The sequence below is a fragment of the Tamandua tetradactyla genome, chromosome 7 (genome assembly GCF_023851605.1).
Source record: "Tamandua tetradactyla isolate mTamTet1 chromosome 7, mTamTet1.pri, whole genome shotgun sequence".
In the NCBI taxonomy this organism is placed as follows: domain Eukaryota; kingdom Metazoa; phylum Chordata; class Mammalia; order Pilosa; family Myrmecophagidae; genus Tamandua; species Tamandua tetradactyla.
The window spans coordinates 74,389,066-74,533,244 of NC_135333.1; the positions used below are offsets into that span (position 1 = coordinate 74,389,066).

General features: G+C 37.9%; 2 protein-coding genes and 1 pseudogene across 7 annotated transcripts in view; 2 read left to right on the top strand and 1 right to left on the bottom strand.

Moving 5' to 3' along the window:
* Positions 1 to 298: 298 nt before the first annotated feature.
* Positions 299 to 67,650, top strand: BCL2L14 (BCL2 like 14). Of its 4 annotated transcripts, none has more exons than XM_077170081.1 (7): positions 299 to 531; positions 7,442 to 7,496; positions 39,874 to 40,307; positions 46,850 to 47,029; positions 50,004 to 50,074; positions 53,317 to 53,583; positions 66,867 to 67,650. In XM_077170081.1, exons 3-7 carry the CDS (start codon positions 39,881 to 39,883, stop codon positions 66,903 to 66,905), a joined length of 984 nt encoding a protein of 327 aa, XP_077026196.1. In that variant the 5' UTR covers positions 299 to 531; positions 7,442 to 7,496; positions 39,874 to 39,880; the 3' UTR covers positions 66,906 to 67,650. The 4 variants fall into 4 exon arrangements, with proteins under 4 accessions (XP_077026196.1, XP_077026195.1, XP_077026197.1 ...); XM_077170080.1 differs by lacking the exon at positions 299 to 531 and adding an exon at positions 5,896 to 6,045; XM_077170082.1 differs by lacking the exon at positions 299 to 531 and adding an exon at positions 6,110 to 6,154.
* LOC143689793 (synapse-associated protein 1 pseudogene) lies at positions 57,578 to 62,431 on the top strand (annotated as a pseudogene).
* Positions 67,651 to 79,986: 12,336 nt separating the features above from the next.
* Positions 79,987 to 144,179, bottom strand: part of LRP6 (LDL receptor related protein 6) — a 242,831-nt gene continuing 178,638 nt past the window's right edge. For all 3 annotated transcript variants that reach the window (XM_077170087.1, XM_077170085.1, XM_077170086.1), the window contains 8 exons: positions 125,555 to 125,764; positions 123,187 to 123,312; positions 109,458 to 109,694; positions 108,476 to 108,586; positions 106,152 to 106,382; positions 101,058 to 101,194; positions 100,342 to 100,439; positions 79,987 to 83,523 (listed from right to left, as the gene is read on the bottom strand). In XM_077170087.1, the coding sequence (XP_077026202.1) occupies positions 83,229 to 83,523; positions 100,342 to 100,439; positions 101,058 to 101,194; positions 106,152 to 106,382; positions 108,476 to 108,586; positions 109,458 to 109,694; positions 123,187 to 123,312; positions 125,555 to 125,764 (1,445 nt within the window). In that variant the 3' untranslated portion in view covers positions 79,987 to 83,228. The remainder of the gene's footprint in view (positions 83,524 to 100,341; positions 100,440 to 101,057; positions 101,195 to 106,151; positions 106,383 to 108,475; positions 108,587 to 109,457; positions 109,695 to 123,186; positions 123,313 to 125,554; positions 125,765 to 144,179) is intronic.

Here is a 144,179-nt window from a genome sequence, read left to right on the forward strand (position 1 = left end):
GATGGCCAAAGCAAGTCACATGGCTGAGCCAGTCAAGAACAGAGAAGGTGAGTTCCGGCAGAGCGCGGTGAAAAGCGGCGTGAGGCCTGCGCTTTCCTGGCCTTTCGGGCTCTCAGTCCCCGCCGGCCCCGGGGACGGCTTGTGGTCCCTGCCCTGCAGAGACCCAGAGTCCTCGCCGTGACTACTGCCCCCTGGCCCGGTGCGGGCCCTGAGGCCGCGGTGAACCCTGCTTCCCCTCCCCCACGATATCCTGATGACGGCGCCACGACGGCCTCTACGAGGCTGGACCCCGCCGTCCGCCGGGTCTCCCTACCCGACCCTGCTGGGTGACGGACGTGGGCCGGAAAGAAGAAGGACTGACGGCTTCCCGAGCGCGTGGAGGGCCGTTAATGGACTCGAGGGCCCAGAAGGCCGGTCTGCGTGAACTCAAGCTCGGCCATTTCTTAAGGCTTTGGAGCGGTGCAGATCCAGGACCTGGTGTGGCTGCCCGTTCCCAGCAACGACCGACAAAGGCCTTAATGGGCCCGGAAGGTGAGCGGAGCCCTGGACACCAACGGGTGGAATGGCTAACCGGCCATCGGGCTGTTAGTCTTCCTTCTACCAGACCTTATTTGACGGAAAAGAAGAGAAAAATAAATTGGTAGAATAACGCGCTACATTTGTCTAGTGAGAAGTGCCCACCACCCTTCAGGAAGATTTACTGGCCATTTATGGAAGGCCTGTGTATATAATATGAAAAAGCTGCTCTCAATTTCCCCCCAACCTTTTTAAGGAAAACTTTTGGCACATCTAGGTTTCCTAGATGTAAAGAGGTTGCCGACGTATGATAAAGTAGAGTTAGAAAATCATGCATCTTGTAATACCCATTTGTTAGGAGAGAAAAAAAAAAAAGAAATGTCTTCAGGAAATGACTTTGAAATGGAATTTAGGCAGCCTCTGGAAGCGACACCGGGAGCGACACAGATCCACGCTTGTTCTGTGGGCTAGAGGACATGGAGCAGAAGGCTAAGGAAGAGCAGAAGGTTCTGTGCCAGACTGGTCATATTTAGAAGATATTTCCCTCTTATAATGATTGTGTGTGCATTTTATTCCTCATTACTCTGTATATAATTGAAAACGCCAAGTACTTTTTGAAGTATCTCTTCTTCCTAGATGTTCTGAAGTGCCTAACATATGTTAAGTAGAGATAGTAAAACACATTTTGTCATATTTTTTCTTAAAAGTCATATGAAATATTGTGGGATTTTTTGGAACAGCCTGATCACCTCTTTCAGTGGTATACATTTTGTGTACTGGTTTGGGGGTGGAGGGAGAAGGAAGTGCACAGGGCTGTATGCCAGTGTGTTTTTAAGAGGCAAGATTAACCATTATCCCTATGTTTGTGCATTTGGTTTTACTTTGCTGTATATATAGTGTATATAATGGATGAACATGTTCTAATTTACTGGTGTTCTAGATATGAAAGCAGTTGCCAGTGTATGACAAATATTGTTAGTAAGCTAATATATCTTGTTTATTTTGTGTTAAAATTCCTAGGAAAGATTGTCTTGTGAAATTTTGAGCATTGTAGCCCCCAGGGTTGGTGGAGGAGGGATAAAAAGGAAGCGTTGTAAACCAGAATGTTCTTGTTTAGATGTCACTTACAGATTAAGTAGTGTTATATGTATGCAGTTTATTCAGGACTGCTCTGTATATAGTGGACAAACTAAGTCCTTATTTGAAACATCTAGTTTGTCTAGATGTTTAGAAGTGCCCGATGTATGTTAAAAGTAGAAGCAGTAAAATATTACTTTGTAAATATCATTTTGCTCACATTCATAAGACACAGTACAGTGTCTTTTAGAAATGGGATTGTTAAATCATCTCTGTGAGCAGCATACTACTGTCTATATACTAGGTCAGTGGTTTGGAGGAGGTAGGAGGGAAGCAATTGCAAAAGGTAATATGCTAGTGTGTTCAAACTTTGTATGTTCTGTGCATTTTGTTTGGCTGTATATATAGTGTATACATTGGACAAATGAGCCCTAATTTTGCAACATCTCATCTTTCAAGGTTGAAGAGGCTGCATGACAAAGTAGAGTTAGTAAAGTTAGCATGTTTTGCATACCTAGTGTTGAAATTTGTTGCAAAGCTTGTCTTCTGTAAATAACTTTTGGATATGAATTTATTCAACCACCTCTCAGCATTACATTTGCCTGTACTTGTCTGCTGAACTGGTGGTGGAGAGAAATGAGGAGAGAATGGTTTGAGGCCAAGATGGTCACGTTCAGGAGATACCTCATTATAAACATTGTTATGTGTGTGCAGTTTTTTGTTTTTAACAATACCATGTATGCAGTGGACAAGTAAGTTCTTATTTTAAGTATCTAGTCTTGCTAAATGTTTAGGAGTGCTTGATGTGTTTAAAAACAGAGACAGTAGGTTTAACACTATAAATAGCCTTTAAACATTGATGGAAAATGTTATATTTGGGAATGAAATTATTAAACTACCTCTGAACATTGTACTCTTGTGCTTGTTCATTGGTTTGAAGGAGGCAGGAGGGAAGAAATGGCAAAAGGTGCTTTGCTAGTGTGTATTAGAAAATTTCTGATCATCCATTGCCTTGTATGTTATGTGAATTCATTTAACTTTGCTGTATTGTATATATTGTATATATACTGGACAAATGGGTTCTAATTTTATAATATCTAGTCGCTAGATATTAAAGAGGTTGCCAATGTATGACAAAAGTAGAGTTAGTAAACTAACACATTTTGTACACTTTGTGTTAAAATTCATAGAAAGGCTGTCTTCTGAAACTGACTTTTGGAAATGAAATTGTAAAACCACATCTAAGTGACACCCATGCCTGTAACTCATCCACTGGGCTTGTGGTAGAGAGAAGGAAATGGAAGAAACGGAAGACTCTAGATCAGACTGTTTCCATTCAGAAGACACTTTCACATATAACCATTGTTACATGTGTGTAGTTTATTCAACACTACTGTGTATATAGTGGACAAATTTAAGTCCTTATTTGAAACATCTAGTCTTTCTAGATGTTTAGAAGTGCACAAAGTATGGTAAAAGTAGAAGTAGTAAAATAACTCATTTTGTAGATAATGTTTTGTTAAAATTCATATGAAATATCTTTTGGAAATGGTCAAATCATCTCCAGAGCAGTACATATTCTGTGCTGTTTCAGGGAGGAGGGAGCAGGAAGTGTCAAGGGCTCCATGCTAGTAAATCTATAGCTGGGCAAGATGATAAACCGTCATCCTATATGTTCTGTGCATTGTTTTACTTTACTGTGTATATAGTGGATAAATGAGTCCTAATTTTTTATCATTTCGTCTTTCTAGATGTTAAAGAAGTTGCTAGAGTATGACTGAAGTAGTTAGCAAACTAATACATTTTTGTGTTAAAATTTATAGGGAAGACTTTGTTCTCAAAATGATGGAATTTTACTTGTGGAAGCAAAATTGTTAAAATACCCTCTAAGCATTGCAGATGTAGCCACTGGGGAAAGGATTCTAGGCCAGAATGTTCCTATTTGGAAGACACTTTCAGATTACATACTTTGTTAATATGTGTGTGGTTTATTCAATGCTACTGTGTGTATTGTGGACAAATTTAAGTTCTTATTTGAAATATCTAGTCTTTCTAGATGCTTAGGTTTATACAACATATGCTAAAGGTAGAGTGTGTAAAATGCTATTTTATTTTTTTCTAGTAATAAACAGGAATGGTATTGTTAAACTAGATGTCTTGGAGCAATATGCTGAGGGGGTGGTAGTGAGGGCAGGGAAGGAAGTGCAGAGGGAGGAGTTCTTTGCATGTGAGTTGTTAGACAAATTCAGATTGTCTGACCATTGTTCTATATAGGCATTTTAGTTTTTACTGTGTATTAAAGTCAAAGACTTAGTGTCCAAAATACATTAGAAATAGAGGTAGAATGACAGTTCCTATAGAGATGCTCTTGTGTTAGTTCAGGAAGGACTGTCTCCTGGGCGTGAACTTCGTTCGTCCACCCCTTGGAGCCGCATGCAGTTCTGTGCTTGGTCACTGACATGGAGAAAGAGAAGGAAGAGGAAGGGCAAAGGGACGGGCTCTTTGCTAGTGTCTCTGTATCAAGAAGACAGTTTTAGGTTATAACCATAGCTCTATGTGCATTTTCTGTAAAATACTTGTGTTTACTGCGGATAAGATTCTTTATTTCACATTTAAGCATTTTAGATATCTTGAGGTGACAATGTATGATAAATAGTAGACTAGTGAATTAACGGATTTATAAATATCATTTTATTAATAGAATAGAAGCATCTTTGGCATAGAGTTGTTAAACCACCTCTGAGCAATGTGCATCAGGACTTGTTCATTAGGGTGGCTGCAGTGGGACAGAAGGAAGTGTAGGGAGAGGGATGTATGTAAATGTATTCATATTTTCTCTTTTTTTGTTTGCTGAGCAGTGGGGGTCACATTTCATTCTTTTTCCATGTGAATATCCTGTTATTGCAGCATTATTGTTGAATTTTTTGGGGGGGTGGGTGGGAAGTGCATGGGCCCGGCATTGAACCGTTATATGTGCGCATCTCTTGGCTGTACCATAGAAAAATATTGTTAAATAAATCAATGGAAACATACTTTGCTATTATTTTGATATAGAACTGACAATGATTCTCTTAGATGCACTATAGTTTTTGTACTCTTGCTTTATGTCTAGTTTTAAATTGAGCATTAAAGGAATACAGTATTTGTAGCTGCCAGTATCTATAGAGGCCTGTTACCATTTTGTCTTTTACAAAATTCTTGTTTTCAAGAGAGGCAGGAATGTGTTTTTTCCCCCGATTGAGTTGGTGTCATGTATTCTTGTTTACCACAGTACTCATGGCTTTGGGACTTTGAATTGGTAAATATTCATGAAAAAGCATGATACTTTCTGTGTGATCTCAACCACATAAAAATGTATGCACATAAAAGACCTAGAAGGATATGTCAAACTGTAAACTGCTTATGATTCTGGATGGCTTTTGTGTTCTTTGCTTGTGCTTTTCAGTTTTCTATATTGCACAACTAACTTAAAAAAATAAATATTTTAAAAACCTTAAAAAAAAAAAAAAAAAAAGAACAGAGAAGGTCTCTCTAGATAGGCGGGAAGGCACTGACAAGTCATGTGGCAAAGAGCACAAAGAAAGGGAAGGCTGAAAAACTGGGGTTGCTGATGGGCCATCACACCATCCTTGACCACTTCCATGACTAAAAACATCCTGTTGCTTTTTGTTCTGACAGCAACAACTCTTAGCTGTTCTCCCACTCTCCTTGCCTCATTCAAGGGAGGGGGGAAATGAGAGGAGAATGGAGAGGAAATAGAAAATTGATGGGGTGAGGTGAGTGACGTCCTTGGGACCTAAACCCCCAGCATTTCTCATTGGCAGACAATGGCTATTTTCTTTTGTTTCAAGAACTGAAAAAAGCTGAAGACAGGCTATAAAGGAAGAAAATATATAATATCTAAAAATTTCCTATACCTGGCCTAGCTGCCCGTGCCATGTCCCACTGCCACCTGTCTCCACATTTCCCAGACCTGCCTTGATCTTTATTCCCTCTACTGCTCCATCTCTGAGTCATTGTCATTGCAAGCTCATTGCAAGCAATGTTTTTAGCCTGCACTCCTCATCCATAAAATGTATGTGATATCACTGCCTACGTTACAGTACTGATGTGAGGATGAAGCAAGATAATGCATGATATGAACTTACACTGCCTGGTGTGTAGTAATCCTTCAATAAATTGTACAGTTTTTTTTTCTTTTAAATGGGGGAGGGGGTTGCTATATCTCACTGCAAACAGTTAAAGGAATGTATTCCCAGCATTCCAAGTTGGAACTCAGAAAATATTTTCCCATAGAAACACTGTTCTACCCTGTGATTGTGCTCTAAACTACTATTACTCCTAAAATTCTGTGGTTCTGGTGCTTCAACTTAATACTGCAGTTAAATGGCTTCTCCTGGATCAGCTTGGCAAAGCTAACCACCATAAGGACCTTTGTTAAAAGTGGAAAATGTGAGTTCTAAGCAAGGCCCTTACATTGGAAACTCTGAAATAGAACTCACTCTTAAGTTTGGTGTTGCCCAGACTGTGTTGCTGTCAGGGAAGATGCTTCGGGAGCTAAGTATGTCAGGCTGGTGTGTGGCAGCTGATCTATGGCCCTCCCTGAGTGAGAATCGTCAGCACAAGGCCAGATGGTAGCGAGACCAGATGGTCCAAGGGTGGCAAGGGACGCTGTGTTATAAAGAAAAGTAGGTAGATCTTGGGGCGGGGGACAGAGTGAAGTCACCATAATACCTCAGTATGCAGAGGCAGAGGAGGAGCCCTGGAAAGAAGCCTCAAAATCCAGAAAAAATGGAATCCTAAGAGCAATGCCAGGAGGTTAATGAAATGTTGGTAAGACGGCTGTGAAAACAGATGTTCATAGGAATATACCCAGGACCCAAATGAAAAAAAGAGTCGCTAGATCGGTTATTTGAGAATAAAACAGAATAGCCATAAGAAATATCAGAACTGTAGTTCCAAGGCTAAGAGAGGAGCCCAGAAGAGATAGATATGGGGACTACACAGAGCGCTTTGTGGAATTTCTTGATAAGGATTGAATAATGCTTTAAACTGAAGCTAGGCAAAGAGGTTTCAGAATATAACTGCAAGACACCCCAAATGCTTTTAGATGAAGCCCAGGATTTTTCTTGTTAGTAAAATTCAGTGTGAAATTGACCTTTTGGGTGCACAGGACAGCAGTGAACAGGGGATGACAGGGTGAGAGAAGGGATCTGCAATCATAATGGAACTAGAGGGACAGAAAGAGAAGGGATCTGCAATCATAATGGAACTAGAGGGACAGCTTCTGTTGCACACTCGACTAGCCAAGAATGAAACTGAGAGAGAGACCCAGTTCAATTTGGGCAGGGCTGAGCCCCTTTTCCACACCTATAGAGCACTGTGCAGCCAGGGCATCTCCTGCCACATCTGCAAGCACATGTGAACCTTAAAATGTTGCCAAGATATTTAGTGATGTTATAGCCAATAAGTTATTAGAAAAGTTCAGGGGCACATCCTTGACAATGGTCACCATACCTGGACACTGTAATTGAATACCATCATAATGGGAACTTGCTTCTCATGAGGCACCTGTCTCATTAAATGACTGTCCTTGAGGAGGGTTCTTTCATTACAGCAGGTCAAATCTGACCCCAGTGACTTCTAGCCCTTGGTCCTCATTCTGCTCTTTGGAGTTACCTAAATCTAATCCCTCCTCCACAGGAGAGGCAGTTCCATTCTCCCTAAATCTTCTCTCCTCCAGATAAACAGCCCACCTTGTACAACCTTAATTCCAATTCCCTAAGCAAAGCACCACGCAAGTGCTAAGTGGAATCCTAAGGGAATAAATTATCTTCTTGCTCTTCAGGCAAACATGGAGAAACCAGAGAGATAGATAATGGACTCTAATACAGAGAAAACTGGTAAGTACCATCATGTTCAAAACTTGTCCTTGTGGTGATTAGGGAAACACTAGACCAATTCAGTTTGGGGGATCCGGAAAGCCTTCAAAAAAGAGGTGGGATTTGAGTTAGCATTTGAAAACCTTCAAGAAGCAGATGTGGAGAAGGAGGCAAGAGGTAAGTGGAGAGAGTGCAGTACATGAGCCTCAGGACCTTGGTTCTTAACTTCTAAAACAAGGACTCTGGACTAAATGATCTCTGAAGTCCAGTGACTGACCAAAAAGACTCTGTGGTCAAGCATTCCAACTTGCACAAGAGCTTCAGAGTGTGAAGCCCTTTTCCCATATCAGGGGAGTGGTGTGTGTGTGTCTGGGGCAGAGGTGGTGGGAACTGAAGAAGTGGAGCTCCTTCGATATTTTGCCTGTTGTGCTGGTGTGACACCCAGGAACATTCTAACCACGCCCCTTGAGGACACTGACAATGTCCTTCCTAGAGCGATGATACCACCACCAACAATAGTAACGCTTCTCAAGCAATTGTTATGAGCCAGGCACCTTTGGAAGCACTTTATATGTTTACATTCATATCCCATTTAATCTGCATAACAGCCATATGAGATAGAAACCTTTTTTGTTATTCCCATGCTATAGATGAGAAAGCAAAGGCACAGAGAGGGTATAAAATTTGTCCAAGTCTATAGAGCTAGTCTAATGGCCAAATTGGGATTTGAACACAGTTCTTTAGAGAGAACTGCAACAGCATAACTGAGCAAAGCTCGGCAGCATAGTCTGTCACACCTGAGTGAGAATACAGTGGTGCTATAACTTCCTTTGTGTTTCCAGGAACTCAGCTTAAGATTCCATTGGCTTTTTTTTTTTTTGGAAGCCACACCACACTGATGATTCAAACTGAGCTGGCAGTCACTAAAACCTCTATAACTTTTTTGGCATGAACTGCCCTTAAGCCAGGTCTCTCTCATTCTATCCACATGCACTTGAACATTTAATTCTAACTGTTGGACAGTATATTGAACACCGCTGAATTCTAGGTTTTAGCTCATGGTTTCATGTTATAGTCATTTTAAAACACAATATAGCTTACGCTACTTTTCTGAGCTTTGCAATTATATAATGATAACATAATAACAGCTAACAGTTATTGGAACATTGATTTGTGCCAGCCACCTTAAGTGTTTTCCATGTAGCATCTTATAAAATCATTTCTTCCTTACATGAAGTCATATTATTATTATTGATTTTATTTAACAGAATAGGAAATCAAGGCTAGTGAAGGTAAGAAACTTGTTCAAGACCGATTAGGAGGTGACAGACCCGAAGTGCACACCCAGGCCTGAACTCTCAACCATATACTCTCCCTCCTCTTTACATCATTTATAAACATGTCAGTATTTAAACCAATCATCAAAACTGTCCAACAGAATCAAGGAGGAGCCTAGAGGAAAATTATATCCTTTCATGTGTACATGAACCAATTAATCTTTTAGTTATAAAGAGAAATTGAGGCATTTTTCACATGATATTGAGGGCCAGAGTAGTAGAACAGTTTACCCAAGTTCACACACAAAAGGAAGAAAGGAGATAGAAAAGAAAATAATCAAGGTAGGTCATGTCCCTCAGTCCATCAACACACATTTTAGTATAAATGAGAAACAATCCCAGAAAGTTTTCAGTAATACCAACTGGCAACTCTCCAATCTGCTCGCATGCATCTCCTGGGGTCTCCGTTGAAAGCCTTCCTGGCGTGAATATGGGCTTTGTCAAACACACTCCCCTGATCTGTGGGAGATGGGATTGGTGAATATATGAAACTCTCCATTCTAACGATTCATAAATCATCCATTTAATTACCCAGTGTAGGCTTTTCTTGAGACCTGCTTCTCCCTGGAAACTGTGAACTCATCTCTAGTCCTGGAGCATTGCTCAGTGGCAGCCTTGGATCTAAAAATACCTCTGCTGTCTCTGCAGTTGTCCAAAGCTTCAACATCTCTAATTCATTCCCAACTGAGAAACTATTTTCCTTGGTAGGATGATGGAAGCCCTATTGGATTGGTGCAGTTCTGTTTTTTTCTCCACCTCCTGTTGTTGTGAATACACCTGGAAAAGCCCTTTAACATTTTCAAGTATCTCAGCTCAAGAGGTCAAGCGTCAAGAAAAACCAACACTTATTTCAGAGATTGTTTGACTCTCATATTTGCAGCCTTTGGGCCCTTTACATATTTGTGCTTTTCAAGTGGGAGCTCATCCAAGAACTTCCTTTTAGCCTCATGGATTTCATTCAGCCTCTCCCCTGCTCTTCTCCGCTGCTCTTCTCCAGATTGCTCCCTCCTATTCCTCAACAAGTAAATGACCGAACCAGGATTCAACCCCAAGACTGTCCCCAGAGCCTGAACTCTTAATCACTATGCCATATCATACCCTGTAATATCCATCAATTGACTGAAAAGTCATTGATTAAAAGCAACGAAATCCTGAGATTTCCATCCAAATCACACCCATCATTAGGAATACAATCAAAGAAGAAACTGAAGGCGACATGAGTGCCAAATAATTTAAAGATAACTTTCATGTCTCTCATGTGTTATAAAAGTTGTATCAAAGATTTCATTTGACTCATTAACTGTGGAAGCAGTAAGATATTTTAACCAGTTTAAAGGAGAGTTCAAACTACCACACATTTAGAGTCAGATAAGGAGTGCTGAAGTGAATTTACAAATAGAGAAAAAACTGGAAAAACCAGTCAATATCTTCAGGACAATAAACAATTGCATTCCTCAGGAGACAATTTGTATTTTAATGGGCAGGAGTTATTTACTTTACTATCAATTTTTTCCCTCTTAATTCTATCTCAAAAGAGTTGTAAAACAGCTTAATTAAAGACAAACAAAGGTGCACAGCCCTATAAAATCAGATAATCCCTAACAGCTCCAGGAGTCCATCGAAAGGATATTCAGTAATTTCTTTTGACCATTTCAAAATCTGCCAGTTTTCACATATTCCAAAGTCAAAGTGCAATAAAAGTGAATCCAGAAAAGGAAACATGAAAAGCACCAACAATCATATATACCTAAACCTCACTGAGAAGGTGGCTAGGTGTAATGATTAGGGGCATGGGCTTCAAACAGTGACTGCCCAGGTTTAAATCTCAGCTTTGCTACATATGGTTCTGTTACCTGAAGCACATTTCTTTAGCTCCTCTGTTCTTCAGTTTTCTTATCTGTAAGATGGATTCAATATTAAGTACCAAATACATAGGTGACTTCCTAAACTGGGAGAAACTCAGTAAAATGATAGCTATCATTGTTATGCCTCTTTGGAGCCTGTTCATAAAAGCATATGATCTGTTCTCTAAAAGTTGATGCCAGCTAGGCCCCAAAATTAATTATCACAAACGCTCCATTAAGATGAGCATTAATTCTTCCTCCCAAGGTGCCCATTCCTTCTTCTAGACTAATCAGTTCCTCTTTGTCACTCAGATTCAAGTGATACGCGGTCAATTTATCATTGCTTCCTCTGACTTAAGAAATGACATTAACATCAAGTATGTCATGCTGTTGGTTTATTGGTAGAAGTCTTCAGCAGAAGTTGCGGTAATTTAAATCTCGTCACAATTATATGCTGCTATAATAAGAGCATCTTCAATCCCTCTGATAGGCCAGTCTTAGGATATCCCCAACATCAACACTTAAATTTCTTCTACTATATTATCCTCACCCAAACATTCTAACCACAAGTTAGAGGATTTCCTCACATGTATACATCATAACAAATGACGCTCTTCTGCTGCTCCTTTTTCCAAATAAGCAAGTTGGAAATAAATATAACAAAATAACCATATCCAATAATTCCACTCCTGGGAATCATTCTTCAGGAAACAGTATAAAATGTGGACAAAGATAACAAAGCTATACCAAGCAACATTAATTAAAACAGTGAAAACTTGCAAACAAATGAAACATCTAAAAATAGTTGCCCAGTTGAATAATTCTAATGTTTCAATTCACTTAATTATTAAAAAAAAAAAAAAAAAAGCTATATTTACAGGTCAGTGCAAAGGTGGCTCAGTGGCAGAGTTCCCACCTGCCATGACAGAAACCTGGGTTCAATTCCTGGTGCCTCCCCATGCCAAAAAAAAAAAAAAAAGCTATATTTACAAAAGAAGGTTATTGGCATTGAGATATATTTACAATATGCTAAATGGAAAAAGCCAGTTTCAAAATTATAATAGCATCTTAATCATGAAACACCCTGTGTGTTGTATTTGTTAAGGATCCATCTGGTTGGATCCAGCTTAGCACAAAAATGCAATGGCATCTCCCAGACCACAGGGTGGCAGATGGGGAGCTCTCAGGAACCAGGACGGCACTCTCCTGATCCTTCTAGGATACCTTTCCCTCAAGTCTTTCTTTGATTAATTCTTTGTCACTCTCTCTACTGATGAGCTCTTTCTCCTCTTCTTCTTGAAACCCAAACGTGACCTCCCAGTTGAAATACTTCAGACTCTCTGTGACACTATTTAAAATTTCTGGCATAGAGAATTTAATTGGCCCATCTTGGATGGGTTGTCCACTTCTTGTCCAATGAGATGTGGCCAAGAGGACAGAGGTTTTGCCCCCCTGGCTGCAGATGTACAATCCTGTGAGTGCATTACTGGTGAAAGGCACAGAGAAAAGACAGTGGGCCTGGCAGACACCTGAAAGAGTGTCTTTTAAAAGCTATTATTCTCATAGAAAGAAGGAAATACACCAGAGTATTTTCACAGTATTGTCACAGTATTGAATGACTGGATTGTGGTGGTCTTTATTTTCTTATGTATGCTGTTTTATGTCTCCTAATTTTTCTACCACAGTATGTATTTTCAGAATCAGGAAGAGAGTTTTTTGTTGTTTTGTTTTTTAATACATAACACATATTGAGAATTCCGGGAAGATAGCCAGTAGAGTGGCTTGAGATCAGCTCTGCTCCACAGAAAGTTTGGCGAGGGGACAGGAGGGTGACTGAGGTAGTGATTCGGGAGTGCAGCTGACTTGAGAGGGCCTTCTGCACTGCATGCAGCAGCCCTGAAAGAAATCAACTCCCCAAGTAAGTCAATCAAGATATTTACATGCCATGAAGACAGCAGAAGATCATTAAACATATCACAATGCAGACAGACATAGCCCTGCCTAATGACCAAATTAAAACACCAGAGGAGACACAGACATTGGAACAACCTATCAAAGATATTCATACAACTCTACTTAATAAAATAAGTGGGATGGCAAGTGACATAAAGGAGATCAAGAAGACAGTAGAAGAGCAGAAAGTGGAATTTTAAAGAATAAATAGAAAAATAGCAGATATCACAGAGATTAAAGAATATATTGACCAAATAAAAAAACACACTAGAGGCACACAACACCAGATTTGAAGAGACAGAAGAAAGAATAAGTGATATAGAGGACAAGATATCTGACTTCAAAGACTCAAAACAGCAAATGGCAAAAAAGATGGAAAAAATTGAATGGGAACTCAGGGAACTGATTGACAAAACAAAGTGCACAAATATAAGAATCACTGGTGTCCCAGAAGGAGAAGAGAAGAGTAAAGGGCTAGGAAGATTAGTTGAGGATATAATGGGGGGGGGGGGGGAACGTCCCAACCCTCATCAAGGACATAGAGCAGAACTCCAACCAGAATAAATTCAAATAGGCCTTCCCCAAGGCACATTCTAATCAGTCTGTCAAATGATGAAAAGAAGCAGAAAATCTTGAAAGCGGCAAGAGAAAAACAATCTATTACATACAAGGGAAATCAAATAAGCCTGAGTTCAGACTACTCAGTTAGCATCCTGGAGGTGAGAAGGCAGTGGTATGACATTTTCAAGATCCTGAAAGAGAAAGACTTCCAGCCAAGAATTCTGTACCCAGCCAAATTGTCCTTCAAAATTGAGAGAGAGATTTAAGTTTTCACAGACAAACAAGTCCTGAAAGAATTTGTCAACAAGAGACCGGCCCTACAAGAAATACCAAAAGGAATCCTGCCAGCTGAAAAAAAAGAAGAGGGAGGTCTGGAGGAGAGCATAGAATTAAAGAGTACCACTAAGGATAATTTAAAGAGCACAAAAAGAAAGAGGGAAAAGGATACATAGATCTGACAAATTAAAAAATAACATATATTGAGCCCCTTTTACTTGTCACATGGTTAGGTGTGGGAGCTACAAAGTTGAATGTGACACAGATAGTCCCTATCCTTGGCGAGCGTGCCTCCTTGCGGCGAGCACCTCTTCCTTGTGTGTTCATATTGGCCTTGTCAAGACCTGTCGGGATTCTGAATAGTTTTTACAACTAGTGTCACTTAGTTATGTCGTTCTGAGCACCTATAACAATTGCATTCCATACTGTGTGATTTAGCTATTGATTACATGCATTTCTCTACTTTTGAATTGTTTTAAACGAATATATCTTGTCTTCTCAAAGAGATAATGTTTCTTAAAAATAAAAGCCATTCTTAATATTGCTTTCATACCTCCTAAGTTACCTAGACTGGTGCATATTATGTTAATAAACAATTTGCCGATAAAATTCAACCTCAGACCCCAAAGAAGTAATTTCTCCATAAATTCTGGCCATTTGTCTCTCATGGATCTATCTGTCCAATACTTAAATGACCAGTTCTTCCCCACTTTTATGAAAATACCCTTTATTCCTCTTTCACAGTTCACCCTACCTTCATCTTCCCATTTCCACAGACTATAATTTCATGATCATAAGTAAAAGTATAACTATCTAGTTCAGTTGAGAATCTATATAGAGTATAAAATCATACCTATCATATTTGATTGTTTCTTTTTTCATTTACATGGGAAATTCTATACCCCAAATGGTTTTTAAATGAGCTGGGGTGGCTTTTACTATGTTTGGAGTTAGATTCATTTTTTAAAGCTTTTCCATTTGACTATAACCCTGAATCTCATAGGAGCAGTAACATGATATACTGTAAAGCCAGTGGTGAACTCAGACCAACTGATGGGGGGAACTAGCAAGATACACAGTCTCTCAGGAGCCTCAGTTTCCTCATCTGTGAAATGGGAATCATAATACCTGCTTCTGGATGTTGCTGCAATTAAATATGTGTAAAGTGCCTGTAACATATTCTGTGGGTCAGTAAACATTTGTCAAGTAAACTGAAAATGGAAAGGAGAGAAGGAATTATCAGGAAAACACCCACGTAGTTGTCCTGAAGGGCAGTGAGAATCCTGGCAAAGGGTGCAGAACTCCTTTTGGAGTCAAATAATGTGGGCAAAGGTCAGCCCCTCCTTCAGTTAAAAAAGCTGGGGGCAGGGTCTAATAAGGAAGTGACTCTCCTTCCTCAAACCTCACTTCAAGTTTACTCCTAAACCTGAAGAGGCTGCCAGATGCAGTCTTTCAATCGCCTGTCTAAGTGAGAAACCAGGAAGACCTGTTTAAAGTTTCCTGTTAAGTTTCGTGGAGAGAATTCAGGTATAGAATTCTCCTCATTACCACCCCAACCTGTGCAGGAGAAACCACGGACAGCTCCGAGACCAGGTAACACCAGGAAGCACCTGTCTTCGTTCTCAGGCAGACAGTTAGACCTCTGTGGTTCGCCTAGTGAGGCCATTTAACTCCGGGAGATGTTTATTGGGTTTATTCAAGACTTTTTATCACAGAAGTCTCAGGACACAAAACAACTGAAAACCTAGTGTGGTTTAAAGAAAGAGTTACAGTTTATTTAGGTTTCTCTTTCATTTCTCTGTTGCTACAGAGGGTTGTGGATAGCTCACAATATGTAACTGGTTGGATCACTTTTAAACTTCTGCAGTTTCCCATTGGGATATGACCAGGCATATGTGAGAACACTATCGCCCGTCAGCGGCCAGGATTCTGCTGCCTGCACTGAAGGCCATGGAGCTACCCCCACTCCTTAGAGCCCGGGTAGGGCTGAGAAGGGCAGTGGGGTAGAGGGGATTCCGGGTGTGAGCCCAGAGTCTGACCACCCACGTGGGAACTTGGATCCCCATCCTTATAAGCTCTAGTCTGTGTAAAACCCCTAGAGAGTTCCTTGAGTACGAAATCAACTGGGAAATCCCTCCCTTTCCCTCTGCAAAGTTCCCCTCTCCCTGAGTTCCCTGCCACATCCTATTACAGTGAGACCACTAGTCCCTCTGTTTAATTATATGACCTAAGACCTTGTCTCTGAGTTTAGCCTCTCTTGTGGGGAATTGGATTAAAGACCGAGTCTTACTCAAAGATGACAAAAGGGGAAGAAGGAATGAAGACCCTAAACTGTCTGAAGTTGGGGGAAGAAAGAAGGGAAGACTGCCCTTGAGGGGGCATGAGGCTTGAGACTACCAAAGTTCAGCTTATAATTGGGTCTAGAAACCTCCCCTGAAGGCGAGTCTCGACACTGGCGAGTTAGGCTCAGACGATGTCTACAGACCCACAGTGAATGGCAGTCAGCCTTGAATTTGCTGTGTTTGTTGCTCAGGGGTTCTCCACACTGAGGACCCTCATGACCGAGACAGGCCAAGGCAAAGGGAAACAGAGCAGAAGTTGTGACTCCATCCTAACTCAGACACTAGGTCTGGCAGCCTCCCTGCCTAGAAACACAAACGACCTGTTCTTTCTTGTATTTGCTCATCCGTTCCCTGCCAGCGGGAAGGAAGTAAAACTGAACTTTAACAGATGACGCCACAGAGCTAGAAAAATTCCAAATGTGTGTCTGGAGATAACTGGAGTTTTGGGGCTCCCTGAAACTTAGGCCTGTCCCGGCTGAGCACTCAGTAAAGGCCTGTAGCCGTGTCTCTCAAGGACAAGCTGGGTGAAGAGCAAGCTGGGGAGGCACCCAGAGGACTTTGGCCCTTGGGGGAGTTACACATGGGGGGAAAGCTGCACTGACAGGAGGGGAAAAAAAAGCCAACAAAAGGAGCTCTGTAAGCTTGTGTAGGTTTGTGATAGTTGGTATAGATAAGGAGAAAAGTATGTGAGTACAGAGTGATAAAGCAGGGTGGTGTCTGCAGAGTGCTAGAATTAGAGTAAGGCTCACAGGTCAGATCAGGAGCTGAATTTCCTCCTCAATCTCTGAGTGAGCACCCAGGAGGGACCCACCCAGTTTAAATGTCCATAAGCCAGACATTGGGTTCTTCTTTTCAATTGGAATCACTGAGAATGGAAGGATCCAACATGTGATAAACTAATTCATTATTGCTTTAAAATTAGATTTAACTGTAAATGTAATATCTCTCCCTTAATTTATAGCATTCATAGAAGGCAAAAACAAAAAAACAAACACCTCCAAACTTATAAAGTATATTTAAAGTGCCTTAACTAATACCTTAAGTCTCCATTTATTGTCTCCTACCCAAGTACTGCCCAGGCCTTCTTCACAGCAGCCCCTCATGTACACACACATATATATACACACAATAGAGTGAGCAGCTCACTACCATGTTCCTGGCCATTTTTGAACTGCTTTCTTCTCTGCTTCTCCCTCATCCTTGGCGTTACCTGTTGGATGGGCCAAATGCCCACTTCCTTTCTAGGCTGTACCATGACAAAAATCTGTTCTTTCACAAAATGGAAGAACTATGCACTTCATCTTTGCCTTGGTGTCTTTCCCTCCTTTTAGTGGGAAATACTGAATTCTCCTCTCTCCAACAACTCTACACACACATTCACACTTTCACACACACACACATATAAAGTCCCCATACTACATTAGCAAGATCTTTTATTAAAACTTACATGGAAGTTTCTTCTGAGGAACAGCTATGGCTTGAGAAGAGGAGCTCACCCTGTTGCCCAGTGACATAGTCCCTGGAGGACCAGAGGGTATTTCCTGCCAGCACTGTTCCGAGCTGCCAGTTGAAAAGGAGGCTTTGGGTAAAAAAATCTCATAAGCCCTTCCTAGAGAAATCCTAGCTCTGGTCTCTTGTCTAGTGTTTCAGTTTGCTAAAACTGCCCAAATGCAATATACAAGAAATGGGTTGGCTTTTGCAATAAGGATTTATTAGCTTACAAATTTACAGCTCTAAGGCCTGAAAATATCTAAATTAAGACATCAAAAGGATGATACCTTCTCTGAGGAAAGGCTGCCGGCTTCTGGGACACCTCTGTCACGTGGGAAAGCACACAGCCTACATCTGCTGGTCTTTTCTCCTGGGTTTCATTGCTTCCACTTCTGGCTTCAGTGGCTTCCTCTCAGCTTCTCTGTAGGTGTGTCCTTGTCTCTCAGCTTCTCTGGGACTTCTCTGAACTCTCTGGGTCTTTTCTGTGTGTCCTTTATCCTCTCAGAAAGGACTCTAGTAAGGGCACTAAGACCCACCTTGAATGGTGTGGGTCACGTCTCAATTGAAATAACCTAATCGAAAGGTCCTACCTACAATAAGTCTGCACCCATGGGAATGGATTAAAAGAACATGGCCTTTTCTGGGGGACATATAGCTTCAAACTAACACACCTAGGCTCAGCTCCTTCCACCCTGTCTTGGCTGCACATGGATTCTGACCACATTTCCCACATTATCCTCACCCTCTTTGGCATCTTCTCTTGATTGTCTCAGGTTCCTCAGTCTTGACCCTTGGCCCACTTTCTTCACTCACACCTACCTCATATCTCAGAAGTTCTCAGAAACACTTTCCGTACATAGGATTGTCATATTTAACAAAAATACAATATACCCAGTTAAATTTTGTCATATAAACGTCAAATCATTTTTATTATAAGTATGTCCCATACAATATTTGAAGCTTATTTATACTAAAAATTATCCTTTATTTGAAACTTACATTTAACTAAAATCCAGTATTATCTAGCCCTATAATCATTTGTTCATTCATCAACTAGTTCCTGAGAACTTACCATGTGCCAGGTACTATGCTAGATGCTGGTAATACAATTGTGAACAAGCCAGACAAAGACCCACAGTCTTTATGGCGCTTGTATTTTAATGGGGGAAAGGAACAATCAAAGGAGGAGTTAGCACATAAAATAATTATGGATTGAGGCAAGTTGTCTTTGTTTGCCAGGGCTGCCATAACAAAGTACAAGAGACCAGTTGGCTTAACAATAGAAATTGTTTCATGGTTTTGGAGACTAGAAGTCTGAAACCAAGATCCCATGCCTCTCCCCTGGCTTCTATTGGGTGGCTGGCAATCCATGATGCTCCTTGGTTTGTGGCAGCATAACTCAGTCTCTGCCTCAATCACATAGTTGTGTCTGTCTCTGTCTCTCTGTGTCCACATTTCCTCTCCTTGTAAGGATACTAGTCAGATTAGGGCCCACCCTAATCCAGTTTGGCCTCATCTAAACTAATATTTACGATCCTTCAAAGATCCCATTTACAAGTAGTTCACATTTGCAGGACATAGGGTTAGGATTTGAAAACGTCTTTTTCAGGGGACACAACTGAATCCATAACCCAAGTGCTCAGAAGAAAATAAGCAAAATGTTAAGACAGAGACTAATGAGCATTATTGTGTCCTACTTGAGATGCAAGGTCAGTGAAGCCCTCTTGGAGGCTGGAGACCTTGGGGCAGAGATCTAAAAGATAAGAGAGAACCAGCCATGGGAAGGGATAGGAAAAGAACATTCTGACAGGAGGAAGCTGTGTGTTCCAATGAGGAAGCCTTGGGATGGGGGGGTGGGGGGTAGGGGGTGTTCCGTGAACTGACTGAAAGTCAGTTTAACCAGAGCCTAGGAGTGAGGGGAGGGAGGCAGGAGATACAGTTGGTGGGAAGGGCAGGGGCTGGCAGCTAAGGAGTTAGGATTGGAACTCACTAACATATTTTAATGATGTGATCGACTATACAGTTTTAAACCTTACTATGAAATTTTCAAGCATAAAGGAAAGTAAAGAGAATCTTAAACTCCATATACCCATTACCCAGATTCAACAATTATCAACAGTTTGCCAACCTTGTTTTATGAATCTGAACATCCCTCCCTGTCCCACTACTGCTGTTTCTGGAATATTTTAAAGCAAATGCCTCATTTCATTTTTTTACACCAATAAAAGTAAGTATCTTAATATATATCTTACAGGTAATTTTTTTATTTAATGATGTTAGCATACTTAACAAAATTATCAATACATCCTCAATATCATCTAAACCACAGATCATGATCAAATTCCCCCATTGTCTCAAAAATATCTTTTTTTGGTAAGTTGGTAGACTTTTTAATTTTTTTATTTTTATTTTTGTTAGAGAAGTTATAGACTTATAGAAATATCATGTATGCAATATATAAAATATAGAGTTCCCATTTACAACCTATTATTAATACCTTGCATTACTGTGGTACATTTCTTAAACTTCATGATAGAACATTTTATTACTTATACTATTAACTATAGCCCATTGTTTACAATAGGGTTCACTGTGTCATACAGTCCTGTGTTTTCTTTTAATTTCTATTCTAGTAGCATATAATCAACCTGAATTTTCCCCTTTTAACCACGTTCACATATATACTTCGGTGCTGTGAATTACATTCACAGTGTTGTGCTACCATCACCACAATCCATTACCAGATCTTTACATTCAACCCAGAAAGAAAGTCTGGATGATTTAATTATTAACTCCCCATCCTCTACCCCCAATCCAGCCCCTGGTAACCTATATTCTAGATTCTAATTATATGAGTTTTCTTGTTCTAATTATTTCACATCAGTGAGAACATACAGTATTTGTCCTTTTGTGTCTGGCTTGTTTCACTTTACATGATGTCTTCAATGTTCATCCATGCTGTCACATGAATCTGCACTTCCTTCCTTTCTATGGCTGAATAATATTCCATGGTGTGTACATGCCACATTTTGTTTATCCATTCATCAGGTGATGGAAACTTGGGTTGCTTCCATTTTTTGGCAACTGTGGCTAATGGTACTGTGAACATCAGAATGCAAATATCTGTTCAAGTCCCTGCTTTCAGTTCTTTAATAATGGGATTACCAGGCCGTACGGTAATTGTATACTTAGCTTTCTGAGGAACTGCTAAACTCTCTTCCACAGCAGCTATACCATTTCACATTCCCACCAGCAGGGAATGAGTTTTCCGTTTTCTCCACATCCTGTCCCACACTTGTAATTTTCTGGTTTTTTTTTTTTTCTAATAATAGACATTCTAGTGGGTGTGAAATGATAGCTCATTGTGGCTTCAATTTGCATTTCCCCAATAACTAGTGATGTTGAACATCTTTTCATGGGTTTTTTAGCCATTTGTATCCTCTTTGAAAAAATGTTTATTCAAGTCTTTTGCCCATTTTTAAATTGGTTGTTTGTATTATTATTGTTGAGCTGTAAGATTTCTTCATATATTCTGGATATTAAACCCTGTTCAGACATGCGGTTTCCAAATATTTTCTCCTATTACGTGGATTGCCTTTCACTTTCATGATAAAGTCCTTTGATGTACAAAAGATTTCAATTTTTACGAGTCCCATTTATCTAATTTTTCTTTTGTTGCTAGTGCTTCCAGTGTAAAATCTAAGAAATTATTGCTTCATACAAGATTCTGATGATACTTCCCTACATTTTCTTCCAGAAGTTTTATAGAAGCATTTATACTTTTAGTTACCTTTAGTGATGATCTTCACTTCTTCACATTACTCCAATCCACTCTCTTTTGTCATTTCCTTTCAACCTAAAGAATTCCCTTTAGCAAGTTTTGTAGGATAGGTCTTTTGTTGATGAACTCTCTGTTTATGTTTATCTGCAAATATTAACTCTCCCTCGTTTTTGAAGAACAGTTTTGCAGATAAAGCATTTTTATTAATTTTTTAATTTTAAAAAAAAATAAAACAAACGCAAACATTCTTAACTTATGATCATTCCATTCTACATATATAATCAGTAATTCACAATATCATCACATAGTTACATATTCATCATCATGATCATTTCTTAGAACATTTGCATCAATTCGGAAAAAAAAAATAAAAAGACAACATAAAAAAATTCTTACATACCATACCCCTTACCCCTCCCTTTCCATGATCACTAGCATTTCAATCTAAATTTATTTTAACATTTGTTCCCCCTATTATTTATTTTTATTCCATATGTTTTACTCCTCTGTTGATAAGGTAGATAAAAGGAGCCTCAGACACAAGGTTTTCACAATCACACAGTCACATTGTGAAAGCTATATCATTATACAATCATCTTCAAGAAACATGGCTACTGGAACACAGCTCTACATTTTCAGGCAGTTCCCTCCAGCCTCTCCATTACATCTTGACTAACAAGGTGATATCTATTTAATATGTAAGAATAACCTCCAGGATAACCTCTTGATTCTGTTTGGAATCTCTCAGCCATTGACACTTTATTTCATCTCATTTCGCTCTTCCTCCTTTTGGTTGAGAAGGTTTTCTCAATCCCTTGATGCTGAGTCTCAGCTTATTCTAGGATTTCTGTCCCATGTTGCCAGGAAGGTCCACACCCCTGGGAGTCATGTCCCACGTAGACAGGAGGGCAGTGAGTTTGCTTGTTGTGTTGGCTGGAGAGAGAGGCCACATCTGAGTGACAAAAGAGGTCCTCTTGGGGGTGACTTTTAGGCCTAAATTTAAGTAGGCTTGCCCTATCCTTTGGGGGGTTAAGTTTCATATGAACAAACCCCAAGACTGGGGGCTCAGCCTATTGCTTTGGTTGTCCCCACTGCTTGTGAGAATATCAAGAATTCAATTTGGGGAATTTGCATTTTCCCCCTTTCTCATCATTCCCTGAAGGGGATTATGCAAATACTTTTTCATTCACTGTTCAAATCACTCTGGGATTTATTGGGGCATCACTCTGGACAAACCAACAAACTCTCATGCCCTACTCAAGGTTCCATGTACTTATGGTGTTCAATTAAACTGTCCATGTAAGTTATATTAGGAAATGCACTAGTCAAAATATAAATAAACATTTTTTGCTTTAGTCTGACACATAGTTAAAGTTTTAAAATATGAGTTACCATCTATTTCAATACCCTGCAGTATTGATATTTCTTTGTTCTTCCTCATAGAAAAACATTTTTAATTTTGTAAATTTAGTCACTATTTTGTACACTCTAGGCATTCCTAGATTATACCATCTCAGTCTTTATCATCTATCTTTCCTTCTGATTCCATTTGTGCCCAAGCCCTCCTCTCTCTATCAGTCTCACATTCAGCTTCATTCAGTACTAACATTATTGTACTACAGTTAGGTAGTATTGTGCTATCCATTTGTGAGTTTTTACAATCAGTCCTGTTGCACAATCTGTATCCCTTCAGCTCTAATTACCCAGTATCTTACCCTATTTCTATCTCCTGATGGTCTCTATTACCAGTGAAATTCTCCAAATTTATTCACTAATGTCAGTTCATATGAGTGAGACCATACAGTATTTGTCCTTTTGTTTCTGGCTAATCTCATTCAGCATAATGTCCTTAAGGTCCATCCATGTTGTTACATACTTCATAACTTTATTTTGTCTTACGGTTGCATAATATTCCATCATATGTATATACCACAGTTTGTTTAGCCACTCGTCTGTTGATGGACATTTTGGCTGTTTCCATCTCTTTGCAATTGTAAATAATGCTGCTATAAACATTGGTGTGCAAATGTCTGTTTGTATCCTTGCCCACATGTCCTCTGAGTAGATACCTAACAGTGGTATTGCCGGGTCATATGGCAATTCTATATTTAGCTTCCTGAGGAACCACCAAACTGCCTTCCACAGTGGTTGTACCATTTGACATTCCCACCAACAGTGGATAAGTGTGCCTCTTTCTCCACATCCTTTCCAGCACTCGTTGTTTTCTGTTTTATTGATAATGGCCATTCTGGTGGGTGTGAGATGATATCTCATTGTAGTTTTGATTTGCATTTCTCTAATAGCCAGGGCAGTTGAGCATCTTTTCATGTGCTTTTTGACCCTTTGTATTTCCTCTTCTGAGGAGTATCTATTCAAGTCTTTTGCCCATTTTGTAATTGGGTTGTCTGTCTTTTTGTTGTTGAGTTGAACAATCTCTTTATATATTCTGGATACTAGACCTTTATCTGATATATCATTTCCAAATATTGTCTCCCATTGAGTAGGCTGTCTTTTTACTTTCTTGACAAAGTACTTTGATGCACAAAAGTGTTTAATTTTGAAGAGTTCCCATTTATTTCTTTATTTCTTCAATATTTGTGCTTTGGGTGTAAGGTCTAGGAAACTGCCTCCTAGTATAAGTTTTATAAGATATTTCCCTACATTTTCTTCTAAAAGTTTTATGGTCTTAGATCTAATGTTTAGGTCTTTGATCCATTTGAGTTAATTTTTGTATAGGGTGTGAGATATAGATTCTCTTTCATTCTTTTGCATATGGATATCCAGCTCTCTAGGCACCATTTATTGAAGAGACTGTTCTGTCCCAGGTGAGTTGGCTTGATTGCCTTATCAAAGATCAATTGTCCATAGATGAGAGGGTCTATATCTGAACACTCTATTCGATGCCATTGGTCAGTATATCTATCTTTATACCAGCACCATGCTGTTTTGACCACTGTAGCTTCATAATACACCTTAAAGTCAGGTAGCATCAGACCTTCTCAGGATACTTTTAGCTATACGGGGTACCCTGCCCTTCCAGATAAATTTGGTTATTGGTTTTTCTATTTCTGAAAAGTAAATTGTTGGGATTTTAATTGGTATTGCATTGAATTTGTAAATCAATTTAGGTAGCATTGACATCTTAACTATATTTAGTCTTCCAATCTATGAACATGGTATGCCCTTCCATCTATTTAGGTCTTCTGTGATTTCTTTTAACAATTTGTTGTAGTTTTCTTTATATAGGTCTTTTGTCTCTTTAGATAAACTTATTCCTAAATATTTTATTCTTTTGGTTGCAATTGTGAATGGAATTCTTTTCTTGATTTCCCCCTCAGATTGTTCATTACTAGTGTATGGAAACACTACAGATTTTTGAGTGTTGACCTTGTAACCTGCCGCTTTGATGTACTCATTTATTAGCTCTGGTAGTTTTGCTGTGGATTTTTCAGGGTTTTCGACATATAGTATATCATCTGCAAACAGTGATAGTTTTACTTCTTCCTTTCCAATTTTGATGCCTTGTATTTCTTTTTCTTGTCTAATTGCTCTGGCCAGAACTTCCAACACAATGTTGAATAACAGTGCTGATAGTGGACATCCATGTCTTGTTCCTGATCTTAGAGGAAAAGTTTTCAGTTATTCCCCATTGAGGATGATGTTAGCTGTGGGTTTTTCATATATTCCGTTTATCATGTTGAGGAAGTTCCCTTCTATTCCTATCCTTTGAAGTGTTTTCAACATAAAGGATGTTGAATTTTGTCAAATGCCTTTTCTGCATCAATCAAGATGATCATGTGGTTTTTCTGCTTTAATTTGTTGATATTGTGTGTTACATTAATTGATTTTCTCATGTTGAACCATCCTTGCATACCTGAGATGAATCCTACTTGGTCATGGTGTATAATTCTTTTAATGTGCTGCTGGATTTGATATGCTAGAATTTTGTTGAGGATTTTTGCATCTATATTCATCAGAGAGATTGGTCTGTAGTTTTCTTTTTTTGTAATATCTTTCTCTGGCTTTGATATGAGGGTGGTGTTGGCTTCATAGAATTAATTAGGTAGCTTTCCCTTCTCTTCAGTTTTTTTGAAGAGTTTGAGCAGGATTGGTACTAATTCTTTCTTGAGTGTTTGGTAGAGTTAACATGTGAAGCCATCTGGTCCTGGACTTTTCTTTTTGGGGAGCTTCTTAATGACTGATTCAATTTCTTTACTTGTGATTGGTTTGTTGAGGTCATCTATTTCTTCTCGAGTCAATGTTGGTTGTTAATGCCTTTCTAGAAAGTTGTCGATTTCATCTACATTGTCGTATTTATTAGCATAAGTTGCTCATAGTATCCTCTCATTATTTCCTTTATTTCTATGGGGTCAGTGGTTATGTCTCCTCTTCCATTTCTGATTTTATTTATTTGCATCCTCTCTGTTCTTCTTTTTGTCAACCTCACTAAGGGCCCATCAATCTTATTGATTTTCTCATAGAACCAACTTCTGGTTTTGTTGATATTCTCAATTGTTTTCATGTTCTCAATTTCATTTATTTCTGTTCTAATCTTCATTATTTCTTTCCTTTTGCTTGCTTTGGGGTTAGTTTGCTGTTCTTTCTCTAGTTTTTCCAAGTGGACAGTTAATTCCTTGATTTTTGCCCTTTCTTCTTTTTTGATATAGGCATTTAGGGCAATAAATTTCCCTCTTAGCACTGCCTTTGATGCATCCCATAAATTTTGGTTGTTGTATTTTCATTTTCATTTGCCTTGAGATATTTACTGATTTCTCTTGTAATTTCTTCCTTGACCCACTGGTTGTTTAAGAGTGTGTTGTTGAGCCTCCACATATTTGTGAATTCTCTGGCACTCTGCCTATTATTGATTTCCAACTTCATTCCTTTATGATCTGAGAAAGTGTTTTTTATGATTTCAATCTTTTTAAATTTATTGAGACTTGCTTTGTGACCCAGCATATGGTCTATCCTTTGAGAATGATCCATGAGCATTTGAGAAAAAGGTGTATCCTGCTGTTGTGGGGTGTAGTGTTCTATAAATGTCTGTTTAGTCAAGCTCATTTATTGTATTATTCAAATTCTGTTTCTTTATTGATCCTCTGTCTAGATGTTCTGTCCATTTATGAGAGTGGAGAATTGAAGTCTCCAACTATTATGGTAGATGTATCTATTTCTCTTTTCAGTGTTTGCCTCATGTATTTTGGAGACTTCTGGCTCAGTGCATAAATACTTATGATTGTTATGCCTTCTTGTTGAATTGTTCCTTTTATTAATACATAGTGTCCTTCTTTGTCTCTTTTAACTGTTTTACATTTGAAGTCTAATTTGTTGGATAGTAGTATAGCTACTCCTGCTCTTTTCTGATTGTTATTTGCATGAAATAGCTTTTCCCAACCTTTCACTTTCAACCTATGTTTATCCTTTGGTCCAAGATGTGTTTCCTGTAGACAGCATGTAGATGGGTTCTGTTTTTTAATCCATTCTGCCTTTGATTGGGAAATTTAATCCACTAACATTTAGTGTTATTATTGTACAGGTAGTACTTTCTTCTACCATTTTGCCTTTTGGATTATTTTTCTTCTTTTTACCTTTACTGATAGTCTTCATTTCTACACTCTTCTCCATACCTCTCTCTCCTGTCTTTTTGCATCTGCCTCTAGTGCTCCTTTTAGTATTTCTTGCAGAACCAGTCCCTTGGTCACAAATTCTCTCAGTAATTTTTTTATCTGAAAATGTTTTAATTTCCTCCTCATTTTTGAAGGACAATTATACTGGATATAGAATTCTTGGTTGGGAGTTTTTCTCTTTTAGTAATTTAAATATGTCATCCCACTGTCTTCTCACCTCCATGGTTTCTGCTGAGAAATCTACACATAGTCTTATTGAGCTTCCCTTGTATGTGGTGGATTACATTTCTCTTGCTGCTTTCAGGATTCTCTCTTTCTCTTTGACCTCTAACATTCTGATTAGTAAGTATCTTGGAGTACGTCTATTTTGATCTATTCTGTTTGGGGTATGCTGCACTTCTTGGATCTGTAATTTTAAGTCTTTCATAAGAGTTGGGAAATTTTCAGTAATAATTTCCTCCATTAGTTTTTCTCCTCCTTTTCCCTTCTCTTCTCCTTCTGGGATGCCCACAACACGTATATTCATGCGCTTCATGTTGTCATTCAATTCTCTGAGTCCCTGCTCATATTTTTCCATTCTTTTCCCTATATTTTCTTTTGCTTATCCGATTTCAGATGTTCCATCCTCCAGCTCACTAATCCTATCTTCTGCCTCTTGAAATCTAACATAGTAGGTTTCCATTGTTTTTTTTTATCTCTTCTACTATGCCTTTCATTCCCATAAGTTCTGTGACTTGTTTTTTCAGACTTTCAATTTCTTCTTTTTGTTCATTCCTTTTCTTCTTTATATCCTCTCTCAATTCATTGATTTGGTTTTCATGAGGTTTTCAATGTCTGTTTGTACATTCTGAATTAATTGTTTCAACGCCTGTATCTCATTTGAATTGTTGGTTTTTTCCTTTGACTGGGCCATATCTTCAATTTTCCTAGTGTGATTTGTTATTTTTTGCTGGTGTCTAGGCATTTAATTACCTTAATTAATTTACTCCGGAGATGGTTTTTACTTCTTTTACCTAGGATTTTCTTGCTGGATGAATTTGTTGTTTATCTGTTCTTTGACATTCAGTTCAGCTTATTCTGTACCACTAGCTTAGCTTTTGTTTAACAGAAGAGAATTTTTCAGTTCCTGTTTTCTTGTTTCTTGCCCTGCCTGTATGGTGCCTTTCCCCCCTCCCCTAACCCTTAGGAGGGTTTACTTAGGTATTACAGACCCCAACTCAGATTTTCCCAGACTAAACTGGCCTCCTCTTAGGAGGAAAGAGTCACCTATATCAGTTTTCCCTGTGGGTAAGACCCAGCAGGTTGAAAGACTTTCCTATGAAGCCTCTGACTCCATGTTTTTCCTATCCTGCCCAGTATGTGGTGCTTGTCTGCCTGTGGGTCCCACCAGCATAAGGTGATATGGTACCTTTAACTTCAGTAGACTCTCCCTGCTGGGCACATGGTTGAGACAGAGCAGTTGTAGGCTGGCTTTAATCACTTCACTTTTCCAGACCCTGGTGTCTGAATTCCTTGAGGGAGGGATTCCACCTGAGCTGGGCCCCACCCTTCTCCTGGGCAAGGCACATGCTCCAGACAAACACTCTTCAGACAAACACTCAAACAAGCTTAATTCTGTCTATGCCTGGGGCAGCTGGAGCCCGAAAAGCATTGCAGCTGTATCCAAAGAGTAGTCAAGCCATAGAAACACAGTCACAAAAGACAGAAAGAAAAATTCTTTTCAGAGCTGGCCCACTTTCCTCAAGTTTGCCAATCAAAAGCTTAAGTTGGTATGTTGCTCTGCATATCTTCAGGTCCTATGTGCCCCCTCCTTTCCTTCAGGGCCCAGACCCTTTGGATTGGTGCTATCCAATCCAAACAAACCTCTGGGGTTTTTTTCTCCCTTTTTCCGTCAGCCCTACCCCTCTGTGCTGGGGCAAAAATCAGCAACCTCCACTTTTACTCAAGGTTCAGCTGAGCTGGGGCCTATTTTTAATAGTCAGAATTTGTTAATTAATTCCACAATTGGAGCTTGGTTGCACTCAGCTCCTGCTACTGGTAAAGTCTCTTTCCTTTCCCCCTCTGGGAAGCAGCCTGTCAGGGAGTGGGGACAGGCCACCATGGCTTGGGGGACTCATGGTTCTGGGTGGGCTCGCAGCTGGTCCAGCTTGTCTAGACTGGGGTATGTTGTGTGTCTGTTCACTGATGTGGCCCCAACAGTTGTTCTGTACTGTTCTGGCTATTTTCTAGCTGCTCTGGAGGACAAACAAAATCCCACACCTCACTAGGCTTCCATCTTGACCCCAGGTCTCACATGATATCCTGATGTCTTTACATTTAAAGTCTATTTTGTCTGATATTAGTATAGCTACTCCTGCTTTCTTTGGGTTACAACTTGCATGGAAACTCTTTTCCCATCCTTTCACTTTCAATTTATTTGTGTCCTTGTGTCTAAGATGAGTCTCTTGTAAGAAGCATATAGCTGGATTATGTTTCTTAATCCATTCTGCCAATCTGTATTTTTAATTGGTAAATTTAGTCCATTAACATTCAAAGTTATTACTGAAAAGGCATTTCTTGATTCCATCATCTTATCCTTTTTATTTTGTCAGATGTATATATTCTTTTCCCTCTTTCTCTTTGTATTCTTTAAACTACCCATGCTGGTATTCTTCAATTTTGTGCCCTCCTCCAGACCTCCCTCTCCTGTCTTGTTTTTTCAGCTGGCAGAACTCCTTTTAGTATTTCTTGTAGGGCCAGTCTCTTGTTGAGAAATTCTTTCAGTACTTCTTTGTAAAACTTTAATCTCTCCCTCAATTTTGAAGGACAATTTGGCTGGGTACAGAATTTTTGGCTGGAAGTCTTTCTCTTTCAGGATTTTGAAAATATCATACCACTGCCTTCTCACCTCCAGGGTGCTACTTGAATAGTCTGAACTCAGTCTTATTTGATATCCCTTGTATGTAGTAGATTCCTTTTCTCTTGCTGCTTCCAAGATTTTCTGCTTCTTTACAATGTTTGACAGACTGATTAGTATGTGTCTTGGGGAAAGCCTGTTTGAATTTATTCTGTTTGGGCTTCTTTGACTTGTATATTTATGTCCTTTATGAGGGTTGGGAAGTTTCCCACCATTATATCCTCGACTATTCTTCCTACACCTTTACTCCTCTCTTCTCCTTCTGGGACACCAGTGATTCTTATATTTGTTGTGCTTTGTTTTGTTTATCATTTCCCTGAGATCCAATTCAATTTTTTCTATCTTTGTTGCCATTTGCTGTTTTAAGTCTTCAAAGTCAGTTATCCTGTCTTCTATATCACTTATTCTTTCTTCTGTCTCTTCAAATCTGGTGTTGTGTGCCTCTAGTATATTCTTTATTTGGTCAATAGAGTCTTTAATATCTGTGATTTCGCTATTTTTCTATTTATTCTTTCAAATTCCTCTTTGTGCTCTTTTACTGTCTTCTTGCTCTCCTTTATGTCATTTGCTATCCCACTTATTGTATTAAGTAGAGTTGTGTGAACATCTTTGATTAGTTGTTCCAACATCTGTGTCACCCCTGGGCTTCTACTTTGGTCATTAGGTAGGGCTATATCTGTCTGCATTGGATATGTTTAGTGATCTTCTGCTGTCTTCATGGCATGTAAATATCTTGATTGGTTTACTTTGGGAGTTGATTTCTTTCAGTAGTCTAAGGCCTTGTATTTGTGGGATGGTTGTACAGCAGGGAGTAGGGCACAAGGTGGGGCACTCGGTGTGATGATTTGTTTCAGGGCAGGTATAGGTGCAGGTTGGGGATGTTATGCTGATGCTCCTGAATGGGGCACCCAGCAGCCAGGGAGGATGTAGCTGTGTTGGTGAACCAGTCTGGCAGGCATAACCCCGGTGTGTGCTGGTCTAAGGCACAGAGCCCTTTTTGCACATGCATAGAGCTGTGGCAACAGGTCGGCATTGTGCCTTTGTCGGTTGGGGGCAGATGTGAGCCAGCTGTGCAGGTCAGCACTTTCTCAGAGCTGGAAAGTGAGTCTGAGGGCTGTGCATATGTGCAGTTTTAGGACTGCTGTAAAGTGTAGTTCCTAGAGCTGAATGATGTGATTGGGGGCCCGTATGCATGCGTGGGCCTTAGAGTGCCTTAAACTGATGCACAGAGTTTGGGGGTGATGGGGATGGGGTGAGGCAGTGTAACACTATGGGCAGAGGGGCAGGGATAGCCTGGGTTAGTGCCTGCAGCCTTTATGCACTCGCAAAAGCCTGCAGGGAACAGGGAGGGGGAGGTAGTGCTCTGGAGGGCTCCAGGAGAGGTGGGTTGGACTGTACTTGGGGTGGGGGTGTGGGGGAGGTATGTGCACTGGGGGCTGGTAGGTTGGGGGCACCTGGAGCTCAGAGAATAAGAGCAGGTGAGGGGGTTTGGGTTTGTGGGTGTGGGGTGAGTCACCGGTCACGGGGCTGCACTGGTAGGTACATTGCCTGGCATACTTCCTAGTCCCTGGCTCCAATCCATGCACTCCTGTGGGCTCTGTGCCCCCGTGCCAGGCTCCAGCTTTCTGTCTAAGTTCCTCGGCCTCTGCAACTAGGGCTGCTGCATGTGGTGCAGAAGGCTCTCCCAGGTCAGCTGCACTCCTGAATCACCACCTCAGTTGCTCTCCTGTCCCTTCTCTAACTTTTCCCCAGAGCAAGGATAATCTTGAGCTACTCTATTCGGCCATCATTTTATTTTTAATTGGCTTGGTGTTAACACTGTTTTTTGATGCCTTGACCCAACTTATTCTGGACCTTTAGAGTAGCCCATGTTTAAGCTGTTCAGATTTTTTCAGCTCTTTTTACAATGATTCTTGCCCTGGATATGTGGTACAATTTTTGAGATTGCCATTGCTATTTTCAATTGTTTCATCTCTAGGAGAAAGCTTTCTTTCCTCTGTTCCTTCTCTTGGAATCTTGATATGTTATTTGTTTGCAGAATTTTCTCCCCAGCTCTTATGATTTGTTTAAATTCTCTCCCTCACTTGGTGTCCCCTTTCCCTTACACTTTTCAGTTCTAGGACCCATCCTATAACAATTCAATCCTGTCCCCTACCCCCTTCCTTTTCCACCCAGAAGGCTTTTCTGCTGCTAATTTCTTCCTTATTAGGGTATCCCACCCAGGGAAGACAGATGGGATCAATCCAGAAAGGTCCATTCTGCGTTTAGGTGGTCCTGCAAGCAAAGACTGGATTGAGTGTGTGCACCTCTTGTCAACAGTTCTGCCATGGTCACTTTTTTCCCTTGGGATACTTTTGTTTGTGGCACTACTCAGCTGCTGTTTTCCACCCTAGAGCTCTGTGCACTTGGGTCCCTGTGCCTGGATATGTGTAGGGTTCTAAATCACTGCTGTGAATAGATCCATGATTCTGCATCCACAGCAGAGGGACCCAAGCTATGCTGCCTCTATGCAACTTTTTAAGCTGCCCAGGGCTGATGAGGGTGAGGGATCTGGACTGGAAGGGCTGGAACATAAATCTCCTGCCCTACCTGATTTTGGTGTTTTCTTTTTTTTTTTTTTACATTGGTTCAGTATTTGTAGAGTCCTTCTCCCATTTTTATCATACTCCAGAGTTCCAAGTAGGTGGAATTTGTCCTTTTATTAGGTGAATCCAAAGCAAGAATTTTCCAGAGGATGTCTTACCGCACCATGTTGATGATGTCACCCCACCCCAAAAACATCTTTATAAAGTAAATTTGTTTGAATCAGGATCTAAAGAAGGTCCACCCATTGCATTTAATTGATATGGCTCTTAAGTCTCTATTAGTATGCTAACAGTTCCCTTTCCTCACTATTTTTCATGCTAGTTATGTGTTTAAGAAACTGGCTCATTAGTCCTGTAGAATTTATCACATACTGAATTTGGATAATTGCCTCTTTATGGTCATTTTACTTATTCCTCTTTCCTATATTTCCTATAAACTAGAAAGAAAGTTAGAAGCTTGATCAAATTCAGTTTCAATTGTTTTGATGGTAACTTCCTAGTGTAACCATCAGAAGTTTCATAATGGTTGTCTCATTTTTAGTGATCTGATTGGTCACTGGGTTCAGGTGCTGTCCAACTGATCTAACTAAACTGCGCATTTTGGTAAGATTGTTCTGGCTACTAGGTGAGGCCTGAATTGGAGGAAGGGCAAGAGTAAAAGAAGGAAGGCCAGTTAGGAGCCTTACAGTAGTCCAAAAGACAACAGTACCTGGGAACAGGACAGTGGAGTGGAGGTGAGTGGAGGATAAGGGATGTATGTTAGAAGTAGCATAGATGGGACTGTGTTATGGATTGGATATGGAAAGTGAAAGAAATAAAAGATGACTCCAGGTTTCTGGAAATTCCAAGAGAGATGGCACCACCTTTTCCTAGGGTTGATGCCACTTAACGCTTCTTAATGATCATTCAAAACAGGAAGCTCTTACCTGTGAAGCAGTTTCTAGTTGAGCTGACATGAGATGAAGGTTATAAGTGGCTTTTGCTTCTATATAGGTTTGCTTAAAGTTCAATTTTGTTAAAGCAACTTAGAAAATTCCTCCCTCACAGGAATTATGAGAAAATATTACTTGTTTCTAGACTTTACTCACTGCTCACAAACCTTAAAAGTAGAGTGCAAAATCTTATGTTTTCTGTTGTGTAGGTGAATGATTAGTCTGTGTAAAATCTATGAAGAAACTGGGTGGAGAAGAAGGGAGACTAGTACAAATGAGAAGAAAGGGAGATGGAGCAAAGAGTGCCTTCAAGGGCTCTTTGACAGCACTTTGTTATTTATTTTCATTTTAGGAACAAACACTCCAGAACTTAGTCAACTATAGGAGAAAAGAGTGAATTTAGTGCTAACCCTAAGATTTGCAAGTTACTAGTTATTAATTGCTGCATTTGATGAGCTTACAGTTAAAAACATTTTGAAATGTATTTACCAAGAAAGCAATCTATTAAAATAATACAACTTTAATGAATGACACTAATATTTATTGAGCACTTATCATTTATCATGCTTTTTAAAAAGCGTTTAAATGCTTCACCTTTATTGTTTTTATCTACATAACAACTCAATGAGGCAAGGCTTTTTTTAGCCTCATTTTACAGATGGGGGACCTGACGCACAAATAAGTTAATAAACGTGCCTAAAGTCACACAGGCAGTAAGCAAATAATCCAGAATATGAACTAGGTTATCTTGAATCAAGAGACCAATGTGTTAACCATTATTCTGTACAGACCAATACTTGTATTTTGTTTTATAAATTACAAAGGACTTTCATATATTTTAAGATTTAAGCCTCTTAGCACATACATGAGTTAGACAATATGAATCCCATTTTACAAATGGGAACTCTAAGGATCAGAGAGCTTAAGAGACTTGCTTCAAATCATTTTGTCAGTAAGTATTAAAAGTAGTTCTTCAGCTCAAGGCTTCTCACTTCCAATGCTGTTTTCTTTCCTCTCTATTAACTGAAAATCCCTTAGAGCTTATCTAGGACAGCGTTTCCCTAAGTGTTTCATAAGACTTCTTAAGTAATTATATATGCCAAGCCCTGTTCTAGGTGCTTTACAAATATTAAATCATTTAATCCTCACAACACTTCAATGAAATAAGTACCATTATTACCCCCAGTTTAAACATGAGGAAACTGAAACATAGAGAGGTTAAGTCATTTACTCAAACTCACTTCACTGTTTTTAGCAGAGCCAGGATTTTCCTATTTTCAGAATAGGAAAAAATGGGGAGGGAGAAGAGACCAGGCTGACTGTATGCAAAGCATCTCCCATACTTTTTTTTTTTTTGGCTTTTAAATAGGGGAATTTATTAAACTGCAAATTAGTTGTTCTAAATCCGTGAAAATGTCCTAATTAAAGTAAGTCACCACCAAGAGATTACCTTCACTCAAGAAAGGCTGATGAAGTTCAGGATTTGTCTCTCAACTGGAAAGGCACATCCCATACTTTTTTTGATGGTGGAATCATTTTGTCAATATGGTTCCATGGAATAAACTTTAGAAATATGGATCTAGCCATTTCTTCATTTTATCTGAGAAGAATCCATTGTCTCTATGTCATCATACCTTGCTAAGCCCAACGGTTGTTTTACTGAAAAACTGTATGTTTATCCATTTTTACCATTCAAATCAATGTGCTCCAGAAGCAATGACTATTTAAATCACAGACCTTCCGTAGAGTAACTAGTGGTTCTGAAATTCTAATGATGGCTCCTGAGCTCTCTGTCTGACAAGTGCAGAGGCTAATACCCAGTGTCCCTTTGAATGGAACTCTGCCCCTTTAAGGGTGGGAACTGCCCGTGGGCACTGCCTGGTAGAGTGTAGGAACACAGATCAGGGCCAGAACTCAGGTTCAAGTCCATCCCCACCATTTATAAGTCGCATGGCTCCTTGCCAGTATCAATCATTCAATCAACAAAGACTTCTTGAGTTCCAAATAGGAGGAACTCAAAAGAAAAAAAAACCCGACTTATGCCTGGGGATTTATTTCCTTCTCTGGAAAAGGACATAATACCTACCAAGTCATTGTTCTGAGACTGGGGAAGAAAGTATTTTTCAAATCTCCTTCATTGAAACCCACTTCCCTGATTCTCTGTTCTCCTTCTTTTCTCTCCTTTCCTTTCGTCTCCTCTACTGCAAAACTTCTCTTCCACAAGACCTCCTGAATCTACATACTCAAAATGACAGACTGATTTAAGGAAGGCAGTATCTTAATTTTCTAGGATTGCCATAACAAAGTGCCATGAACTGGGTGGCTTAACACCACAGAAGTGTATTGTCTCACAGTCTGAAGCTAGAATTCTGAAATAAAGCTGTCGGCAGAGCCATGCTCCCTTTGAAACCTGTAAAGGAAATTCCTTTCTTTCCTCCTTCCAGCCTCTGGTGGTTTGCTAGTAATCCTTGATGTTCCTTGGCTTGCAGCACTTCAATCTATGCCTCTGTTGTGACGTGCTGTCTTCTCTTTTGCTTCTTGTCCTTTTTTTTTTATATGAACACCAGTCATATTGGATTAGTGCCCACACTATTCCAGTATGATCTCATCTTAATATAATTCCACCTGCAGTGACTCTATTTCCAATTAAGGTCATATTTTGAGGTACAGGGGGTTAGGACTTCAACATATCTTTTGGGGGGACACAATTCTACCCTGATAGGCAGCAAGAACAGAAGTGAAAGAGGAGCTTAGCCAGTAGAAGTTTCCATTCTGAAAGACATGATGCTGTATTTAACTCCTGTTAGAATAAAAATTAGAATGACAATATACTAGGCATAGTGCTTTTTATGCCTTCATATGGAATATCATTGGCCAGTGAGTATTTCTAGACCTTTCCTTGCTCTCACTACTCAGAAGAAAACGGAAGGGGGCAAGTAGATAATCATGCTATAGAAACCTCTAGTGTTTGGGGACCAGCCATCATGCTGGGCGTTTAGATACATTATTGAATTTAAGCTTCAAAACAAACTCAAGGACTAATTATCCTTATTCTCACCTCACAGATGAGGTAATTGAGCCTCAGAGATATTAAGCAATATCCAAGGATACACATGAAGGAAATGGTGGTTCAGGGATCCACACCCAGCTCTGAGAATAAAATCCGTGCTTATCTCATATCTCAAGACCTAGGTCTAGGGTTCTACCAGTCAGCATGGACTTCCCTCAACCATTCTGTGCCTATGCCTGTACAAGAGAAACACAGAATCTCAGTACTTCTGTCATTTTCCATACAGCAGTTCTCAGACTTCTGTATTTTAGGAGTTGAATGTATATATATTTAAATGGGGGTGACTAAATAAGGTTGCCTGCTTTTATTTTTGTATTATATGGACAACTTAAAAAAATCATCACTTACTCTGATCATTTCCTAAAATAAAATATACTTTAAGTCCAAAGAGTAGAGAAGACATAATTTCACAGTAAAGGGTGGTCCTTCACAACAAACGGCAGTGGGCAATCCTATGCTAATATATATAATGAATGTATATATTCATTCATTCCACAAACAATTGTGTGACTTTATGTACCAGGCCTTTCCAAGCATTAGGCATACAGCAGAGAAAAAACAGCAAACAAGGGCTGCCCTCCTGATATTTATATTCTGTTGAGAAAAAGGGAAATAAACCTAGATAAGCTGGAAGAACTGGAAAAAGACCCTAATAGATATAAGGGGGAGGACTGTGATACCCTGTGAGAATGCATGTGGAACCCAGGGGAAGGATTGGGGTAGGGGTGTAGAAAACCAGGAGAAGCATGTCTTTTGACAAGATGTGGAAGTGATTCCTGACAAAGAGCAGAAGATTCACTGTGGTACTTAAGGCAAGTATGAAACTGGGAGAAGATTAGGGGAGACAGATGGTCAAAGGTCCTGGAATAGGACCAAACTGAAGAAATGGAGAAGGAGGTTGGTGGTTACGCTGGACCCCCTCAACAATTTGCTTGTATTTAATTATGTGAGGTAGGTTTGTGGGGTTGGGGGATTGTGTAAATGTGTGTGTGTGTGTGTGTGTGTACAGCAGTATGCCGAGTTTGGACCACTCTAGGAAATCCATCTGCTTCGGAAGCCCTGTGCTGGTGTTCTGCCATCTTCTCCCTGCAACCCTTCCTGTCTCACTTCCATCCAGGCCTGGCCAAGGAGCAGTTCCTCAGATGAGCAGCTCCTGTATCAGCCATGGGACCGTCCCTCAAGCAAAGGAGAGGAAAACCATGGTGGGGAACAGGAGGCTTCCTGCAGAAATGCAGGGGAAATATTTCCACCCCTCCACCCACCACCTTCAATGGATAGAACTAGAAAGAAAAGTAGAGGACATCCTGGTAGAGGACAACAGGGGAAAACTGAGGAGCAAAGGGATTAAGTGACTTGCCCAAGGACATTACAAGTTAGAAGCTGAGCCAGCCCTCACCATCCGGCATCCACACCCCTGTCCAGTTGATCTGTACCACACCACACTGCTCCAAAGCCCATATGCAGTCACTGTCCCCTTTCTTCATAAGTTAGTCCTACTAAGAGAGGGTACAGTGGAAGGAGAAGGATCTGTCAGTCAAGACTAGTAATATCACTGCAGCTTGTTTATTATTGTGTCAGCGACATGTCAAAAGACAGCTTTAAAAAAGGACCAGTAAAAAAAAGAAAGAAAGGACCAGTAAGAAAGGGAACATGTTTAAGAGCCTCATGAAGGTCAGAGACTGAGGGTCTGAGAGGATAGTTGTACTAAAAAAAAATTTTTTTTTAAATAGCTATAAGTTTTGAGGGCCTCCTTTGTGCCAGGTTCTGTGTTGGGACTTTGCAAAGGTTTCAGCCTGGTATTCAAAAGCCACCAGAATTTAGCACGAGACTGCCACTTCACTTATTTCCCACCAAGTAGTCCCAGTCGCCACCATCCACAAATCCAAGGCTTATGCTTTACCAGTCCTCTCACCATTCTCTTTTTTTTTCTTGTATTCTTTTAAATTAATAAAATCGGTCAACATACAATGCAAACATTCTTAATGTATGAACATTCCATACTTGGTGTGCAATCAATGGCTCATAATATCATCACATAGTTGTATATTCATCACCATGATCATTTCTCAGAACATTTACATCACTCCAGAAAAAGAAATAAAAAGAAAAAATTCATATATACAATACCCCTTTCTCCTCCCTCTCATTAACTACTAGATTTCCCTCTATTCAATTTATTTTAAGATTTGTTCCCCCTATTATTTATTTTTGATCCATATTTTTTACTCATCTGTCTATACCATAGATAAAAGGAGCATCACAACAAGGTTTCACCATCACACAGTCACTTTGCGAAAGCCATATCATTATACGATCATCTTTAAGAAACGTGGCTACTGGAACACAGCTCTACAGTTTCAGGCACTTCCCTCCAGCCTCTTTAATACACCTTAAACTAAAAAGGGGCTATCTATATAATGCATAAGAATAATCTCCAGGATAACCTCTCGATTCTCTTTGAAATCTCTCAGCCGCTGACACTTGATTTTGTCTCATTTCTCTCTTCTCCCTTTCAGTTGAGAAGGTTTTCTCAATCCCTTGATGCTGAGTCCCAGCTCATTCTAGGACTTCTGTCCCATGTTGCCAGGGAGGTTTACACCCCTCGGAGTCATGTCCCACACAGAGAAGGAGAGGGCAATGAGTTTGCTTGCCATTTGGCTGAGAGAGAGAGGTCACATCTGAGCAACAAAAGAGGTTCTCTGGAGGTGACTCTTAGGCTTAATTTTAAGTAGGCTTAGCCTATCCTTTGTGGGGATAAGTTTCATATGAATAAACCCCACGTTTGGGGGTTCAACTTGTTGATTTTGTTGTCCTCACTGCTTGCAAGAATATAAGGCCTTCTCCACATGAATTTTCCCTCTTTCTCACCATTCCCCAAAGAGGACTTTGCAAATACTTTTTTATTCACTGTTCAAATCACTCTGGGATTTATTGGGGGCTGACCTGTCCCTCCTCATCTCCCCATTCCTAGTTCTCTGCATCTCTTTTGGAGCTCTTAACTCACTCTTTGTGGTCCGGAGTTACCCATCCACAAGTCTCTCTTCCATATGCCTGCATGCTTCAAAACTGTAGAAAGAGCCCTAATTTTCCCATCTCTGATGAACCCCGGATGCCCAGCACAAACAGAAAAGTGTTCCATGATTATAATTCTTGACTGAATTGTTTTTAGTTCTGGTAACACACCTATCATATAATTTGCCATTTTACCCATTTTTAAGTGTGCAGTTCAGTGGCATTAATCACATTTACAATATTGTGCTACCATCATCACCATCTATTACTGCAACTTTTTCATGATCCGATGGAGAAACTCTGTACACATTAAGCAATAATTCCCCATTCTCCCTCCTCCAGCCCCTAGTAACCTCTAATCTACTTTCTATCTCTCTGAATTTATCTATACTGGATATTTCATGTAAGTGGAATTATACAGCATGTCCTTTTGTGCCTTGCTTATTTTAGCTAGCATAATATCTTCAAGGTCCATCCACGTTGTAGCATATGTCAGAACTTCATTCCTTTTGATGGCCAAATACATTCCATTGTATGTAGAGGTCCCATTTTGTTTGTCCGTTCTTCTGCCCATGTACACTTGGATTGTTTAGTAAGTAATGCTGTTGGTTGAGTTTTTACCCCTTTCTCCTAACCTACAAAGAGTGAATTGTCACACTGGAAGGACACAGTGGGGATCTTGTCATTGCAGGTCCACCATGTGCTCCCCCAGTGCCTGTGACCTGGAAGAGATTCCCCTGGATGATGATGACTCAAATAGCATGGAATTCAAAATCCTGGCGTTCTACGTCAAACACCATACCTTCAAGAGCACCCCCGTTGTCTTCTCGCCAAAGATGCAGAGGACAAGAAGTCTGTCCCAGAGTTGGTCAGTAAGCGAGTCATGGGCACAGATGTCATGGCCTTGTAGGGCTTCCCAATCCAGTGAGAAGCCCATAAACACTGGCAAGAAAAAGTCTTCTTGGAAAATACTGTTCGGCGTAGTGGAGAAGGAGGAGGATACACAGAGCTTGCCTACACAGGCCCAAGCTCAGGGCCCAAAGTCACCAGCGGGTCCAAGCAGCCCTCACAGTCCACAGTGGTCTCGGTCCCTCTTTAACGTGGAACAGCATGTAGAACAAGAAGGTAGGCTCTGAGAAGTCTTTCTATCACACACCCAAAGCTTTCCCTTCTTTGTGTGTGCCATAGTCCATTTACTCTCATCTGGTGATGAAGCCTCACTGCTCCTGGGTGGCCTTAGGCAGGATATTTTTTGTGCCTTAGCTTTTCCATTTATTAATTTTTAGTAATTGCCCTACTTTTCTCAAGACTGATCAGAAAGCAAGATGATGGCAGTAAAGGATGACAGGACTGGTTTTCTAACTTCACTTTCTAGAAGCGTGCTGCCCTAATTTCCAATCTTTTGTACCAGAGACCAAAATAAAGGAAAAGGCCTTAGACAGGTTCAGGTGTTCCCTCTTCTCCGAGGTAAGTCGACACAGCTTTCTGGGCCTCTGCATTTCCATCTATACATTGGGCATATTCCCATCATCCTCCCTTCTTAGGGTTAATGGAAAGATCAGATAAATACATAAAAATACTTTGAAAAGTGTAAACCTTAAACAACTGAAAAGCATTTTTTTTTTTTTTTAGGATCTCACAGCTATATTGAGCAATACAGGAATTGGGCAGCATCCTGCTCAGAAAGTAGAAGGGAGCTCTGTCAAGGGAGTAGAAAAGGAAAGTGTGTACAGGGTACAAACGTGGAGGCAAGCAAGGAAGTGTTCTGACTGGCTGATGCCAAGTTTCCATTTTACAAAGGGGGTCTTACACCGTGGGGGGGGGGCAGTGTACACAGAAGTGTGTCCAATCCAATAAATTATCGCTCTTGAACCGAAACTGGCTTATCATCCGGTGTTGCTTATCTGGAGCTCTGTGGGGACCCATTGTTCCATTTTCTCAGAAAACCACCTGCAGGTCAATTGTTTTTGTCTTCTGGAAAATTCTTTCTTAGAAAGGGGTCCGTCCTGGCAATACCCAACGCTGGCGGCCATTTTATTTCACTTACTAGTTCCCCACTTTTGATCCCTTTTCCAATGATCTCATTGGAAACTTGGCCAAAACCCTCTGATCACCACCACCGAATTATTTTCTTGTCAGGCAGTTGAGTCGGTTCGATCAGTCTCTTTGTTCCGTTTTTCCTTTTCATTCTTCATGTTTGTTTCCTTTCTTGATTGCAGTGAGATTCGTTGGGAGACTGTTCAATGGCATTTAAGACCCTTGGGGTGGGGTTACTTAGTTGAGTAAATAGTGGGTACAATCTTCTCTCCAAGTCAGGGTGTCTATTATTTTTATTCCATTAGAGGAGACAGTCCCATTTCTATCACCTTTTCCTTGAAAAGCATTTTGACAAAATCTTTCCTCAATGGGACAAAATAAGTTGTACTGAGAAAAACATTTTCAAGAAGGGCTTTTATCATGGAGATTTGTCATTTGCCCCAAACCTTGGTATAAGCATCTTCTCTCCCTTCTCCAATGCCCAGTGCCCATGATCAGATTTTAAAACAGTATCTCTCTCTTGCTGGCCTGGGTAAATGTCAATAATTAGTCAACAGGGGGCAGCAATGTCTCAATTTTAAAATGTGGCTGGCCTGGCTTCCTTGAGAATCAGACCACACACAGGGACAGATTTAGATCATTCACTATGGTCAAGGAAATTCCATTCCTCATTAGACGTATAGAATTTTAGAACAGGAATAGTTAGGATCCGGATTATATACAGAACTGTATTGCACAGATAATGTATAAAAATGAGAGTTCCACCACACAAGGGATTTGCCTAAGGAAATGCAAGTAGCAAGTAGCAGAGCCCAGATGCCACCAAAGTCTCCTGCCTCATCATCTACAACTTTGTTCAACCCCTGCGACAAAACTTCTGCTCTCTGAGAACTGCTAAATGGAGGCTGGCAAAGAAGAGGTGGCTCCCTGTTCTTCCCATCCCAGCCTTGCAGTGGAACAAAACTCTCTTTCTTCTGGGGGTGGTTTCTGAGCTCTGGAGCAAGCAGGCTTCTCTGCTTGGCCTGCTCTATGGACTTCGCCAGAAAACAGAGGAAGTTTTTACAGACTTCTGTCATCTTCTGGCTTTTCCTAAGATAAAGAACATTCTGTACTTCAATATTTACTGAAGAATCATTTCACTTTCGTTTGTTTGTGCGTGAAATTTCAAGGTAAGCTTTTTTTTTTTTTTGGTGGGGAAAAAACTTTCATATGAGACTGAGAATAAAAGATTAAAATTTAAAAACAGTTAGATGATGGGTTTATGTATAGAATAGTATCTATGGCCAAATTAATACTATATTTACACATACATATATCCCTAAAAAAGTAGAAATTATTACCTCCCAAGGAGGCTCAGATTTAACCTTCTCACCTTTCTGTCTCCTTGCTCTCTTGGTTAGTTGATTATGTGGCTGGTTAGGTGGTATTACTTTGGGGTGACCTAAAGGAACCTCCTGTTCTATTTCTGCTTTGCTAATATATAAAGCAGAAATTAGCTATTGGTTTTACCTGGATTCTATTAGCTAAAGGTAACAATTTAGTCTTGTCCTGCCATTCCAGAACTCGGATACCAGGTTTAACTGAGAACTGGGAGGCTATATCTCAAGACTAAAGGCTAATAGTGAAAAGTCATAGGATATAGAAAAGTCAAAATTAATAGCAGTTTTACAGACCAATTCAAGTTCTTTTATTTTGAGTCTTTCATTTCCCCACAGCTTTGATTTGCTACTTGTGGAGAGTAACAGTTTAAGATTAGGTTCAGCAACATATAGTGGAAACCCAAATAAGCATAGCTTAAACAAGATAGAGGTATATTTTCCTCTTACATAAAATGAAAATGAACTTTGGCCATCCAGGCCTGGATGGATACTCTACAGTCATCAGGGATAATTCCACTGACATCCCTCAGCTAGTGGCTTCCACCATCAAAGTCATCTTATATTCTACCTTATATTATATTCCATAGCTGCGGGGACTCCAGCCATTATGTCTACATTTCAAGCAGGAAGAAAGAGGAAGCAAAGAATGGGCTGCTTGGCTTCCAGACCATTCAGCTCCTTTTTAAAGAGCTTTCTTAAAACTCTACCCAACTTCTTACATCTCATTGGCCACTCTTTACTGCAAGCAAGCCTAGGAGATGTGTTTTTTTTTTTTCTTCCAGTTAGGTCCATTGCTGCCTCTTTACATCTCAGAGGTCTGTTACTAAGGAAGGTGGAGAAAATGGATACTTGCTGGGAAATAGCAGTCTCTACCATATGGGCATCACTCCCGAACTTCTTGCCCCTTCTTTTTTTTTTTTTTTTTTTCTTTTTTTTCTTTTTTTTATTAATTAAAAAAAATTAACTAACACAACATTTAGAAATCATTCCGTTCTACATATGCAATCAGTAATTCTTAATATCATCACATAGATGTATGATCATCATTTCTTAGTACATATGCATCGATTTAGAAAAAGAAATAGCAAGACAACAGAAAAAGAAATAAAATGATAATATAGAGAAAAATAAAAATAAAAATAAAAAATACAAAAATATATAAGAAAAAAAAACAACTACAGCTCAGATGCAGCTTCATTCAGTGTTTTAACATAATTACATTACAATTAGGTAGTATTGTGCTGTCCATTTTTTTTTTTTTTTTTAGAAATCATACCATTCTACATATGCAATCAGTAATTCTTAACATCATCACATAGATGCATGATCATCGTTTCTTAGTACATTTGCATCGGTTTAGAAGAACTAGCAATATAACCGAAAAAGATATAGAATGTTAATATAGAGAAAAAAATAAAAGTAATAATAGTAAGAACAAAACAAAACAAAACAAAAACCTATAGCTCAGATGCAGCTTCATTCAGTGTTTTAACATGATTACTTTACAATTAGGTATTATTGTGCTGTCCATTTTTGAGTTTTTGTATCTAGTCCTATTGCACAGTCTGTATCCCATCAGCTCCAATTACCCATTATCTTACCCTGTTTCTAACTCCTCCTGAACTCTGTTACCAATGACATATTCCAAGTTTATTCTCGAGTGTCGATTTACATCATTGGGACCATACAGTATTTGTCTTTTAGTTTTTGGCTAGACTCACTCAGCATAATGTTCTCTAGGTCCATCCATGTTATTACATGCTTCATAAGTTTATCCTGCCTTAAAGCTGCATAATATTCCATCGTATGTATATACCACAGTTTGTTTAGCCACTCATCTGTTGATGGACATTTTGGCTGTTTCCATCTCTTTGCAATTGTAAATAACGCTGCTATAAACACTGGTGTGCAAATGTCCGTTTGAGTTTTTGCCCTTAATTCCTTTGAGTAGATTCCCAGCAATGGTATTGCTGGGTCGTATGGCAATTCTATATTCAGCTTTTTGAGGAACTGCCAAACTGCCTTCCACAGTGGTTGCACCATTTGACATTCCCACCAACAGTGGATAAGTGTGCCTCTTTCTCCGCATCCTCTCCAGCACTTGTCATTTTCTGTTTTGTTGATAATGGCCATTCTGGTGGGTGTGAGATGATATCTCATCTTGGTTTTGATTTGCATTTCTCTAATGGCCAGTTGCCCCTTCTTTTGAAAACAAATGTCTCAGGCCAAAGATTGAATGACCTTTCTAAACCCCTGTACTCCCACAATGACTCCCAAAATAGATTCCAAAGGATGGACAGCTTTTCTGTTCTCTCCCCACTCCCACCAATTTTCCATTGTCTATCATTTGGGACCAACTCTGACAAGAAGGGAATCTTTTCTTTTAATTTACTTAAGAATGGAATCTTAACTAGAGCTAGTTCATCTGAGTCAAATGTTTGCTTATAATTTTTCCTGTACATATTTCATCTGCATACATCCCTCCATGCCCCACACTTCATAGGAATGAATAAACTATGCACACATTAGTCCAACTGGGTGCCTCTACCTGTCAGTAGGCTTGTGGTTTTCCTGCCACATGGGAAAGGAGGAACAGCCTTTAGAGTCTTTACCTGCCTACTCTGCCTGTATGATGGGCACAGTGTGACTTTCGGGGGTGGGGCCACACAGGTCATACCAGACAGTCCATAGAGGTAATGGATGTCAGCTCTCCTCCCCCGTCTCCTAAGGGCACTGAAGGGAAAGTTTCCACTGGTTTTGGGTGCCAGCTTCTTGCCTTGTCCTTGTCAAAGGCATTCGAGATGAGGCTGGTCGGGTTGCTATAACATGATTTAAAAGGGCAAAGCGCATCAGTTTGCTTGTTCAGAAGGGAAGGAGAGGCATCCCTCCTTCTCACCTTGACCTCTCTTCTTTCTCTAATCCACCCATCTATTTTTGAACCCTATGGACTAAGCATGAAAGATACGGCTTGTTAAGTCAGATGCTCACTTAAGGAAGGCATTGTGGAGAGAGCATTATCTCCTGTGGGCCTTTTGGTTAGAGCCCAGTGAGGTAAATGTAAGGCACAGATGCTCTCGGGCTGTGGAGGAAGCCAGGGAGAGGTCAGAAACCACCTTGGCAGCTCAGTAGCAAGTCAGGGCCTGTTTTTCATGTAACACAATCCTCTCTCCACCCCCCACCCCACCCCCCAGGACCTAGGTCTTGCCTGTCTTATAGATCTGACTTACAAAGCCATGAGTTTCCTTGGGCACACCAACCCTCCCACCAAATCACTACTCCATTACCTTCTTTGAATCTTGTGAGCTAGTGTTATTCTTCAAATATTACACAATACAGCTCGACAGCTCCATATGGTATCAAAGGCAGAGCTTGTAAAAGTTTCTAAAAGTTAAGAACTGAGTGACAATCAATAATACAAACTTTACACCTAAATAGCAATGCCGCCTGTCTGCCCCACCCCACCCTATTCCCAGCCAAGGGCAGAGCTGATTTGCCTTTCTGAGGATACAATATTCAGGGGAACTAATTTCACATATAACCACGTGTCCCCAAATGCTCTATTTTGCCATTCTGTGTACACATACATGACATCACATTTTCCCTGCATTATAAATCCCTGAAGGTTACATATTACACCTCCTCCTTACTTATCCACTGAGAATTAGTTGAATGTTTTCCAGAGGACATGGAGGAAAGGGAAGAAGCATGGATATATGAGCAAGGAGAGTTAGGTGTTTACTTGATAATGAGTGTTGATGAATATGGCCAGAATGCAGGGATATTTCTCTTTGTTCAGTGACCAACCCCTAAAAGCTTGTCAAATTACTGAATGCCCTCTGTGCACATAGGGGTCAGGGCTCTGAGGTATAAAGGATGCTCAAAAAGAAGAATAAACATAAAAGCATAATGAGCATTCCCTCAACCAAAGACCTAAGCACTCCCTTTTGTGTTTCTTCCCCTGCAAAGAGGAAAGGGGACCCTAATTTTGCAAGACTTCAGAAAGAGGGTGCAGAAGGGCAATTGTTTCAAGGTGACAATCATTTCTCTGTGTGCTCCTCCCTCATCCCAGTTTCTGCCAGGCAACTGCCAGTACTTTCTGAAGAATGAATCACCACCACCAATCCCCCTCCTTCCTGGGCAATTTCCTCTCATTCTGGGCCAGTCTTTTCATTCAGGGTAACTCTGCATACCAATGAGACAGAAGAAGTTCTTCTGAGAAGGGCCTTTCAGCACCATTTTGTCTTGTTTCAGCTGTGGACCCCAAAGTTGTTTCCATTGCCAACCGTGTTGCTGAAATTGTTCATTCCTGGCCACCACCAGAAGACGTCCTCTACCAGGGAGGAAATTTCAAGTCCAAACATCGTGTTGTACTACAGGGTCTTCACATCCAAGCCCGATGCTCCCAGCCTAGATCTGAAAATGCTAAGAAAGGTAAACTTTCCTTCCAAGGGTTTGTGTGGGTTAAGAGTTTACCAGCAGAGGTATACAAGCCTTTTGTATTTTTTCAGCTCAGAGCTCTGGTACTTGGGAATCTCTGTTGACTTGGACTAAGGGCACAGCAGTAACATACTGGAGAGACTGAGTTCCAGCTGTTGATGCCAGCCCAAGCCCAGGGGTCTACACTGGTACATTGAACCAACATTCCCAGCACATTGCTAGGTCAAAGAGAATGGAAGGAAGCACAAAGCCTAACATGCTACAGTGGGAGCATCAACGCAGGAATTCATAGCACTGCTTTGGATGACTAGGTCTGGTGCAGAACATGAAGCAGAACTGAGAAGTAGTAACCAGACCTAGTTTGTTGCCACTCAAACTGTAGCAATGGCTAGGACTATAGGTCCATCAGGCTGGATCTTAATGGGAATTCTGGGCTCTGAAGGGAGAGTTGGGGAGAGGACAGAGTGCCACAGGAAGAGAAACTCAGCATTCTTTCAGGAGTGTTCCACCATTTGGTGGCTTGAAGAGCTCATGGCTTTCTCTCCCCTCCGCCAGTGGAGGATGTGGAGGCTCCTGGGTTTTCATTTCTCTAAGGCACAAGGCAAGAGTTCTCCCTTTTAAGGTTTTGGTGTCACCCATTCTCTGAAGCAGAGTAACGGGGTTGTCCACTCTCTGCTGTGCTCTTGTGGCCTCCAACTGTCACAGAGGCTTATAGTGAGGAGCTGGAGGAGAGGAAGACCCAAGTCCACAAAAAAGAAAGTTCTCCTCTTTATTGCTATCTCAAGAATCTTTGGAAGATGTAAAGCAATATCCCTAAACCAAGATGAGGTTAGGCTCTTATCCTCTATGTGCAGGAGAAACTTAGGCAGCTGTTAGAGCAACTTTCCCAGAGAAAGGCAGCATAAGATAAAGACCACACTAGGGCTGTAGAAACATACATTCTTTCTTCTCTTATTGACTTGAGATCCAGTCTTCCCACTTACCTTTTATCTTGCCCTTCACTAAACCTTCTTGGGAATTCCTAAATAAACTTCCTGGCCTCTTTCCCTATTATCTGAAACAAGCATGAGATTACGCCACAAATAAGAAACACTGTTCTCTTAATAACTGGCTTTACTCTGTCAGGATTATTTTTTTATGGCAATGACCATTTTCATCATGTTTCGTTGTTAGCAATTTTTTTCCTTTGATTTTTTTAATTGTAGAAGTTGTAGTTTTACAGAAAAATCATGCAGAAAATACAGAGTTCCCATATACCCCCCCTTACACATGCAGTTTTCCCTCTTATTAACATTTTGCGTTAGTGTGTTATCTTTCTTACAAATGGTAAAATAATATTATTTTAATTATAGTCCATTATTTACATGAGGGTCCACTATAAGTGTTGTGTAGTAGTGTTTTCATAAAATTTTTATTCTAGTAACATAAACACAACCTAAAATTTCCCCCTTTTAACCACAAATATATAATTAAGTGGTGTTAATTACATTCACAATGTTGTGCTATCTGTTACCAAAACTTTTCCATCACCCCAACCAGAACTCTGTATCCTATTCCCTACCCTCACCCCAGGACTTGGTAACCTTTATTCTAGTTCTGACTATATGAATTTGCTTATTCTATTTCTTTCATATCAGTGAGATCATACAGTATCTGTCCTTTAGTGTCTGACTTACTTCTCTCAACGTGATGTCTCCAACGTTTATCCATGTTATCACATGTATCAGAATTTCCTTTCTTTTTATGGTTGAATAATACTCCATTCCACACAATGGAATATTATTTTGTTTATTTCTGTTTATTCATTCGTCAGTTGATGGATTGCTTCCATGTTTTGGCAATTGTGAATAATGCCATTATGAACATCAGTGTGCAAAAATCTGTTTGAGTCCTGGTTTTCAGTTCTCTGGGGTATATACCTAGAAGTTAATTGCCAATTCATATAATAATTCCATACTTAACTTTCTGAGGAACTGCCAAACTGTCTCCCATAGTGGTTGCTCCATTTTTCATTCCCACCAACAATGAACGAGGGTTCCTATTTCTCCACATCCTTTCGTTGGCAAGTTTTGAGACAAGAAAAATAATACTCAACCTCTCCCGTTCCAACACATACACCACACACCAACTTTAGCCATATTTTTAGCCATAGGGCATTTTGGCTTTGGAGTGGAAAAATTTATTAACTTTCTTTATACTCCACCTTGTTCTAGAAACAATTCAACATGGCATACAAACAAGTCTAAATTTTTTGGGGGGGGAGGTACATCAGTCATGAATCGAACCTGTGTTTCTTGCATGGCAGGTGAGTATTCTGCCACTGAACCACACATAGAAGGATAAATTTTAGTAAGATAAAATAAATCAAATTTGAAAGGAAATGTAAAAAGAAAACAAGAATAGGAAAAATAAGGTCGGTTTAGGAATGAAGTTAATCCACAAAATATAGGCCAGGAAGATTCCACCCTCTCTTGGATGTTGGCCATGAATTTGGCTCTACATTTTCTAGCAGCTAACCCAAGAAGCAAAATGTGATTGAATATGTGATTTATTTGTCTTAAGGAAAGAAAAAACCACTTACTCAGGAAAAGCCTAGAAAGTAGAGGGAAATGTCTCCTAAATATCTATCCTCATAGATAAGATCATATGTAATGAGCTGGCAACTTCAATATCATTCTTATAGTAAATGATGAGTGACAAAACTCACAGTGAGAACTGAGGGGTCAGGATGTGGGAGCTGAGTGGCAAACAGAGGAGGAATAAAAAGGAAAGGAGGGGACTGTGGGAAAGGGGCTCTGGAATGGTTTGTGCCTGACTGGAAGGGGTGAGGTAAGATTTAATTTGCTAAGAATTAGAAAGCACAGTCTTCCACATTCCCTTAGCAGGCTAGTAGTGTTGTCACTTGAAAATTTAAGAGTATTATTATTTTGCCTCTCTTAAAGGAAATAACTGGAATTTCCCCCGACAGATGGAGAAGACCAAATAATAACCAAAATTGTTGAGTTGCTGAAATATTCAGGAGATCTGTTGGAAAGAGAGGTATGAAGCTTTCTGAATAAATGTGAATTCCTTTTGTGCCAATGCACTGGTAGAAGAGAATGGAATACACTCCAGGTTGTAATTTTATTCCTTTCCGAAGTTCTGGTTTCCACTTAGTCCCAAATTTTATTTCTCTTGGAGTCAACAGTTTTCATGCTGGACAGATCTCAAAAATGAATCACTTTGGAAAACCTAAGTAAACCTTCTGGGGCCTCCTTGGAATTTTTGAAAACTAAAAAAAGTAATTTTGTTATTGCAAGAAAAGATACCGGCAAATTAAAATTTGCTGAATGGAATTATTAATCTAGTCCCCCATGTAACTGATCCCCAGTGAAGTTCTGACTCTTGCATTTGGCCTGCAGCCTGGATATCTGTGTCCCATAGATGCTGAAAGACTGGAGTTCTTTTTGAAATTCCCTATCCCTCTAGTTGCTAGACTGTTTTCCACTTGACATCTTTCTCAGCAACTTGGCCAAGGAGGTAGGTTACTGTTCCTTGGAGGATTTTTTGATTCCTGCCATCATTCTAATCAGGAACAGAATGGTGTGAGTTGCTGTCAGACCGAGTTTGTGAGCAGGCCCCCACTGCTGTCAGGAGGGCTTCTGCATGCTCTCAATCTTTTCTGGGTCAGCCGCTCAGGAACTACTGAGCAGTTTCTAAGCTTCCACAATCAAGAATGGCCTGTGGACCTATTTCCTTGAGGTTGCCAGAGTCCAAGGAGGGGAAGTCAGGCCCTGGGACTTCTGCAGGACGGGGAGCAGCATTAACAGGCCAGCCACCTCCCCCAGTCCCAGCATGCTCAGCGGCTCCTCCAACAACAACTTTTTCAGAGCTGTATCCTGAGGTTGGTGACCAGGAGGGTAAAGGCATGGGAGGAAATGATGCCAAGTGAGTAAGAGCTGAGAAAACCAGGAACTAAAGAAGAGAAGTGGGTAGTGCATGTTGGGGTCACAAGTAGCAGGCGGAAAGGGGTGCAGAGGAAGCAGGAAATGGAACATGATGTATGTCTTAATCTCCAGAACTGACGTCAATGGATAGATTTTAGGGAGTGGTTGATTTCTCCTCAGTTTAAAAATGGACCTTCTAGGAGTCAGGGCTGCTTATCTATGCCAAGAGCTACCTCATGATGGAATGATTTTATGTCACTAGAAGAATTTCAAGTAGATGACAATAACCAATCAGCAGTTCTGAACCTAAACTGGAAGGGTTGTGATTAGATGTCCTAAAGGGTTCTTTACCATTCTAAGGTTTTGTCACTCACAGCACTCTCCACCCTACCTTTTCTAAGCAGTGATTTGCAGTAGCAAGTGGGAGACCAGGAAGTCCAGGAGGCTATGAAGGGAAATCCTTCCCTTTTCCCCCCACAAATCACCACTTTCAAAAATCTTGCTTTATCCGATGAACTCTCTTGTCTGATAAAATATTTTGGGTGATATTTTTTTTTTTACTAATGTAGAAAATGTGGATGTTATTTCCTTTTAATGTGCACTCAGTAGACGACTTTGATAGGAACACTCTGTAGGCTGACCTTTTGCTGCATAGGTGTTTTTCCATGACAGACAGGAAGGTAACCAAGAGGAGAGTGGCCTTGGCCTTGGCCGCCATGTCTACAAAGCTGCCCATCCCAGAGAGCACATACAGGCTTGCCCTGTACCTCCCTGACAGCCAGGTGCAACCAAGAGAAAATGGAAAGGGGAAAAGGAAAGGGGGAAGGGGCAGCAGGCTCTGTGGAAGGATCTTCTCTCTGGCATTTGATTCTTTTGCCATTTTGGCATGGTCTAGCCATCCAGCTGTCCGCTGAGGTTTTGAGCCTAGTGTCAACGGGGTCTCTGAATATGCATAAGAGAAGTCCATTCTTGATCATGTCTGTTGCAGATTTATAAGTCAGACAAACCTCTGTATCTTATGGAAGCTGAGGAGGTGGACTTGGTTCAGATAAAGGGTACTGTTCACCCCAAGTCTTTATGTAACATGACTCACCCCAAACATCCCTTTAAGGAACAATATTTGTTGAAAACCTTCATCTAGTTCAAGGATAGAACTAGAAGGGAGAGATGTAAAATAGATTGAATGTTGTCTTAGTTTGCCAGGCTGCTATGACAAGTACACACGCTGGTTGGCTTAAACAGCAAGAAATTATTGGTTCATGGTTTCAGAGGCTAGAGATATAAAATCAAGGGATTGGTGAAGCCATGCTTTCTCCTAGAAGTCTGTAGTTTTCTGGTGCTGACCTGCCAGAATCCTTATTTCTTGGCTTGCATCTCTGCCTCCCATCACATGGCAATCTCTCTCTGACTGCTCTCCCTGTATCCACTAACTTCCTATTTCTTGCTCCTCCCTATGAATTTCTCTGACTTCCAACTCTGTTCTCTTTCCTTTATAAAGTCTCTAGTAATATGGATTAAGACCCACCCTGATTCAGTTGGCTATGCCTTCACTAAAAATAACATCTTCAAAGGTCTATTTTACAAATGGTTTCACACACTTAGGATTGCAGACTAATAAAAAGAACATATCTATGTTGGGCACCCTATCACAGGCAGTATATATAAAGGAAAGGAATCAAGAGATTAGGATTTTATTTTTTTAACTGAACATAAGTACTTTAGGAGTTTTCCCTGTGTTCCCACAGCATCCCAAAAAAATATTAGCATTTAAAGGGCACCTTGCTTGTGTCTAGCACTATGCTAAGTATTTTACTTAGCATATACCCTATCGTATAGGTATTAACATTTTCCCAGTTTAGAGATGACAAAAGAGGCTGAAAGGTTAAGTAATTGTCCTAAGATTGCACAGCTAATAAATGGAAGATGTAGAGTTTGAGCCAAGACAGTCTGATTTCCAGACTCCTGCTTCTGTCGATTATACTCCTTCTTGCAAAGTACTTACCACTGATTGCAATTATCACTGGATGGTAAACCCTCTGACTCAGAACCTGAGTCTTATTCATCTTTATATCTCCTTTACCAAATGCTGTACCTGCCCATTGTAACAGCTCAGGAAATAGTCGTTGAATGTTGAATGAATGGGCTGTTCAATTTTACCATTTATTTATGAAATGTACTCACAGAGAGAAGGTACATGTCTGGTTGGTTCTGCAGGACATTGGTACCATGACTGAGAAAAGAATCCAGGGCTTTTCCACTAGGGGCTTTAGTGACCCACTGTTGAGTTAGAGTATGGCCTTTTATCTGCCTCACTGGCCCACCCACATTATTGAATGCTTTCCCTCTTGTACCCAGTTGAAGAAAGACAAAGTGTTGATGAAGAATTTCCAGGAAGGGCTGTCCTACTCTGTTTTCAAGACCATCACAGACCGGTTCCTCAGTGTTGTTGATACCAGGGGTGAATCAGAGGTCAAAGCTCGTGGCTTTAAAGCTGCCCTTGCAATAGATGCCACTGCTAAGCTCACTGCCATCGACAACCACCCCATGAACAGAGTGCTGGGCTTTGGAACCAAGTACCTGAAAGAGAACTTCTCACCCTGGGTCCAGCAGCATGGTGGATGGGTAAGTATATCCTATTAAAAATGTAATTTTCCTAGAACTCAGGACGATGGGATGGAAACAATTTTTTTCCTTTTTCTTTTTAAGTGAAGGGGACATATCTGCAAAGCACTTCTCTAGGGTCAGGACCCTTGAGTGACAAGAAATAGATCCCACTGATGGGAACATATTTGTAGTGATTATCTCCATCATCAATAAATATTTACTGAGCTCTCAAAGAATATGTGGGGTATGAGTTGGAGGTGAGGGAAGGAGCCCAGGGACAGGGGCTGGCCAGGTGAAACAGGAAATGAGAAGATGATGATATAGAAAATGTTTTGATAGACATAATTTGTTTTCACAAATTTTGCAGGCTATGAAAGTCTGGCAGTGAGACAAGGAGAGGCAAACAGTTCTTTCATCACACTCTCAGATGCTAATAGGATGGGAGGAGGTAGTAATACTTCTTAGAGATTAAGGGTTCATGACATTTTGTCACTGCTGCTGTGATCTGGCCATTTCATTCCATTATGATCATCTTTAATGAATATAGATGCAAAAATACCGTATAAAATATTTCCAAATAGAATTAACAGCACATTGAAAGAATTATAAACCATGATCAAGTGGGTTTCATTTTAAGTGTGCAAGTGTGGTTCCACACAAGAAAATCAATTAATGGAAAACACCACATTAACAAATTAAAAGAGAAAAGTTACCTGATCATCTCAATTGATACAGAAATGGTATTTGACAAAATCCAGTAACCTTTCTTGATGAAAACATTTTAAAAGATAGGAATAGATGAAAATTTTCCCCAAATGATAAAGGTTATATATAGAAAATTCACAGCTAGCATTGTATTCAATGGTGTAAGACTGAAAGCTTTTCTTTTAAGATCAGAAACAAGACAAGGATGCCCACTGTCACCACTGCCATTCAGCATTGTGCTAGAAGTTCTAGCTAGAGCAGTTAGGCAAGAAAAAAACAAAGAAAAGGCACCTGAATTGGAAAGGAAGAAGTAAAATTTACACTATTTGCAGATGACATGATACTATATATGGAAAGTCCTGGAAAATCTACAGCAAAGCTATTAGAGATAATAAATGAGTTCAGTAAAGTGGCAGGATACAAGATCAACAAAAATCAGTACTGTTTCTATACACTAGTAATGAGCAATCTAGGGAGGAAATTAAGGAAAAAAATCCATTTAAAATAGCAACTAAAAGAATAAAATTAATCAAGGAATAAATTTAACCACGGATATAAAGGACTTGTACACAGAAAATACAAAACGTTGCTGAAAGAAATTAAAGAAGAGCTAAATAAACAGAAGGCCATTCTGTGTTCATGGATTAGAAGACTAAATATCTTTAAGATATCAATTCTACTCAAATTGATTTACAGATTCAATGCAATTCCAATTAAAATTCCAATAGCCTACTTTGCAGAAATGGAAAAGTGAGTTACCAAATTTATTTGGAAGGGTATGAGGCCCCAAATTGTCAAAAAAAATCTTTAAAAAGAACACTTTGTGAGCTTAAAGCATATTACAAAGCTACAGTGGTCAAAACAGCATGGTACTGGCATAAAGATAGATATATTGATCAATGGAATCTAGTTGAGAGTTCAGAAATAGAACCTCACACCACTGGCCAAGTGATTTTTCACAAGGCTGCCACGCCCATTCAAATGGGCTGCCAAAGCCCATTCAACTGGGACAGATGAGTTTCTTAAATAAGTGGTGCTTGGAGAACTGGATATACACATGCAAAAGGATGAAAGAGGACCCCATCTTACACCTCATACAATAATTAACTCAAAATGGACCAAAGACCTAAATATAAGAACCAAGACCATAAAGCTCCTGGAAGAAAATGTAGGGGAGCATCTTCAAGATTTTGTGGTAGGCAATGGTTTCTTAGACTTTATACCCAAAGCAGAGGCAATGAAAGAAAAACTAGATAAATGGGACCTCATCAACATTAAATATTTTTGTGCTTCAAAGGACTTTGTCAAGAAAATGAAAAGGCAGCCTACTCAATGGGGAGAAAATATTTGGAAACCACGTATCTGATAAGTATTTAATATCCAGAATATATAAAGAAACCCTATAACTCAACAATAAAAAGACAAACAATCCAATTTAAAAATGGGCAAAAGAGACTTCCAGGAAGATGGTAGAATAGGATAGGTTGAGTTCACCCCTGCTCCAAAGAACAGCTAGAGAAGGAGCAGAAAAAAGACCAGGAGAGTGATTTCAGGGAGTACGTGACCCGGGAGGGTCTCTACACCATATAAGGAGGCCCTGGCTGAGAAAGCAGAAGAATTGAGACACAGAGAACCAGAGACTGGCCAGCTAGTGCAAACAGCTTAGCACATCCATTTCCAGATGGAGGCCAGGAGTCGTTAGCAGTGCATGGACAGGGAGACAGGGACTAGGAAGTAAGCCAAATCGCATTCCTTGAACACACTACCCTCATGTGCGCTGCCCCCGCCCCGCGACTCCCCTCACATCCCATGTACCTAAAACACATCACCCACCCCCACCGCACTCCAAACCCCCCACCACAACCCCCATCCCTGTGTATTCCTGCCCCATACCCCTACCCACACAGCACACCCAACTAGTTCCCAGAACCCCACACCATGACGCCTATGACCCACACACTTCATGCACTCATCTGCATTCTGCCAACATACCAGCCCCTGTGCATCTGCTAAGCTCCCATCCGCATCCCACCATGCTGTGCCCCCCACCCCCCACCCTGCTTCTGCACTCCAAGGCCTGCCTGAACTGCACCTTGCTCCCATGGCCCCCACAATGCATGGCAACAACACTGTGACCTGCACGCCACACTCACAGACATCAGCATAGAGTCCCTGCCCCATGCATATTCCTACAACACAACCTGTCACTACACGGTTGTGCCCCTCCCTATGCCCCGCATCCTGCTCCACACCAGTTCTGCAAATACAAAGCTTTAAACTGCTAAAGGAAATCAACATTCAAAGTAACCCTATCAAGATATTTACATGCCTCGAAGCAAGAGAAGATCACTAACCATATGAAGATGCAGATATATATTAACTCACTCCAATGACCAAATTAAAATACCAGAGGAAACACAGACTTTAGTACATCTAATCAAAGATGTTCATATAACCTTACCAAATAAAATCAGTGGGATGGCTAATGACAAAAGAGATAAAGACAACAGAAGAGCATAAAAAGGAATGTGAAAGAATAAATAGAATAGCAGATATCACAGAGATTAAAGAGGCAGCAGACCAAATAAAAAATATACAGAGATACAGAACAGCAGATTTGAAGAAGCAGAAGAAAGAATAGCGAACTAGAGGATGGGACAATTGATTTGAACACACAAAAGAGCAAATGACAAAAAAGATGGAAATTTTTAAATTGAATCTCAGGGAAATCATGGACAAAACAAAGTGCACAAATATAAGAATCATCGGTATCCCAGAAGGAGAAGACAAGAGTAAAGGGCTAGGACGATTAGTGGAGGATATACTGGGGGAAAATTTCCCAACCATTATAAAAGATATAAATATGCAAATCAAAGAAGGCTAACAAACTCCAAATAGAATAAATCCAAATAGGCCCTCCCCAAGACACATTCTAATCAGCCTCTCAAATGTTGAAGAGAAGTAGAAAAGCCTGAAAGTGGCAAGAGAAAAAACAATCTACTACATACAAGGGAAACCACATAAGATTGAGTTCAGACTATTCAACTAGCACCATGGAGGCAAGAAGGCAGTGGTATGATATATTTAAGATCCTGAAAGAGAAAGACTTCCAGCCAAGAATTCTGTACCCAGACAAACTGTCTTTCAAAACTGAGGGAGAGATTAAAATTTTCACAAACAAAGGATGAGAAAACATGTCAACAAGAGACCAGCTCTACAAGAAATACCACAGGGAGTTCTGGGAGATGTGGGGGGGGGGAGAGTCCGGAGCAGGCAGTCACCACAGGGGTCTCCTGTGACCGGGACGTGGAGGCAGCTTTGCAGGCAGGCCGTACGGGGTCTGAGTAGTTGGTTGGGCTTGGAGCAGTTGTTGGCGGGTAGCATGAAGTCCGAGGGAGACAGACAGCCCAAGAGAAATGGGCAGCTCGAGGGAGATGCTCAACCTGAGCAGCACTCCAAGGTGGTGGTGGAGTTGGTGGAGGAGGAGCCCCAGCCAGCGGGAGAACAGGAGTTCCTCCACCAGGCCAAAGGCTTTGGCAACTATCTATTCAACACTGCATTGCATCTGCTGCTTGAAAAAGATAAGTGAATAAGTTTCTGAAACAGCACAAACAATAAAGAAATCAGTAGAAGAAGGAAAAAATAGATGGCATCATCAATAAGGCAATTATAGGAAATTTTCAGAAGGAACAGAAAAAATTTGTTCAGGAGCAACATACAAAAAAGTTGGAAGCGGCAGTGCCCTCATGGGTTGCCAGTCATGATGAAGAAACAATTCAACAATAAATCTTGGCCTTATCAGCTGACAAAAGGAATTTCCTCATAATCTCCTGGCTGGTATGCAGTTTAATTTTTACTTTGACTAGGTATACCCCGTTGCCCTGGTCATGCTCCAAGAGGATGAGCTGCAGAGTAGGATGAGACTCGCCCATGTTCCTAAACTTGTGAAGGAAGAAGTGTTTTGGAGGAACTACTTTTACCACCGCTCCCTGATTAAGCCCAGGTGTTTCTGAGTTTGTCAGTGATAACTTTGAAGCCTGTAGTTTAAATTAGGAGGATCTGAGGAAAGAAATGGAGCAACTAGTGCTTGACAAAAAGGAAGAGAAGATGACCGTAATGGAAGAAGATTCTGCCGATTGGGAAGAAGAATACAACAGGAACTTCAGTAATATGAAGTGGTGACAGAATCAGAAAAACAAGATGAAAACTTATGTAATATTTATTTAATATAAATCTAGTTAGACTTGTTCTTGTAGTTAATATAGATCTGTATCACAGAAATACAAAGAAAATGTTAGGAATTTTGTTTTCTCTGAGGTCAAAATATAACATACTCTTCAGTCATGGTTTTCTAAACATTTGTACCCCTCACTGCGTTTTCTTTAATACATGTACATTAAAGTATTACATGAATCAATGACTGTCAAAATGGCCAAATTATATCCAAGAACTTAAAAAGAAACACTTTCAGGATTATTTTTTTGCTGAGTATTTTCTAAAATTCCATCTGGAAGCCAAAAGATAAAATAATTTTGATGGTTCATTTTAATGGTATAAACATCACACAATTTGGCTATCAGAAAACTGTACAAAAAGATTCGCTTTTCTTTGTGGCTTTCCTTTTCCTTTACTTTCTTTTTTCTTTTCTTACTATACTACGTTTAATATTGTTTTCGTAAATTTCACACCATGGTTTTTGTATAAAGCGAGGCTGTTCATCCTTTTTGTATAAATGACCTTCAGAAGCCTGTTCACTTTAAAATCTCTTGTTCTTGTTTAAATTGTCATCATGTATAAATGTTTTAGCTTTGTCTCTCTTAAGTAAACTCTCAGTCCTTATAAAAATACGGAGTTCTGCCAGCTGAAAAAAAAAAAAAAAGATAGGAGAGGGAGGTCTGGAGGAGGGCACAGTACCAGTATGGGTAACCTAAAGGATAAAAAGAAAAAGAAGGAAAAGAACATATAGATCTGAAAAATAAAATCCAAAGGATAAAAAGCTGGATTCAAGAAATGCCCTTACAGTAGTAACTTTGAAGGTTAATGGACTAAATTTACCGATTAAAAGATACAGATTGACATAATGGATTGAGAAATCTAATCCAGCTATACAGTGCTTACAAGAGACTCATTTTAGATACAAGGATTCAAGTAGATTGAAAGCGAAAGGATTTGAAAAAGATGTTCCATGCAAGCTGTAACCAAAAGAAAGCAGGAGTAGCTACATTGGAAAAAATAGACTTTAAATGTAAAGACATCATAGGAGACAAAGAAATATACTATATATTGGTTAAAGGGACAATTAACCAAGAATAAATAACAATCATAAGCGTGTATGCTCCCAATCAAGGAGCTTCAAAGTATATGAGACAGACACTGGCAAAACTGAAGGGAGCGATAGACATTTCAACAATAATAGTAGGAGACTTCAACACACCACTCTCCTCTATAGAGAGAACATCCAGACAGAGGATCAACAAGGAAACAGAAAACTTAAATAATTTGATAAATGAATTAGACCTAACAGACATATGCAGGTTGTTACACCCCCAAACACCAGGATATATATTATTCTCTAGTGGTCATGGAACATTCTCTAGAATAGATCATATGCTGGAGCACAAAACAGGTCCTTATAAATTTAAAAACATTAAAATTATTCAAAGTACTTTCTCTGGTAACAATGGGGTGAAGCTGGAAATCAATAACCACCAAAGAACAAGAACTTTTATAAACATAGGGAGATTAAATAAAACTCTTAAACAATGAATGGGTCAAAGAAGAAATTGCTAGAGAAATCAGTAGCCATCTGGAGATGAATGAAAATGAGAATACAACATATTAGAACTTACGGGATGCCACAGACTGTGCTGAGAGGGAAAATTATTGCCCGAAATGCTTATTTAAAAAGAAGAAAGAGCAAAAATCGAGGCATTAATTGCTCACCTGAAGAACTTTGAAAAGAACAACAAACTAACTCCAAAGCAAAGAGAACAGAAATAACAAAGATTAAAGCAAAGTTAAATGAATGGGAGAACAAAAGAACAATAGAAGGAATCAATAAAACCAAAAGTTGGTTCTTTGAGAAAATCAATAAAATAGATGGACCACTAGCAAGACTGACAAAGAAAAATAGAGTTGATGCAAATAAACAAAATCAGAAATGAGAGGGGGTCATTACCACAGACCCTGTAGAAATAAACGAAATCATAAGAGGATACTAGGAACAACAATATGGCAAGAAACTAGGCAACTTTAGGTGAAATGGACAAATTCCTGGAGACACACAAACGAGCTACACTGACTCAGGAAAAAACAGAAGATCTCAAACCAATCACACGTAAAGCAATTCAGTCAGCAAAAATCTTCCTACAAAGAAAAGTCCAGGGCCAGATGGCTTCACAGGGGAATTTTATCAAATGTTCCAAAAACAACTAATACCAATCCTGCTCAAACTTTTCCAAAAAATTGAGGAAAAAGGAATACCACCTAATTCACTTTACGAAGCTAACATCACTTTAATACCAAAACTGGGTAAAGATGCTACAAGAAAGGAAAACTACAGACCAATCTCCCTAGTGAAAATAGATGTAAAAATTTTCAACAAAATATTAGCAAATTGAATCCAGCAACACATTAAAAGAATTATACACCACAATCAAGTGGGGTTTATACCAGGAATTTAAGGATGGTTCACCACAAGAAAATCAGTTAATATAATACAGCACATTAACAAATCAAAGGGAAAAATCATATCATTATCTTGATTGATGATGAAAAAGCATTCAACAAAATTCAACATCCTTTTCTGATAAAAGCACTTCAAAAGGTAGGAATCAAAGGTAACTTCCTCAACATGATAAAAGGCATATATGAAAAACTCATAACCAGCATTATACTCAATGGTGAGAGGCTGAAAGCTTTGCCCCTAAGATTGAGAACAAGACAAGGATGCCCTCTGTCACCACTATTATTCAACATTGTACTAGAAGTTCTAGCTAGAGCACCCAGACAGGAAAAAGAAATAATAGACACCCAAACTGGAAAAGAAAAAGTAAAACTTTCATTATTTGCAGATGAAATGATACCATACTTGGAAAACACTAAGAAATCTACAACAAAGTTACTTGAGCTAATAAACAAATTCGGCAAGATGGCAGGTTATAAAATTAATGTGCAAAAATCAGTAATGTTTCTATACACAAGCAATGACTTAACCGACAAGTCAATTAAGGAAAAAAATTCCATTCAAAATAGCAACTAAAACAATCAAGTATCTAGGAATGAACTTAACTAGGGATGTAAAGGACTTATACACAGAGAACTACATAACATTTTTAAAAGAAATCAAAGGAGATCTAAATAGGTGGAAAGACATTCCATGCTTATGGATAGGAAGGTTAAATATAGTTAAGATGTCAATTCTACTCAAATTGATCTACAGCTTCAACACAATACCAATCAAAATTCCAACAACCTACTTTGAACACTTGGAAAAGGTAGTTACCAAATTCATCTGGAAGGGAAAAAGACCCCAAATAGCTAAAAGCATCCTAAAAAAGAAGAATGAAGTGGGAGGATTAACACTCCCTGATTTAAAAACTTATTATAAAGCTACAGTGGTCAAAACATCATGCTCCTGGCACAAAGATGAAAGCATTGACTAATGGAATTGAATCAAGACTGCAGAAGTAGACCACCAAATCTATGGTAAACTGATCTTTGACAAGACCCCCAAATTCACTGAACAGGGACAAAATAATCTTTTCAATAAATGAGCACGGGAGAACTGGATATCAATAGCCAAAAAAATGAAAAAGGACCCTTACCTTATACCTTATGCAAAAATTAACTCAAAGTGGATGAAACACTTAAATACAAGAACCAGTACCATAAAGCTCCTAGAAGAAAATGTAGGGAAACATCTTCAAGACCTAGTAAAGGAGATAGCTTCCTAAACTTTACACCCAAAGTACAAGCAACAAAAGAAAAAATAGATAAATGGGATCTCCTCAAAATCAAATGCTTTGGGGCCTCAAAAGACTTTTTCAAAAAGGTGAAGAGGAAGCCAACTCAATGGGAGGAAATATTTGGAAATTACATATCAGACAAAAGTTTTGTAACCTGTAAACATAAAAAAATCATACAACTTAACAAAAGAACAAACAACCCAATTATAAAGTGGGTTAAAGATATGAATTAGACATTTTACTGAGGAGCAAATACAGATGGCTCAAAAGCATATGAAGAGATGCTCATTCTCATTAGCTATAAGGGAAATGCAGATCAAGACTATAATGAGATACCACCTCACACCTATAAGAATGGCTGCTATTAAACAAACAGAAAACTACAAATGTTGGAGAGGATGTGGAGAAATTGGGACACTTACCCACTGCTGGTAGGAATGTATAATGGTAGAGATGCTATGGAAGACAGTCTGGCAGTCAATTCCTTAGAAAAGTAAATATTGAGTTGCCCTATGACCCAGCAAAACCATTATTCGTTATATATCCAGAAGAGCTGAAAGCAGTGACAGAAACAGACATTTGCACAGTGATGTTCATAGCAGCACTATTCATAATTGCAAAAAGATGAAAACAACCCAAGTGCCCATTAACAGACAAGTGGATTAACAAAATGTGGTGTGTGTGTATATATATATACACACATACAATGGAATATTATGCAACAGTAAGACAAAATGATGTCCTGAAACACATGACAAGATGGATGAGCCTTGAGGACATAATGCTGAGTGAAAGAAGCCACACACAACAGGACAGATACTATATGATTCCACTTCTATAACCGTGATAAAGGTAAAATCAGAGGCTTATAATAATGAGCATAGCCCAAATACTCCTAAAGAGTAGGAGAAAGATCAAAGGTGATCATGGTGTTGTACAGAGAAGGCTGGGTTTAACAAATGAGTATGAGTGCTAAATCATTGTATTTCTTTTAGCCTCTGATACTTTAGAGCAGCTAGAAACAAAAACTTAAAATTATGGAATTGTAACCCATACAAATCTCTGAAATCTGTTCTACAACTAATTGTTGCAATGTGCTTTGAAATGTATTGCTTTTATGTATATATGTTATTTAAAGAGCAGGGGAGTATAACCGGGAAGATAGGATTTGACAAACGAATGTGACTGGTGAATCGTTATATTGATATTTCTGTTGGTCTCCAATGTCTCGGGGCAGCTAGAAGAAAAAGCGAAAAATCATGGAGGTGTAAACCACACCAAACTTTCAAATTTGTTATATAACCACTTGTTAAAATGTACTTTGAAATTTGAAAAAAAGGGTAAAAGATTTGAATAGACAATATTCCAAAGAGGAAATACAAAAGACTAAAAGCACATGAAAAGATGTTGAACCTCATTAGCAATTAGGGAAATGTAAATCCAAACCACAATGAGATATCATTTCACACCTTCTAGAATGGGCACTAAAAAACCGAAAACTGTAAGTGTTAGAGAGGATGTGGGGAAATAGGAATAGGAACACTCATTCCATGCTGGTGGGAATGTAAAATGGGGCAGCTGCTATGGAAGACATTTGGCAGTTCCTCAGGAAGCTAAGTATAGAGTTGCCAGATGATCGAGCAATCCCACTCTAAATATGTAGGCAGAAGTACTGAAAGCAGGGACGTGAACAGACACTTGCACATTTATGTTTATAGCAGCATTATTCACAATTTCCAAAAGAAGGAAGCAATCCAAGCGCCCATCAACCAAAGAACAAAATGTGGTATACACATATGATGGAATTTTATTCAGCTGTAAAAAGGAATGAAGTCCTTAAACATGCGATAACATGGACGAACCTTGAGGACATTATGTTGCGTGAAATAAGCCAGACACAAAAGGAAAAGCACTGTATGATCTCACTGCTTTGAACTAATTAAAATAAGCAAACTCATAGAGTCAGAATCTAGAATACAGGTTCCCAGGGGATAGAATGGGGGTAGACAATGGGGAACTGATGCTTAATTTGTGCAGAATTTTTATTTAGGTTGGTTATAAATGCTTGGAAATGAATAATGGTGATGGCAGCACTTTATTTTGAGTGTAATTAACAATGCTTAATTATGTTTGTGAATGTGGTTGAAAGGGGAAGTTTTGGATCATGAATGTTACTTGAAGGAAAATTAGAAGACAAAACATGGTACTTTAAAACAAACATAGTGAACCCTGTTATGGACAATGAACTGTGGTTAATAGTAAAAATATAAGAATGTTCTTTCTTGAATAATAACAAATATAAGACACTATTACAAGTTGTTAATAGTAGGGTGGTATATAGGAAAAATGTCCCTAATGTAAACTATGGACTATCGTTAACAGTAATATTTTAATATTCTTTCATCAGTTGTAACAAAGGTACCATACTCATGCAAGGTGTCAATAATGGGTGGGGAGGGCATATTGGGAACATTGTATTTTTCACATGACTTTTCTGTAAATTTTTAAAAACTTCTGTAATTAAAAAAAAACATTATTCTAATAGAAAGAAACCAGAAAAAAAAAATGGCCCAAGGATTTGAACAGACATTTCTCTAAAGAATATAAGCAAATGGCAAATAAGCATATGATGTTAAGCATCCTTAGTCATTAGGGAAATGCAGATCAAAATCACAATGAGATAACACTCACTAGAATAAAAATAGAAAAGAAGACAAGCATTGGGGAGAATGTGGAGAAGTTAAATTGGAACCTCATACTTTGCTGGTGGGATTGTAAAATAATGTAGTCACTTTGGAAAATAATTTGGCATTTCCTCAAAATAATAACTGTACAGTTGATGTATGACCCCACAAATCCACTACTAGGCATAGATCCTAGAAAACAGATGTCCACATAAAAACTTGCTCGTGAATTTTCATAGCAGCATTATTCATAATAGCCAATAACAAAAAAATCCATGAACTGATAAATGGGTAAACAAAATGTGGCATATCCATATAATGGAATGATATTCAGACATACAAAAGAATGAAGAACTGAATACATGCTACAACATGGATGAATCTTGAAAACATTTTGATAACTAGAAGAAGCCAGAAATAAAAGGTCATTCATTGTATTATTATTGTATTATTCTGTAAATGAAATGCCTGGAATAGGCAAATCCATAGATAGATTTGTAGTTGCCAGGGGCTGGTGGAGAGGGAAGTTGGAAGTGACTGCTAATGGTTATGGGGTTTCTTTTTGGGGTGATAAAAATGTTCTAAAATCAGACAGAGGTGATGCTTGCACAGTTCTGTTAAAAATAACTGAACTACAAGGGCAAATACATATTAATTATATTTCAATAAATCTGTTATAAAAATAATGGTTCCTATTCTAGTAACCAAATTAAAAAAGAAAAATGAATACAAATATTTTTCCTTATTTACTTGTTAATTTGGTTGCAGGTGCTAGAGAGAAAAACAGTTCCAATGGGAGAAAATAATCGATTAATTCTTCAGTAGAAAAACAATGGGTATTTTTAAAGTCTTTAGAATTTGATAGCACTAGTTCTTTATCATCTATAGTTTCAATTCAAAATTTATTACTTTCTTTTCCAGGTCATCTTAAACCTAAACCTTAACTCTTTGTTATAGGTTTAATTTGGAGCATGTAATTGGAAATTAAGAGACAGAAAAAAGAGAACGAAAGAGAAAGGGTTGAAAAAAATAAAGAATTTTGATAATGGAATATATGAATAGATATGAACTATGAAAGTCTGAAGGAAATGAGGACTGGAACCTGTGCTCAGTATCCTTGAACAGGAAAGGAGACATTGAGTAGCAAGACCCCAGGGACTTCTGTTGGTCCAAATAACTTGAAGTGTCCTGGTAATGGTATGGAAGGATGGAAAACTATTCAGATGCACAAGCCTTCCAAAAGTTAGAAGTTTGGGATTCTTAACGATCTCCTTATTCCATGTTGCATGAGTGCCTTTAATTTCCCCACCTAAACTGCAAACCTGAGAGGGCAGAATTGCGTATCATATGTCTCTTTGGGGCTCCCACTACATATATATGTTTGTGTGTGTGTGTGTGTGTGTGTGATATATATCATGGATATTCAACCAATACTTGTGGAATAATGAATGAATTAATCAAATGGATATACAGCAACTCCATCTATAAAGTGTGCTTAAGCAGCTAACATGAGATTTTAATTTTCTCCTTGGCCCTTTTTCCTCATTGTGAAGCACCATTCACATACATACCCTGCAGTCCCACAATCTCACCCATTCTACAGCTCTCTGAAAAGAGAGATATTTGCAACTTTAACAGTCACCAACTTTGTCAATGCCTATTCTTATGAATTTTAAAGGCAGCATCAAAGACTCTTCCCATCTTCATGAAAGGATTCAGCTGTTAACCCTGGATGTGTAACATAAATCCTTAGCTGATGTTTTCCTAGCAGGCATACCAAGGATGCCTGTCACCTTTCCAAATCTTTCCCCCGCAACCCTAACATCCACTCAGAGCCCTGAGTAGTGCCTAGGGTGAGAGACCAGATTTAACAGGCATATGTTTTCACTTCAACAGTAATTCAAACTTGGAATTTTAAGAATCTATTTCTCTTTTTCCCTTGTAGGAAAAAATACTTGGGATATCGCATGAAGAAGTGGACTGAAACATCAGGAGATTCGTCATCTGGAATACTCAGTGTCCAAACTGGGATCCTGGGCACACTGGTATTAGTACAGACTACACGACAAAATAAAAACGTACAAGGCAGATGGAGCACTGGAATTTTCAAAACCATTCATATGAGTTCCTGTGAATCAAGAGGCAACTTTTTCATCTCCAGCTCAAAGAATGTAGTAGCACAGTCTTTGACCTGATGTTTTTAGGCCCTCCGTGCAGAAGTGATAAGTCTATCAAATGTTTGAAACAGGAAACATCATCCTACCTCTGCTGGCTACTTTACGGAAAGCATGTTACAGATGTCTGTTGACTTCATGAGGGTGAAATGATAAATTGTACATGCTCTTACTCTCTGGTTTCTAGTACTATTTATCTGTTTTTTAAACCACACTTGGAATGGCCAGATACATGCATTGTTTCAGGCCTACCTTTAGAAAGATGCTGCTACTCATGAGTTGAATATTAGCACATGTAGTTTCAAGAGACTCTTGAGCTTATTGCTACATCTATTAGCTTCAGGAGCCAAGGATGATTCTTTTTGACTAGTTTCTCAATGGAAATTCCTTCTGCAGTTTGAAAATTTCTATTTGGCAGAAACTATGACTTCCATAACCCTGAAGTCTTTTCTCAGTGACACCTCTACATTTTCAGGTTTCTGGGACTTTCTTTGTTATTCTTCATGGTACTGTAAAATGATTAGTAGCTGGTAAAATAAATATGCAGAAAGACCACTTCTAAGAGTGTATTTCGGTTAAAAGAAGCATTGGTTAAAAGAAGTAATGATACCTACCTCAAGGGTATTTATTTTCAGTAAAGTGCTTAGAACAATGCTTAGTACTTAGGAAGTGCAAAGTGTTCATTTATGTTCCCTGTTATGCGCTGGAAACTTCCTTTGCTCTCAAAGCAAATACTGTTCAGAAATACGCTCAATAGCAAGTGTGTAACACACAACATTTTTTTATAATTCTATCAAATTATAGGGTCCTAGAAATCTTTGGGTCTCTACCATCTAGGATATAGACGAAAATAGACAAATGGGTAACACTTGCTTAATAAACCTTTGATGACTGAACAAATGAAAATATACTTTTAAAAAATTGGACACTTTTTTTTTACTCATATGCCTACTCATCTTGATTAAAATCAGGTATTTTCTTTTACTTTCTACCTGTTCTAGTTTGCTAGCTGCCAGAATGCAATATACCAGAAACGGAATGGCTTTTAAAAGGGGGAATTTAATGAGTTGCTAGTTTACAGTTCCAAGGCCGAGAAAATGTCCCAATTAAAACAAGTCCACAGACATGTCCAATTTAAGGCATCCGGGGAACAATACCTTGGTTCAAGAAGGCCAACGATATTCAACATTTCTCTCTCAGCTGGAAGGGCACATGGCGAACATGGTGGCATCAGCTGGCTTTCACGTGGCTCTATCAAAAGGGACTCTCTCCAAAACGTTTCCACTTTTAAAGGATTCCAGCAAGCAATTCCACCTTCAGTGGGTGAAGACACACCTCCATGGAAATCATCTAATCAAAAGTTACCACCCACAATTGGGTGGATCACATCTTCATAGAAACCATCAAAATGCTCCCACCCAGCAATATTGAATGAGGATCAAAGGGCATGGCTTTTCTGGGGTCCACCACAGATCCAGACCGGCACACTACCTTACACTGAAAGTCCTAAATGTAAAGGAAAGGAACCTCCTCTTACAGATGGAGCTAATGAAGACCATCCCCTTAACACTTTGATCCAAACATTCCAAATTATTTTCAGTTCCCCAAAAAAGGTACCTCTGAAACCTTCATAACAATAATCTCCCTACATGGAATGTTCTTGCTTGCAGAACCCTTTTCCCCATTGCCACTAATCCAACTGACTAAAGCCCATTTTTCCAAATGGACTCTGGCAATTCCTCAAGGACGCATTTGCTAACCCTCCTTTGTCCCCCATGAGGCTATATTTGGATGCCTTTCCTCATAAGCATCCCTACAACACCCTGCATATAGACACTATACTTAATATATTGTACCATAAAAACTGATTTAATACAAGTTTCCCCCAGGGGATTGTAAACCACTTGTAAATATATATCACGGCTAGTTTAACTTTGTACACCTAATGCCTAGCACAGTAAGTAGTGTGCTTATATTTAGTGCACCATTGCAGCATCACAACCTAGCCTCACTACTATGGCTTCTAATTCAGTGTAATTGGAATATGACACAAGGGTATGTGTAGTTAAAACAATCTAAGTTTTTCAATATCAAATGCAGCTTAGTTAAAACAATCTAAGTGAACTTCCGGAGAAGATGGCGGCTCAGTAAGACGCGCGGGTCTTAGTTCCTCCTCCAGAAAAGCAACTAAAGAAACAGAAACAATACGAAACAGCTCCTGGAGTCACGACAGAGACCAAAAAGACAGCGTACCCCATTCTGGAACGGCTGAATGGGCAGGGAGAATCCGCTGCGGTGAGATACCCGAGGGGCGCACATTTTCCCGGCCGGGGTGGCTGGCGACTGGGGTCCCCTCCACGCACGTGGCTCCCCGGTCTGACTGGGAACGTTGGATAGCGGGGCCCTCCCATCACGCTTGGCGTCTCGGGCCAGCTGGGCAATTTGGACTGGCACTCCCCCAAGCTGCGGCCAGCGACCCCCGCCTCCACGCACGGTTTCCCGGGTCGACTGCCCCGCAGACAGACGACAGCCACGAGCGCCACCTACTGGGCAGGAAAAGAAAAACAGAGCCCAGAGATTCCACAGAAAAACCTTTCAACCAGCTGGGTCCCACACCCAGGGAAATCTGATCAAATGCCCAGACACCAGCAGAAAATAATGGATGACGCTCGGAAAATTGAAGATATGGCCCAGTCAAAGGAACAAACCAATAGTTCAAATGAGATACAGGAGCCGAGACAACTAATGCTGAATATACGAACAGAAATGGAAAAACTCTTCAAAAACCAAATCAATAAATTGAGGGAGGACATGAAGAAGACATGGGCTGAACAAAAAGAAGAAATAGAAAATCTGAAAAAACAAATCACAGAACTTATGGGAGTGAAGGACAAAGAAGAAAAAATGGAAAAAACAATGGATACCTACAATGGTAGATCTAAAGAGACAGAAGCTACAATTAGTGAACTGGAGGATGGAACATCTGAATTCCAAAAAGAAACAGAAACTATAGGGAAAAGAATGGAAAAACTTGAGCAGGGAATCAGGGAACTGAATGACAATATGAAGCGCACAAATATATGTGTTGTGGGTGTCCCGGAAGGAGAAGAGAAGGGAAAAGGAGGAGAAAAACTAATGGAAGAAATTATCACTGAAAATTTCCCAACTCTTATGAAAGACCTAAATTTACAGATCCAAGAAGTGCAGCGCACCCCAAAGAGAATAGACCAAAATAGGCGTTCTCCAAGACACTTACTAGTTAGAATGTCAGAGGTCAAAGAAAAGAGAGGATCTTGAAAGCAGCAAGAGAAAAACAATCTGTCACATACAAGGGAAACCCAATAAGACTATGTGTAGATTTCTCAGCAGAAACCATGGAAGCTAGAAGACAGTGGGATGATATATTTAAATTACTAAAAGAGAAAAACTGCCAACCAAGACTCCTATATCCAGCAAAATTGTCCTTCAAAAATGAAGGAGAAATTAAAACATTTATAGACAAAAAGTCACTGAGAGAATTTGTGACCAAGAGACCAGCTCTGCAAGAAATACTAAAGGGAGCACTAGAGTCAGATACGAAAAGACAGAAGAGAGAGGTATGGAGTAAAGTGTAGAAAGAAGGAAAATCAGATATGATATATATAATACAGAAGCCAAAATGGTAGAGGAAAATATTATCCAAACAGTAATAACACTAAAAGTTAATGGACTGAATTTCCCAATCAAAAGACATAGAATGGCAGAATGGATTACGACCCAGCAATACCACTGCTAGGTATCTACTCAAAGGACTTAAGGGCAAAGACACAGACGGACATTTGCACACCAGTGTTTATAGCAGCATTATCTACAATTGCAAAGAGATGGAAACAGCCAAAATGTCCATCAACAGACGAGTGGCTAAGCAAACTGTGGCGTATACCTACAATGGAATATTATGCAGCTTTAAGACAGACTAAACTTATGAAGCATGTAATAACATGGATGGACCTAGAGAACATCATGCTGAGTGAGTCTAGCCCAAAACTAAAGGACAAATACTGTATGGTCCCACTGATGTGAACCGACATTCGAGAATCAGCTTGGAATATATCATTGGTAAGAGACCAGCAGGAGTTAGAAACAGGGTAAGATAATGGGTAATTGGAGCTGAAGGGATACAGACTGTGCAACAGGACTAGATACAAAAACTCAAAAATGGACAGCACAATAATACCTAAGTGTAATGTAACTAGGTTGGAACACTGAATGAAGCTGCACCTGAAATATGTTTTTTGTTTGTTTGTTTGTGTGCTTGTATCTTTTGTTTTTGTTTTTTTCTTTTTCCTTTTTATATATATTTTTTTATTAGTATTATTATTTTAATTCTCTTCTCTATATTAACATTCTATATCTTTTTCTGCTGTTTTGCTAGTTCTTTTCCTAAATCGATGCAAATGTACTAAGAAATGATGATCATACATCTATGTGATGATACTAAGAATTACTGAGTGCATGTGTAGAATGGAATGATTTCTAAATGTTGTGTTAATTTCTTTTCTTTTTTTTGATTAATAAAAAAAATTAAAAAACAATCTAAGTGTTTTCAATATCAAATGCAGCTTCGGGCCAAGATGAAGTAATAAGAACTGAATTTATTCACCTGGTTGAAAAAACTGAAGAATACAAAACACAGGACACAGCAGTTTTCAAGACATTAGGCATCAGATAATGATCAATCCCTGAGAGGTGAGAAACAAAGCTAACCTAATGAATATGCCAGAGTACTGCATTTAGTTTCCAAATTGAATTAGAGGGAGGAGAACCCCTGCTGAGCTCAGTAATCTCCCTGAATAGGGTAGATAGAGTTCAGAGTTCAGGAAAGCCAAGATGAGGAAAGCTTGCAGGATAGATAAAGGAGAGAGGAGAATGGCATGCAGGTCCAGAGATCTGCAGACAGCCCCTCTCAAGTATTGATCAGCACATGCACATAAAGAAAATTACCTGAGGCTTCAGAAAGAACCATTCAAAGGTCACACAGGCCTGGGAGAAGTGCCTATTTCCACCAGCAGAATGGCAACAGGAAGAATACTCAGAAGAATTCTGCTCAGTAGTGGGGAAAAACTTAGCCCTAAACGAAACACTCTTTTGCTCCTGCCCAACACAGTTTAAGAACAAAAACTGATAGGACTAATATGTTATCAAGTAATTTAGCTGTGCTCCAGAACAAAGCCAAGAATCTTTGTAAGGCTACAAAAATATCCAGCATTTAACAAGGTACATTCACAATGTCTAGCATCCAATCAAAATTATAAGGCCTGCAAGCAAGCAGGAAAATTCAAAGCATGAGTGTAAGGCCTGGCCCGGTAGCCTCTGGCTGGAAGGCCCCCACCCAAACTAAAACCGTGAACATCCGGGTATACAGCTGTTCAAACTCAACCAATCGGGACCTGCCCTGACAAACAAAGGACCCCCACTGCACACGGCCCGTAGCTATGCCCCTGGCCCTCAAGCAGCAATACTCCTAACCTACCACAGGAGGCCCCGTAGGCATCGTCCGCACCCCCCACTAGCTAGCTTATATCTAACCCCGCCGCTCCTGGGGGGCACGACTTCCCCGGCCCAACCCTGAGCACCCAGACGCGGGAAACTCGCCCCGGGACAATAAAATTTTAAACTCACTCAGTTTCTCTGATTTCTCAGTCGGCTACCGTCTAAAACCTGACAATGAGAAAATTCAATCAAAAAGCAACTCAGAAAATATATATCAACAAATGCCAAGCATAAGAAATACACAGAAAACTACAACAAGGCACACCATAAACTGCCCAAAAGCAGTATTAAAAAAATCTTAAAATCAGTCAGAGAAAAATACATGTTACATAAAGAGGAACAAAAATAAGAATGTCAGCAAATTTTTCTTGGGAAACAATACAAGATAGAAGAAAGTGGAGTAACATCTTTAAAATATTGAAAGAACTGTCAACATAGAATTTTAAACCTAGCAAAAAGATGTTTCAAAATGAAAGTGAAATAAATAGTTGACAGACACAAAAGCGAAAAACTTCACCAGGAGTTCTGGACTGCAATAAATTTTAAAAGAAGTCTGTTAGAAGAAAAATTCTATCAAATATACATCTCCGCAGAAAAGGAAATTATAAATATGTAAAAATATATAATAAATGTAAAAGACTCTAGAATTTAGTTTGGTTCCTGGACCATGCACCCACCCCACCCCCCCAAAAAACCCACTCTTATTTAAATCTCTTTGAAAATAATGGAAATCTAGATGCTGACCTTACAGCGTTCATTCCTGTTAACTAAAAATAGATCACAGAGCTAAATTTAAAATGCAAAACTATAAACTTTTAGGACATAGAAGCCAAGCCTTGGGCTTGGCAATGAGTTTTATATGCAACACTGAAAGCATGATCATGAAAGAAAAATTAAGCTGGACTTTGTTAAAATGAAGACCTCCCCTTCTGTGAAAGACTCTGTTAAGAGAAAAGATAAGCCACAGAGTGAGAAAAAATATTGGTAAACATATACTGATAAAGGACTTGTATCCAAAATATACAAAGAACTCTTAAAACACAATAATAATAATTAAAAAAATAAAAACAATTAAAAGTGTGTAAAAGATACAGACACCTAACCAAAGAAGATATAAACATGGCAAACAAGCATAAGAAAAGATGCTCAACATTATATGTCATTGGGGAATTGCAAATTACAACAATGAGATACCACTAAACACCTATTAGAATGGTTAAACCCCAAACAATGGCAACACTTAATGCTGATGACAATATGGAAAAGCTGGAACTCTCCTCCTACTTGTGAGAATACAAAACGGTACACCCACTTTGAATGAAGTTTGGTCATTTCTTTATAAATAAACATAGTCTTAACTATATGATTCAGCTATACTTGGGTACTTGTAGGTATTTACCCAGTGAGTTGAAAACTCATAGGTGCTTTATTCATAATTGCTAAAAACTGAAAGCAAACAAGACATCTTTCAAAGGTGAAATAGTTAAACTGTGATGCTTCCATACAATGGAATATTATTCAGCAATAAAAGTAAATAAGCTAAAATGAAAAAAAAGATAAAAATAAAAAATAAGCTAAACAGCAGAAAGAGAGGGAAAAATGGTTTGATAAGTTGACATTTGTTGAAGATTATAGTAGGTACCCAGGATCTCATTAAGCCATACAAAAAAATGGAAGGACCTTAAATACATATTGCTAACCGAAAGGAACCAGTCTGAAAAACAAACTGCATTATTCCAACTATATAACATTCTGGAAAAGGTAAAATTACAGAGACAGAAAAAAAGATCAGAAGTTGCTGTAGGTTTGAGGGATAAACAGATGAAGCACATCGGTAAGGAAAGGATAAAAAGATGAAGCACAAGACATTTTTAGAGCAGTGAAACTACTATATATGATGCTGTAATGATACCATTTATCAAAACCCAGAGAACTATAAAACACAGAGTGAAGCCTAATGTAGATTCTGGAATTTAGTTAATAATATATCAACACTGGTTAATCCTATTTGTAACAAATGTACCACACCAATGCAAGATATTAATAATATGGAGGGAGGGGAAAAGAGGTATATGGGAACGTTCTGCTCAATTGTTCTATAATCATAAACTGCTCTAAAAGATAAAGTCTATTAATTAAAAATAATAAAATGGGCAGTTTAAAGGAATAATATATTGTGAGGTTTATAACATGTAGAATTCAATGTATGATAATAATGGTACAGAGCCTGGGAGAGACGGAAGTGTAATTGCAAGGTTCTCATACTATATATGAAGTGTATACTTTCACTTGGAAGTAGATTGTGGTTAAGTTAAAAATGTATACTATCAAAAAACAAATGCATATTATCAATCCTAAAGCAAGTACCAAAATATACATGTACACTCACGTAAGACTTACAGCTAATGAGCCAACAAGGGTGATACAATAGAATCATAAGAAAAAAACAAAATAAAGCAAAAAAGGAGGAAAGGGGAAACAAAGGACAGATGAAACAAATGAAAAACAAACAGTAGGTGGTATGGTAAACCATGACAACAATCACAATAAATGCAAACGCTTTTAATATCCCAATTACCAGATCTTATAAAATAGCAAGACTCATTTATATGTACCAACAAAGAAGTCACTTTAACACAAACAGGTAAAAAGTAAAAGGATGGAAAAGATATACAATGAAAATACCAGTAAAAAGAACGACAGAGTGGTTATATTAATAACAAAGTAGATTCTGAGCAAAGAATAGTACCAAAGATAGTGTTATTTAATAATAAAAGGAGTCAATTCATTAAAAGAATATAACAATTGTAAAGTTTATACATCTAATAATAGCTTTGAAATACATGTTAGCAAAAACTGGTAGCACTCAAAAAGGAGTAGACAAATCCACAATTATAGCTTGATATTTCAAAGCCCTTCTCTCAATAATTAATAGAAGTAGAAAGAAAACCAATAAAGTAGAATAGACTTGAACAACACTATCAACCAACTTGATCTAACTGACAGTATGAACACTATATCAAACAACAGTAGGAAACACATTCTTTTCAGGTACACATGGAACATTTACCAAGATTAAACTATATTCTGGGCCCACACCTTTCAATAAACGTAAAAAGATTCAAGCCATATGAAATATGTTTGCTGCGCACAGTGGAATTAGGAAGAAATTCAAAGCACTAAACAAGCATATTAGAAAAGAATGATCTTGTGTCAGTAACTTCAGCTTTACCTTAAGAAACTAGAAAAAGAGCAAACTGAATCCAGAGTTAGCATATGAAAGGAAATAATAAAGGGAAACAAAGAAACAGAAAACAAAAATAGAGAAAAGTCAATGAAAACAAAAGCTGGTTCTTTCAGAAGATCAGTAAAATCTCCTGCCAGACTGATCAGGATAAAAGAAGACATGAATTACCAGTGTCAGGAATGAGAGAGGTTGCCATCACCACTGGTTCTACACATATTTAAAGGATAATGAGACTATTACAAACCTTATGCCAACAAATTCGACAACTTAGATGAAGTAGACAAATTTCTTGACAGACAGAAACTACCAAAGCTTATTCAAGAAAAAACAGAATGTAAAGTGGAAAAACAATTTTGGAAAACATTCTGGCAGCTTCTTAAAGTTAAACATACATCTACCATACGACCCAACCATTTCACTCTTAGGTATTTATTTAAAGGAAATGAATTTGGTCCAAAATTTGTGCCAAAGTAGCAGCTTTATTTCTAATAGCCCAAACTGAAACCCACCAAAATATCCGTCAAAAGATGAATAAACAAATTGTCAAATATGCATACATTGGAATACTATTCAATAATAAAAAGGAATAAACTATTGATATATGCTGTTACATAGATGAATGTTAAAAGTATTATGCTAAGAGAATAAAGCTAAACAAAAAAGAGGTACATTTATTTATATAAAATTCTAGAAAATACAGAAAAACCCATAGTGAGAGAAAGCAGATCATTAGTTGCTTGGACCTGGGAAATGTTGCAGGGTGACAGACTTGTTAGAATTGACAGAATTGTTCATCATGATCACCTTATTGTTTCATGGGTATATGCATTTCAAAACTTATAATTGTACACTTTAAATATATGTAGTTTATGTAAGTCAATTATACCTCAATAACTATTAAACATTTTTTAATGACAAAATGAAAATACTTTCAGAAAAATAAAAAATAGGGAGAATTTGTTATAAGCAGGCCTAGAGTACAAGAAATCACAAAGGAAATTCTTTAGCCTGAAGAAAATTATAATAGATGGAAACTCAGAGCTATACAATGGAATGAAGAATAGCAAAAATGATAAATGTGTAGGTAAATTAAAATATTTTCTCTTTTAAAATTTTCACTAAGAGATAACTGACTTAAAAACAAAACAACAATGTACCACAAAATATTTATAACATATGCAGAAGAAAATGTATGACAATAACACAAAGCATATTATTATTTGAAGGTAGACTATGTATAAGCTAAAGATGAATCCTGTACATTATAGAGCAATGATTAAATATGAACGTAGCTAATAAATAATGGAAAGAAAATGGAATACTAAAAAAGACACAATTCAAAAGAAGGTCAAAGATAAGAAAACAGAACGAACAGTTGGAACAAACAGAAAATAGCATGATGGTAAACAAACCCAACTATAGCAATAACTACATTAAATATAAATGGAAAACACTTCAATTAAAAGGCAGAAATAGAATAGATAAAAACAAGGACCCAACTATATGCTGCCTATAAAAAATACATATACTCCAAACATAAAACAGAAGTTAAAATAAAAGAATTGAAAAATATAAACAAAAACTAATAAGAAAGCTGGAATGTATATGTTAATATAGGCAAAGAAGACTTCAGGTCAAGGAATATTTCCAGAGACAAATATTTCTCTGAATATTTCATAATGATAAAAAGATGAATCATTAACAATCTTAAATTATGCACAGAACTCAAAATATATAAAGCAAAAACTGAGAGAACGGGTGAAACAGACAAATCCACAATTATAGCTGGAAACTAACATTTCTCTCCCAGTAATCGACAGATGTAGACAGAAAATAAGTAAAGATTAAAAAAAGGTAATGAGTAAAGATACACAAGACCTTAACAACACTATAATCCAACTTGACCTATTGACCTTTATAGAAAACTATACCCTTCTAAATATTCTTTTCCAATGCCCATAAAACATTCACTGAGATACCTCTGTCCCATTAAAAAAAAATTCAATAAATTTAAAAGAGTTAAAATCATAGAGTCTCTCCAGCTATTATGGAATTAAATTTTAAAATAACAAAATGATATCTGGAAAATCTTCAAATATTTCAAAACTAAACACCACACTTTTATGTCATCTATGGGCCAAAGAAGAAATCACAAGCAAAATTATAAAATGTTTAAACAGAATGAAAATGAAAACATGTAAAACGTAAGATGCAGATAAAGCAGGGCTTATGGGGAAATACATAGCTTTATATACTTACAGTAGAAAAGTATATGGTCAATGATACAAAGCTTCCATCTTAAGCTACCAAATAGATAAAAGGGAATAATGAACAGAAATTAGTGAAATAGAAAAGGGACACAACACTGAGAAAATCAATTGAACCAAGAGCTGATTCTTTGAAAAGATAAAGTCACTATCTCTAAGAAACAGCTGATTACTGGACAAAATATGAAATCTTCAAGTACACACAATTGGGTAATGGTAGTTGCATAGTTTTGGTGGGGAGTTTTTGCGGGATGATCATAAGTAAAAAGCTCTCAAGATGACTTCTGTTTACTTTGCAGCTGGTGTTATAAGAGGGGCCTGGGATTGCTTCCCTTTTAGGAGGCATAAATTCCTTTGGAATGCAGAGCAAGACCAGAGAAGTGCCCAGGAAAAGAAGGCTTTGAAAAATAGGCATCTCCACACAATGGGATACTTGTGTTTGGGTTTCAAAAGATTCTATCTTGTCATTAAAAATTGCCTGAAATGCTTTATATATAAATACTTCTCTGAAACAGGTAGTGGAACTGGCTAATTAAGGAATCAAGATTCAGAAAAGAGACTATACCAACAAATATCAAGAATAAAGGAGTCCAAATTTGCTTTGAAAGTTAGTGTGGAACAGAGATCAGAATATAGATCCCAAACCACTGTCATCCTCCTTCCACCCACTGCCAAACCCTGTCCCTGATCAAAACCTTTGCACTGAAGCTTCTCATACTCAAATTGCAAATTTTCTGTCAAGCTTGGCCATTAAATCGGTTGATTATTTTCAGGAAAAATGGGAACTTTAGCGTAATGCCTACTGCACAGCAAACCTCGGATAAATGTTAGCATAATTCTCCTTCACTTCCAGCGTGCTTAATGGGGAAGATGTAGAGTTTTACAGGTAAATAAGTCTGAGTCTGCAAATGCAAATATCAGAAAGTTTTCTAGAGGCAAAAAAAAATTGTGCAGACTGTATGATGTTCTAAATGGGTAGAAACAAAACTGAGCACAGTAATTAGTCATGTGAATTAAATCTACAGAAACAATGCAATCGTACACAAAGCAAAGGATTAAAATGCAAAGGACTACAGAAACAGCTGAAAACTGGTCTCTGGAAAGAGGGACCCAAAACAAATTGCACCTTTCCTGCATTCTTGAGTGTGCCCTTAAATTAGGCAAGCAAATCGTAGCTGTCTGCTCACTCAGGAAGTTTCTGCCTTTGCTTTCTTTCACTCAACTGGGAACTGCACAACTTCATGATTTTGTTACCTTCCAGAGAAAATCATGGAAGGAGTGAGCAGAGACGCTGCAGTAAGCTCACTTAACTTTTCAAGAATATTCCTAGCTAAGGAAACAAGTTTGTATTAAAACCTGTTTTCCATTTAACCTTCTGCTGCTTGAACTCAGCTGCTGGCAAATTAAAAAGCAGCCTTTCTCTCTTTCAATCAAACCAGTGACTTTAAGACTTAGGCCCAGGGACCCAATAGCCATCATCCACTCTCATGGAAAAGTATCACATCTTACTAGGCTTTGCACCAAAAAATACCATGTTCACTTAAGAAACTAATTTTCAGGAAGCAAAGGGGGACTTGGAATCCACTCCCTACAGGAGTTTACTGAAAATTGAAAATGAGCAGCTGTAAAGCAGATTAAATTCCTTATTCTCTGTTCCCAAACATAGGTATTGCCAGCAGAAAACTAAGCAACAGCTCTTCTCAAACTCTTTCCAAGGCAGTATTTTATTTGAAATGCAAATGATAAAGGGGGGCTTTGTTTTGTCTGAAACATAATAGCCTTACTTATATCATAGCAAAACACAACCATGGCCTGGTTCAATTTCCCACTTAAAAGAAATGACACTTTTATTTTTCCAGTTTTATTATAAAAATCAACATTTCATTTGTTACAACTCAGCTTATTGTAATAATCAAAAAAAGGGAATTTATACAAGGTATTTTTATACAGCTTACAATTAAAGCACTTATTTTACAAAAAGGGGGAAGTGAATAGTGGACAAGGGCTGACCAAATGTTGGCCATTATAATATAAATACATCCTTGCAAAGCACCATCGTACCAAAGTCAATGAACAAGAAATACCAGCTGACTTTAAGACAATGACAAAGATTAAAGCTTAAGAAAAAATTAAAAAACACAAAGGATAAACATCTGAAAGCAGCACCAGATCCTTCACTTGAAAGTAAGGCTCATCCAGCTTAAACTTATTGGTTTCCTCCTTAAAATTTTCTTTATTAACCCCAGATACTTAAAACCCACACAAAAATTGTATCTTAATTAGACTTTTTTTGCTTTATTTTCCTCTTATTACCTTTATATATGCATTGCACCTTATATGTGTATTGTCCCCTAATTATATTTGATTTAAAAACAAAACCAAAAAGAAGGGACCGTTAAGCAAATGTATGCTGTCTCTAATTTTTTGGTGTTGACTTTTGGGCAAACCCTAAGTGGCCAGAGGAAATTTAAAAGTTAGTCTATATTTCACTTCTGAGTACAAAAATCATTTAATTTGAAATTATATCTGTGAAGTCATAACTATTTCATTTTTTCAGCAATAAACATTCTTAGACTTACAGATTTGCCTTATAATAAACAAAAACAAGGTCAAGTTTACATTGAAGAGGATGAAGGAGAGTTCGTAACTTTTAATTCCAGTAATTTAGATAAACTAATAATAAATTTTTCCTGAATTTGAAAATTCTCTCATTAAAAAGTAAAGATCCACTCTCAACTACCCCAGAAAGAGGATACCATGATTAAGCTGAACTGCCTTCAAATAATTTCAAACAAATTGGCACACATATTAGTATTTTGCAAGAAGAGGCCATTGCCATCGCAGTACAAGCACTTGGACTGAGATATAACAAGGCAATATTCTTCTTAGTTCTGTATAGTGCAAGTTTCCACATGGGAAGCCCACCAGATAAAGATGCACATTAAAAAATGTAAACATATAGAATTCTCAAATTCTAATTGACCCCCAGTTATTGCTAACCTTTCCATCTTCATTTAAGTATCAAGTGCCCCTGTGTGTCACAGAATGCATGTTCAATGTCCATTCTACATTAGACTGTGAGCACTTTGTCCCATCAACAGAAGAGTTAATGCTTGTCTGACTGAAATGCAAGACACTGATGGATTACCATTTATATGCAAAATCAAGTGCACCTGATTCATATATGCTGTCCCCAACAATTTAAATGTTATTCTTAGACCACATTTTTCCTCTTTAGAAAGTTTACTTAGATATTTTTTAAATCGCTTAAAAAGTTTTTCACCCCTGCCATAATTCTGAATCCTTTCACCCATTTTTTTCCCTTGGGCCCTGGAACCTAAAGAGGCCTCAGCAAGACAGAATTATGAAAAAAAAATCATTCAACAACTAACTGACCAACATGTGTAAAGGTAAAAATACATTAGTTTAAAAACATTCATTTTTTAGCAGAGAAGTGCTGGAAACATGTAAAATGCAGGAAACTAACTTCTGGCAAGGTAAAAGAGCAGTACTAGAATCATTCCACAGGTCAGCCCCAAGAGCTGAAATATAGCAGCCCCAGTGCCATACATGGCAGCAGGTCAGGAAGATTACATGAGACCTCCATTATACCCCTCCTCCCAGGTTCAGACAGCTTAGAAGTTAATAATACATCTTCTCGCTTGATCTACATTTTAAAATTTGTTGTCATCTTAATCCATAATGGGGCTAGAAAGAATATATTTTACAATATGTAAGAGGTGATTATAAGAAGAGTTCGTGGGTAATTTGAAAACAATCTAACATTCACAGTGGGTAACAAGGTGATATTAAATTCATGTCACACATTAAAAGAGGTATGTATACAGACATGATTATGAGAAAAACTGACTTAAAGAACATGAAAATGGCACAGTTAATACAGAAAAGAAAATCATGTGGCAACCAATAAAGTTTTTTAAATAGACTGTCTCTAACCAGAATATACTTAAATGTTTTACTAGGAAAATACACACACACACACACACACATACATATATATATGATTTTATATATTGTGATATATGTTGAAAGTACTGCAAGGATATATGATTAATTTACAACAAAAACAGTAATGGTTAAATTTGTAATTCTTAAACATTGTCTATAAATGTCATAAAAAGACATTTTAAGGAGCATTAAAATAATCTTAGAAGTAAAGAAGAGCAATATTATGTCTAACTGTTGATTATTATGCAAAAATAGCAGTCAAATTGAAGAATGAGACCTATTGGGGAATGAAGTTAGTGGAACCATTAAAATCAAACTTCAATTTAGAAAATTCCATTTAATCAAAAGTTTGAATAAATCATGGTATCTTAGCTAAAATGGCTACAAAGTTGCTGGGGGAGGCAGCAAGAAAGAAACCTAGAAAGGAAACTAATTTTTGATGAGAGATGTGAGCTCTAAGGTAGGGACAGAAGACTCCCTCAGCACCTTACCAGACAGCTGATCTCTCCTGCAGTGGCAACACCCAGAATGGGTTTTTATAAATATATCTCTATTTCTTTACTAAAATTACTGGATTCCTAGAGAAAACATAAAGCCCTTTGTCCAAGGTTAGTATTAATTCCTTTTTTTCTTCCATGATTCCTTAACCTTGTTGGCCCACAAATGTTAGTTAACATGAAGGCTATTTATTTGGCTACTGCCAAGTATCTAAGGTTTGATGCTCTGAAATGGACTTAATTTCTTCTTTTTGGTATCAATATAGCCCAGATAGTCCTGGTCAGGGATGCCTTTATCATTACTCTTTCTTTTATATTCAGTCACTTCACCAGGTTTAAGGCATGCTTTGTGTATTCAGTTTGCAAAAATAAAACTTTAGTACAAATTTATTTTATACAAATTTTATGGCACAAGCAGCAAATATGCTGTTTTAAGAAAATATATAAATATCCTTTTCTTCTGTACAAATATCTCCAGTATTCCCTATCCCATTTTATAATTTTTAACTGTACATGGTCTGCCTCATCCTTCTCTAATAACTCCCTCCCCCCCTCCAGATCTCTTCCAAATTTGTATTTACATTTTTGTGTTGGAGGCAGTCAGAGGAGGAGGGCTTCTCCTTAGGAGGAGTCTGTACAGGGAGAGGGTGGTGGTGGATAGAGGTGATGAGAGTAGCTCCTTTCTGTGTATGGAGAAGGTGGGCAGCTTTCATAATTCTCCTCTGCCGACAAGTATTGGCTTCGGGGTGTGGGAGGAGGGGGCACAGGCTCTGAGTCATAGTTCAAGTCACTAGTGTAGCCCTTGGCTGTTGCCACTGATGTCATTCTCCGGCTTGGAGCATAGTCACTGTCACAAACATCTGTGCTGCAGGGTGTGGTGGGTGGTGCAAAGTGCCGATAACTGTACGGTCTGTAGCTGGTAAAGGGAGAAAATCAAAAGAAGCAGAATTAGTTTTACCGAAAAGTGATTTTCCCCACCGCAATACAGAGGTATTAGATGTAAACTTAACTTCGAAAGCAATAAATTTCTGCAATTTAAATTTGCACAGACCAAGAGGCAATTTTCAAAAGCAGACTGGAGGAAGACGAAACCATGTATTTTTATACTTGCAAACAAGATGTGATTAGAGGCAAGTAAATATCGGTAGGATGGGAAAGTAGAAGGGAAAGCAATCTAACCTCTGGGTGTGCTGATATATTTTCAAGTTAAACTTTATCATGGAATAAAAGAAGACTATTCAAAGCTGTATATAATGGTCATCTTTGCATAATCTCTGTTATACATCTTGTGCTTGGTCTGTGAAGTAGACCTCCCCCAATTTCTGCAGTTTCCATGGCTTCTGAGAAGAATGTGAAGAATGTGTCTTTACATATTTCACATGACTCAAACATATTAACGTTCCCTCAACATTCTTTAACAGCTCCAAAAACTGATATGGCAGTTCAATGATGTCCAAAGACTTCATTTCCTTTTTAAAAACTCAAATAATGTACAGATGAATTTTGTACAGGCTGAATTTTGGTAGGCAGCCCAAGGGTCTCTGTTACCCTATTATAGCATACCTCAGAATACTGTAGGCTTGGCTCAGACCACTGCAATCTAAAAATTACCTTTGTACTGTACTGTGGTCTATTTAGTGTGCAACAGCATTACGTCTTAAAAAACAATGTATATACCTTAATTTAAAAATACTTTATTACTAAAAAATGATAACCATCTTCTGAGCATTCAGCAAGTCATAATCTTTTTGCTGGGGAGAACCTGGCCATGATGTTGATGACAGCTGATGAAACAGGGTGTGGTTGCTGAAGCTGAACTGACTGTGGCAATTTTTTATAATAAGACAACAATGAAGTTTTCAACATCAATAGACTCTTCCTTTCATGAAAGATTTCTCTGTAGCATACAGTGCTATTTAGTAACATTTTATCCATATTCAATCCTCTCAAATATTCTAAATCCTTTGTTGTCATTTCACAGATTTCAAAGCATCTTTACCAGAAGTAGGTTCCATCTCCAGAAGCTACTGTCTTTGCCCAGCCATTAGAAGCAACTCCTCATTTTATGAGTTTGGAGCAACTCAGTCACATCTTCCAGCTCCACTTCTAATTTTAGTTCTCTTGCTATTTCCAACAAGTCTGTAGTAACTTCCCCTACCGAAATCTTGAACCCCTCGAAGCCATTTATGAGGGTTGGAATTTCTTCCAAACTTCTGTTAATGTTGATATTTTTACCTCCTTCCATGGATAATGAATGTTCTTAATGGCATCCTGAATGGTGAATCCTTTCCAGAAGGTCTTTCAATCGACTTTGTCAAGCACCATCAGAGAAAACACTTTCTATGGCAACTACAGCTTTCTAAAATGTTTTTTTTTTTTAAATAATAAAACTTAAAAGTTGGGCGGTGCAATGGTGGCTCAGTGGCAGAATTCTCACCTGCCATGCCAGAGACCCAGGTTCAATTCCCGATGCCTGCCCACGCAAAAAAAAAAAAAAAATTTTTTTAAGTCAAAATGACCCCTTGATCCATAGGGTGCAGAATGGATGTTGTGATAGCAGGCATGAAAGCAATATTTATCTCATTGCACATATCCCCCAGAGGTCTTGGGTAACCAGGTGCATTGTCAACAAGCAGTCCTATTTTGAAAGAAATCTGTTTGAACAGCAGGTCTCAATAGTGGGCTGAAAATATTCAACATTCAGTAAACCATGTTGAAAACAGATGTACTGTTTTATTTTCCATTCAAAGAATAAGAGTAGATTTAGCAAAATTCTTAAGGGCTCTGAGATTTTCAGGATGATAAATGAGCATTGGCTTCAACTTAAAGTCACCAGCTGCATTAGCACCTCACAAGAGAGTCATCTTGTCCTTTGAAGGCTGGCATTGATTTCTCTCTAGCTATGAAAGTGCTGATGGCATCTTCCAATAGAAGTCTGCTTTGTTTACACTGAAAATCTGTTTAGTGTAGCCACCTTCATCAATTATCTCAGCTAGATCTTCTGGATCACTTGCTGCAGATTCTACATTAGTATTTGCTGCTTCACATTGCACATTTATGTTATAGAGATGGCATTTTTCTTTAAACCTCATGAACCAACCTCTGTTATCTTCAAACTTTCTTTCTGCAGCTTCCTCATCTCTCTCAGCCTTCAAAGAATTGGAAAACATTAGGGCTTTGCTCTGGCTTAATAGAATGTTTGGCCAGACATTAAAATTTTCTCCATATCAGCAACAAAGCTGCTTTGGTTTCTTATCATTCATGTGTTCTCTGAAGTACCATTTTCTTTAAAAGCAGATCTATTGAGTTTTATTCACTCACCATAAAATTCATCCATTACTCCCAAAAGAAAAATGCAATACAACTTATACCCTTTTATTATGGACACAGCACTGGTGTGGTACCTGTGTTACAACCAATAAGAGAACATTAAAATATTACTGTTAATTATAGTTCATTGTTTGCGTAAGGTGTATTTTTTTTTCCATACACCACCCTATTGTTAACACCCTGTAATACTATCATGTATTTGTTTTAATACATGAAAGAACATTCTTATATCATACTATTAACTAGAGTCATGGCCCACAATAAGGTTCACTGTTAATACAGTTTCATGTTTTATCCTCTAGCTTTCTTTCTAGTGACACAACTCTAAGCTTCCCCGTTCAATCACATTCACAACATAATCTGGCACTGTTAATTACATTCACAATAACGTGCTTCCATCTGCTCTATCCATCTCCAAACATTTACAATCAACCTAATTAAATTATGCATCCGCTCCCCCATTCTCTACCCTCATCCTATCTCTTGGTATTATATATTCCAGATTTTAACTATATGAGTTTGCTTATTAGAATTTGATACTAGTAAGATCATATAATATTTGTTCATTTGTTTCTGGCTTATTTTACTCAAGGTTCATCCACGTTGTCACATGTACCAGAACTTCATTTTTTTTTACTGAATAATATTTCATAGTATGTATATACCATATCTTGATTTAGGCATTCATCAACTGATAGATACTTGTCTTGCTTCCATCCCTTGGCAATAATAATGCCGTGAATGCTATGAATATTAGTATGCAAATGCCTGTTCACGTCCCTGCTTTCAGTTATTCTGGGTATAACTAGTAGCAGAATTGCAGGATCATATGGCAATTCCATGTTTAGTTTCCTGAGGAACCACCAAACTGTCTTCCACAGTGGCTGTACCATTCTACATTCCTACCAGCAGAGAATGAGTGTTCCTATTTTCCATATTCTCTTCTCAACACTGCAGTCTTCTGTTTTGTTTTTTAAACAGAGGCCATTCTAGTGGGTGTGAAATGATATCTCATTGTGGTCTGGATTTGCATTTCCCTAACAGCTAGCGACATTCAACAGCTTTTCATGTGCTTTTTATCCATCTGTATTTCCTCTTTGGAAAACTGTGTATTCAAGTCCTTGGCCCATTTTAAAACTAGGGTGTTTTTATTGTTGAGTTGTAGGATTTCTTTATATATTCTAAATATTATTGGACATGTGGTTTCCATTTTCTATCACTGAGAAGGTTGCCTTTTCACTTTCTTGACAAAGTCAACTGAACACAAAAGTATTTAACTTTGAGGAGGTCCCATTTATCTATTTTTTTATTGTTGCTTGTGCTTTGGGTGTAATGTCTAAAACCGCTGCTTACCACATGATCTTGAGGATGCTTCCCTACATTTTCTTCTGGGAATTTTATGGTTCCGGTCCTTACATTTAGGTCTTTGGTCCATTTTGAGTTAATTTTTGTGTAAGGTATGAGATGGGGTCCTCTTTCATTCTTTTGCACATGGATAGCCAGTTCTCCTAGCAACAGTTATTTAAGAGACTGATCTGCCCCAGTTAAGTGGACATTTCAACCTTGTCAAATATCAATTGACCATATATGTGAGGTTCTATTTCTGAACTCTCAATTCGATTCTATTGGTCAACATATCTCTTACTGCGATTACCATACTGTTTTGTCCGCTGCAGCTTTGTAATATGCGTTAAACTCACCAAGTGTGAGTCCTCCAACTTTATTCTTCTTTTTCAAGATGTTTTTGGCTACTAGGGGCCCCAAATCTTTCCAAATAAATTTGATAATTAGCATTTCCCTATCTTGCAAAGTAGGCTGTTGGACTTTTGATTGGGATTGCACTGAATCGGTAAATCAATGTGCATGCAACGGACATCTTAACAATATTTAGTCTTCCAATCCACGAACAAGGAATGAAAAAATGTGCTTCCATTTATTTAAGTCTTCTTTGACTTATTTTAGCAATGTTTTATAGTTTTCTGCATTCAAGTCCTTTACAACTGTCATGGTCAGGTTCATGTGTCAACTTGGCCAAGTGGTGGTACCTGTTTGTATGGTTGGGCAAGTGCTGGCCTGTCAGTTGTGATGAGGACATTTCATAGAATAAAATCATGATCATGTCAGCTGCATCCACAGCTGACTCCATTTGTAATCAACCAAAGGGGACTGTCTTCTGCAATAGTGATGCTTAATCTAGTCACTGGAAGCCTTTTAAGGAAGATTCAGAAGAGACAGTCTTCCTTCCTGCTTTGGCTGGCAATCCTCTCCTGTGGAGTTCATCCAGACCTTCCATCGGAATCGTCAGCTTCACAGCCTGCCCTGAGGATTTTGGACTCTGCGTTCCCATGGTCATGTGAGACACTTTTTTTTTTTTTTTTTTTTTTTTTTTTTTTTTAAAGGAAAGACAGAGAGAGAAGGAAGGAAGGATAGAAGGAAGGAAGGAAGGAAGAAAGGGAAACAACTTTTTAAACATTTTCTTGTTTTATTGTATTTTGTTTTTCCGTTTTTTGTTACATGGGCTGGGGCCGGGAATCGAACCGAGGTCCTCCGGCATAGCAGGCAAGCACTTTGCCCGCTGAGCCACCGCGGCCCGCCCATGTGAGACACTTTTATAAATTTTTTTATATTTGCGAGTGTTCCCTGTTGATTCTGTTTCTCTAGAGAACCCTAACTAATACAACAACCTTGGTTTCTCTCTCATTTGAAAAGGTACATGGCGAACACGGCATCATCTGCTAGCTTTCTCTCCTGGCTTCCTGCTTCATGAAGCTCCCTAGGAGGCATTTTCCTTTTTCATCTCCAAATGTCGCTGGATCATGGACTCTCTGCTTTCGTGGCTATGTCATTCTTTGCTCTCTCAGAACTCTTGCATTCTCCAAAATTTCCTCTTTTATAGGATTCTAGTAAACTAATCAAGACCCACCTGGAATGGGTGGAGACACGTCTCCACCTGTCAAATTTAATACCCATGCTGATTGAGTCACATCTCCATGGAATAAGCAAATTAAAGTTTCCAACATAGGCAACTGAATAGGGATCAGGAGAAGCAGCTGCCTTTACAAAATGGGATTAGGATTAAAACATGGCTTTTCTAGGGTATATATATATCCTTTCAAACCAGCACAGTAATGAATACACAGCTATGTGATGATATTGTGAGCCACTGACTGTACACCATGTATGAAATGTTTGTAAGTTAAGAATATTTGTGTGTTAAAATTATTATTATTTTTTTACATGGGCAGGCACTGGGAAGCGAACCCGGGTCCTCTGGCATGGCAGGCGAGCATTCTAGCCTGCTGAGCCACCGTGGCCCGCACTGTATGTTAAATTTTATCAGTAAAAATATTTTTAAAAATCCAATGATTTACTACACAGGCAGTACTAACTTCAACCATTGTAATCCTCTGGTTTTTACATGTCATATCTTATTTTTGCCTCTCTTTTTACCCTTTTAGCTACCCTTACTGGTAGTCTTCATTTGTACATTCTCTTCTAAGTCTGTCTCTCCTGTCTTTTCCTTTCAGCCTTCAGAAGTCCCTTTAGAATTTCTTGTAGGGCAGTTGTGTTGATGATGAACTCTTTCAGCCTTTGTTTATCTATGAATATTTTAAACTCTCCCTTTTTTTTTTTATATATATTTTTTTTATTAATTAAAAAAAGAATTAACAAAACAATTAGAAATCATTCCAATCTACATGTACAATCAGTAATTCTTAATAACATCACATAGTTGCATATTCATCATTTCTTAGTACATTTACATCAATTTAGAAAAAGAAATAAAAAGACAACAGAATAAGAATTAAAACAATAATAGAAAGAAAAAAAAACAAAAAAAACAAAAACAAAAAACCTATACCTCACATGCAGCTTCATTCAGTGTTTTAACATAATTGCATTACAATTGGGTAGTATTGTGCTGTCCATTTCTGAGTTTTTATATCCAGTCCCGTTGTACAGTCTGTATCCCTTCATCTCCAATTATCCCTTCTCTTTTTTTTTTTAATTAACGGAAAAAAAGAAATTAACCCAACATTTAGAGATCATACCATTCTACACATGCAATCATTAATTCTTAACATCATCACATAGATGCATGATCATCATTTCTTAGTACATTTGCATTGGTTTAGAAGAACTAGCAACATAACCGAAAAAGATATAGAATGTTAATATAGAGAAAAAAATAAAAGTACTAATAGTAAAATCAAAACAAAACAAAACAAAACAAAACAAAAACCTATAGCTCAGATGCAGCTTCATTCAGTGTTTTAACATGATTACTTTACAATTAGGTATTATCGTGCTGTCCATTTTTGAGTTTTTGTATCTAGTCCTGTTGCACAGTCTGTATCCCTTCAGCTTCAATTACCCATTGTCTTACCCTGTTTCTAACTCCTGCTGAACTCTGTTACCAATGACATATTTCAAGTTTATTCTCGAATGTCCGTTCACATCAGTGGGACCATACAGTATTTGTCCTTTAGTTTTTGGCTGGATTCACTCAGCATAATATTCTCTAGGTCCATCCATGTTATTACATGGTTCATAAGTTTATCTTGTCTTAAAGCTGCATAATATTCCATCGTATGTATATACCACAGTTTGTTTAGCCACTCTTCTGTTGATGGAGATTTTGGCTGTTTCCATCTCTTTGCAATTGTAAATAATGCTGCTATAAACATTGGTGTGCAAATGTCCGTTTGTGTCTTTGCCCTTAAGTCCTTTGAGTAGATACCTAGCAATGGTATTGCTGGGTCGTATGGCAATTCTATATTCAGCTTTTTGAGGAACCGCCAAACTGCCTTCCACAGTGGTTGCACCCTTTGACATTCCCACCAACAGTGGATAAGTGTGCCTCTTTCTCCACATCCTCTCCAGCACTTGTCATTTTCTGTTTTGTTGATAATGGCCATTCTGGTGGGTGTGAGATGATATCTCATTGTGGTTTTGATTTGCATTTCTCTAATGGCCAGGGACATTGAGCATCTCTTCATGTGCCTCTTGGCCATCCGTATTTCCTCTTCTGAGAGGTGTCTGTTCAAGTCTTTTTCCCATTTTGTAATTGGGTTGGCTGTCTTTTTGTTGTTGAGATGAACAATCTCTTTATAAATTCTGGATACTAGACCTTTATCTGATATATCATTTCCAAATATTGTCTCCCATTGTGAAGGCTGTCTTTCTACTTTCTTGATGAAGTTCTTTGATGCACAAAAGTGTTTAATTTTGAGGAGTTCCCATTTATTTATTTCCTTCTTCAGTGCTCTTGCTTTAGGTTTAAGGTCCATAAAACCGCCTCCAGTTGTAAGATCCATAAGATATCTCCCAACATTTTCCTCTAACTGTTTTATGGTCTTAGACCTAATGTTTAGATCTTTGATCCATTTTGAGTTAACTTTTGTATAGGGTGTGAGAGATGGGTCTTCTTTCATTCTTTTGCATATGGATATCCAGTTCTCTAGGCACCATTTATTGAAGAGACTGCTCTGTCCCAGGTGAGTTGGCTTGACTGCCTTATCAAAGATCAAATGTCCATAGATGAGAGGGTCTATATCTGAGCACTCTATTCGATTCCATTGGTCGATATATCTATCTTTATGCCAATACCATGCTGTTTTGACCACTGTGGCTTCATAATATGCCTTAAAGTCAGGCAGCGCGAGACCTCCAGCTTCGTTTTTTTTCCTCAAGATGTTTTTAGCAATTCGGGGCACCCTGCCCTTCCAGATAAATTTGCTTATTGGTTTTTCTATTTCTGAAAAATACGTTGTTGGGATTTTGATTGGTATTGCATTGAATCTGTAAATCAATTTAGGTAGGATTGACATCTTAACTATATTTAGTCTTCCAATCCATGAACACGGTATGCCCTTCCATCTGTTTAGGTCTTCTGTGATTTCTTTTAGCAGTTTTTTGTAGTTTTCTTTATATAGGTTTTTTGTCTCTTTAGTTAAATTTATTCCTAGGTATTTTATTCTTTTAGTTGCAATTGTAAATGGGATTCGTTTCTTGATTTCCCCCTCAGCTTGTTCATTACTAGTGTATAGAAATGCTACAGATTTTTGAATGTTGATCTTGTAACCTGCTACTTTGCTGTACTCATTTATTAGCTCTAGTAGTTTTGTTGTGGATTTTTCCGGGTTTTCGACGTATAGTATCATATCGTCTGCAAACAGTGATAGTTTTACTTCTTCCTTTCCAATTTTGATGCCTTGTATTTCTTTTTCTTGTCTAATTGCTCTGGCTAGAACCTCCAACACAATGTTGAATAATAGTGGTGATAGTGGACATCCTTGTCTTGTTCCTGATCTTAGGGGGAAAGTTTTCAATTTTTCCCCATTGAGGATGATATTAGCTGTGGGTTTTTCATATATTCCCTCTATCATTTTAAGGAAGTTCCCTTGTATTCCTATCTTTTGAAGTGTTTTCAACAGGAAAGGATGTTGAATCTTGTCGAATGCCTTCTCTGCATCAATTGAGATGATCATGTGATTTTTCTGCTTTGATTTGTTGATATGGTGTATTACATTAATTGATTTTCTTATGTTGAACCATCCTTGCATACCTGGGATGAATCCTACTTGGTCATGATGTATAATTCTTTTAATGTGTTGTTGGATACGATTTGCTAGAATTTTATTGAGGATTTTTGCATCTATATTCATTAGAGAGATTGGTCTGTAGTTTTCTTTTTCTGTAATATCTTTGCCTGGTTTTGGTATGAGGGTGATGTTGGCTTCATAGAATGAATTAGGTAGTTTTCCCTCCACTTCGATTTTTTTGAAGAGTTTGAAGAGAATTGGTACTAATTCTTTCTGGAACGTTTGGTAGAATTCACATGTGAAGCCATCTGGTCCTGGACTTTTCTTTTTAGGAAGCTTTTGAATGACTAATTCAATTTCTTTACTTGTGATTGGTTTGTTGAGGTCATCTATGTCTTCTTGAGTCAAAGTTGGTTGTTCATGTCTTTCCAGGAACCCGTCCATTTCCTCTAAATTGTTGTATTTATTAGCGTAAAGTTGTTCATAGTATCCTGTTATTACCTCCTTTATTTCTGTGAGGTCAGTGGTTATGTCTCCTCTTCCATTTCTGATCTTATTTATTTGCATCCTCTCTCTTCTTCTTTTTGTCAATCTTGCTAAGGGCCCATCAATCTTATTGATTTTCTCATAGAACCAACTTCTGGCCTTATTGATTTTCTCTATTGTTTTCATGTTTTCAATTTCATTTATTTCTGCTCTAATCTTTGTTATTTCTTTCCTTTTGCTTGCTTTGGGGTTAGCTTGCTGTTCTTTCTCCAGTTCTTCCAAATGGATAGTTAATTCCTGAATTTTTGCCTTTTCTTCTTTTCTGATATAGGCATTTAGAGCAATAAATTTCCCTCTTAGCACTGCCTTTGCTGCGTCCCATAAGTTTTGATATGTTGTGTTTTCATTTTCATTCGCCTCGAGGTATTTGCTAATTTCTCTTGCAATTTCTTCTTTGACCCAGTCGTTGTTTAGGAGTGTGTTGTTGAGCCTCCACGTATTTGTGAATTTTCTGGCACTCTGCCTATTATTGATTTCCAACATCATTCCTTTATGGTCCGAGAAAGTGTTGTGTAAGATTTCAATCTTTTTAAATTTGTTGAGACTTGCTTTGTGACCCAGCATATGGTCTATCTTTGAGAATGATCCATGAGCACTTGAGAAAAAGGTGTATCCTGCTGTTGTGGGATGTAATGTCCTATAAATGTCTATTAAGTCTAGTTCATTTATAGTAATATTCAGATTCTCTATTTCTTTGTTGATCCTCTGTCTAGATGTTCTGTCCCTTGATGAGAGTGGTGAGTTGAAGTCTCCAACTATTATGGTATATGAGTCTATTTCCCTTTTCAGTGTTTGCAGTATATTCCTCACGTATTTTGGGGCATTCTGATTCGGTGCGTAAATATTTATGATTGTTATGTCTTCTTGTTTAATTGTTCCTTTTATTAGTATATAGTGTCCTTCTTTGTCTCTTTTAACTGTTTTACATTTGAAGTCTAATTTGTTGGATATTAGTATAGCCACTCCTGCTCTTTTCTGGTTGTTATTTGCATGAAATATCTTTTCCCAACCTTTCACTTTCAACCTATGTTTATCTTTGGGTCTAAGATGTGTTTCCTGTAGACAGCATATAGAAGGATCCTGTTTTTTGATCCATTCTGCCAATCTATGTCTTTTGATTGGGGAATTCAGTCCATTGACATTTAGTGTTATTACTGTTTGGATAATATTTTCCTCTAACATTTTGCCTTTTGTATTATATATATCATATCTGATTTTCCTTCTTTCTACACTCTTTTCCATATCTCTCTCTTCTGTCTTTTTGTATCTGACTCTAGTGCTCCCTTTAGTATTTCTTGCAGAGCTGGTCTCTTGGTCACAAATTCTTTCAGTGACTTTTTGTCTGAGAATGTTTTAATTTCTCCCTCATTTTTGAAGGATAATTTTGCTGGATATAGGAGTCTTGGTTGGCAGTTTTTCTCTTTTAGTATTTTAAATATATCATCCCACTGTCTTCTAGCTTCCATGGTTTCTGCTGAGAAATCTACACAAAGTCTTATTGGGTTTCCCTTGTATGTAATGGATTGTTTTTCTCTTGCTGCTTTCAAGATCTTCTCTTTCTCTTTGACCTCTGACATTCTAACTAGTAAGTGTCTTGGAGAACGCCTATTTGGGTCTAATCTCTTTGGGGTGCGCTGCACTTCTTGGATCTGTAATTTTAGGTCTTTCATAAGAGTTGGGAAATTTTCAGTGATAATTTCTTCCATTAGTTTTTCTCCTCCTTTTCCCTTCTCTTCTCCTTCTGGGACACCCACAACACGTATATTTGTGCGGTTCATATTGTCCTTGAGTTCCCTGATACCCTGTTCAAATTTTTCCATTCTTTTCCCTATAGTTTCTGTTTCTTTTTGGAATTCAGATGTTCCATCCTCCAAATCACTAATTCTATCTTCTGTCTCTTTAAATCTATCATTGTAGCTATCCATTATTTTTTCTATGTTTGCTACTTTATCCTTCACTTCCATAAGTTCTGCGATTTGTTTTTTCAGCTTTTCTATTTCTTCTTTATGTTCAGCCCATGTCCTCTTCATGTCCTCCCTCAATTTATCGATTTCATTTTTGAAGAGGTTTTCCATTTCTGTTCGTATATTCAGCATTAGTTGTCTCAGCTCTTGTGTCTCATTTGAGCTATTGGTTTGTTCCTTTGACTGAGCCATATTCTCAATCTTTTGAGCGTGGACAGTTATCTTCTGCTGCTGGCGTCTGGGCATTTATTCAGATTTCTCTTGGTGTTGGACCCAGCAAGGTTGTAATATTTTTCTGTGAAATCTCTGGGTTCTGTTTTTCTTATCCTGCCCAGTAGGTGGCGCTCGTGGCACACGTTTGTCTGCGGGTCCCACCAGTAAAAGGTGCTGTGGGACCTTAAACTTTGGAAAACTCTCGCCGTCCTGGGGGTTCGCTAGCCGAAGCGGCTTGAGCCGGCCCGGGGTCCGAACGCAGGGAGGGTTGCTGGTCGCCGCAGCCAGGGAAAGAGCCCGTCCGAATTTCCTAGTCGGCCCTGGGCAACAAGCGTGGCGGGAGGGCGCCAGCGGCAGTGGCCCGCCCGAGAGAGTCCACGTTCCCCGGGAGTCACGGGGTCACCGTTCTCCGCGGCCTGGGGGTTTCCGATCCAATTCTCTCAGTTGGTCCGGGGGCTGCGCGTGGTGTGGGCGCCAGTCGCCTTGGTTTCAGGGGACCACCTCTCCAATTCTCCCAGCCGGCCCGGGAAGGGGGAAGGGAGTAACTCCGGCCGCTTGCCACCCCGCCCGGTAAGGCCCGCGCGCCTCGGCGATCTCACCCGAGCTGCTTCTCTCAGCCAGCCAGCCGTTCCAGGATGGGGTACGCTGTCTTTTTTATCTCTGTTGTGGCTTTGGGCGCTTTCTGTATCGTTTCTACTCCCCTAGTAGGTGTCCTGGAGAAGAAACTAAGATCCGCGCGTCTTACTAAGCCGCCATCTTCCAGGAAGTCCTCTCCCTTTTTTGAAGGGCAGTTTTTCTGGATAAAAATTTCTTGCCTGGAAGGTTTTCTTTTACAGGACCGTAAATATATTATGCCGCTGCTTTCTCGCCTCCGTGGTTTCTGATGAGAAATTGGCACTTAGACCTTATTGCATTTCCCTTGTATGTGACAAATCACTTTTCTTTTGCTGATTTAGGATTCTTTCATCTTTGGTCTCTGACATTCTGTTTAGTATGTGTCTTAGAGTAGGTTCATTAGGATTTATTCTGTTTGGAGTTTGTTGCAATCGAAACATGCATATTTATGCCCTTCATGTATACTGATGTCCTTCATATAAGTTGGGAAATATTTGGGTATTATTTCCTTAAATATTGATTTTGCTACCTTTCCCATCTCTTCTTCTGGGACAGTCACGATGTATATGTTTTTATGCTTTGTACTGCATTCAAATTCCTGAAATCCTGGTCAATTTTTCCCATTCTTTTCACTATCTGTTCTCCTGTCTGTAAGATTTCAACTGTACTGTCTTCTAACTTGCTGATTCTTTTTTCCGTGTTTTTAAATCTCATTTGCATGCCTCTAGTGTATTTTTAACCTCTTCTGTTGTGTCTTTCATTCCCATAAACTGTTCCTTTCTGTGGTAATTAGGTTCAGGTGTCAAGTTGACCATGTGAAGGTGCTGTTGCTGTGGCCATAAGCCAGTGGCATGTGAAGCTCACCCCTTGCTGATTACATCTGGGATTGGCCAGGGGGAGTGCTTGCTGTAATGAATGATGTTTGATTTAACTGGCTGGATGCTTAAATGAGAGGGTCAATGCAGCACCTTCCTCACCATACCTCATCTCAGCACTTGCAGCTCTCAGCACAGGCCTCTGGTGATACAGAAAGGAAAATGGCAATACACCCCGGGGAAAGCTGTTGGAACCCAGAAGCCTGGAGAGAAGGCCACCAGAGATCGCCTTGTGATTTCTCATGTGAGAGAGAACCTCAGATGAAAGTTAGCTGCCTTTTCTCTGAAGAACTACATGTTTTTATAAATCCCCTTTTATTAAAAGCCAATCCATCTCTGGTGTGTTGCATTCTGGCAGCTTTGGCAGACTAAAACACTTTCCATATTTTTAAATTCTTCTTAATGCTCACCTAGTATCTTCTTACTATCCTTTATCTCTTTAGCCACATTTTCCTTCATTTCCTTGCACTTACTTAGGAGATGTGTTTGAACATCTTTGATTATTTATTCCCAATTCTGTCTCTCCTTTTAATTTGTTCCTTTGGGCATAGCTTCCTGTGTCTTAGTATTATGGACTTGTAATTTTTTCTGGTGTGTAGGCATTTAATTATCTTAATGAGTTGAGTCCAGAGGTTGGTTTCTCTCTCTTGCCTAGGGTTTTCTTGTTGGCTTTGTGCTAAAGCACTTCTTTGACACTTGATTCAACTTATTATAGACCTTTAGAATAGCTTATGTTTAATTCTTCAGATTTTTTTCAGCACTCATAAATTCATCTGATTCCTGACCTGGATTTAGGGTATAATGTTTGAGACTACACTATTTGTGCAATTGTTTCACCCCTAGGAGAAAGCTTCCTTTTCCCTATTTCTTCTCTGAGAATGTTTATTTGTTCTATTTATTTCTCATTTGCCTCTATATATTTTTAGCACTCTTTTCACTGTCTCTATAGGGCAGAGGGGTCACCCCAGACAAGTCTTTCTAAGTCAGTATTTCCCCTTAAAAACCAGGCCAGGGATTCATGGAGAGGACAAAGATCAGTTCCAAAGTTCCCTGGGAAGCACACATGGAAGGACGTTAAATTTTTCTTCGATGGCTCCCTGAATCTGTGCTTTCCCCACCTGTCCAGTAGATGGCACCCTCCAGCCAACTATTCCCTGCAGTCCTAAGGTACTACTGTGCCTTTAAGTCTCAACTGACTCCTCCCCTGTCAGGGACAGGGTTGAAATGGAGGCTATCAGCTGCTTTTGTCTAGCACAGAGCTGGGACCAAGCCAACTAATTCACTAATCAAAAGCCCCGAATAGTACTGGGCCATGCCCCTTCCACCACTACCAGCCCCTCCACTATAAGTTTTCTTAGGGAAGAGATGGCCTACAGCAAACTATTCTCCACAGCTCTAAGAAGGCAACATGACTCTAAGTATTCCCTGCTTCCACCCCTATCAGGGGTGGGGATGAATCAGAGCCTGTGGCTAGCTTTTGTTCTGGGTGGGCTGAAACTGTAGCTGCCCTCAGAGCTGAGACCCAGTGTTCCTAATTTGCAAATCAAAAGCCAAGACTGGTGCTCAGCCATGCCCTCCCCTCTCCCAACCCCTCCCTCACCCATTCTTGGGAAGAAACCACCCTTTAGCAAACTGTTTCCTTTAGCCCCAAGAAGGCACTGCATCTCTGAATCATTCCCACTTCCATCCATGTCAGGAATGGGGTTGAAACAGAGGTTGCCAGCTGCTTTCTGTCCTGGGCTGGTCGAAACATAGCTGCCCTCGGAGCTGGAACTGGATCCTGTGGTGGCCTACCACGAGGGTGGGGAATGGAAATGAGTTTCCAAATGTGGAGAATTCAATTCACAGTACTTTCACTGCAGCTTACCACTTTCTTACTTCAGTTCTTCCCTGGATGCTGTACAATGAATGTTCTTCTAGCTTCGTTTGAGATCCCCAAAGAGTTGTTTCTGACAGTTCTGGGATGCTTACTGGCTGTTCTTGAGGATGAACTGAGTCCTGGAGCTTCCTATCCCACCATCAAACCATCTGATACAACTTAAGCCTTGCCAGAGAAATGATTGCCTAAAGACCAACTTACATGACCTGCCAAGCAGGTTCTTAAAGGTTTTTACTACCAGTACTGACATGATGTCATAGTTTATTTTAGGTCCTACCCTTCTGTCGAATAAGATATCAAGTCTGGTGAAATTTATTGGGTCAACATCTTAAAGGCCCAATAATTCTATTTTCATGAAAGAAAATTAAATGTAATTAACAAAATTCTTAAGCCCCAGGTTAGACAAAAGTATCAACAAATGATGAAAGATTTAAGCTCAGAAGAGAAATAGAACCCAGGCTTAATCTGAGACAGGGGAAATAATTAAATAAGAATTGTTTTGTTTGTTTGTTTTGTATGCTGTATGGCAGGGTCACATTTCATTATTTTTCCACATGAGTATCCCAATATAATATTGCAGCACCATTTGATTTTTTTGTTTCTATTTTGTTTTTGTTTATTTTGCTTGTTTGTTTTTTGGAAATACATGGACCAGGACTTTAACCTGGGTCTCCTGCACGGCAAGCAAGAAAACTACTACTGCACTACCCTTGACCCTCTTAAATAAGAACTGTTTTTGATGCCACTATGTTTGCTTTAATCAAACTTACCGTTTTTTTCCAATTTTACTTAAATTAATTTTTTTAAATAAAATTTTAGGTCTTTCCTTTTGCTTTTCATTTTTCAGGCTTCTGCCTTGTCTGTTTTAGCTCTTTAGAAAAAAACTGCATCAGGGAAAGCAACATTTAAAATAAAACAGTAAAAGAAATCAGTTCAGAGCTAAGTATAACTCAAACAGTCATATCTATAAAATGAAATGAGATTTCTGAATGAGACACTATAAACAATTTCTACATATCTACAGTTATATCAATTCATGGTAATTTGACAGGAATGCTAGTAAATACCTTATCTAGACAGGATACCATAATCACTAGGCACTCACTGTTTAAACACATTATCATGCTGCTGAGTTTCTGCTGGCCTTTTATATAAGATGGAAGAGTAATGCTGATACAAGAGTACTTACTGGCTTAACACACTCTACAGACTCACAAATCAGCACAAAGACATAATTTCCCTTTTTCGGCTTACAAATACGTCTCTCATTTAATCTATTCCATGCAACTACATACGAAATCTTTTGTTCCACATCATAACACATGTAAGCAAAGACTGAATTTATGCTTCTCTCAACTGCTCTCAGGTTCTGCACACAACAACTCTACTCTTTAGAGCTCTCATACTGCCAATACACAGTCTTATCCTAACATTCCATTCTCAGATCAAACCTAAACTGAGCAGTAACCTATTCTGAAATCAGTCACTTCAGTAACTTTTCCTTATAATACTGCAAAAATCTGGAATTCTACTTTATCATTCTAAAAGCCAGCATTTATGAGTATCTTTAAAAAAATGTATAATACACTAAAGGAAAAGGATATGTGGTAGAAAGGGGGATGTCAGCATTGCCAAGAAAAGACACCCATACTGCTCTCCAGTGACCATCATTTACTCTTTTGGAACTATACTGATCCTACAACAAGTATGCACCTTCCTTCAAATAAGTACTTTGACTTATATCAGAAGAGGAAGTGTATTTATTACCTGTATGATCTGTGAGTGGAAGGACTGTTTGAAGAATAACCAAATTCCATAGTATAATGTGATCGTTCTGTGACTGGAGATGGAGGAGGATTCAAAATCTAAAAAGAAAAATATTAAAGTAGCAATAGTCTACCACAGACACTTTCCTTCAACTGCTCTTTCTCTTCTATTTGTATTTCTTCCCATTACATGTTTCCTAAGAATTGACCTCAAATAGTATGACAGGATTGTGGTCCCTCCTGCCATGAGACACAGTTTCATTACAGCTAAACTAGAGCGAAGTGATGAGAAAGAAATCTGTAATCGTCATCTTACTGGTTTAAATTCAGCATAGTTGGGTTCTGATTTTTTTAATTATAAATGTTTAGAGAAAAATTACTGACTGAGGAGAAGCTCTGAGTGAGCTCTCTCTTTGGGAAGGTCATGTAATGAAGGTCTTGGTTTCTGAGAGGTATCATTATTTAAAATATGAAATAAATGCCCATTGCTTTCAATTATGCTGACTATTACAAGATAAACTTAAAGATTTATAAGCATGGACAGTGATGCTATTAGTGATGGTAAATCCCTCTTGGCACATTACATGACTAAATGCTACCCTGGAATTTATTTTTATATTACAATCATTGAACATTCACATTTAAACAAATTAAAAGTCTAAGACCTGATACATTTTAGCATTCAAAGTGATACAAAGGAAAACAAAGACTGCTTACTGCAGGGAAGTAAGTGCCTTTGGTGCTTGAAGAACTACTTGATGATGCTCCTGTGACATGGGCCCGGTCATAGGGTGGTCCACTGCTTCCTCCCATGATACTGAGGGAGCTGATCATTGATTTACCACGAGACATTCCTAAAATAGAGAGGAATAAATGCAGGGACAGTGATGATAGAGTTATACAGAGAAGGTAGCATTTAACAAATAAGTATGACTGCTGAATTATTATGTTGCTATTTCTTTAGTCTCCAGTATCTTAGAGCAGCTAGAAATAAAAACCTAAGATGGTAGAATCATAACCTATACCAAACTCTGAAATCTGTTCTACAACAAATTGTTGCAAAGTGCTTTGAAATTTATTGCTTTTTTTGCATATGTGTTATTTTTCACAAAAAAGAAAAATGAAATTTCTTCTAGCCTCTCGTGTTTTGGAGCAGCTAGAAGGGAAAATCTGAAATAGTGGAATACTAATCCATAACAAACTCTGAAATCTGTTCTGTATTTACTTAGTGAAGTATACTTTCAAAATCATTGTTTTTTTCTTTCTTTTCTTTGTATATATGTTATATCTAACAAAAAACTTTTAAAAATGCATGGACTAATTTTATTCAACATTAGGATTACAAATAACAATGGTTAAATAGTCTAATTTTTAAACAACTTATGTCATCTCTTTCTTGTAATACTTGAAAACACTTAATGGAGAACAGAAATTTATTTCTCTACACATAAATGTTGCCACTGAGAGCTGGCCTCAAACAAGGCCAATAATAGGACCTCTCCTGGCTCCTGAATGGAAGTAGAGCTCTTCAATAAAGAAAGAAAGATAGGTTTTCAACTTCTTCAGGATATGAGGAAGAAAGGAGTGTGGATAGTAATGATTGTGAAGCAACATCAATTAAACAACAGATACGTTCAAAAGGAAACTCTAAACACATTTTCTAGGACAGAAACACAATTGTATGGAAGATATGTCTTTCTCAATGGATGGGAAGTGTTCTTGGAATCACAACCATCAAAGCTAAAGAAGAAATTATGTTTTTTACAAATGTGTTCCCAAATTCCACAAACTGAAAATAAACAGGGCAACAAGGGCTCATTATCATTGCCAGCTTTTAAACCATGTCTGTTTATTTTACTATGTGTTACACCCAGAAAAATGTCCTATTTTCAGAGGGCTTTGTCTGGCACCTCCTTCTCCATGCTCATTAAAATAGAAAGGCTTCTTTTCAGCAAGTACACCAAAAAGCATGAAAAAGAAAGCTATAATTCCCTAAAACAAAACTGTCTACTCAAATGTAGAACCTCTGGCTACTTGGCTGTGCTTAAAGAAACAAACCCTTGTTCTGCTATCATTACAAAGTGAGAAGAAAACATAAGACAGTATACCCTTCCCTTTTATCATTCATCCATTTCCAAATCTTTGTTTGCAAAAAAAAAATCTTAAACATTTATTTTTTGGCCTTCTTTTATTCCTTGGCCCAAGATTACTGAGGTCCCAAAGAACCTTATGCTGCACAGATATGGCCTCTCTAAGCCAACCTGGCAAGTGAATTCACTGCGCCCCTCCCCCTACTATGTGGGTCATATCTCCTAGGGGTATAAATCTCCCTAGCAACGCGGGACCTAATTGTAGAGGATAAGCCAGGATCTGGCATCAAAGGATTGAAAAAGCCTTCTTCAACAAAAGAGGAAAGAGAGATATGAGACAAAATAAAGTTTCAGTGGCTGAGAGATTTCAAAGAGAGTCAAGAGGTTATCCTAGATGTTATTTTACATGTTATATAATGATATCCCATCTTAGTTTATGGTGTTTGGAGTGATTAGAGGGAAGTACCTGAAACTGTTGAATTGTGTTCCAGTAGCCTTGATTCTTGAAGACAACTGTATAAATATATAGCTTTTATAATGTGCCCATGTGATTGTGAAAACCTTGTGTCTGATGTTCCTTTTATCCAGGGTATGGACAGATCAGTAAAAAAATATACACGGATAAAAATAAATAAATAATGGAGGGGTAAAGAGTAAAAAATAGGGTAGCTGAAATACTGGAGGTCAATGAGAGGGAGGGGCAAGGGGTATAGGATGTATGAGTTTTTTCTTTTTATGTTTTCTTTTTCTGGAGTGATGCAAATGCTCTAAAAATGATCATGGTGATGAATGCACAACTAGGTGATGATACTGTGAGTCACTGATTGTATACTATGGGTGGACTGTATCTGTGTGAAGATTTCTCAATAAAAATATTAAAAAGAAAACAAAAAACAGAAAACCTAGAGGTCTTCTGCAAATATGGCAGAGAGCAGAATGTACTGACTTCACATAAGTTCCATGGAACAGGAAAAGGGTCCAAAAAAAAGAATAAATAACCTGGACTACATTTGAAGCAGAGTCTGGAAAGAAGAGAGTGGGGTGAGTGCCCTTAGTTGCAAGCCTATCAGTTGGGGGTCGGGGGGTGAGGCACATGGGAGAACATGGCTCCCAAGGGAGCTGTGTGCACCTGCACTCAGGCCTGCTCCCACAGCAGGCTTGGCAGATATTTGCCCATGGCTCTGTCAGGGCAGCAGACTTGACTTTGAGGCTTGTCTTTATGAATTTATTTCTGTTGTGGAGACCCAAGACTACCCATAACGAGGCCTAAGATCTGCTTTCAGGAAAATTCTTTTGTTGCTCAGATGTGACCTCTCTAAACCCAAATCTGCAAGGAAAATGATTAACCTATCCCCTACATGGGCATGACATTCAGGAGTAAAAATCTCCCTGACACTGTGGGGTGTGATTCCGAGGAGAAGTCTGACTCTGGCACCATGGGATCAACAACTCCTGGACCAAAAGGGGAAAAGTAGCATAATGAAAAAAACATCAGTGGCCAAAAGAGATCAAATGGAGTCAAGAAGCGATTCTGGAGGCAACTCTTATGCAAGCTTCAGTTAGATAGAGTGTTAACTGCTATGGATTGCTAAACCCCATCTGTGCTGGTTTGAAACTGTCGCGTATCCCAGAAAAGCCATGTTATTTAATTCTCATTCAGTCTTGTAGCTTGGGATCTTTTTGATTGTTTCCATGGAGATATGACCCACCTAACTGTGTGTGGTAACTTTTGATTACATACTTTCCATGGAGATGTGTCTTTACCTATACAAGGCAGGCTTGTTTACTGGAGCCCTTTAAGAGGGAACCATTTTGGAAAAAGCTTTAGCGCGAGCAGAGTGAGCCCATACAACCACAGACCTTTGGAGATGCAAAAAGAAACTGCCCCTGGGGAAGCCTAATGAAATGAGGAAAGAAAGCTAGGAGATGTCAACACGTGCCTTCCCAGCTGACAGGTGTTCAGAAGCCAGAGACCCCAGGAGATGCCAGCCACGTGCCTTCCCAGATGACAGAGGTGTTCTGGACCCATCCACCTTTCTTGAGTCAAGGTATCTTTCCTGAATGCTTTAGTTTAGATATTTTAATGGCCTTAGAACTGTAAACTTGTAACTTAATAAACTCCCTTTTTAAAAGCCAAAAAAAAAAAAAAAAAGATACTAGGGTCCTGGTGTGACCCTAAAGAACTTATAGTTTGTAATTCTTTTCACCAAACGGTTGGCTGATTTGCTTTCACTACAGTGTCTCCAGAAGTGTAGTCAAAGGGGTTTACAGCTTGCATGCGTATTCGCTTTATATCCTGAGACAATTTTTACCATTCATACCTAAGGTCTTCTGTTAAAGAGAAGACATAAAATAATGAAGAACACTTCTTCTAACAATTCTTTAAACCCAAAGTAGCCTAGTATGAAACAGACTCTAGGAAGTATCCTGTTTCCATAATGGAAATTTGACAATATTGCAGGAACTAAGAATAGATTCTTGGTCTGAGCGCCAAGCTGCAGTAATGGCATAATGACTGCAAGAAGAGAAAGAATCGTATCTGTGACCAAAAAGACCAAGAAACAACAAGCAATGCTGAGCTGGTAACCGATGACCCCAACAATCTGTATGAGGAATACAAATTCACACTGTCAAGTGCAGACATTAACTGGAACTTCCATGCCTTGGGAGACTAGCCAGTGGCCCCTGTGGGGTTCAGTTCAAACTGACCTTTTCCTCTTCCCACTAACAGTACGAAGGACATTTGGGGGCCATGCAGAAATTTATGCAGAAATACCCAGACCTCAATCCCAGGAAGATGAGGAAGAAGTAAATAAAAAACTATCAGGTTTAGAGTAAACACTTCCCACTGGGGCCAGTGCAACCAAAGAAGAGGAGGAGTCAAGCTATATGAAGGCCACAAGGCACTAGGCTCTGGTCTTTCCATTTCAGATTGATATGGACCTTTTGCAAAATATCTTTTGATTGCTTGCCAAGAAAGCATCTTTCATTCTGATGATCTATGCACCATAATATATAAAACAACTTTTTTTGATGATTGAGCTTTTGGCCTTTTGACAAATACACTGAAAAGATGGGGGTTTCATGCATGTGCATCTCACATAAACCTATCAACAAATGTAGCTGTCACTTTTGAATTCTCTTTTCTCAGATTGCCCTGAATTTTGCCACCAAATATTCTCAGTAACCAAAAGTCAGGAGTGTTTCTTATGCATGAGTTCATTTATTGTGACCTATTATATCCCGTCTTGTACACTTCATACTTCTTCAGGAAATAAAAACATCTTCCTTTAAAAATACTGGAGTGGGGCCTGACATTCCTAATAGAAGAGATGAGATTATCATACATTATTTTCTCAAAAACCATCCTGACCTTTTATATGAGGAAGTACTATGAGGTTGTATTTCATTCCTGATACTTTTGGTTTCATTTTTGCATTGAATTCCAGGTTTTCTAAATTTGGAAGGCAGAGATTTCGATCCTCTGATTTACAATGTCTACCTGAAGGGAAAGGCTGGTTACCACTGTTCCTTGTTATTCTGAAAGCCCAGATTTATGGCCTGTGTTCACACTGGTACTGTCTCAGCCAGTTCAGATGCAACATTCTTGAGAGGGAGCAGAACCTCTGCTACCAGATGTTCAGCCAACAGAGAAAATGCTGTGAATTAAGTAAAAAAAAAAAAAAAACTTATGATTTTCACTGGAACAGTCTTAACTCACCTGGAAGAGATCCTGACAAAGAGCTTGGGTGTGGCACGTAACCCAGGGGCACAGAAGCCGGTCCATGAACTACATAGTCATTAGTCATGGTTTCTCCATCACCCTTCATACGTGGACACAACATCCTTTGGCAGATAAAGTATATAGTTCCAGATATAAAAATGGTAACAATTACTCCAATAACTGAGCCAACTGTATTGGTGGCTTGTGGTGCCGGCTCCTCAGTTGGATCTAAAATGGAGAATGCAGTACAGTTCTATAATAGGAAAACAACTGTAGACTCAAAATAGCACTTGAAAAGAGAGCTGGCTAGCAGATGTGAAGTTATAAACCTCATAAACATTTTTCCTTTTTCATGAATACATATAGACCACATCCCATATATATATGAATTAAATGTCATCATTGGGAATCAAAATGAATTACTGTTAAGTGAAGGCAGAAATAAAACTACATATTGGAAAGAATACCTTATGGAGTAAACTGACAGAAACAAACATTGTAAGTGAAGAAGAGATTTAAACACCAGAAAGAAACTTAAAAAAATTTATATAGAGAAAGACAGATAGGTGGATAGAGATAAAATCTACCCTGCTTCATTCTGTATAATATCATAAAAATCAAAGAGGTTATTTTGGAATTGCAGGGAAAATTTTAGGGCCAAATGGGAGAGACCAAGAAAAGTCATCAACTATTTTACCTGGAATGGTGAAGAAGCCAAAAGCAACTCTGCAAATACACGGAATTTTAGATTTGAATAGTGGCATTTAGGCTAGGTGAATGGAAATTAGAAGCTAAAGATGAGCCTTAGCTCTCAGGTCCAATATACTGCTACCTTCAGGCTGAGTTTGGATGCTGGACAGCAAGGAAAATAGGTCTCTAGAACCTAAGCACCAATGATCTCAGAAAGGCCAGAGCACTAGAAGGATACTGCATGGCATCCACCACTTTCACTGAAGCCCTGATGTATCTAGGGCATTAGAAGCAGAAGAGATCACTCCATCAATACTGGAGGTAGAGGCAAGAGCAAATGGGCTTATCAAATTTAAAGCATTATTCTTCCATTCAGAAGAAAAATTCTTCCATTCTGAATAGTGAAATTATATCTCACAATTACTGATTTTTAAAAAATCTTTCTTTTGAACTCAGTCTTTAATAGATACATGAGAAAAAAAAGAAAATGACATTACTAAGAGAAAATGGCATCACTAATACATAGGGATATAAATTTTATCTATGAACTGAGGCATAAACGCTCCCTAAATTTCTGGGAGGAATCATCTCATTTTTTTCATTTCTTTCTAATGCCAAACTTCAGGAAAGAATAATTTACATTCACAATTCCCCAAACTGAACTTATCATCACTATCATCTGTCATTTTTCCAGAGTTAATGCAGATGATAAATAAAGAAGTCCAGTACTCTTAATGGCAATTAAGAGTAGTAGAGCTAGGATTCCAATCTGCCTGACTCTAAAATCACTATTATACTATCTTAACCAGAGAGGACTTAGTGGCACTATGTATTGTTGGAACATAGCAGAGTGTCTAGCATATAACAGTTATTCAGTAAATGCTTGTGGAATAAATGGATAGATTCTAAAAGTCTTACTGAATATACCCTTGAATTTTGTAAAAATACTACCTTAACCACCTCAATACAGATGAACTTGTACTTAAATGATCCTATCTAAATTCCAAAAAACCAGTTTTGACAGGTTAGACCTGGTTTATGCTTAATTTCATTCAGAATTAAGTTTATCATTTTAGGATAAATTTTATGTTAGGACTTTGATTAATAGTTATAAACCTTGAAGAAACAACTGGCTGTTGGACAATCTTCAGCCATGATTCCCTTAAGCTTAAGGGTCTATACTGGCCCAAGTATCCTCAGGCTATTTTTTAAGAGAGCTCTTAATGTCTTTTGGTCATTGAGAAAGTGGTGGAAACCAGTCAAGGAAATAATGGGAGGCAGTTAAACATGGACTAATATTCTTAAACTCTAGGTTTGGACCACAAATGATTTCCACATATCTAAATTGTTTGAGAACTTACTGACATTAGTTGCAACAGAACAATAGTTATTCTCTCTTGGTTCTCTACTAAACATTTTTGTAAAGATGTTTATGCATAAGACAAATGCGCTTAGTGAATTATTAAAAACAAGACACAAAAATATCCTTGGTACAAGTAGCTAGCTGAATATTAACTCATTTCTTAGTAAGAAAATACTGATTATAAGTGAACTTCACACATATGAAATAAAGGAGAAAATAGTTTTAAAATTATCTTGAGTAATTTACAAGGCTTTATAGTTCCACTTACAACAATCCACTTCATCTGATTTGTCACTGCAATCCACATTATGATCACATTTCTTATGTTTTCCAATGCACTGACCATTTGCACAGCGGAACTGATCAATTAAACAAAGCACTGAAAAAAAAATGCAAATACCTTTCTTAGTGCACTATCGTGCAAAGCCAAACTCTGGCCAAAAGAGTCAAAAGGTGCTTTCTGGGTGCAAATGAAAACCGAATTACACTTTTAGATAAAATTTAAAATTATTCTTTGGTGACTTCCATTGGTAACAGGTAAAAAAAGTGGAATAAGGGATCCAGCAGGAAATTTCCTATTTTGTTTTTTCAATTAAAAATCCTCTTCTTTCAATAATACTTCTGCTGATTACCTTACAGAGCTCTAGAAAATTTGTTCAAAGATTAAAAAAACAACAATCACACACACAAAAAATTAGGTTAAACGTTGTGGGGGAAAGAGGAGAATCTGAAATATTTCAGACTATAGTAAATGAAACCATTAATTCAAAGTACTTTGAAAACAGAGACTATATTTATATAACGAAGGTCTAATCTTTTGGTTCAGGTCTCAATTTTTAAAATTGATGAATTCAGTACAACAAACACAGTAAATCCTATTCTGAATGGTGGACTATGGTTAATAGTACAATTATAAAAATGTTCTTTTCCGAACTGTAACCAACGTACCACACTAATGTAAGATGTTAACACAGTGCTATATGGGAACTCTGTATTTTATGAACGATTTTTGTGTAAACCTACAGCTTCTCTAATTTAAAAAAAAAAAAGCTAGTGAATTTGTTTAAACCTACACATGTGAAGTGAATGAAATCAACAGTTTGGAACATGCTACTATGTTCAGACATGCTATGAGCAGATGTACCTGAAAACCCAAATGTACACTCACTCAGCCAAAGCAATATTCTGAATTTTAAACAACTTAATGGAAAAAAAGACTACATAACCAGGCACTAAAGAAGTTTGGATACCTTCACAATTTTTCTCATCTGATTTATCCTGGCAGTTTGCATCTCCATTGCATCGGAGGGCACCATCAATACACTGCCCACTGGCACACTGGAATTGAGACTCTGAGCATACAGGACAATTGAGCTCATCACTGTGGTCTTCACATTCAGTAAATCCATCACACCGCCAAGCCACAGGGATACAGTCAATCTCCCCGGTGAAACAAGTAAATTGCTGAGGAGAACATGTTGGGGGTTCTTCAAATGAACAAAGGATGGGGAGGGGAATGACAAAAACACAATATTAGTCACACAGAGCTATAAACATACTTGAATGAGATTCATTTAGTAATCAACATATACACTTTATAATAGATATAATTTGTAAACTACTTCATCTAATCCAGAAATTTTTACATTACTTCACTTAGATTCACTAGCCTGACTACAAGGCAAGGTTTTTTTTTGTTATATTGTAATTCAAATAATATTATATTTGCAATCCATTACAATCTCACACATAACACAGGAATAACCACCTCCAAATATTTTAAAGTTAGCCTAGAATCTGTAAGTATTCTAGCCCTGGGGGTCCCTGAGACATTTTTTCAGGGGTTCTACAAGGTTAAAACTATTTTTATAATAATACTAAGATGCTGGTTACCTTTTCACTATATGTGCACCGATGCTGTGAAAGGAATAGTGGGTAAAACTGCTGGCACCTTACCAAGACTCAAGGCAGTAGCACCAAACTGTACTTTTCAATATATTCTACACAACTACAAACCCATTTTAAAAAAAGAAGCCAGTTTCACTAAAGAATGCCCTTGATGAACAATTAAACATATATTAAATATTTACACTTGAAAAATATTATTTATTTAAAAATGAGCCTGTAACTTCAAGGAAAACAACAGACAGTTCCAGCTGTCAAGCAGAAAATAGAATTTTAGAAAACTTTATCTACCACCATAAGCTTGAAAGATTTAGTAATTAAAAGATTCTTCTGATGAAACTGGTGGTGATATTAATGAATGTGATTTTTTTGATAATGTACAATGAAATGTGTTAAAATTTGAAGATCTGGGAATTTCTGTACAGAATTCTAGTATTTCTAAATGACGAGGGCCGGAGGTAACAAATCAGGCATGGGTAAAAGATTCATTTAGAGCACAAAACATATCAATGGATTTTAATATAAGAGCGTGCAAAAAGTTCAATTACATGGTTTCAAATCCCACATTTCAACTAAACCTTTAGGAAATTACTAATTGTCAAGATTTGATGTAACATCCAAAATGAACGTCCATAATTATTTGAAAAAGCTACTATTGTAGTTTCTATTTTCTAAATATCCATTTCTGTTTGGCTGAATTTTCTTCATATATTTCAACCAAAACTACATATTATGACAGACTGAATGCAAAAACAGAAATGACGATCCAGCCAAACATTACAGAAAATTTAAAAATATATAAAAACAATATCACTCTTCTCACTATTTTTTTGTTTGTTTTTTACATTAAAAATTTTTTAAATTAGCCAGAAATAAAAGGATAAATACTATATGGTCTAATATGAACTCACATTAATATGAACTTTGAGAACTGAAGTTAAGAACACAGGTTATCAGGAGATAGAAATAGGGTAGAGATTAGGCATTTGATGCTGAAGGAATACAGACAGTGCAATAGGACTAACTGTAAAAATTCAGAAATGGATAGCACAATATTACCTGACTGTAGTACAATAATATAAGTACTTTAAATGAAGCTGAATGTGAGTATGATTGAGGGGGAAGGGCTGGGGAATTGTATGAAACCAGAGGAAAAATAAAGGATAAAGACTGAGATGGTATAACTTAGGAATGCCAAGAGTGGACAATGATGGTGATTAATGTACAAATAAAAACGTTTTTGCATGAGGGAGAACAAATGAATGACAACATTGCAAGGTGTTGAAAATGGATGATGGTATACAGGAAAAGGTACAATCAATGCAAGCTAGGATCTATAGTCAATGCTAACACTGTAATAAGCTTTTACTGAATTTAACAAAGGCATGATGCCAAAACTAAAAGTCAGTGGCAGGGAGGATATGGGGAAGGGGTGTGGACTATTTGTAACAAAATTCTCTTAACACATTTTGTTTATGAGAACATGTACAGGGTTTATTATTGTTATTTTTAAGAAATACTTTTTTTTTTTTTTTTTTAAGAATTAAAACAATAATAGGAAGAAAAAAAAAACAAAAAAAACAAAAACAAAAAGCCTATACCTCACATGCAGCTTCATTCAGTGTTTTAACATAATTGCATTACAATTGGGTAGTATTGTGCTGTCCATTTCTGAGTTTTTATATCAAGTCCCGTTGTACAGTCTGTATTCCTTCATCTCCAATTATCCCTTCTTTTTTTTTTTTTTTAATTAACGGAAAAAAAGAAATTAACCCAACATTTAGAGATCATACCATTCTACACATGCAATCATTAATTCTTAACATCATCACATAGATGCATGATCATCATTTCTTAGTACATTTGCATTGGTTTAGAAGAACTAGCAACATAACCGAAAAAGATATAGAATGTTAATATAGAGAAAAAAATAAAAGTACTAATAGTAAAATCAAAACAAAACAAAACAAAACAAAACAAAAACCTATAGCTCAGATGCAGCTTCATTCAGTGTTTTAACATGATTACTTTACAATTAGGTATTATTGTGCTGTCCATTTTTGAGTTTTTGTATCTAGTCCTGTTGCACAGTCTGTATCCCTTCAGCTTCAATTACCCATTGTCTTACCCTGTTTCTAACTCCTGCTGAACTCTGTTACCAATGACATATTTCAAGTTTATTCTCGAATGTCCGTTCACATCAGTGGGACCATACAGTATTTGTCCTTTAGTTTTTGGCTGGATTCACTCAGCATAATATTCTCTAGGTCCATCCATGTTATTACATGGTTCATAAGTTTATCTTGTCTTAAAGCTGCATAATATTCCATCGTATGTATATACCACAGTTTGTTTAGCCACTCTTCTGTTGATGGAGATTTTGGCTGTTTCCATCTCTTTGCAATTGTAAATAATGCTGCTATAAACATTGGTGTGCAAATGTCCGTTTGTGTCTTTGCCCTTAAGTCCTTTGAGTAGATACCTAGCAATGGTATTGCTGGGTCGTATGGCAATTCTATATTCAGCTTTTTGAGGAACCGCCAAACTGCCTTCCACAGTGGTTGCACCCTTTGACATTCCCACCAACAGTGGATAAGTGTGCCTCTTTCTCCACATCCTCTCCAGCACTTGTCATTTTCTGTTTTGTTGATAATGGCCATTCTGGTGGGTGTGAGATGATATCTCATTGTGGTTTTGATTTGCATTTCTCTAATGGCCAGGGACATTGAGCATCTCTTCATGTGCCTCTTGGCCATCCGTATTTCCTCTTCTGAGAGGTGTCTGTTCAAGTCTTTTTCCCATTTTGTAATTGGGTTGGCTGTCTTTTTGTTGTTGAGATGAACAATCTCTTTATAAATTCTGGATACTAGACCTTTATCTGATATATCATTTCCAAATATTGTCTCCCATTGTGAAGGCTGTCTTTCTACTTTCTTGATGAAGTTCTTTGATGCACAAAAGTGTTTAATTTTGAGGAGTTCCCATTTATTTATTTCTTTCTTCAGTGCTCTTGCTTTAGGTTTAAGGTCCATAAAACCGCCTCCAGTTGTAAGATCCATAAGATATCTCCCAACATTTTCCTCTAACTGTTTTATGGTCTTAGACCTAATGTTTAGATCTTTGATCCATTTTGAGTTAACTTTTGTATAGGGTGTGAGAGATGGGTCTTCTTTCATTCTTTTGCATATGGATATCCAGTTCTCTAGGCACCATTTATTGAAGAGACTGCTCTGTCCCAGGTGAGTTGGCTTGACTGCCTTATCAAAGATCAAATGTCCATAGATGAGAGGGTCTATATCTGAGCACTCTATTCGATTCCATTGGTCGATATATCTATCTTTATGCCAATACCATGCTGTTTTGACCACTGTGGCTTCATAATATGCCTTAAAGCCAGGCAGCGCGAGACCTCCAGCTTCGTTTTTTTTCCTCAAGATGTTTTTAGCAATTCGGGGCACCCTGCCCTTCCAGATAAATTTGCTTATTGGTTTTTCTATTTCTGAAAAATAAGTTGTTGGGATTTTGATTGGTATTGCATTGAATCTGTAAATCAATTTAGGTAGGATTGACATCTTAACTATATTTAGTCTTCCAATCCATGAACACGGTATGCCCTTCCATCTATTTAGGTCTTCTGTGATTTCTTTTAGCAGTTTTTTGTAGTTTTCTTTATATAGGTTTTTTGTCTCTTTAGTTAAATTTATTCCTAGGTATTTTATTCTTTTAGTTGCAATTGTAAATGGGATTCGTTTCTTAATTTCCCCCTCAGCTTGTTCATTACTAGTGTATAGAAATGCTACAGATTTTTGAATGTTGATCTTGTAACCTGCAACTTTGCTGTACTCATTTATTAGCTCTAGTAGTTTTGTTGTGGATTTTTCCGGGTTTTCGACGTATAGTATCATATCGTCTGCAAACAGTGATAGTTTTACTTCTTCCTTTTCAATTTTGATGCCTTGTATTTCTTTTTCTTGTCTAATTGCTCTGGCTAGAACCTCCAACACAATGTTGAATAATAGTGGTGATAGTGGACATCCTTGTCTTGTTCCTGATCTTAGGGGGAAAGTTTTCAATTTTTCCCCATTGAGGATGATATTAGCTGTGGGTTTTTCATATATTCCCTCTATCATTTTAAGGAAGTTCCCTTGTATTCCTATCTTTTGAAGTGTTTTCAACAGGAAAGGATGTTGAATCTTGTCGAATGCCTTCTCTGCATCAATTGAGATGATCATGTGATTTTTCTGCTTTGATTTGTTGATATGGTGTATTACATTAATTGATTTTCTTATGTTGAACCATCCTTGCATACCTGGGATGAATCCTACTTGGTCATGATGTATAATTCTTTTAATGTGTTGTTGGATACGATTTGCTAGAATTTTATTGAGGATTTTTGCATCTGTATTCATTAGAGAGATTGGTCTGTAGTTTTCTTTTTTTGTAATATCTTTGCCTGGTTTTGGTATGAGGGTGATGTTGGCTTCATAGAATGAATTAGGTAGTTTTCCCTCCACTTCGATTTTTTTGAAGAGTTTGAAGAGAATTGGTACTAATTCTTTCTGGAACGTTTGGTAGAATTCACATGTGAAGCCATCTGGTCCTGGACTTTTCTTTTTAGGAAGCTTTTGAATGACTAATTCAATTTCTTTACTTGTGATTGGTTTGTTGAGGTCATCTATGTCTTCTTGAGTCAAAGTTGGTTGTTCATGTCTTTCCAGGAACCCGTCCATTTCCTCTAAATTGTTGTATTTATTAGCGTAAAGCTGTTCATAGTATCCTGTTATTACCTCCTTTATTTCTGTGAGGTCAGTAGTTATGTCTCCTCTTCCATTTCTGATCTTATTTATTTGCATCCTCTCTCTTCTTCTTTTTGTCAATCTTGCTAAGGGCCCATCAATCTTATTGATTTTCTCATAGAACCAACTTCTGGCCTTATTGATTTTCTCTATTGTTTTCATGTTTTCAATTTCATTTATTTCTGCTCTAATCTTTGTTATTTCTTTCCTTTTGCTTGCTTTGGGGTTAGCTTGCTGTTCTTTCTCCAGTTCTTCCAAATGGATAGTTAATTCCTGAATTTTTGCCTTTTCTTCTTTTCTGATATAGGCATTTAGAGCAATAAATTTCCCTCTTAGCACTGCCTTTGCTGCGTCCCATAAGTTTTGATATGTTGTGTTTTCATTTTCATTCGCCTCGAGGTATTTGCTAATTTCTCTTGCAATTTCTTCTTTGACCCAGTCGTTGTTTAGGAGTGTGTTGTTGAGCCTCCACGTATTTGTGAATTTTCTGGCACTCTGCCTATTATTGATTTCCAACATCATTCCTTTATGGTCCGAGAAAGTGTTGTGTAAGATTTCAATCTTTTTAAATTTGTTGAGACTTGCTTTGTGACCCAGCATATGGTCTATCTTTGAGAATGATCCATGAGCACTTGAGAAAAAGGTGTATCCTGCTGTTGTGGGATGTAATGTCCTATAAATGTCTATTAAGTCTAGTTCATTTATAGTAATATTCAGATTCTCTATTTCTTTGTTGATCCTCTGTCTAGATGTTCTGTCCCTTGATGAGAGTGGTGAGTTGAAGTCTCCAACTATTATGGTATATGAGTCTATTTCCCTTTTCAGTGTTTGCAGTATATTCCTCATGTATTTTGGGGCATTCTGATTCGGTGCGTAAATATTTATGATTGTTATGTCTTCTTGTTTAATTGTTCCTTTTATTAGTATATAGTGTCCTTCTTTGTCTCTTTTAACTGTTTTACATTTGAAGTCTAATTTGTTGGATATTAGTATAGCCACTCCTGCTCTTTTCTGGTTGTTATTTGCATGAAATATCTTTTCCCAACCTTTCACTTTCAACCTATGTTTATCTTTGGGTCTAAGATGTGTTTCCTGTAGACAGCATATCGAAGGATCCTGTTTTTTAATCCATTCTGCCAATCTATGTCTTTTGATTGGGGAATTCAGTCCATTGACATTTAGTGTTATTACTGTTTGGATAATATTTTCCTCTAACATTTTGCCTTTTGTATTATATATATCATATCTGATTTTCCTTCTTTCTACACTCTTTTCCATATCTCTCTCTTCTGTCTTTTTGTATCTGACTCTAGTGCTCCCTTTAGTATTTCTTGCAGAGCTGGTCTCTTGGTCACAAATTCTTTCAGTGACTTTTTGTCTGAGAATGTTTTAATTTCTCCCTCATTTTTGAAGGATAATTTTGCTGGATATAGGAGTCTTGGTTGGCAGTTTTTCTCTTTTAGTATTTTAAATATATCATCCCACTGTCTTCTAGCTTCCATGGTTTCTGCTGAGAAATCTACACAAAGTCTTATTGGGTTTCCCTTGTATGTGATGGATTGTTTTTCTCTTGCTGCTTTCAAGATCTTCTCTTTCTCTTTGACCTCTGACATTCTAACTAGTAAGTGTCTTGGAGAACGCCTATTTGGGTCTAATCTCTTTGGGGTGCGCTGCACTTCTTGGATCTGTAATTTTAGGTCTTTCATAAGAGTTGGGAAATTTTCAGTGATAATTTCTTCCATTAGTTTTTCTCCTCCTTTTCCCTTCTCTTCTCCTTCTGGGACACCCACAACACGTATATTTGTGCGGTTCATATTGTCCTTGAGTTCCCTGATACCCTGTTCAAATTTTTCCATTCTTTTCCCTATAGTTTCTGTTTCTTTTTGGAATTCAGATGTTCCATCCTCCAAATCACTAATTCTATCTTCTGTCTCTTTAAATCTATCATTGTAGCTATCCATTATTTTTTCTATGTTTGCTACTTTATCCTTCACTTCCATAAGTTCTGCGATTTGTTTTTTCAGTTTTTCTATTTCTTCTTTATGTTCAGCCCATGTCCTCTTCATGTCCTCCCTCAATTTATCGATTTCATTTTTGAAGAGGTTTTCCATTTCTGTTCGTATATTCAGCATTAGTTGTCTCAGCTCTTGTGTCTCATTTGAGCTATTGGTTTGTTCCTTTGACTGAGCCATATTCTCAATCTTTTGAGCGTGGACAGTTATCTTCTGCTGCTGGCGTCTGGGCATTTATTCAGATTTCTCTTGGTGTTGGACCCAGCAAGGTTGTAATATTTTTCTGTGAAATCTCTGGGTTCTGTTTTTCTTATCCTGCCCAGTAGGTGGCGCTCGTGGCACACGTTTGTCTGCGGGTCCCACCAGTAAAAGGTGCTGTGGGACCTTAAACTTTGGAAAACTCTCGCCGTCCTGGGGGTTCGCTAGCCGAAGCGGCTTGAGCCGGCCCGGGGTCCGAACGCAGGGAGGGTTGCTGGTCGCCGCAGCCAGGGAAAGAGCCCGTCCGAATTTCCTAGTCGGCCCTGGGCAACAAGCGTGGCGGGAGGGCGCCAGCGGCAGTGGCCCGCCCGAGAGAGTCCACGTTCCCCGGGAGTCACGGGGTCACCGTTCTCCGCGGCCTGGGGGTTTCCGATCCAATTCTCTCAGTTGGTCCGGGGGCTGCGCGTGGTGTGGGCGCCAGTCGCCTTGGTTTCAGGGGACCACCTCTCCAATTCTCCCAGCCGGCCCGGGAAGGGGGAAGGGAGTAACTCCGGCCGCTTGCCACCCCGCCCGGTAAGGCCCGCGCGCCTCGGCGATCTCACCCGAGCTGCTTCTCTCAGCCAGCCAGCCGTTCCAGGATGGGGTACGCTGTCTTTTTTATCTCTGTTGTGGCTTTGGGCGCTTTCTGTATCGTTTCTACTCCCCTAGTAGGTGTCCTGGAGAAGAAACTAAGATCCGCGCGTCTTACTAAGCCGCCATCTTCCAGGAAGTCTCAAGAAATACTTTTTAAAGTTCTTGGTTTCAAATTCTAATATGGTAATACTGATAAATATAGATAAATATAACGCACGTTAACAAAAGCACTTTAGAGTCCTCAATAATTTTTTAAAAAATTGTTTCACTACTTTTTAAAAAAGTAAAAATAACCTGAAATCCAAACGTTTGAGAAGCTCCATTCAAGCCCAATTCCTTTTTTACAGATGATGAAAATGAGGCTCAGAAGGCTGACTGCCAAGGTCACAGAGCTTGTTATAAACAAAGAGGATTAGAAAGGCAGTCTCCCTTCTCTTATCCTATTGCTTTTACTATTACACAGGCAAACTGACTTCTTTTAAAATCTTCCTGTTAGCAAATTCTCTAGAGAACCTGACTACTGTATTATATGACCATGGATCAGAAAACCCAGTATCTTTAAAACAGAGAGTACTGCTGATGACAGGTAAACATTTTACCCAGAGATCACGATGAATTATGTACAGAGAGCCTATTCAGTCTATACTAGATCATGTAGAGAATAAAAATAGATAAGAAATGCCCCATCTCCTTAAAAAACTTGTAATTTGGCTGGATGAGGGAAGAGATGAATGACTATAAAACAAATGATAACATTATTCTCAACTTCATGTTACACAAACTGTGTGGCAAACTGCTACAATTTCAAGAAAAAAGAGAACATATAACAGTAGCAAAGGTTTCATAAATTATGCAGAAACTAGCAGCACCTTGAAAAATGAGTAAGATTTAGAATGAATGTGTGCAAGAAGAAAAATACATTCCTGAAATATCCCAGTAAAGCCACAGAGACAAAACAAAACGGTCAGTGATCAAACTCTGAACAGCCAAACAAAAAATAGAATAAGCAAATTGGAAAGAAATACAAAATAAGATGGTTAGGTAGGATAAGTAGGGGACAGCTCAAATGAAACCTCATCTTTAAAGTTAGGCTAAGGAACTTAGATTTCATATTTCTCCATTATAAAAAACAATATCAGGGTGGTGCGACAGTGGCTCAGTGGCAGAATTCTCGCCTGCCATGCCGGAGACCTGGGTTCGATTACTGGTGCCTGCCCATGTAAAAAAAAAAACAGTATTACAGAATTAGCCTCTCCTGACGTGATGTCTGAAAATGGTTTGCTATTCACTGACTCAGAAAATCCATCAAAAATCATGCAAATCAAGAAGTTCAAATCTTTATGTTCACTTTAAGAACACCCAAGAAACTACTCAGGCCATCAAGGAAAATGCATAGTTGAAAAACCACCAACTATCTGAAAGATATCACTTTACAGAAGCAATGTGTGTTATTCCATCATACAATGGTGGTGCTGGTAGGTTTGTCCAGGTCAAACAGTGGGGCTGAACTCAGTGGCAGCAGCCCAAAAAGAGTGAATTTTTGTTGCACATGCTTAAAAATGCAGAGTTATGCTGAACTTAAGGGTTTAGATGTAGATTCTCTGGTCATTGAGCACATCCAAGTGAACAAAGCCCCTAAGACGCGCCACAGGACTTATAGAACTCATGGTCAAATTAACCCATATATGAGGTTCCCCTTGCCATACTGAGATGATCCTTACTGAGGAAGAGCAAATTGATCCTAAACCAGAAGAGGAGGTTTCACAGAAGAAAAAGATATTCCAGAAGAAACTGAAGAAACAAAAACTTATGGCTCTGGAATAAATTCATCATTAAAAAAATGCAAATTAAAGTTAAAGCAGAAAAAAATATTAAATAACAAAAAGGCTTGTAACACATGTGTTTATTGCAGTTTTATTTTGAGTACTCAAATGTACTCAAAAAGAGAATAAATTGTGATCTATTCATGCAACAAAATACTTCTCAGCCACTCAACAGCTGGATCTCAAAAATACTATAGAGAGAGAGAGAGAAAGAGAGAGAGAGAGAGAGAGTAAAAGAATGTAGATGCAAAAACAGTACATATACCACGATTCCATTAATATGAAGTTGTTCAAGAACAGGCTATACTAATTCATGCGGGAAAAAATCAGAATAATAATTACTTCTGGATGAGGGGAATTGACTGTTGAGGGACAAGAGAACTTTCTTCAATGATGGCAACATTCTATGTCTTGATTTGGGTATTAGCCTTTTAAAAGTACATTTTCTAAATGAATCCTTGATTCAATTTTATTTATGTTATCATTACATAAAGGGAAATTTTTGTCTGACTTGATGAGGACAGGACTTGCCTTATTAAAGTAACAGTCTAGCATCTCGATAGGGAAGCACTTGCTATTTTTTTGGTGACACTTCAAGCATCAGAGCTCAACTTTTGCTGTGCACCCATCTGATCTCCTCACCTAACTGTAAGCTCTGTCTTAAACATCTTCAAATTTCCTGCAGTTCTAGCAGAATGCCTCATAGCTGCTATGGTGGTCTGAAGCTGCATGTTCTCCGGTTAATCCATTCCTATGGGTGTAGATTCACTGTAAATAGGATCTTAACATGTGACCCACCTCATTCAGGGTGGATCTTAATCCTCTTTTATTGGAGTTCTTTATAAAAGAATGAAATTCAGACAAAGAGAGAAAGCCATGAAGCAAGAAGCAGAAACTGGGAAGAGAAGGGAAACACCAGCAGATGCTACCATGTACCTAGCCAGCTGACAGAGAAGCAGGAGCCAGGAAGAAAGCATCATCTTTTGTGTGTGTGTGTGTGTGTGTGTTGAAAGGTATATATATATATTTTTAATTGACAAACCAAAACAACATACAAACATGAACATTCTTAACATACAAACATTCCATACATGGTATATAATCAATGGCTCACAATATCATCACATAGCAGTATATTCATCATGATCATTTTATAGAACATTTGCAACACTCCAGAAAAAGACATAAAAAGAAAAAACTCATACATACCATACCCCTTGCCCCTCCCTCTCATTGGCCACAAGTATTTCCATCTACCCAATATATTTTAAACTTTATTCCTCTATTTTTTTCCTATATTCCTTATACTCCCTTTCACTGATCAATAGTATTTCAATCTACTCAATTTGTTTTAACATTTGTTTCCTCTATTATTTATTTATTTTTAATCCATATTTTTTACTCATCTGTCCATACAGTAGATAAAAGGAACATCAGATACCAGGTAGAAAGCATCATCTTGATGATTTGGATGTTTTCGTGGCTTCAAAATTTTAAACTTGTAAGCTAACAAATTCCCATTGTTAAAAGGCAACCCATTTTATGGCATCTGCTTTCAGAAGCAAAGCAAACTAAGATAGCTGCCAATAACATTTACTTTTTAAAATAAACTTAAATGTTAAAAAAGTAAAGTTTACTTTTATTTCCACCTTATGGATGGTTTTTATATTTTGAGTGCATACTTTTCTTTGATCTCTGTTCATAGAAATATGTATTTTATATAGTTGTCATCATAGTAGAAAACATCATCAGATTTTTCACTTCAGCCAACATTTTGACTACATTTTTATATCAGCTTCAAATTCATAATGTTTAATAGCTGTATAAACTCAACTACTTAACATAATAGTTTTCCTATCATTAAAAATTATATTGTTTAGGGCGGGTCATGGTGGCTTAGCAAGCAGAGTTCTCGCCTGCCATGCTGGAGACCTGGGTTTGATTCCCAGTACCTGCCCATAAAAAAAAAAAAAAAAAAAAAAAAAGATTATATTGTTTAAAAATTTCTGCCACCATAGATAACAACGCTATCCAGTTTTTTTTTTTTACCTCAGTTGAATTGACTAAGAATTATCCCCAAAGGTGGATTTCTGAATTAAGGGTAAGAACATTATCATGGTGCTTGATACTGCTGTACTGCTTTAACAAAATAAATGTGCCAATTTGTTATACCACCATGAATGATTAAACCAATCTCACTACACCATTATCACTACTCAATGATACCTTTCTTCTTTTTTTTTTTTTTATAAGTAGGTAAGAAGCATTTAAAGACAATAAGCATCATGGAACTGCTGATGGGTTTAAACAAAAGAAAATATAATAAGAGTAGCCCTTATTAATATGTAAGATGGACTCTAAAAAAGAAAAACCTGGAATTGCTAAGGTCAAGAATTAAGAACAAAGTTGGTTTACAGGATAGCACAGATGATGAAAATAGGAAGAAGAGAATGACTGATAGGATAATAAATATAATTCTTAAGTTTCAGGTCTGAGTAACTGAGAATGGTACCACTGAAAAATACAGGGAAGTTTGCGAAATGACTGCTCTGTGTTCATTTATATTGTTCAGCAAGAAAAAAAAAAAAAGAAAAGAAAAACAGTAAGTATAACATGGTCTCACTTATATCTAAATGGTGAAAGGAATATATACACCAACCCAATCACTACTCACCTTTTGGGAATGGGAGAGGGTACAGAGGAGAGGAGAAAGAGACTATTACTTCTCACTTACTCTTCTCTATTTTAGTATGTATTGTTGAAACCATGGGCATGCATTACTTTCATAATTAAAAATTGTATAGATACACACATATACAATTACAAAAAGAAAAAGAAAAGAATGATAGGAGTTATCATGTGAACCATACCTAATGCATCAGCAAGAAGGAACAGTTGGTACATTGAGAAAATAAATGTTTCAGGAGAAGAATCAGGCAAGTGAGAGAAGAGAGGACCAAGGCAGAGTCCTAGTGAATGGCTGCATTTACAGAGCAGCAGGAGTAAAAAGAGCCAGCAACTTAGACATATGTGACAACTTCAAGCTAATCTCTCTTCCCTCTTCCTAAAATCTGACATTTTTGCCTATAACTACCATTTATTTAGAAATAAAAAAAAATTCTACTGCTTAAGATCTTTTTTAAAAGCAAGATATTGCTGAACAGGTCTGAAAAGGCAATTCAAAGTTTCAACTGATTTGATCTTCTCATTTGTCAGAACTGTCAAAGTTAACAGAATACATATTCTTTTCAATGTTTATATCACCAACAATGATACATAAACTGACAGAATCCTGATTCCAGCAGGCGGAGAATCTAAGAGATAGGATTAATTTATCCTGTTATCCTCTGGAAGGGAAAAAACTATTTTATTACCAGGCAATACTTTGATTCACATTTTGAGTTTTGCTCAATAAGCACATTTTCCCCTAAACCCTAGGATTAGATTACACCTATTACCTGTCACAATGGGATTCACTTTTAACCCAAAAATCAAATACAGTGACTTTAGAATACAGAGCAATTTCACTTGAAAATCATAAAAGGGAAGAGTAAGATATAGAACATGCTAACTGTCATGTAGGCCTGCCCAAGAAAATTAGATGATGCTTACCTCCACACGACAGCTCATCTTGAAGCAAAACCAGGTGCATGGGGCAAGAGCACCTTGTAGTACCATCCCCTTTTACAAGGCAAATATGTGAACAGCCACCGTTATCCTGAGCACAAGGGTGCTGTCCTGCAAATTAAAGGGGCGGGTGGGGAGATACAACCCTGTTAAAATTCTTTCTGACGATTATTTATTAATAACTAAGAAAATCAAATATAAAGTCAGCTTGGATTTTATTTCCGCAGAGTCTGTACTCGATCTGTACACAATCTATAAGAAAATGGAGAAATCTCACCTATAAACAGAAAGTACTTATATCTAACTACTATCTTTGCATGTTTTATATATAAAATATTATAAGCAATGTATTGGTAGACTTCATGTTGATTTTTGTAAGAAAAACTAATTACAGAAAAATTTAAAAGCTGCTGCAAACACATTAGGGAAAATGCTGCAACCTGAATATTATATTTAAAATTAAAAAAATCTTTTCTACTAAAGATTTTAACTCAGAAGTTCTATCTTCCTAAAAGATAAGATGATTTTTGCTCAAAAAGTATACTGTAATGCAGAACCTGCTGAAAATTTTATATCTGGGCTAAGTTAAATAAGCAAATCATCAGGCAACTTTTCAAAATTTTTTTCACAAATTGTATTCAATAAAATCATTGCTCTGAGTTTTCTACACAGCTTGTGTTAAAAACAACTTGACTTTTCTCATCATGGAATATCAGTATCTAATGTACATCTATCTGTAAATGGATATGGTATACCACAAAGATGTGTCAAACAAACATCATCCATTATATTATAATATATGACTGTGATGGTTTACGCTATGTACCCTAGAAAAACATGTTCCTAAACGTAATCATTCCTCTGGGTGTGAATTCATTATAATTAGGACCTTGAGGTGACTTCAGTTAAGACGTGGCCCAACTCGATCAGGAAGGGTCAGTCCTATTACTGGACTCTTTAAAAGCAGAAAGGAATTCACACAGAGAGAGAGCCACGTGAAGCTAGAAGCTGGAGTCCAATGGAATCTGGAAGTGAAGAGACAGGCCAGGAGAGGTCACCAGGTACAGCGCCATGTGACAAAAAAACTAAAGACCAAGGATTGCCAGTAGCAAGCCCCAAAATGCCCCAGTTGTCTGGGAGAAAGCATTATCATGATGATGCCTTGATTCTGGGCTTCTCCTATGCCCAAAACCGTAAGCCAAAAAATTTTCACTGTTTAAGCCAAACCATTCCATGGTATTTGTTTGAGCAACCAAGGTAATGAAAACAACACTTGAGTAGTGTTTCTCAATCTTTTAATTTTATGACAGTTTTGAAAAGCAAAAATTTCATTCTCAATATTATTAGTAATTTCAAAAAATATTTTTAGAAATAAATCATATTCAAAAGCTGAAATTCTGAAAATCTACACTAATATTTTTTGTAATAGAACATTCACACATCAACTGAATGAATAACTTGGGTGTTGTCATTATTATCTTATTTCTATTATCTGTTCAGCCAAGTTATGCAATAACAGAATGACAACATTCTAAGTTTCCAATCCTTAAGTACCTCAAATTTTACTTATTATGAAAATAGTGGCAATATAAGGAACAGTGAATTGAATAAAAAATGGTGCTCTCATTCCTCTATTCCCCTTTCACACTTCAACTCAATTTGAAAGAATTGTGCTGAGACATTAAAGTGTTTCAATAGTTCTTCCTCTAGTTCTCCATTTAAAATAAGTGTTTGTTGTATAAGACCTATTATTGCTATGAGGGTACTTTTAAGGACAGACACATATTAACAAGAAACTAGGCCAAGTAAAAAAGCCATTTCTAATAGTTCTCAACAAAATATTTATAAGTGTGAAATGAAAAGTTTATCCAATGGGGTGGGGTGGGGGGAGCACTCTGATTAAATACAGCCTTCTGTTTATACAGTTTAGCTTACCATACCAATTTTTAGCTCATTATCCTTCTGCATAAGACTAAGAATTAATCCATGAGAATTATATTCACCATTATATAACCATAACTTTCACTTTTGCTCACACTACAGGGGTATAATAGGAAAGAAGTGTTTTATATATCAGTGGTTTTCAGGGGAGTTGAAGGACAGAAAGAAAAGGATGACAGTATGCTGTACTTGGAGAAATTTTTCAAGAAGAGCTAGATCATTTCTTTCCCAATGCCTGCTTTATGAGGTAATGTGATCTAATCAGAAAACGCTTGTAGACAATTCACATAAGGCTTTAAAAGCATAAATTTTTTTTTTTTAAAAAGACATAACAAAACATGGAAGAACAAAATCATCTTGATTTCTTCAGATAAACATGAATCCTCTAAATGGCTGTCCCATTAGCACTTACTGTATTCTTGAAGATTCAGCTCCTTTACTGCATGAATGTCACTCAGCTGGGCAATTCGAGCCTGGACTTTGGTTCTACCCTCCCGACCTGTCATGTCAATTTTTTCAATCATTTGCTGCTGTTTATCAATCCAATATAACCAGTTTTCAAATACAGTCAGTCCCACAGGCTGCAAAATATTAGAATCTTCCAATACTATCCGGTTAGCACCTTGAAAAAGGAAAGCATTCAACAGAAATTATTCATGGGTCAAGACCTACATTCAACAGCTACTGAATACTAGTTAAATTCTAAAAGTACTGCAAAAAAAAAAAATTAGCTCTTCAAAACAGAACTTAAAAATTATGCTAAGATATATACATACCAATACACTTACATAATTGAATGCAAAAAATGCTCGATACACAGTAAATATTCTGATTCACAGAAGTGCAGAAATTAGAAAAGTTTATAAATTTTTGTTGGCAGAGACCACTTTCCAAATCAAATTGAATGAGAAATCCTAACACATAAAACAGATTTTCTTTAAAAAATAGAGCTACTCTGAATTAAAGAGTAGTGGTGGGCCCAGAGGGCTCTGTGGTCTTAACCTCTCCCACCCTGTGCACACCTGAGGCACTTCTTAAGAACACCCCTTCTCCCCCACACCTTCTAACCAACTTGTCAGAACAGTTTGAAATCTGACTTAGAGGTTACTTAGTTCAAGCCTCACCCTAAGGTAAAAATTCCTAATATAACATCCCAGAAAAAGAGCCATCCAGACTCTGAAGAAACAACTAATTCTAGCGTTGGACAGTAAGAAAGTTCTTTTCACACAGAGGGCTGAAATATGTACTCCTTCCCTTCAAATATGTATCCCTCACTCAAAAACAAAAAGAATATTAATCCCTTCTATCATGGTCAGGTTCATGTGTCAACTTGGCCAAGTTGTGGTACCTGTTTGTCTGGTTGGGCAAGTGCTGGCCTGTCTGTTGCAATGAGGACAGTTTATAGAATTAGATCATGATCACGGCAGCTGCATCCACAGCTGATTCCATTTGTAATCAACCAAAGGGGAGTGTCTTGCAATGAGTGATGCTTAATTTAATCACTGGAAGCTTTTTAAGGAGGATTCAGAAGAGACAGGCTCTAGTCCTGCTTCAGCTGACAAGCTTCTCCTGTGGAGTTCGTACAGACCCTCCATTGGAACTGTCGGCTTCACAGCCTGCCCTGCGGATTTTGGATTCTGCATTCCCGTGGTCACGTGAGACACTTTTATAAATTTTATATTTGCGAGTGTTCTCTGTTGATTCTGTTTCTCTAAAGAACCCTAACTAATACACCTTCCCTCTTCCTCAAAGAAGGTCTACAAATATCTACAAATATTTAAACAACACCCTTCTCCCACAAGACTCCACTAACACTGGCAGCCAGCTTTTGTCCTCATGCAGGAGACAGTAAAGTTCTTATGGGAAATAAAAACTAACCTACTTGAGAGAAAAGAACTTCAGATACTGCCACCTCAGAGTCTCACTGGAAAGCAACCAGGCCTCTATAAGAAAATAGTACTTTGCAAACAGCAGCAATGTGTAAGTCAATATTTTTAGTGCCTCACTATTAAACATAAAAAGACACTAAGAATCACAAGATATTAAAAAAAACAACAACTTCTACCTATAAATTCAAAGCCCATAACAAAAGAAAACTGAGGAATGCAAAGAAAAAGAAACAAATAGAACAGGAAGAAAACAAAATAACAGAACTATAATAATTAAAATACTAAAACATAGGATGCTCGAGCAGGACAGAGATTCAGAGGACTGGAAAATTTAAAACATGATAACTGGAAACTAAAAATACAAATAAATTAGTAAATAATTGAGAGGATTGTAAATTAAATATGAGAACTCTTGTAGGAAAGAGAACAAAAAAACAAAGAGATGGATAATAGAAAAAAATAGAGTTACAGCTAAGAAAAGCCCCAACATCTGAATAAAAATTCCAGAGTAAGAAAACAGAAAATAAATGATCAAATAAACAACATAAGAAAACTTTCCAGAACTCAAGAACACAAGTTTCTGAAGGTGGTAGGGAATGAGAGAGGGTGGAAGTGAGAAAGAGAGAGATGAAAGACAGAAGATGGATGGATGGGTTGTGCAAAGGCACATTATCATCAAATTCCAGAACACTGGGGGAAAAGAAAAGATGTCAAATGCTCCTAAGGTGAGCCATACAAAAAGTCAGCAATCACAATGGTGTCAAACTTCCCTACCAAAGTAAAACAATGTAGTCCTTTCTTCAAAATTCTGAGAAAATTAGTTATGAGGCATGAATTCCAAACAAATTATCAATCAAGTGTAAGGAGAAAACAAATTTCAGATATTCTGTTAAGAATTTTTCCTTCTGCAAATACCCTTTCAGACAGCTACTAGTAGGTATGTTTTATCAAAAAAAGGGAATTGGGCAGGCCAAAGTGACTCAGCAGGCAGACTTCTCGCCTGTCATGCTGGAGACCCAGGTTCAATTACCTGTGCCTGCCAATGCAAAAAAAAAAAAAAAAAAAGGAATTAATGAGAAGCAATGAAATCCAAGAAACAGCAGGTTCAACACAAAGGAGACTGGCAAGTGCACTTCCAGGATAACAGATTGCCTAAAAGGAATCGAATCCAGATTTGAACAAACTGATAAAGAAATTCAAGGAGCATATTTCTAGAACCAAAAAGATAAAAAGATAGGATTGCTTAATGCTTCTGACAACACTGAAACAATATTTACATTAGCCAACTACTGACTTGAGGAAAAAGTTGTATAAAAGGAACTGTAACTGATGGTAGGATTTTCATAGTGCTCAATAGCTAACAAATATTCGTTTAAACAAAAAATTATGATATAACTATGCAGGGAGGATGGAGGAGACTTCATATGGGTATTCTGAGTATATAAAGTTTAAGGTAACTAGAATCCTTATTTTCCACAAACGAAGACAACTTATGATGGCCAAAAATGAAAAAGCCATTTTAAGCAAGTTATTTAAATTGAAAATACATGCTTCCTGCTCTGCAGGAGTACAAATCAAGGCAGTACACTTGATTTTGTTATAAGCCAAGACGAACCATTTGATTTCCTTAAATATCTATATACATTATTTGATGAAAATTAAAGTTCAACTTAAAATAGTAACAAAATAGAAGTAATTTTAAAAGATTAGCTGTGGTGGAGGAAGGAGCATCTGGGGTGGACAATTCAGCAAAAAGGGAGGGGATCAAAAATGTTACTACAGTCATGGTAAGGATGGGCTTCACATTGATGGTAATGACAAAAAGAGTGGAAGTAAAATACTGAAATCAAAAATGAAAAAGACAAGCTTATTTACTGAACGAACCAAGCACACACTAAATGCAAATCCACTACACAAGGCCCTGTGGGAGGCTAAATATATAAAGCAGAAATAGATCCCATTACAAAAGTGCTTAACTATCAATGGACACTGAAGGAAGAAAAAAATACCAGCATTACATTAACCTTTTCCAAAGAGCAGAAACTAAGGATACATCTCCTTTTATCAGACAAGGTAATCATGATAGCAAAACCTAACAAGTACAGTTTTGTTTCTAAGGAAGACTGCATGCATGGCAGAGAGTGAGGAGGCCTGGGTTCAGGCACTGGTTCCTTTGTTAAGTGGCCTTAGGCCAACTTCCCAGGTCTCAAGTACATTTTAAGAAAGGAAAATCATAGGCTACTTTTTCTCATCAACACAGATGTAGAAATCTCAAACAAAACATTAGTAGAGCAAATCCAGCAATCCATAAAAATGATAACGTGTCATATCCAAGTTTGATTTATTTCAGGAAACAAGTTTAGTTTAGGAATTCATCACACATAATGAATTAACTTCTCTCTCAGGTATGTAGAATGCAGCTAATTATGTACCTATTTAGAGGAACTGAGAAAATCACTGCTCAAATAATTTTCTGTGTTTTATAATTCAGATAAGGAACACCCAATGTGACAAGCAATTTCTCCTATTCTCAAAATGAAAGGAAAAATATCTCAGTGGCTGAGTGAGTTCAAATAGAGTCGAGAGGCTACTCTGGAGGTCACTCTTATGCAAGCTTCAGTTAGACATTGGCTACCTACCATAACTTGCCAAACCCCAACCCAAACCATTCCAGCTAAACCTAAAGAACACCTAGGTCGTTACATAAGATTCTACAAAGTCTCCATGAGCTAGGGTAACTTTTCTGAAACCCACAACCTCCAGATGAGTCCCTGGACCAGTACATCCTGAAATGCAAAAGCCTCTCCAGATAATCAACTTGTTCCATCCCCCTATCCCATATTATTGACAGCCCCTTTCAACATGAAAAAGTTACAATGGGCACAGCCCAGATATCCCTAAAGCGTGGAAGGCAGATCAAAGGTGATGGTGGAGTTATACAGAGAAGGTAGGGTTTAACAAATGAGTATGACTGCTGAATCGTTATATTGATACTTATTTTAGTTTCCAGTATCTCAGAGCAACTAGAAGTAAAAACCAAAATGTAATCCATACCAAACTCTAAAGTCTGTTCTACAATTAACTGTGGCAATGTACTTTGAAATTTATTGTTTTGTATATATGTTATTTTTCACAAAAAAAAAAGAAAAAAAGATTGTGGTGATAAATGTACAGCTATATGATGATAACGCAACCAGTGATTATACACTTTGGATTGAGAAAATATAAAATATATTTATAAAAAATAATTTAAAAAATGAAAGGAAAAAATCATATGATTATTTTAATACATACAAAAAAGGCATTTGATAAAATTCAATATCCATTCAATATCTTAGCAAACTAGGAACCTCCTATATCTGGTAAAGGTTATTTGCACCCCCCCACCCCACACACAAAAGCCTTAGCTAACATTATACCTAATTATGAAGGACTGAATGTCTTCCCAAGATTGGATATAATAAGAAACAAGGTTCCATCCACCATCATTCAATTCAGCATAGTCCCAACCAGAGCAATAGGGTTAAGAAACAGAAATAAAAGGGAAAAGGACCGGAAAGGAGGAAACAAAATTATCATTATTTGTGGACAGCATGATTCTACAGTGCAAAAAATCCTAAAGAAACTATAGATGAGTTAATTTAGCAAGGTCCCTGGGTACACACTCAATATACCAGGAAAAAAGTATGTTTCTATATTCCAGTAACAATAAGACAATGAAATATTTAAAATATTTAAAAGAATAACCTTTATCAATAGCATTCAAAAGCAAAAATACCAAGGAATAACTCCAGTGAAAGATGGGCAAGAACTCTACAGTGAAAACTATAAAGCATTAAGAGATTAAAAATCTAAATAATGGAGATATGTTCAGGGTTTAGAAAATTAATACTACAAAGATAACAATTCCCCCATAAATTGATATTTTTATTGTTGTTGTTGTGAATCTGTTTTATTTTTTTCTCATAAAAATTAACATGTATATCCTTTTGAAAAGAGAGGAACAAGCTAAAGCTCTTTAAAAATATGTATTTTTTAAGCCATAAATCCCAATACCTTCACCCTCTCTCCCAGCCTGTTTTCTGGCATGGATTGGCTTTTCTTGATTCAATCAGAGCTCTGTGCTCTTAATCGGAGTCAAATGTCTAGTGACCTCTACAAGTGCTGGGGGACCAGAAAGGTAACCTTCCTTCCTGCAACATGGCACCATGCTCCATGACTCGGGATGGTCTGGAGCACAAATGGAACTGTGCTGCTTTCCTTTAACATCTTATCTTCTCTTATTCCGTCTTTCCAATATGAGATCCCTCCCACCACTGTAGGCCATGGTTATTTACAGATTGGGCTCTCTAAAATATCTGTGCCAAGGGTCAGTCACTGGCAGAAAACACGGCCCCAGGTGAATAATATACTGAAAATATGGAGAGGACACGTTCCCTACCTCTCCTCTGGTTTTGGAAACTTAAAGAACTTGAGATAGATTCCATAATCCAGTGGTTTCTCTAGGATCTTGTCTACAATGTGAACAGGGCATCTCATGGAGCTTTCACACCCAAGGAGAATTCTGTCTCTACACTCAGACAATACATTGAAAACCCAAGAGAATATCAGAATTTCTATTTTAAAATAAAATAAGTCTTATGTCTGCTAACTTCAGTTGAAGAATTACACAGAACAAATTAAAATTCAGTTTAAGATGAAATTTATTAAATTTTAATAAATTTAATAATTTAAATAATAAATTAAATAAATTTAATAATTAATTAAACTTCAGTTTAAGAAGAAAGAGCACTTTAAATATAAAAATGAGTCTTTCATTTAAAAAGAATACTAAAGAGCCTGTATATATCTACAGAACAAATGGAAAGTATAATAGGCTATATCTGGATATGATTCCATAAGCCACAGGTTCCCAAACCTCATAGGAAGTTTCATACTAACTTTTTTGAACTTTTAAATAATGATATTATCTCCTTCACACTTTTCTTAAGGAAGCTGTCTGCAAGGAAGCTGCAGTATGCACTGGCAATTCGGAGGCTCTCGCAGGGACAGAGTCCTCTCACCTCTCATGCAGAGGACAGTGGGATTACCTAACGAGAGAACAAACAGGCACCCAGCTGGGAGCATCCTGGCTGCTATTTGAACAGGTGAGCATTTAAATTCATTTGTAAGAGATTTACATTCACTATCACATGGAGGACTCAAAACCAAAATAGGAATCTTCCTTTTCTGCAGCTTGGATCTTCTAATGATTTCGTGGTATGGTTAAAATGCCCTACATCCCCTGGAATACACAGCTCCTCCACCTTTCACCATTGCCAGCAGTCCAACACTAGGGTGTCCATGCAGCTTGAAGCCCATGACCATCCTGCCTGTCATCCCAGCTCTGCAGGTGAGCCTCGTTCCCAAATCGACTTTAAATTCAATGCAAACAAAATCAAAGCCCTACTATGTGTTTGTGTGGTTTTTTGGTTTTTTTGGTGGAAAACTTACAAGCTGATTTTAAAATACATATGGCAATGCAAAAGTTCAGCAAGAGCCAAGGCAATCTTGAAATTTGAAAAAGTACACTGCAAGATAAAATTATACAAGTATAATAGTTAAAACAGAATAATATGGTATAAGGAGAGGCAAAGTAACCAACGGAACATTTAGCGTTCAGAAACAAACCCACACTCATAAAGTCACCTGATTTATAACAAAGGTGACATTGCAGAGTAGTGAGGAAAGGGAGATTTTTTTCAATAAATGTTGAATCAGACAGAAATGTAGGGAAAAAAATTCTACCCCCACCTCACCTCATACCATATGCAAAAATAAATAAATTCCAAATTGATTACAGAGCTAAATGTGAAAAGTTAAACAAAAAAGTATTAGGGGGAAAAAAAACCCACAGGAAAACATCTTTGTGACCTTAAAATAGGCAAAGGTATCAAAGAGAAAATAAAGGACACAAATCATAAAGGCAAAAATTACTTAATTAGATTACATTAAAATTAAGAATATCCTTTTTATCTAAAGACATCATTGGGAGCATGACATGGCAAACTAGAGACTAGGAAAAGAGTTATACAATATATTATCTTTGACAAAGGATACACATCCAGAATATATAAAAAATTCCTATAAATCAATAAGAAAAATAGGAAAAAGATTTGAATAGACACTTAACAAAAGAGCATATCCCAATGTCTATTAAATGTATGAAAAATGTCTTACATATTTTCCATTAAGGAAATGATGATGAAAACACAAGAAAGATACCATATACTAATTGAAAGACAAAATCAAGTATGGACAAGCTTATCAAACAAATGGAACTCATTCACACTACTGGTTCAATCATTTTGAAAAAGAGTTGCCAATATTGCTATTAGATGAATACTCTTTGACCCAGCAATTTCACTCTTAGGTAAACATACAACAGACATATTCACATATATTTACTGAAAGACACTTACAAGAAAACTGATTGCAGCATTTATAATAACCACAACTGGAAACAACCCAAATGTTCAACAATATAATGGATAAATTATGGTAGATCCATATAAAGGATTACTATATGAAAGTGAATGACCTACAACTACATTCAACAACATGGATGAATCCCACAACTATGTTTAGCAAGAAGCCCAAACACCAGGGTAAATTCTGTGTGGTTCCATTTATATAAAATTCATAAACCAATACAATTAATCTATAATGTTACATGTGAAGATAGGGGTTACCACTATGGGAGAGGATGATTTGTTCACTTCTCTGTATGTATGCTTTACCTCGATTAAAAGTTTATGTTAAAAAAAAAAAAAAAAGCAGTGCTACCATTATAGGAAAGGATGCAGAGCAACTGGGCCTTTCATACCGTCTGGTAAGAATGTAAAAGAGAACAATCACTTTAGAGAACTGTTTGTCAGTATGTACGAAAGTTGAATAAACATATATCCTTTGATTCTTTAAGTCTGCTCCTAAGCACATAGCTAACAGAAATATATACATATATGCACAAAAAGTCATCTTCAAGAATATTCCTGGTTGGACTGTTCCTAATTGCCAAAAGTTGGATACAATGGAACTGTCTATCAAAAAGGAAATGAAAAAAATTGTGGCATGTTCATATTTCAGATTATACAGACAAAAGCAAGAAATATGATAGGATTACTACTTACATACAACACTGATGAATTTCAAAACCAAGTTTTAGCACAAAGAAGCCACAAAAAAAATGAATGTTGCATGAATCCATTAATACAAAGATAAAAAAACAAGCAAAACTAATTCATGGTGTTAGAAGTCATGACATACCTTTGGGAAAAGAGGTAAAGAGTTAAGAAGGAGCATCTAGCATGCTGCCAATGTTCTATTTCTTGATCTGGAAGATGAAGAATATGAGAATTTTCATTTTGTGATGACTCATCAAGTGGAACACTTAAGAATTTTGCACTTCAATTTAAAAGTTCACTTTATTTCAATTTAAAGATTTTGGAAAAGTCCAACTTAAAATAAGCAATCTTAGGAATAAAAAAGGAGCCTAATCACAATATAGTAAAGTTTTAAAAACTAAAGATACTCCAAGAATTATAAAGATGTAGAAGAACCAGGCAATTCCCTAGGTTAAAAAATTATCAAAATTCATGTAAGAATTTCATTTTAATAGACTATAGACATTAAGAAAATAAATGTTTAAAATCTATCTTCTTTCTCCAACTCTCTAAAAATAGTCATATTACTTATAAATAATGTGAACTTAATCGTGAGAAAACACCAGAGAATCCAAATTTAGAGGCACTCTATAAAATAAGTGGTCTGTATTCTTCAAAAACATCAATAGCATGAAAGATGAAAGGCTGAAGTATTGTTTGTGATGAAAAGAGATTAAAGTGATATGACAGAAATTTAATTTGTGATTCTAGACTGGGAAAAATTTGCTATAAAAGACATTTTCACTCTCTCTAAGCCCAAAACTGCATGGAAACTCATTACCACCCTCCTACATGGGATACAACATTCAGGGGTGTGACTCTCCTTGGCAATGTGGGACATGATTCCCAGGGATGAGCCTAACTCTGGTACTGTGGGGCCAACTATACCTACCTGACCAAAATTGGGGGGGGTGGGAGAAAAAATCTGATTTTGATATCTAACAAAATAAGGTTATCAGTGGCTAAGAGATTTCACATAGTGTCAAGAGGCTATTCTGCAAGTTCCTCTTATGCAAGCTTCATCTAGATGCTGTCTATTATCTCATATAACAAGCTCCAACCAATATGATTCCTGAAAAACCTGAAGAATACCCAGGGCTCTATAAAAATTTCACTAAATTTATTTTTCAGAAAATTAAAACCTCTACATTGTTCTTATGCCAAATAATCCCTGAAACCCAGAGGCACCAGTCTGTCCAAGAACATCAATTAGTTCCATTCCCCTACCCCATAATGTCAACACCCCTTTTCCAACACAGAGGAGTCAGAACGGTCATTGCCCAAATATCCCTGAAGACCGAGAAAAGGAACAAATGAGAGGGAGAAACTATAATAGAGAAGACAGAATTTAACAAATGATTGTGACTACTGAATCCTATAATGATATTTCTTCTTAGTCATTCATCTATTAGAACAACTGGAAGGAAATGCCTGAAACTTTGGAATGGTAACCAATATTATACTTTGAAATTTCTCTATAAGCACTTGATAAACTGTACTTTGAAATGTATCACTTTGCTATATTATAGTTCACAATAAAAAATGTTAAAATAAAAAAAGGCATTTTCAGGATAATATACTGGGATAAGGTCTACAGTTTAAAATATTATAATGATGTTAAATTTCCTAAAATTGATAACTTCTGTGGATATGTAAATGAATATTTTTGTTCTTAGAAAGACACATTGGAGGAATATGGGTAATAGGATATGATGGTAATAAAACCATTGCATGGATATACATCTGTAGATATGTATAATATAGACACATAGAGAAAAAAGTAAATCTGGCAAAAACTGAACATTGACAAATCACATAGAAGATGTACAGGAGCTCTTTGTTCTATTTTTGCATGTGTCCTGTAAGTCTAGAATGATTTCAAAATAGAAAGTTAAGAAGAAATAAAAATAAAGCCAAAAAACCTTTACCAGTATTATATAGTTTTAAAGATAAATCATGTAAGATTTTCAAGCTACAAGCTAACTCTGATCTTACTTAAAATGTTCCAGATATTAAGAAAAAAAGGAAATACCCCCTAATATGTTTCAAGAAGCTAATATATCTGATATCAAAGATAATTCAAGAATAGTAAATTATAAGCCAGTGTCCTTAGTAAGCCAAATTCAGCAATGAACTAAGCAAAATGCTCAGTAAATAGGTTGGATTTAACTCAGAAAAATAGCATGGTATTCTCACAGCAACATGTTAACAGACCCATGTGACAAAATTAAAAACTTAAAAATGTCTCCGGAAAGATGGCTTCACCTCTGCTCCAAGGAACAACTAGAGAAGTAACATAAAGGACAATGGGTGCGAGTGACTTGAGAGGGACTTCTACACTAAATACAGAGGCCCTGGATGAAAAGGCTAAGGAACTAGGATGCAGGAAACAGGATGAGTGGGCTCCATCAGGACTCTACCAGGAACAAGAAGCTGTGCCCCAGACAGTGACAGCCCCTGCAGCTAGTATGAGATATCAGCCCATTCAGGTCCACAGCCTGGAGCATCCTTAGTGAACCCAGAAGGCAGTAAACTTGCTTTCCATGTTCAGAGACCATGCAACTAGTGCACAGAGTCTACTGCTCCCCTTTCCATACAGAGGCTTGGAGCCATAGGAATATACCAACAGGGAAATAGGGATGAAGAAGAAAGCCAAGCAACGCCACAGCCCACCCCATACCCCCATGCCGCACCCGAAGCAGCTGTGACCCTGAGCACTGCTGGCAACACAAGTTATGCCCTATGCCAGACCCACTGCCCTGCACTGTGCCTCCACACTGTCCCATCACCCCCACACTACACCTCGCCCTGCCACCATGCTGCCACTCACCTGCGCCATGCCATGCCCCATACCACACTGCACACAATACACCCACTCCCCACCCCACACTGCCTAGCCAGCAGATATTTCCAAATTATTAGATAACGGAAGCTGACATACCCTGTCCCACAGTGATAGGTCACTCCAAGCAGAAGCCTGGGACCACTAGTCCCATCAGGCCCACAAGCGGAATCTCAGCTGAGGTGCACACTGCCCAGCCCCGGGGTTGGCAGCTTTCAGCATACACTGGAACCAGTGGACGTGGCTGGAATTGCACCAAGTCTCCACCTAGCTCACCAGGCTGAAGCAGTTGGAAAGAAGTGAACCTGAGGAGAAGAGGCCCAAGAGCACCATCTGCTGGGACGAAACAGAAAGTGCAGTCTGGCAAGCTGCTTATCTGTCTAGGTCCAGAGTTGTATCCTCTGCCTGAGGTCCCAGTCTTACTTTGGCAAGGAATTACTGACAAACCAAGTGAAAAAGGAGACATTCAATGCAAACCCAAACAAATACAACAACTTAGACAACTGAGGGAAATTAATTTTTAAAATAACCGTACCAAGATATTCAAATGCTTCGAAGCCAACAGAAAATCATATGTTTCACAAACCATATGAAGATGCAGGCAGATGTGGTCCAGCCCAATAACCAAATTAAAACACTGAAGGTGGCACAGACTTTGGAACAACTAATCAAAGATGTTCATGTAACTCTCCTAAATAAATTCAATGGGTTTGCTGATGACATAAAATTATCAAGAAGATGCTAGATACCTGAAACTGTTGAGCTGTGTTCCGGTAGCCTTAATTCTGGAAGACAATTGTATAGCTATATAGCTTTTACAATGTGACTGTGTGAATGTGTAAACCTTGTGTCTGATGCTCTCTTTATCCAGTATATGGACAGATGAGAAAAAAATATATGGATAATAAATAAATGAATAACGGGGATGAGGAGCAAAAAAAATTTGGTAGATTGAAATACTAGTGGTCAATGAGAGGGAGGGGTAAGGTGTATGGGATGTACGAGGTTTTTTTTTTAATTTTTATTTCTTTTTCTGGAGTGATGCAAGTGTTCTAAAAATGATCATAATGATAAATACACACATATGTGATAATACTATGAGCCACTGATTGTACACCATGTATGGACTTATACAAAGATTTGTCAATAAAAGTATTAAAAAAAAAAGAAAAGCATAAAGAATTTGAAAGAATAAGTAGAAAAGTAGCAGATGTCTCAGAGATGGAAAATATTGCAGACCAAATTAAAAATACACTAGAGACAAATAAGAGCAGATCTGAAGAGGCAGAAGAAAAGGCAAACTAGAGGACAGGACAATTGAATTTGAATGCACAAAAGAACAAAGGGCAAAAAAGATGGAAAAACTTGAATTGGATCTCAAGGAAATGATAGAAAACACAAAGCACACAAATATAAGAACCACTGGTGTAACGGAAAGAGAAGAGTAGAGGGCTAAGAAGATTAGTTGAGGATATAATATGGAGGAAATTTCCCAAGCCTTATAAAAGACATAAATACGCAAATCAAAGATGCACAAAGAACCCCAAGTAGAATAAATCCATATAGGCCTATTCCGAGATACATACCAGTCAGTCTGTCAAATGTTAAAGAGAAGTAGAAAGTTCTGAAAGCAGCAACGGGAAGAGACTCACCACATACAAAGGAAACCACATAAGACCGAGTTAGGACTTAATAAGGCCATGAAAGTTAGAAGGCATTGGTACGATATAGTCAAGATCCTGAAAGAGAAAGATACCAATCAAGAAGACTTTATACAGCTAAGCTGTCCTTCAAAAGTGAGGGAGAGATTAAAATATTCAGCCAGACAAAGGCTTTTTTTTTTTTTTTTTAACTGACAAAAGAATTTGTCAATAAGCGACCAGCCGTACAAGAAATACTAAAGGGAGTTCTGTTGGCTGGGAAAAAAAGAGACAGGAGAGGAAGGTGTGGAGGAGGGCACAGAATTGAAGAGTACCTGTAAGGGTAATTTAAAGGATAAAAACAGATAAAGGGAAAGAAATATACAGATCTGACAAAAGCCAAAAGATGGCAGATTCAAGAAATGCCTTTATAGTATGGACCAGACACACCAATTAAATGATTCAGATTGGCAAAATGGATTAAGAAATTGATCCATTCATATGCTGCTTAGAAGAAACTCATCTTAGACACAAGGATACAAATAGATTGAAAGTAAAAGGATGGAAAAGTTATTTCATGCAAACTGTAACCAAAAGAAAGCAGGAATAGCTATACTAATATCAGACAAAAGAAACTTTAAATATAAAGACATTATAAGAGACAAGTAAGGACACTACATGTTAATAAAAGAGATAATCAACAAGAAGAAATATCAATCACAAATATCTATGTTCCCAATCAAGGAGCTCCACAGAACATAAGGCAAACACTGGCAAAACTTAAGGGAGGGAAAGACATTTCAACAATAACAGTGGGAGACTTCAATCAAGAGTATAGATATAAACCACCAATAATCTATGGTTAAGTGATCTTTGACAAGACACCCAAATCCACTGAACTGGGATATGATAGTCTTTTTAATAAATGGGCATGGGAGAACTGGATATCAATAACCAAAAGAATGAAAGAGGACACTTACCTTACACCCTATAAAAAAATTAACTCAAAATGGAATAAACACCTAAATATAGAACGAGCACCACAAAACTCCTCAAGGAAAATATATCGAAACACCTAAAAGTTAGCTACTTTAACAACTTTAAAAAGTTGTTAGCTTTTTAAACTTCACACCTAAAACACAAGCAATGAAAGAAAAAGTAGGCAAATAAATATAAAGAAATCCTGCATTTCAACCATAAAAGGACAAACAACACAATTATAAAATGGACAAAATACATGAATAGACATTTAAAAGCCACAATGAGGCATCATTTTACATCTATAAGAATGGCTGCTACTAAATAAACAGGGAACTATAAGTACTGGAGAAGATGTGGAGAAATTGGGACACTTATGTATTGCTGGTGGAAATGTATAATGGTACAGCCGCTATGGAAGACAGTTTGGCAATTCCTTAGAAAAGTAAATATTAAGTTGCCCTATGACCCAGCAATACCACTACTCGGTATACACTCAGAAGAACTGTAAGCAGTGACAAAGAGATATCTGCACACTGATGTTCATAACAACATTATTCATAATTGCCAAAAGATGGAAACAGTCCAAGTGCCCAGCATCAGACGAAGGGCTAAACAAAATTTGGTGTGTGTATATATATATATATGATGGAATGTTATGCCACAGTTAGATGAAATGAGATCTTGAAGCAAACGACAACATGGATGAACCTTGAGGACATTGATGCTAAGTGAAATAAGCCCAACAAAAAAAGAAAGCTACAGTATGATTTGCTATTATGACCTTGATAAAAGTAAACTCAGAGGCATATAATATAAAATATAGGGGACCTAGAGATACACAGAAGCTAGAGATGGGGAACGGATAGCTAACGAAGTTGAACTAACGTTAAGGGAATGGATAAAACTGAAGGCAGTTCACTTGTTGGTTTATAAGTATCACTGCTGCACTGAAGGTGAACATGATTGAAAGGGGCTGTATAGAGCCATATAACCCACTGAGTAACCATACAAATATAAATAAGTTTTTGCATGAACTACTTCCAAAGTATGAATCTTGTACAAGGAGTCAATAATAGAGAGGCATGGGGGAAATTACTATTGCATGGTATGGTCTATATTTAACAAGAAGACACCAACAGTACTACAGCAATACCAAGGATAAATAATTGGGGGTCAGGGGTGGGAGAGGTAAGAGTTATGGGGAGGTTTGGGCTTTCTATTGGTGAGGGTATGTTTATCATTTATTTTTCTCTTCGGAGCAATGAAAATTGCCCAAAAATGAGAGTACTTATAATTGTACAACTAAGTGAGATAATGTAAGTGAAGATAATGTGGATTGTGGACTTTGGATATTGTACATGATGCCCAATCGATGGAGGTGGGTGGAGTATACAATGACAGAGAAATAGAACAGCGAACCATGGTGCATACATATGATGGAATACTGTGTGCTACAGAAATGAACTAAATCGTGAGACGTGCAATGAGGTGAAAGACCCTTGGGGACATTACACAGTGCAAATTAAGCCAGAAACAAAAGAATAAATATTGTATGGTCTCTTTTAGAAAACAGCTATAAGAAAATTGGGACCAAGATTGTAAGCTCTTACAGCAGTCACATTTAGTCTAGAGCTGTTAATGTTGTTTCTAAATTTTGAGATGCTGTGCTATATATGTATAACCTGGTATTTCCCTGGAACTTTGGGTACCCGTGTGATACCTAAGAGTTAGAGTAGGAATTCTGCAGCTCTGAATCAGCACTGCTATATAAAACAACTGTTACAGAAACCAAAAAAGAAATCAAGCTTCAATTAGAGGTAAGAACAAAACCCCCTTGGTCAGGACTAAGGTGAAACAGAATACAGGGATAAGGATGATACCGTCTCATAACTACTGCATGAAACCAAAGGCAGAGAGGTTTATTTTACCCAAAACTTGAATCTTCTATAGCACATAATCTAACTTAATCTATCTGAATAGCACAACCCAAACACATGGAGCCAGGAATGGGTAATTCTGTATAGTTTAAGGTAATACCCAATACATCCTAGAGTCTGTTGGGCCATTAATTAAAAAGTACTGGCAAAATTGCTGGAGGGACAGGAGAAAAAAATGTGGAACTATTAAGCTTTACAATGGGGGAAACCCCTAATACTGTCTCAAATATTAGGGACTCTGAAGTCAACAGGCCAACCCCTTGATCTTGAGGCTTGCTTTTGTGAAGTTTCTTTCTGTAGCAGAGAACCTAAACCTACTTATAGTAATGCCTAAAAGTAACTTCCAGATAACCTTTTTTGTTGCTCAGATATGGCCTCTCTCTCTAAGCCCAACTCTGCAAGGAAAATCATTCCCCTCCCCCCTACGTGGGACATGACATCCAGGGGTGAAAGTCTCCTGAGCAACATGGGACATGACTCCTAGGATGAGCCTGGCCCTGGTACCGTGGGACTGACAATACCTTCCTGACCAAAAGGGGGAAAAGAAACGTAACAAAATAAGATATCAGAGGCTAACAGAGTTCATGTAGAGTCAGGAGGCTATTCTAGAGGCTACTCTTATGCAAGCTTTAGCTAGATATTGCAAATTACTGCGGTCTGCCAAACCCCAATCAAAACCATTCTTGTTAACCCTAAAGAACACCTAGGGCTCTATGCGAGATTCTACAGAAGTTTCACATGCTAAGATTACTTTCCAGAAACCTATAACCTCCAGATAGGTTTCTAGGCCAGGTAAGTCCTAAAACCCAGAAGGGCCAGCCCCTCCAAAAATATCCACTAGTTCCATCCCTTTATCCCATATTATTGACAGCCCTTTCCAACATGAAAAAGTTAGGAAGGGCAGAAACCAAATACCCTTAAATATTGGGAGAAGTATCAACAAAGGAGGGGCTATAATAGAGATGATATGATTTAACAAATAAGTATGACTGAATCATTATATTGGAATTTCTTTTAGTCCCCAGTGTCTTGGAGCAGCTAGAAGGAAAAACCTGAAATTGTGGAACAGTAACCCATATCAAACTCTGAAATCTGTTCAACAACTACTTGTTAATATGTACTTTGAAATGTATTGCTTTTTTGTATATATATCTCATGTTAAAAAATATATTCATATATATCCAAAAATCTCATATAAAAATAAAGACAGCATCTTGAAACTATGGATTATTTATATCTACCTGAACAAAACAAATAAAAAACTGGATTCCTTATCTTCTATCATAAGCAAAAGAAGGCTCTAATGAGTTTGCAAATAAATCACAAGACCACCATGGAGAAAACTATAAAGAACTACTCAAAATTATTAAATAAGATCTAAATAAACTGAGAACTACACGATATTCATGGATGAAAGACTCAATTTTCTAAACATGGCAATTCTTCAATATGTGCAACGTGATAATGGATAAATATTCTGAATACATAAATAATATGTAGAAAACAGAAACAGAAAATTGAGCAAAGGCCATGAATAGCAACTCACAAAACAGGAAACACGAGTGACCACTAACCACAGAAAAGATTCTGTTAAACTTCAAAGCAAACAGGGAAATGTATTTTTATTAATGATGAGATATAACTTTAAAATAATTGGATTGGTAAAAATGTAGAAGTCTGACAATACCGTTGCTGGTATAGCAATTTTCATAGACTACTAGTGGGGACTTTAGATTGAAATAATCACTTTGGAGAACAAGGTGAATATACCTATTTAAAGTGGACACACATAAACACCACATTATATATCAATTCTACTACTAGAAGCACTGTGTGTTTTTTTAAACTTTTTTACTGTATAATATATATACAAAGGAAAGAAAGAAAAAAGCAATAGATTTCAAAGCACTCTTCAATAAGTAGTTACAGGACAGATCCCAGAGTTTGTCATGGGCTATCATACCATCATCTCAGATTTTTCCTTCTAGCTGCTCCAGAACATTGGAGGCTAGAAGGGATAAATATTTTTTTTATCACAATCGACTTTTTTTTTTCTTTTTTGTGAAAAATAACATTCATACAAAAAAGCAATAAATTTCAAACCACATCGCAACCATTAGTTGTAGAACAGATTTCAGAGTTTGATATGGGTTATAATTCCACCATTTTAGGTTTTTACTTCTAGCTGCTCTAAGATACTGGAGATTAAAAAAATATCAATATAATGATTCAGCAATCATACTTGTTTGTTAATCTTACCTTCTATGTATAACTCCACCATCACCTTTGATCTTTCTCCCACTTTTTAGGGGTATTGGCCTATGCTCATTCCAAATTTTTCATGTTGGAAAAGGCTGTCAATAATATGGAGTAGGGAGATGGAACTAGCTGATGTTCTGGAGAGACAGGTCCCTCTGAATTCCCTGGACTTACCTGGTCCAGGGACCCATCTGGATGTTGAAGGTTTCTGGAAAGTTACCCTAGTGCATGGAACCTTTGTAGAATCTTATACACTGCCCTAAGTGTTCTTTAGGATTAGCTGGAAT

Excerpts from the sequence above, each read along its gene's own strand:
- BCL2L14 (XM_077170081.1), top strand. The coding sequence starts at position 39,881 with ATGTGCTCCCCCAGTGCCTGTGACCTGGAAGAGATTCCCCTGGATGAT. Across the intron at positions 47,030-50,003 it reads ATCTGAAAATGCTAAGAAAG|ATGGAGAAGACCAAATAATA; the intron begins GTAAACTTTCCT and ends TTCCCCCGACAG. Across the intron at positions 53,584-66,866 it reads TCCAGCAGCATGGTGGATGG|GAAAAAATACTTGGGATATC; the intron begins GTAAGTATATCC and ends TTTCCCTTGTAG.